Genomic DNA, 144,179 nt, shown 5'->3' on the forward strand with positions numbered 1-144,179 from the left:
AGTAGATCGCTGAATATAATTACATGATTTCCTCCAAACTAAACTTCATAATCTGTTTTTAAAATCTGTTGCATTCTTAAGTGTACAAAGGCAAGCATTAAGTTTGAGACCATGCACACCTCATCAATGATTAGAAGTTTCATTTTCTTCAGTACTCTTGAGACTTCATATAACAAGCTTCTCCAGATAGCTTGTGATATTCCAATTTATTTTTATGTTAAACTGGTAGCATGAGCAATCGATATAAAGTAATCCCTTTAATGTTTTTTGCTGATAATCCAGTTGGAGCTGTTATAACACAAGATCAATGTAGTCCTGTAGTTTTGTATGGATAAGTGGTCAAAACTTTAATTAAGAGACCTTTTCTTGTTCCAGCTTGACAACTGATGTACATTAGAATAGGTTTAAATGATGAACATTGGCGTTCTTGTTATTCATGTTGCAAACCATGTTGTATCTTTTCTACCCTTTGTAGATATATTCCTTTTTGTTCAATGTTTAGTTGTTCTTCTAACTTTTCAAATGAATAATATCCTACTGTGCTTGTTGCATTGCTGATTCTACTTCCTTTATAGCTATTGCTGCTTCATTTTCAATAATTGGTTGTCCTTGTGGATCTTGACTTAGTGGACCCAAACTTTGACTATCTTGAGAACTGTCTCTAGATATTTCAGCTTCAATTCTTGTTCAATCTCATCATTAAACATTTGTAAATAAGTTGGGAAGATTGTGCATTGAATGCTATCTTTACAGAAAAGAATCTGCATAGCAGTTGAAATCTCCAAGTAATTCCGCTTCACTACGCCAAGCCTTGAACAGTTGCAGAAGTGCTAAATAGAAACATTACCTCTTATCTGGACTGTCACAACGGAGTTTTTGGGTGGTTAATAAGATTTCCTTTGACATGTTTAAACAAACATCCATCACATCCAATTACTGCATATTTATCTCCATTTATATTTTCTGAAACATTTTTTTAAAGCTGTAATTTTGCAGTATTTCAGAGAGAAATATGTTTTCCAGATGTGGACTCCTTTTGTTTTGAGATAGTACATATCCAACATATTAGTTTTAACAATATCTGTACTTTCTGGTTAATTCAATGCTAAGTATTCAATTTCTTGTAGAGATTGCATTCATCTATTTCGTGTGACAGCAAGACCTAAACTTACCCAAATGATTCCTCTTGACTTTGAATATAAACTGTCAGAGCTCAAACAATCCGAACATTCATAGGATCCAATCTCTCGATGGGAACAAATTTTCAAGCTAAAGCTGTACAATTTCTTGCTTAGACTCTTTTCCTGTGAAGTTTCTTCCCACATTTCTTTCAACTCTGTCTTTTCAGATTTGATTATATATGATATAACATAGCGAGCAACAACAATTTAATTATCCGCAACAAATTGAATATCCATATTTGCATTCCACATTGTCAAAACCACTGGATTGTAGTCATCAATATACTTTGAATCTTCAGGTTCTTCTTAAATTATATGTATTCTTCGGAGATTATCAGGTTATTGTATGCCTTACTGCTGACATATAACATTTTACTTTTCCTTTAAAAAATGTTGGACGTGGATATCCAAAACGACATTTTGTATAAAATGTTCCCTTTGACTTGTATTTTCACCAACAATATTTTCCACATCGAAACCGTAAAACTTGTTGTCTCAAGCAGTTTTCTCATCCTTCTTTTGGAATGGTAGAAGTAACATACTGTTCGATGAAAGACAAAACGCTTTCATCAGTATCAGTTCCAAATGTCGGTGCATTCTTGATCCATAATAGCATGTGTATATGAGGAGCACCTCTGGCTTGGTACTCCTTCCTCAAAAATAAATAAGTAACTTCTCCAAGAGGTGGATTATTTTCATTGCAGATAAAATACATCATAGCTTGAAACCCATGATTAAAATATCTGCACACATTTACAGGATCCAAGGAACAAACTTCTCCAGCTGTCTTCAATTCAATATTTGAAACATTTGAATTCACTTCTTGTAGAAATTCAAGAAAATCGTCCCATGCATATTTAGCACAGCTAAGTGTTACAAACCACGTAAGGGTACCTACGTTTCTTAACATACATTTGAGTTCTCTATGACGATGATACCAATACTCATTTGTACCTCATTGACACACCATCAAATTAATTAACTGAGTTTCTAAATGATCATCTTTTTGTTGAACTTTGTCTATAAATTCCTTTGCAGAAACATATGTAAGATGAACTCCTGTTTTTAATCTGTGGTTCTCTGCATATGAGAGGGCAGACAGGTCACTTTCAAATAGAAGATGAAATATATATGGAATGCACTGTGGAAATCTTGGATCTTCTGAGTACAATTGTGTCGAGCAGTATTCTGAAGCTGGAATCTGTACTGCTCGATCATCATATCCTCCATCTTCTCCAGTGGGGAACAGCTGTGGAAAACAACGAGCTTCTAATCTTTTTTCCCATACACTCATGGGAGTTTCCTTTGCTTTCTTCATTTGAAATAATTCAATACTGTTTCCTATCACTTCTTTTGAATGTAGAGAATGTATACTGTAATGCTCGTAAATCTCTTCACTCCTGGACTTGTCCACTTTTTCTATTTTTCCACTTTCTGTTACATCTTTTAAACATATTTCCTGCTCTTCCACATTTACAGTTTTATAATAAATATTTTTCTGTACAAGATATAATGTAGCCTTTTGAAGTTTGGCAACATCTACTAACTCTTGCCATATGTTTTGACTCTTTGTTGGTACACTATTAACTAGAATAACTACAGGCTCACTTTCATCTCTCTCTATATCAACAGTTTCAATATTTTCCTTAAAATCTAAAGGTTAGTACACAACTCTTCCTTTCAGACCTCTTTGTAAATCTGTTGGAGGAAGCTTGCCCATTTTAGGCTCCATACGAACTATGGCCTGAACCAGGTGCTCAGATTAAATAAGAATGGACTCATATGCACTTAAATCTGACAGTTCTAGAGATATAGCTACCAACTCTAAGTTGTTATGTACAGCTCAAGCTGGTATTTTATTCTCTTCTAATTTGTTGCAATAATATTTACAAATAAATTGATCAGTACCCAACTCAAAACAACCTTCCGCCAACAAATATTAACCAAATTGCTGCAACTTATCATTGTTTTCCTTTCACTTTTTCCTTATACATCAGCATTCCTAGTTTGACTTCTATAGTGAGTACGTCAACAACAAATACAAACATAGTTGGGTTTTTCAGATAAAACTATCTTAAACATTCTAATTTCTTCTGAAAATCTGTTAGTACTAGTATCTTCCTCCTGTTCTTCAACACCTACATTTACCAAACTGTCATTTTTCTCTGCACTACTCCTGTGAGATAAACAAACAAAAATCTATATCATCACAAACATTTTTTACATCCGATACTGAACCATGCAAAAGAGCTGCGTTCATGTTACTTAAAGATAATGCAGGACTTTTTACATATCACAAACTCCCAACTAACTTCTGCATTTCTGAGTGATGTACTGCTAACATTCTTAAATGATCAAAAGTAATTTGACACACTTTTCTAGTAAGACAAGCCAGAGAATGACCCTGCAACTTAGTATATTTTCTCACTTTACAAGGATCTAGTCCTTGCAATATCTTAATCTTCCGCGTAATTATTTTTTGGCATTTTCTTAGTAAGAAAACTCTCAATATATAAATTCCTGTCGCACACTACAAATACGACTGTAGTCCCACTTATACACTGGAGCTTGTGTATGTCTCTGTTGAACTTCTACAGCTATTACTTCTTCCACATTTCTAGGAACCATCTTTTCTTTTTCAATTGGACAACCATCTTTTATCTCATAACATCGACCACTGGTATCAACTGTATGAACTAATGTATTTTGTTGGAAATAGCTTTCTTCATTAAAGAAAGGCTCAGTTCTAGAGGTGTCCGTCCATTCACCAGAAAATGTTTTGCAAAAGTTAACCAGTCATTTTCTTTTTCTTTCCTCCTTAAAAAAGGGCATTGTTCTATTTAATGTTTTCATTCACTTCAATACCAATATAAATATTTTAATTTCAATTGAACAGCAGTATCTACTACACTTTCAATCTGTTCCCCTTATGCTTATATGCTGCTCATCTTTTTTTTAAATACTTTTTACAATCTTTTAATCCATTTTGAATTACTCTATTCCTAAACATACATACCCGTATGTCTTTAAATTGTTTCTGTCTTTTTGTGACATGTGTTTCTTTTCTACTGTATCTCTTTATTTGCTTGTGCTTTGTTGTAAAAATGTATTTTCTACTTTGATTAGTATTTTGTTTTTTTAATCTCTCAACAACATTTTTAATAAATTGTTTAATTCTCTTACCAGAAGACACTCAGCTACCTTTGGTGTTTTTCTACTCTTTTTAGTTTTCATTAAGTACTTCTGTTTCCTTTGTTCTCTTCTCTTAACATGTTTTCTTGCAATCTTCTGTTTATAATCTAAATAAAATATCTTTCTAGATAACAAATAATAGTTTGATTAGTTTGTAATATCCATTAAAATGTTTAAATTATTAACATTTACATTTTGAAAATAACAACTAAGCACAAAAGTACAATTACATCCTTTTGCATTTATAACACAAGAAAAGAGAAAAGTGTAAATAAAGCTACAGAACTGCAAAAACAGAAGGAAAAGGTGGTCACACAGAAAAAAAGAGACAGTAAAAAAGAAAGATTTAGAAACAGCAACATGAAATACTTAAAGAACACAGCTACTGAAAAATATAAGAAATTCAGAAAGAAGCAACAGCTGTGCAGTAATAGGCAAGAGAGGTGCAGAAAGAGGCAAAAGAAGTACACAAAGAGGAAGAAAGATATAGAAATAGGCAAGTAAGGTACATAAATAAGTAAAGGGGGTGTAGAAAGAGGCAAGAGGAGTTGAAAAAGAAGTCGTAGAGGTACAGAAAAAAGGAAGAGAAGTGCAGAAGGAAGCAACAGATTTACTGAAAGAGACAAGAGAAGTACAGAAGGAGACAGGATGAATGCAAAAAGAGTAAATTGGAGAAAGAGGCAACAGAAGTACACACAGGAGTAACGGAGGTATACAAAGACACAAGAGAAGTGCAGAAAGATGCACGACTGTGTTTTAATGATTGCATGAGTGCAAGGCTAAGGCTTGGGTCATTGAAAGAGTGCATAGGTAGTGTCTGAGTGAATGGTTGAGTTTAAGAATACTGCCAGAGTTATTACATGAATACATGGGTAGTGCCTGAGTGAATGTATAAGTGGGGAAGTACTGTTTAGGCAATTGGATGAGTGCTTAAGTACTGTCTGACTGAGTTTATGACTTGAAAAATAATGTATACGTGATTACATCAATGCATAGGTAGTGCCTGAGTAAAACCATTACTGTAAGAATAATGCCTGGGTAATTGGATGACTGCATAGGTATTGCCTAAGAGAATAGTTTAGTGCAACAGTAGTGCTTGAGATTATGGGTAGTAAGTCAGTGATTTCATAAATACAGGTGTAATGAATGGGTGATTCCATGAATGCAGGGGGACTGACTGGATGAGTGGGTAGGTGCATTGGTAGTGCATATGTGAATTCATGAATGCAAGAGTTATATGTCTCCTTAGTTCATTCCCTAGCTAGTAATTGAGCACAAGAATGACTCAAAAGGTAATCTGTAGTTCATTGTATGAGTGCAACAGTAGTACCTGAAGAAACAGACGAGTGCATAGATATTGTCGGAACAAATCTTTGAGTGCAAAAGTAGTGCCTGGGTGATTGCAAAATTGCATAGGTAATACCTGATTTATTGAATGTATGTATAGGTAGTTTCTCCTTAACAGTATGACTGCATGGTAGTCCCTGAGTAAAAGGATGAATGTAAGAGTCATGGTAGGGTCATTGGATGAGTGCATATATAGTGCCTGACAGAATGGATGACTGGATGGGTACTGCCTAAGTGAATAGTTCAGTGCTAGAGTAATGCCTGGGTGATTGAATGAGTGCAGGGATACTGCCTGGGTGATTGTATCAGTGCATGGAAAATACCTGAGAGAAACTACGAGTGCAAGGCTAAAGCATGGCTTATTGCATGAGTGTATGGGTAGAGCTTGAGATAATGGATAGGTGAACGGATACTGCCTGTGTGATTCTATCACTGCACAGGTAGTAACTGGATGATTGTATGAGTATATGGCAAATACCTGAGAGAAAGTATGAGTGTTAGAATAATGCTTTTATCATTGCAGTAGTGTCTGAGTGAATACATGAGTGCATAGGTACTGCCTGAGTGAATGTTTGCGTGGAATACTAGTGTCTGGGTGAATATATGAATATTTGTTTCATGTCTGAGTGATCAGAAGTGTGTATAGGTAGTGCCTCCTTGATTGCATAACTGAATAAGAATGCCTAAGTGAATTCATGTGTCCAAGAGTGATATGTGCCTATTTTCATCAGTGCACACCTAGTGCTTGCGAATAGAAATTTAATTCTCACTACAGGCCTGAAAGCAAGTATACATGTGTTTGTACCTTTTCTTAATGGTATCATATGTAAAAGAAACATACAAATACATGTATACCAGAGTTGTATACCTCTACCATCTTTATAGGTATAAGACATGTGAGAATACATGTACAAGCAGACACATATTTGAGTCATAAGACTACAAAGTCCCTTAACCTTGACAGACTGCACTTTCCATTTCAAAGAGACACCTAAAATGATGTGGCGTATTTGAAGTGAACATTTCCATAGACAAATATGAGCTAACCTAATCACTAATCCTTCCACAAACACGTCTTAAACCTCCCTTTTGTGCTGCAGCTTCACTATTCAGCAACTACTGAGAGTGTTGAGCCTAGCAAATGCAAAGCAGCACATTTTTCAAAGTGTCTGTTAAAAGTCTCGCTATACTCCTAAAAGCAAGCATGCATGTTTCTGTACCTTTTCCTAGTGGCATCATATGTAAAAGAAACATACAAATACATGTATACAGGTTTTTATACCTCTACCATCTTTAGAGGTATAACACATGTAACAATACATGTGCAAGCAGACACATACTTGAGTCATAAGACTGCAAAGTCAAATAACCTTGACAGACTGCACTTTCCATTTCATATAGACACCTAAAATTCTGCAGCGTATTTGAACTGTACATTTCCATAGACCAATACGAGCTAACCTAATCACTAATCCTTCTATCAACAAGTCGTAAACCTCACTTTTGTGCTGCAGCTTCACTATTCAGCAACTACTGAGATTGTTGGGCCTAGCAAATGCAAAGCAGCAAGTTTTTCAAAGTGGCTGTTAAAAGTCTCGCTATACTCCTAAAAGCAAGCATGCATGTTTCTGTACCTTTTCCTAGTGACATCATATGTTAGAGAAACATACAATTACATGTATACAGTGTTTTATACATCTACCATCTTTATAAGTATAACAGTTCAGTGCTAGAGTAATGCCTGGGTGATGGAATGAGTGCAGGGATACTGCCTGGGTGATTGTACCAGTGCATGGAAAATACCTGAGAGAAACTACGAGAAACTAGTGCAGGCTAAAGCATGGTTTATTGCATGAGTGTATGGGTAGAGCTTGAGATAATGGATAGGTGAACGGATACTGCCTGTGTGATTCTGTCACTGCAGAGGTAGTAACTGGATGATTGTATGAGTATATGGCAAATACCTGAGAGAAAGTATGAGTGTTAGAATAATGCTTTTATCATTGCAGTAGTGCCTGAGTGAATACATGAGTGGAATACTAGTGTCTGGGTGAATATATGAATATTTGGTTCATGTCTGAGTGATCAGAAGTGTGTATAGGTAGTGCCTCCTTGATTGCATAGCTGAATAAGAATGCCTAAGTTAATTCATGTGTCCAAGAGTGATATGTGCCTATTTTCTTCAGTGCACACCTAGTGCTTGAGAATAGAAATTTAATTCTCACTATAGGCCTGAAAGCAAGTATGCATGTGTCTGTATCTTTTCCTAGTGGCATCATATGTAAAAAAACATACAAATACATGTATACCAGTATTGTATACCTCTACCATCTTTATAGGTATAACACAAAGTCCTTTAACCTTGACAGACTGCACTTTCCATTTCCAAGAGACACCTAAAATTATGCGGCATATTTCATGTGTACATTTCCATAGACCAATACAATCTACACATGTGAAAATACAAGTGCAAGTTCAAATATACCTGAGTCACTACACCATAATGCACTTTCAATTATGCGGCGTACTACATCTGCACCTTTCCACATATTCATACAAACTACCATAATCACTAATTCATCTGCCAAACTACACGTTACTTTGCACAAACTATTTCAAATATCATTTCATTACAATAAAACAAACTACAATAGACATCTGTACATTTGATAACATATTTCAAACATTACACTACAAAGAGAGAAGCACAGCCTCATAATACATAACCCACCTTATACATTTCTTACTCACCTTTGAAATAGTTTTGCAGAATATCAAGTATCACAAACTCATTAAAGATTTTCTTTTGCACACAATAAATGGCATACAGCACTCTCAGCAAGGTGAAACCAGTAATGGCAAACTTTGCCTCTATTTCTGCACACAAATAAATGTAAGAAGCAAATCAGATTGCTTCCTACATTATTTCAAATTGTGAAACACATTTCTATTGGTTAGACATATTAACCCTTTCTAACTGTCTTATAAAAGTGCCCAAACTGGTTCTGTAATTTTCTGGAGTCGGGACTCTACCACGGTGCCGTAGTGAGCATCGCGATGGAGCCGCAAACCCTTCCGGGAGTTCAAAAACCTATTCCTAATAATAGTAGTATACTTTTTTAACAACACACTAGTTCTACACATACAAATGACTTGGAAAACCTTTATTTAGTAACATATCACGTATATTTAAAGTTTCAGTTTTACACATTTTAAATTCACTGTAAAGTTTCAACCCTTCCCCCATTCTGCTGAATCCCAGTTTCCATAGTAACCCTTTCTGCAACATTCAACTATACTGGCAGGTTACAAGTTCAACATATTTTCAAGTTCAGCACACAAACTTGCAAATGCAAACAGCAGGTGTGGTTGGCTTTTGCAAAATCTTACCTTATACTATCTATTGTCCCTTTAAAAAAAAGAATTAATAACCAATCAGAAACATGTTTTTTTAGGAAAGTAACATGCATGCTATTTGTGAGTGTACAGTGTTCATGAACAGCCAATCACTTATAGGCTTTTTCAAAAACAGCATCTTTTCCACCATTTTAGATACCTCTCATTCCACCAACTGACTACATCAGCTACAGACATCGTTTTATTACTTCCAGACATCCCTTCCAGATGCTTACAGTATGGATTGTAGGGCACAGATATGTTTTCTGGGCCAAAAGGTATGCTGAACACAGACATATTGACAAAGACCTACATTTGCAAAATGTGGATATTAAATTGATTGCACAGAGAGGCTTAAAATGGCACCAATTGATGCCTTTGGTTAAAACCTTTTTGTATCTCCAACCCCCTGACCTCATGATTGTGCACTGTGGTGGCAATGACCTAGGCACATTGACTGGGGTAGGTCTGGAAATGCTAATGAAGGATACCTCTGCACAATTGATGTTGCTTTTGTCTCACACTGTCTTTGTATACTCTAATAAATGCCATAACAGAAATGCAAGTGGTCAAATCAATTCTGTTCACAGATTCAGAAAGCTAGAAAGAATGTAAATGAAGCTGTTTCTGCTTACCTCGAAGACCATTGAATGGGTTTCATCTATAACAAAAATCTACGTTTTGATATGGATGACATCTATACAAGTGATGGAGTACACTTCACAGATCAAGGGACTAGAGTCTTTCTCAATAACCTTAAGCTGTGCATCTGCACTTACATGTAGCTACAACAAACTGATAATGAAAACAAGGGCTCTTTTTAGAGCCACCATATTACCCAACAGTGTTTTTTAAAATTATTTTTAAAAACATATATCCTCTTTATTTTTTTTATTTGAGAACCCGTTGCAGATTCGCAAAACAAAAGAACAAATTCAATGTACTACAACACAATACACTTTTCAAGTTTGATTTAAAAAAAAAATAATACTAAAAGCCAAATCACATTTAATGTTAATATTAACATCAATCTCATTAACTCTATAAAGCAAGTTCACAAATGCAGCACTACCTTCTAAATTATATACTATTAAATATTTATTTGAGGTGGATCTGTGAATCCAATGTGACGTTACACGGGGGGCTGAGCTGAGAGCCACGATGGCGACTCGACTCCAAACCCCCAGCCTTATTACTCAATGTCTGCCCCCGGGGACCCCATCCGTGAGGCACAGCCCTTTTTTAAAAAAACCTTCTTGCCCCCTCCCCCCGGGCATTTTTTCACCCTGGGGACCCCATTCTCCAGGGCATGCCCTCATTTTGAAGACCAAGGGGGGAGCCCCAATGCCCCGTTCCCTGCTGGCTCCCCGCCTCCTGCGGGAGCCAGCATTGCTTTGGGACAAAGGGAGCTTCTGACATGCAACTCCCTTTGCCCAAAAACAATTCTGCTTTTCTTCATGGAAGCGAGAGCAGGTTTCCTGCACTCGCTTCCATGAATATCGAGACATCCCACTACCTGTACTCTGACTGTCTTTACCCCGATCTCACAGGAGGAGTTGCGTACGCTCTGTAGAAGGATTAAATCTGGCTCTCCTACAGATCCACTTAAGCCTGAACAATTTCTAAAATCCTTGCCTCTGCTCATTACACCATTATGTCAGCTGATTAACATGTCCCTGTCTAGGGCTGTTGTTCAGAGGGCTTGGAAACATGCCAGGGGGATCCCTTTTAAAAAAAAAACCCTTCCTTGGACCCCACCAAACCAGAGAACATTCGCCCCATCTCACTCCTGCCATGGGTGTCCAAGATCACTGAAGCCTATATTAATTCCATCTTGACAGGATTTATGGATAATAACATTGTGCTTGATGCCTCTCACAATGGACCGAACATCTGTGGGCAGCCTTAGATGCCGGACGCATCTCGGACTTGATTTTATTAGATCTCAGCGCCGTGTTCGATACGGTATCGCACCAGATCCTGCTACTATGGCTGGAGGAGGCTGGAATCAAGGGCTCGGTCCTGAGATGGTTCACTTCCTGGCTGAGAGGTCTTTCCAGGTGGTGGTGCCCCCTTTCACCTCTCAGATACACACTGTGAAACAAGGGGTTCCCCAGAGCTCGGCTTTGAGCCCAACGTTATTCAATCTTTATGTCCAACCGTTGGTGGCTGTGGCCAGAAGCAGAGGGTTAACAGCAGTATCTTATGCCAATGATACCCAGCTGGTAGTGGCACTGTCCAATGACTCGACGCAGGATGCTCTTAAGTTCCAGAGCGATCTTGCAGCTGTTGCAAAGTGGTTGTCTGCTAATTGTCTCCAGCTCAACGCCAACAAATCTGTGATCTTGCTGATTGGGAAAGATCCTGAGCTGTGGAGCAAGTGCTGGTGGCCACAGTTTTTGGGATTTGCACCCACCCCAAACAGGTGGTAAAAAATCTGTGTGTATTGGTATATTCGGCCCTCACTTTTCAGGTTCACACTAAAAAAGTTATGGGCACCTTTTTTAGTCTCCTGGGGGGGCTAAAAGCGCTGTTAGGGTTTTTTGACCCTTCCACCCGCCAGGTGGCCATCCAAGCTACCATTATGTCTCGGCTAGATTATGCCAGTTCTCTGTACCTGGGGCTAACAAGGCTGAAATTCTACATCTTCAGAGGGTTCAAAATGCAGCTGCTAGAACTCTCTTGGGCCTTCCCAGAATGTGTCCCATGTCCAACGCCATTCGCTGACTCCATTGGCTGCTGGTGGCTAGGCATATCGAGATCAAGTCCCTCTGCATTGCCTTTAAAAATATGAATTTCTCTCCACCGAGTATCCTGTCAAACCTGATTTCATCTTACACTCCTACTCACCACCTTCGATCTATGGGCTAGCACCTGGCGATTGTTCCTCGGGTGAAGAAGGTGCACCCAGGTGGACGGTCCTTTCGCCACCTGGCGGCCAAACTCTGGAATTTACTCCCGGTGCACATCCGTTGTCTGAATAACTATCTGATCTTTTGTAAGGCTATTAAAACGGACCTTTTTCCTCCAATCTAGGTTTTGCTCTTTGTTGCAGCCCTCATTCTTTATGTCATCTAGCGCTGGGATGCCCCTTCGCTGGGGCAGCTATGCGCTCTTAGAAAACTCAATACAATACAATACAATGAAGCAAAGCAGTGTTTGCTATTGCAGGGCAGGTGCAGTGCTCCCACCCTGCCTTAGCAATCTGCAATGTCCCGGGTGTGGGCACCCCAGGACGTTGCTGGGGGGCAGTGGTCCCCGGGGCCATTGAGGGCTCCTGCAGGGGGGTGCACGGCCCCCTCCCTTAGTGTTTAAATTCCCGAAGTGCTGGTGGACCCCAGGGCTGGGGGTCCGCAAACCCCCATTAGTTTTAAAAATTTCGTGAAGATTCATAATACGGCACAAACGATATTGGTAAAACAAAAAACGCTTTAACTATGGAAACTAGGTCCACATATAACTACCTAGCTACCTAGGTAATATATATATATATATATATATATATATATGTCCACAAGACTCCATCTTTGCCCAAATTCCTTCCAGATAACCAGATACGAACCACGGTATGTGCTTTACAGAACTTATTGATGCACGGTTGCCATTACGCGTTTCATATATATATATTCACTGAAAAAACCATAGGTTTCAAGGTTGTTATAGTTAGAAATTAGCATTTAAAAAAAACTTTGAAATTCACTGAAAAAAACATAGGTTTCAGGGACATTATAGTTAGTTGGACATTTCACTCATACAAAACCAGAGAAATTGGGCCGTTATAGTTAGTTGAGCTAACTATAACTCACGCCCCCACAATGCACTGCTGATGACGTCGCATATTACATTACTAATGACATGCTCTGTGACATCACTGATGACATCTCAAATGACATCACTGATGACATCATCCACGTCATAATCTGATGAAACTCCTCATACCCTAATATAACCTTTGATACACCCACTCTAAAATACAGACCACCATTTTTGAAACAATAGACACACCAATACCAGCTACTACATACCCACTCACTGATTCCTAGATCTACACACACATCCACTCATTCACCCATACAGTCACTGATACATGCAGTCACTCATTAATACAGCACTATCATTTGCATTCTTAAACCTATAGACACACACACACCACTACTCATCCATAGAGTTACTCACACATCTAGTCAGTCTTCCAAAGAATCAATCCCACTCCGATTTACTCGCCTATACAGTTATACACACATCACCTCACTTATTCATACAGATACTAAAACATACTTACTCTCTTATACAATCACTGATACAAGCACACACTCATCCACTCAGCCACTCTCACAATCACTCACTCTCACATATAACTAGCCCACCAGGTACCTCCAGTAAGTGCCACTGCACTGCGTTGCAGAGAGGTGGCCCAGGCCATGCCCCTTTTTATACCACTCTGCAACGCAGCTCTGTGGCACTTACTGGAGGTAAGTGGTGGGCTAGTTGGCCCCCGGGGACCCTCAGGACTCAAGGGGACTTAATCCTCCAATTTACAACGCACCAAAGGGTGCGTTTGCGCAGTGGTGCAGGGAGGGGGCATGGCCTGATGTCACAAGTGTGGAAATGTGCCCTGTGGCACGTTTTAAGTTGGGGAATTAAGTCTCCTTGAATCCTGAGGGTCCCTGGGGGGCAACTAACCCACCAGGTATGTCCAGTAAGTGCCACAGAGATGCATTGCAGAGAGGTGTAAAATGGGACATGAGCTCGGACCACCTCTCTGCAACGCAGCTCTCTGGTGCTTACTGGAGGTACATGGTGGGCTAGTTGGATCCAGGGACTTTCAGGATTCAAGGGGACTTAATAACCCAACTTAAAACGTGCCATGGGGCGCATTTGCACAGTGGTGAAGGGAGGGGCGGGGCCTGAGGTGACATGTGTGCAAACACGCCCTGTGGTGCGTTTTAAGTTGAGGAATTAAGTCCCCTTTAATCCTGAGGGCCCCTGGGGGCCAACTAGGCCACCAGGTACCTCCAGTAAGCGCCACAGGCCTGAGTTAAAGATAGGTGGTCCAGGCCACGCACCTTTTTACACCTCTTTGCAACGCAGCTCTGTGGCGCTTACTGGTGGTACCTAGTTGGCTAGTTGGACCCCAGGGACCCACAGGATTCAAGGGGATTTAATCTTAGCATTTAAAAAATCCTTTGAAATTCACTGAAAAAAACACAGGTTTCAGGCACGTTATAGTTAGAAATTAGCACTTAAAAAACCTTTGAAATTCACTGGCACCCATAGGTTTTAGGGAAAGTTATAGTTAGTTGGACATTTCACTCGTACAAAACCATAGAAATTCCCCCATTATAGTTAGTTCAGCTGACTTTAACTCATGCCCCCGCAATGCACTGCTGATGACGTCACATATTACATCACTCATGAAATGGTCAGTGACATCACTGATGACATCACTGATGAAATCTCAATTGACATCGCTAATTTCTAACTATAACGTGCCTGAAACCTATGGTTTTTTCAGTAAATATATATATATTTATATTACCCACGGGCAGGGCTTTATTCAAATGGGGATGGGGCCTCGTGGTCCCCCCAAGACCCAGGGACCACCACCTACCAGGGGCTTTCTTCAAATAAGGGTGAGGCCTTAGCCCCAGGGACCACCATGTCCCTGGGGCAATAACAAATATTTACCACCTCTTTATTTAAATACAAGGGTTCGCTACGGACCCCCAGGCCCCGGAGACCACCACCTTCCCTGGGCTTTAAAGAGTTGCAGCCCTTGATGGCCCTGGGGAGCACCACCCCAGGGCCTTTTCCTGCAATGTCCCGGGTTGCCCAACCCCGTGACATTGCCGTTTGCTATGGCCCTGCCATAACAAACTCTGCTTTGCTTTTTTTAAGCAGGAAACCTGCTCTCGCTTCAAAGAAGCAAGGCAGTATTGCTTTTGGGCAAGGGAAGCTGAATCTTAGCAGCTCCCCTTGCCCAAAAGCTAAGTCCAGCTTCCGCAGAAGGCTGGGAGCCGGGAGGGACAGTGGGGGCATTGGGGCTCCCCCCACAGAAGTGGCCCCACGGAGGGCAAAAATGAATGAAAACAAAGAGGCCAGGCCCTGGGGGATAGGGTCCCTGGGTCAAATAGTGGCCCAGGGAAAGGGGGCCAAGCAGCCACTTCCCATTTTTTTTTTTAAATGCTCAGGCCCTGGGGGTTGGGGTCACCAGGGGCAATAAAGGGCCAGGGGAGGAGGGCCACACGGCCCCCCTCCCCTAATTAAAAAAAAAAAAAGGCCAGGCACTGGAGATGGGGTCCCCGGGGCCATAATTGGCCTCAGGAGGTGGGCCACTTGGCCTCCCTCCTCAAAAAAGCAGGCTGGCCAGGTCCCAGGGGATGGGGTCCCTGGGTCAAATAGTGGTCCAGGGAAGGGGGTCACATGGCCCCCTTCTCCTTTTTTTTAAATGCTCAGGGCCTGGGGAATGGGGTCCCCAGGGCCCAAAAAATGTTAAAAGAAGGGGCCCTACCCCCTCCATGTATCATTTGGCAAACGTGCCTCCTGGCACGTTTTGGGTTGGAGAGGAAGTCCCCTAGAATCTTATGGGTCGTTAGGGGCCAACTAACCCACCAGGTACCTCCAGTAAGCCCCACACAGTGGGATTGCTGACAGGTGGTCCGAGGCCATGCCCCTTTTTACACCACTTTGCAAACTGCCTCTTGGTGCATTGCTGGTGTGGCAATGAGGTCCTCTTGTGTCCTGAGGACCTCATGACTAAAGCTGACTTTATCCCCCGAGCAGCAGTGCACCAGGAGTCGCGTTTGCAGAGTTGTGTAAAAAGGGTGCATGGCCTATGAGCACTCTCAACGTTCCAGCTGTATGGGGCTTATTGGAGGTAACAAGAGGGATAGTTCACCGCAAGGGACCGTCAGGAGGAAAGGGGACTTCATCATTCAACCAAGTACACGCCAGGAGGCATGTTTGCAGAGTGTTGGAGAAAGGGGGCATGGTCTGTGTCCACCTCTCAGCAATCCCACTGTGTGGGGCTTACTGGAGGTAAGAGGTTAGCTAGTTGGCCCTTAAAGGACCCCCAGCAGCAAAGCGGACTTCAATCCCCAACCAAGAGTGTACCAGGGAGGGTGTTTGCAGACTGGTGGGCAAAGGTGGCATGGTCTGCTATGACAACTTAGCAATCCTGCTGTGTGGGACTTATTAGAGGTAATAGGATGGGTAGTTGGACCCCAAGGATGACCTTGGGGGCCAACTACCCCTCTTGTTACCTCCATTAAGTCCCACACAGTGGGATTGCTAAGACATCTTCGGAGGCCATGTCCCCTTTCTCCACCACTCTGCAAACATGCCTCCTGGCAGACTACGGGATGGGGTATGAAGTCCAATTTACTCCTGAGGGACTTTGTGGTCCAAGAAGCCCTCTTGGTACCTCCTGTAAGTCCTATGCAGCAGAATTCCTGAGAGCTTGTAGAAGACCCAGCACCCTTTCTCCACCACTCTTCAAATGTGACTACTAGTTAAAGAACTGTTTGCAATGTAATAGGTTTCGCATTTGCGAGAGTTAGAGCTTTTTCATTGTAAATGTGCATGTTTTTAATAATGTTTTAGGAGTGGAGTGGATGTACGTTATGTGTAGTGGAATTATCTGGTATGTTGTGCAGTGAAATAATGTGGATAGAAAGTAAGTGGTATTTAGTGCATAGAAATGATGTAGAGTGAGATTATGTGTTATGGGGAGTAATTATTATGTGGTATGGTAGTCTGTGTTGTGGAGTAGTAACCTCAGGTTTAGTCTCTCATTTCCATAGAAACTCAACTATGAACTCAGTGAGACAAAAAAGAAGAAATCACTAAGGAACACTTGTGGACCTAGTCAGAGCTATGAGCAGTGCCACTGGAATTATGCGACTGGTTGGCCACACTGACTTTCGCACAATTATAAATTTTCTGCATTAGCCACATAATTCATCATCTGCTGCCTAATCTGCAGAGTTGAACACAAAAAGCCTTGTTTCTAGCTCAAACGGCTCAAACGTTACTAAAAATGCAGCGACAAGTGTTACATCATGGTGGAAGGCCCTTTGCAAACCCAGAATGGTCACCTGTTACTTATTACTAAATGTGGGTGTTAAATTGGTACTAATGGTGAACAAGCCACTCTTGCTTCCTTCTGCGCCTTTCTTGCCTCTTTCTGCATTTCTGTTGCATCTTTCTGCACATTTCTTTCTTTTTCTGCACACTCTTGCCTCTTTCTGCAGTTCTATTGCCTCCTTCTGCACCTTACATGTCTCTTTTTGCACCTCTGTTGGTTCTTTTGCACTGCTCTTGCTTCTCTCTGCACCTCTCTTGCAAATTTCTGCACCCCTTTTACCAGTTTCTGCACCTCTCTTGCCTCTGTCTACACCTCTGTTCTTTCTTTTTCGTATCTCTTTTGACTGTTTGGACACCTCTCTTACCTTTTTCTGCAGTTCTCTTGCCTCCTTCTGCACCTCTGCTGCTTCTTTCTGCACCTCCCTTGCCTCTATCTGCACCTCTGTTGCTTCATTCTGCACTTTCCGTGCTTCTTTCTGCACCTGTCTTGCTTCTTTCCACACCCCTGTTTTCTCTTTCTGCACTTGTTCTCTCTCTCTTTCTGTACCTTTCTCGCCTCTTTCCGCATCTCATGTGACTCTTTCTGCACTTCTCTTGCTTCAATTTCAATTTGCATTTCTTTATTCAGCTGTTTACCTAAACTATCCAAGTGTACAAATAGATTCAAGACTTTGAATTTTAAAATGATTAGACAAGATAAAATTCTTGGATTACATCTAAAATGCGTAATGAAAAAGGGCATGGCTAAAACTCTAAAAACTATTAAATCAAACAATCATCATATAAATCATCATGCATTTAAAAAGCACAGCACTAGGAAAGCAGGCAATAAAATCATGTATACAAGGCGCAGTTCATTTGTGCTAATAAATCAACTTTCATAATCACAGAGGTTAATTCTAATAATAACGATCGGTGCAAGCTACGTGCAAAACTTCTGTCGTTTGATCTACGACAAGAATAAGAAACGACTGACGGCATGGACTATTCGTCCTGTAGAATCCGTTTTCAGTATTCTGTAGGCAACCTGATGTGGCCTAACTCCAATGTTTAGGAAGATCGGTCGTATCCATCTCCTACGGATCATTTGGTATTTTATGCAGGAAAAAAAGCATGTGTTCTTCTGTCTCCTTTGTTCTGGCACAGGCAGGGAAAAGTTCTAGTGATAGACCTGCAGCACGATTGCTAGGAAACCTTAGCAAGAGGTTGCTGTACCTAAATCTGAGATATAAACTTTTTGCAAGTGGTGGTGCAATTTGATCCAGGAAGGGTTCAAACTAGGAAGGGCATGTCTTGTCACATAAAAATTCGGAAGTTAATGGGCCATTTGATGTCCTCGTGGCATAGTGCTCTCCCACAGCCTAATCTTAAGCTTTGAACGATCTTCTCTATTTGCCTTCTCTGGATATCCCCATAATTCTGACATACCAAGTGTGGCAAACCAACTTGCGACATGCAGTCCATGTTTCATATTTATAATCAATCTGATTTCATATTATTAGTTTTTACAAGAATATAATTATGTAGTATGGTAAGCCTTGTGCAACTCAGATGCATAATGTGCAAAAATCGCATATAAATAAAATCACTATAAAATTTAATTTCTACACGTATGTTGTGACAGCTCTAATTGTCCTCAGCAGTGTTTTCATATAATAATGCGTCTAAATGTGCCAATTCCTTTAGTTTCTTAATTGCACAAACGATAAAATGTACAACGGTGCACATAGTCTTCATATTATCCAGGCTACATAAATAATTTAAAACATTTTTGTAATTATACAATCTATTAGCAAGAAAGAGGGGTTTTATAATTATTTTCCTTATATCACTATACAGAGTGCAAAATAATATAAAGTGTAGCGTAGACTGAGGGGTTTTCCCATTACAAGGGCAATTTGGTAGCTTATGGAAACCTTTTTCCCTGTCACAAAAAGCTACAAGATAATGTACAGTACCAATTCTTAACCTAGTCAAATAAAATCTGTGCTGGGCATTTACTATCATTATAAGGTATCTTTGTATACCCGGCACAGAAGGAATTTGGTAATGGGCAATAACGCTATTTTTGTGTTTAACTTCATCAGTTCTAACACAATCCATAATTTAGATATATTTCAACTTCAATTCATTTTTACTAGTATGTCATTTGGATATTAAATCCCCTTTGTTAAAATCTATCTTGCAATCCATCAATAAATTTTGAATGTACTCAAGCCATGGGATTTTTTTCCAATTGTCGAGGGCCAGGCAACCTTTTATTATATCTGTTGTAACTTTTGCCTCATCCTTTGCCCACAGCCTTCGCCAGAAAGTAATACCAGCTATTCTAATAGTGTCACTTATGTATGGTACGGCCAATTCCCTATGTACAATATAGTTGGCTGTGGAGCTAGGTACTGCCAGCACCCTTTTCAAAAATGTATTTTCTTGTATTTGTAGAGAGTCAGTACTTGCTCTTCCCCATAATTCAGCTCCATAGCAGGCCCCAGTCACACACTTTGTTCTATACAAAGTAAGTATCTCCCTGACGGGCTTGTTTCCCATTTTGGATGAAAATCTAAAAATTCCCTCGACTACTCTTAAAAATTTCAAATTACTAGTATTAACATGTGTTGTCCACAGACGCAGCGAATACATTAAAGGTTTCAGTGAGGCCATATAACCAATTCTTTTTGTCCCTAGGTCAAAGAACGGTATGATTAAAGGAAAAGTAATAAGTACTGAGACAAGTGATCGAGCAAAGATATATTCAGGTATCGTCAATAGGTTTGTATTGATGTACCCCCATATTTCTGCTCCATACAAAGCACCACTCTGAGCTTTTGCTCGATACACCTCTAGTGTTGGGGTCAATGATCGAGTGGGAGACTGCCTGTAATATCTCAGTATTGATTTAGACCTGTGACAGAGAGTTAAATGGCTGTTTTCCAATTGTTGCTCCCAGCCAAGTGTATCAGTCAGTCTTGTCCCCTAGTAGTCAAAGCTTTTCACCTACTCTAAAGGTTCCAATGAAATCCTGACCTCTCTTGATTTGACCTTAACGTTCCCGTACACCATAAATTTGGTTTTGGCAACATTAAGTTTCAAACTTCTGCTCCTGCAGAAATCTAAAAACAATTTGCAAGCCCATTGGGGTTGTGGAAATAAGCAAAGAATCATCTGCAAAGAGCAGGATTTGAACTTTCGTGCCATTCAAGATAGGAGAGTAATTCCTGCAGTCCAGTAGGCTGCTGGCCACGTCATTGATAAACAAAGAAAATAGTGTAGGAGCAAGCACGCATCCCTGGCGCACCCCGCGCTGTATCGGTATTTTGTCAGTTAATTCACCACTTGTTCCCCATCGGACCTGGGCATAATTAAGCTCGTGGAGTCTAGCTATCAAAGCCACCAGCTGTGGGCATTGCATGGTTTGTTCAGTTCTTATATTGTGTGTGCAATCAGCTTCCGGGTTCTCAGAAAATAGTGTGGTGAAGTGCTCAACCCAGACCTCCGGCTGGATGTGGTAACTAGAAGTGTTTGAACTATCCATGTTAACCTTAGCATTTAAAAAACCTTAGAAATTCACAGAAAAAAACATAGGTGTCAGGGACGTTATAGTTAGTTAGACATTTCACTCGTATAAAACCAGACAAATGTGACCGTTATAGTTAGTTGAGCTAACTATAACTCGCGCCCCCGCAATACACTGCTGATGGCATCACAAATTACATCATTCATGACATGGTCAGTGACATCACTGATTACATCACTGATGACATCTCAAATGAAATCACTGATGACATCATCCACATGATAATCTGATGCACCTCCTCACACCCTAATATAAACTTTGATACACCCACTCTAAAATACAGACTGCCATTTTCGAAACCATAGACACACCAATACCAGTTACTATTTACCCACTCACTGATTCCTAGGTCTATACACACATCCACTCATTCACCCATACAGTCACTCACACATGCAGTCACTCATCAATACAGTACTATCATATACACTCATACACCGATACAGACACTCACACACCGCCTCTCATCCATAGTTAATCACACACCTAGTCAGTTATGAAAAGAATCAAGCACACTCCCATTTACTCACCTATACAGTCGTCCAAACACCACCTCCCTTATTCATACACAGATACTAACACATACTTACTGTCTTTTACAATTACTGACACAAGCACACACTCATCAGGCATCCATCCATACAGCCATTCTCACAATCTCTCACTCTCACATATAGTCATGTATATACTCCAACACTCACATATACTGCATTTCACATATGTAGTTACTCACACATGTTCCACTGAGACATCCATTCACTCACCAACACACCCATACACACACTCACCCACCCATACAGCCCTTCACAGATGCACTCTTGAACCCATGCACCCAATGAATCACCCACTCACACATCTATGCACTGAGTCACACCCCCTCCCACCCCCACAGACACTCAGGCACCCATACAGATACTTAGACAACCAATCAATAACCCATATAGACACTCATGTAGCTACTCACCAACCCATGCAGCCACTTGCATACCATCTGAAAGGCTGATAGAAACATTCACACAGTTTAGTCACTAACTCATGTATTCAGTAAGACATGTTTAATCACTCACTTATACAGTCAGTCATGCATCTACTAAATCATCCATTCAAACACTTATACACCCACTCAATACACCCTGGTATATATATATATATATATATATATATATATATATATATATATATATATATATATATATATATATATATATATATATATATATATATATATATATATATATATATATATATATATATATATATATATATATATATATATATATATATTCCGCTCCGTTTTTCCACCATCGCGACCTCAGCACTCTTCTTGACGGGAAGTAACAATGGAGGTGGGTCCATTTAAATATTAAGCTCCGGTCTAACAAAAGACGCACAGCACTCACGGGGTACTTTTGAAGATTATATTTGCGAGGAGGCGTTTCGTCGTGTCTGCCTTCTTCCAGCTCGCTTTATTAACTAGCAGCAACTGTGTGTCAGTACTTTTAAAATGAAAAGTCAGTTCCTATTGGGCGCAGCAAATAAGGGGAGGAGCTCCGCAATTGCGGGAATCAATGGTATGTTTCGAGTTGTTTTTCAACATTACATCGCCTCAATGGTTTCATAAAATCTTTGCATATTGTTCCACCCAATGGGCATTCCTCAGGAAACATAATTTCATTCTCCCCCTAGCTGCCACAATACTGTCCAAAGTACCTCCACTCGCTGTTACCAATCGCCGCTTCATGACCCCTCATCGAACCATCTTGTTTCATGGCAATCCGCGCTGGAGCCGGCAAATTTCCGTTTCTCCACAAGTCTGGATGACTGGCGATTCTATCGGCGCTGATACCACGAAGATCAATGTGGTGGTGCAAGTCGCTTGTGTTACATGCTCCGCTCCGTTTTTCCACCATCGCGACCTCAGCACTCTTCTTATAATGTACTCTGCATATAAATATCTATACGCGTGCACCGTGCCCGCACGGTGCCGTGCGCGAGCGAAATTCTGATTGGTTGATAGATGTCAGTAAACATTCGAATCGGTCAAAATCAGGAAGTGTCGGCCTCCATTTTGTCTGTCGTACTGAAAAGGAAAGGTGGAAAAAAGGTGGAAAACATGAAAAGGGGGCAGGGAAGAGGGTTCCTGACCCCCTGGCCTTTGTCAGGGGGTCACAGAAGGACCCCCAAGGGTGAAAAAAACATTGTATTATTTTTGAAAAAAATTGCGGGGTGCATGCACGGTGCGCGTAGCGCAACGTGCGCCCAAAGCGCGCGCACAGTGCGTGCAGCGCACCGTGCGTGCACAGTGCACGCACGGCGAAAAACCTTGAAAAAAAAATAAATTAATAAATACATAACTTAGCATTTAAAAAACCGTACAAATTCACTTAAAAAAACATAGGTTTCACACACGTTATAGATTAGGAATTAGCATTTAAAAAACCTTGCAAATTCACTTAAAAAACCATAGGTTTCACACAGGTTATAGTTAGGTGGACATTTCACTCGTAAAAAACCAATAAAATTCCCCCGTTATAGTTAGTTCAGATAACTATAACTCGCGCGACCGCCACTCTATCACAAGGATAATGTCATCAGTGATGTCATGAGTGATGCCATTGACCATGTCATGAGTGATGTAATGTGTGACATCATGAGCAGTGGATTGCGGACGTGCGAGTTATAGTTATCTGAACTAACTATAACGGGGGAATTTCATTGGTTTTTTATGAGTGAACTGTCCACCTAACTATAACCTGTGTGAAACCTATGGTTTATGGAGACATTATAGTTAGAAATTAGCATTTAGAAAACCTTAGAAATTCACAGAAAAACCATAGGTTTCAGGGGTGTTATAGTTAGCTGGCCATTTCACTCGTACAAAACCATAAAAAATTCCTCTGCTAACTATAACTCACGCGCCTGCAATGCACTGCTGATGATGTCACATATTGCATCCCAGTGGGTGCGTGGATTCTAGCCGCCATTTTAGAAAAATTGTTAAGGATCCACATACGATGTGCGACGCCTGCGTGTTTTTCAGTTACATCATATACATTTAATATTACGTGATGTGCGCGATTGGAATGCGACCGGTCCGCGGCTCCTGTTCCCGCGCATTCGCGACACATGTGCATTATGGTCGAGATACTTGCGCGGTGGTGGGCCCCGCGTGATGGCATATACATGCTGGGGCACAACTGATATGTATGTGTCTTTAATATACATATTAGGGCTATAGATTATCTAAGCAGAGCTGCTGTAGAGCCAGAGAAACCAGGTCAGCAGAGCTGCTTTAGAGCGAGAGAACCACGTCAGCAGAGCTGCTTTAGAGGGAGAGAACCAGGTCAGCAGAGCTGCTTCAGAGCCAAGGGACCAGGTCAGCAGAGCTGCTCTAGAGCCAGAGAACCAGGTCAGCAGAACTGCTTTAGAGCCACAGAACCGGGTCAGCAGAGCTGCTTTAGAGCCAGAGAACCAGGTCATCAGAGCTGTTGTAGAGCCAGAGAACCAGGTCAGCAGAGATGCTCTAGAGCTTAAGAACTAGTTCAGCAGAGCTGCTCTAGAGCCAGAGAACCAGGTCAGCAGAGCTACTGTAGAGCCAGAGAAACCAGGTCAGCAGAGATGCTTTAGAGGGAGAGAACCAGGTCAGCAGAGCTGCTCTAGAGTAAGGGTGGGCGTAGAGCTCCGCTCCACCCACAGAGTGTGTGTAGTGCTGCCTGCTTCGTGGGGCAGGAAGTAGGCGTAGCAGGCAGCGCTACGCACACGCCACGGCAGAGCAGAGTTGCCCACCACCCGCCTCCCGCCCATAAAATAAATTAAAGTATTTAAAAGTAAGAAAATATCTTACCTGAGGTGCGGCGTCCCGGGGTTCTCAGTTCCTCCTTCAGCAGCAACTTCTTCCTCACAAATGCGCATGCGCGGACGCCTGCGCATGCGCATTTCTCACGAGAAATGCGCATGCTCACTCACTACTCTCTACTACTCTGTGCCACTCACTCTCTACTACTCTACTACTCACTCTCTACTACTCTCTACTACTCTCTCTCTACTACTCACTCTCTACTACTCACTCTGCTACTCTCTACTACTCACTCTCTAGATCAAAAATACCACCAACTCATGAACAAATTGAAAACCAAAAAAGATCTGGTCATCCGCAATCGTGATAAAGGGGGCAATGTAGTTTTGTGGTCTCAGCAGGACTATAAAACGGAGGCTATGAGTCAACTCTACGATCGTTTATGCTATATACGTACAAATACGGCACATCTAAATTCGACATATCAGACATTCTCTAACAAACTTTGAATATGGAGGAGAAAGGACCTTTTTATGTGAAAACAAATATCAGTTTCTAAAGAAAGATAAACCAACCACGACTTCCATTTACTTCATACCTAAGATCCACATGAACATTACAAAACCGCCAGGGCATCCCATAATCACAGCTAGGGACGAACTACTTGAAAATACCTCCATTTATGTTGATTTCTTTTTGCAAGACTTTGTAAAAGCTTTGCCTTCATATGTGCGTGACACCAGTGACTCTGTCAGAAAAATCAAGAATGTCAATTGGAGTACAGATCATCTACTAATAGCAAACTCGATGTTACTGCACTTTATACGAGTATACAACACAATGATGGCATCAAAGCAGTGCAGTTTTACTTGTCCCGAAGATCCGCAATACACAGATCACATAATGAGATGCTCATCTCCATGATAGAGTTTTGCTTACATAATAACATCTTTACGTAATAACATCTTTATGTTTAAAAACCTCCTATATCAACAAACAAGGGGCGTGGCGATGGGGGCCAGCTTCTCCCCCAGCTATGCCTGTCTTCACATGGGCTGGTGGGAGGAGCTGGTCCTCAAGACGGAGTACATTGACATTATAAATTACAATGTAAAAATTTGGCTCCGTTTCATTGATGATCTGTTTCTGGTATGGCATGGGACCGAACAACAGGCCTTACAATTCGTTGAACATATCAACTGTAACTCCCTTAATCTCCACTTTACAGCCACGATCAGTGAGACTAGCGTAAATTTCCTAGATATACAGGTCTTCATACAGAACAACAAAATAGAAACCCGCCTATACCGTAAAGAAACGGCTGGAAATTCAATGCTACATGCAACCAGCTCTCACCCACAACATTTGATAAATAGCATCACTTATGATGAGATGCTTCGACTCAAAAGGATATGCAGTACTCAGGCTGATCTTCAGATAGCACAGGAATCAAGCAGGCAGCGGCTTTTAGAAAGAGGCTATTCACCCAAAATTATTAACCAGGCAATAGCCAATACCCAGATGCTTAATTGGGATGACCTTCTTAGAGACAAGCGAGTTACCAACATCTCCAATCTAACCACAACTGATTCCAATCCCAATACCATACAGAAATTTTGTCTCATTATGGGATATAGTAAACAGCACAAAGAACTCCATAAGATCGTACAGTCAAGTTGGCCTATCATTAAATGACCCGGTGTTAGGACCCCTGCTTCTGCAGAGGGTGTCCATCACCCACAGTAACGCTCCCTCGATGAAGGATAGCCTTGTTACAACCAATCCAGAAATTATGGAAAATACTTCCTGGCTTCAGACACACAAAGGTTTTTTTCGATGCAAGACATGTAAAGCATGTTTGCATGGTGTGGTGTCAATACTGCCTCATACACCACTCCTTTCTGTCCAAGAAAATATAAGATTATGAAATTGCTCACATGTAAAACGGAGTGCGCAATTTATGTACTCTCATGCCCTTGTGGCTTAAAATGCATTGGGTGTAGGAAACTTCAGGTACACAAACGTATTCTCCAACACTTACATGCTATCACAAACCAGGACAAAACCTATCCAGTAGCCAGACATTTTAGAGAAGTACATCAATCTAATAACAAGGAACTGAGCTATTATGTGATAGATTTAATTTCTCCCAGTAGAAGAGGTGGGGATAGAGACTACAAACTTAGGAGGTTAGAAACTAGATATATCTTGCAGTCAGACACCAAGCACCCCAATGGACTTAATGTTACAGAAGACCTATATATATGTCTATAAAGTCTTTTTTTAAAAATATTAGCCAAAAGGGGTCTGCATACATATAGATTTTATAGAACCAGTGAAGTAGATACTAAATGTGCACATGATACAATCCTGTCATTATTTAACTGTAGACAATCATACCATATATTGGGAAAGTATCGACTGTAGCGAATGTTTTTAAACAAAGGATTTTTAAAATCTTTTTTATATGTATTTATGTATCTGTATATTTATTTATATGATTATATATTTATATTTGTTACCAGGACATCATTAACATTTCTTGCACAGCCTTGATATTGACAATTTGCTATATAATTATTTATTTATTTATATATGCTCTTATATATTTATAAATTCCTAGTGTTTGAGTCACTGTCCAACTGACAAATAAATTCGCCCATGTACTTAACATTAACATACAGGACACTAGTATCATAAGCACCTACTTAGGTACTTTAAATCTATTATTTTATACATGCTGTTTTGTACATCTCTTTACCCACTTGTTTACATATATCAACAACTTTCTACTTTGCACATCAATAGATCAATCATATAAGGAGCACATGCACCTTATGCTAATTAGGAGGTAGTTTCAAAACTGCATCACATTTATGTTATAAATTACAATGGGGAGTGCTTGAGTTACTTCTACCTCTCCTATGTGACCTCCACCTAGATATTGAGTAACTATTGATAACATCGTGGTATTACTGGTATTTTACCGTAATTAATACGAATAGACAGAATGGTACATATCTCTAATGAAATCGTCTATTCACACCCCTTTCTGCAGATTATTCCCTCCATGTCTTGCCTCCAACATTCTCCGACTCTATACGGAGGAATGAACCTTCAAAAAGAAAAGAATTTTTATTTGACAACATTTAGCATGATTTTCATACATGCGGTAACAGCTGATATTTAAGAGATCAAATATTTATTTTGGCACATTGCACTTTCTCAAAATTATTGCACTTTATTTTATACCACGCGACTCAACAATACGACTACTATTACACCAAGAGGGGACATTGCTTTTAGGGTTCTGTATCTCACGAAGTGAATTGACTGGTGAAAATAATGACCACAAGTAACTCGTACAGCACAGATCTGATGTATTTTACTGTTATTTGGAAATTACCATGTATAAGTATATTCGTTTTATATTTTATCTACATGGGCTATTTTAATTCCATTTATTCAGATATTTTGAATTATTCAAGTATTTATACAATATGCTGTATTAGATACGATACATTACTGATAGTATGTTTTCCCGTTCTATTGTACTTTGTGTCACGTGGTCACTTGATTTCTATTGCACTGTCACTTTAAAAACTCTAACAAAACGTCTTGCCGTGTCGAGTGAACAAGGCTCGTTCAGCTGAAACGCGTCTTGACAGCAGGAACTAAAAACTTTTAAAGCACGAAATTGGGTCCGTGTCTGCCACGTTTGTTTCTGGAGAGTTGGATTCAGGCTGGAATCACGCAATATATATATATATTCATACACATATAAACATATATATAATCTGCATATCTATATAAATACAAATATAAATGCATGCATACATATACATATATGCATACATATGCATGTTATGTACATGAAAGTTTGAAAAACACTAATACAAGCAAAGCTAAAAAGCCACCTAATTACAAACAGAATTGCTTTAACTTAAATGAGGGCGAGACCTATTGCATTTTCAATGCTTGTTTACTTTGGTTCCATCAAGAAGGCATTCAGATGTGTCACACATTTGCCATAAATTCTGAATGTTAGCACTGTAGTTGCTCATTAGATCAGTGTAGTAAAGCTACTGCTCACCAAGGAAGTCTGCTGCTGGTATTCAGTCTGCATGTCGGAATTTTGTAATGAAATAGAAGAGGATTTGAGAAGTCAAAATATGCCCTAATTTTTCTTTCTGCTGCACTAACCATAATTTCTATGGCAAAATGAACCCCCTCATTTTGTTCCTTTGCAAATTAAATGTTTTAAGTGTTACCACTTTATTCCAATCAAGATGGCTTCAAGTGTGCCATACTTTTGTCATAAGTCAGACTGTTAGCGCTCTAGTAGTTCTTTAGAACACCCTGGGACATTCTGTCATTGGGCTATACTTGGGCTACATCTGGGTGATATTTGTGCTACATTTGGGCTCTTTTGTTTCTGGTGCCCATTTTGGGAGACTTATTTGTTATGAAATTTCCTAATTTCCTCATTTACTACAGTCTCCTCAGTAGGAAATGCTTTCAGTTTTTTACTTTGATTCCATCAAGAAGTCATTCAGATATGTCACACATTTGCCATAAATGTGGAATGTTAGCACTCTAGTTGCTTATTAGCTCACTGTAGTAAAGCTACTGCTCACCAAGGAAGTCTGCTGCTAGTATTGAATGAGTATGTTTCAGTCTGCATGTCAGAATGTTTTATTGAAATAGAAGAGGATTTGAGAAGTCACTCAAAATGTGCCCTAATTTTTCTTTTTTCAACTCTAATCATAATTTCTAAGCCAAAATAAACCTCCTCATTGTGTTCCTTTTAAATTAAACTACTCACTTTCTACTACTCACTCGCTACTACTCTATACTACTCACTCTCTACTACTCACTCTCTACTACTCTCTAGTACTCACTCTACTCCTCTCTACTACTCTCTACCACTCACTCTCTTCTTCTCTACTACTCACTCTCTACTACTCTCTTTCTACTACTCTCTCTCTACTACTCCCTCTCTGCTACTCACTCTACTACTCTCTACTACTCACTTTTTACTACTCTCGCTCTACTACTCACTCTCTACTACTCACTCTCTACTACTCGCTCTCTACTACTTGCTCTCTACTACTCTCTACTACTCACTCTCCACTACTCACTCTCTACTACTCGCTCTCTACTACTCACTCTCTACTATTCTACTACTCTCTACTACTCTCTCTACTACTCTCTACTACTCTCTACCATTCACGCTCTACTACTCTACTACTCACTCTCTACTACTCTCTCTCTACTACTTACTCTCTAATACTCACTCTACTACTCTCTACTACTCACTCTCTACTACTCTCTCTCTACTACTCACTTTCTACTACTCTCTACTACTCACTCTCTACTACTCACTCTCTACAACTCACTCTCTACAACTCACTCTCTACTACTCTCTACTACTCACTCTCCACTACTCACTCTCTACTACTCACTCTCTACTACTCTCTACTACTCACTCTACTACTCACTCTCTACTACTCTACTACTCTCTACTACTCTCTCTACTACTCACTCTCTACTACTCTCTCTACTACTCACTCTCTACTACACACTATCTTCTACTTGCCCTCTACTACTCACTCTCTACTACTCTTTACTACTCACTCTACTACTCACTCTCTACTACTCCCTACTACTCCCTCTCTACTATTCCACTACTCTCTACTACTCACTCTCTACTACTTACTCTCTACTACTCTCTACTACTCACTGTCTACTGCTCTCTACTACTCACTCTATACTACTCACTCTCTACTACTCTCTCACTACTTCTCTCTACTACTCTCTACTACTCACTCTACTACTCACTCTACTACTCACTCTCTCCTACTCTCCACTACTCACTCTCTACTACTCTCTCTCTCTACTACTCACTCTCTACTACTCTCTACTACTCTCTCTTTGCTACTCACTCTCAACTACTCACTCTCTACTACTCTCTACTACTCACTCTCTACTACTCACTCTCTACTACTCTCTACTACTCTCTACCACTCATGCTCTACTACTCTACTACTCACTCTCTACTACTCTCTACTACTCTCTCTCTACTATTCACTCTCTACTACTCACTCTATTACTCTCTACTTCTCACTCTCTACTACTCTCTCTCTACTACTCACTTTCTACTACTCTCTACTACTCACTCTCTACTACCCGCTCTCTACTACTCTCTACTACTCACTTTCCACTACTCACTCTCTACTACTCACTCTCTACTACTCTCTACTACTCTCTCTACTACTCACTCTCTACTACTCTCTACTACACACTATCTACTACTTGCCCTCTACTACTCACTCTCTACTACTCTCTACTACTCACTCTACTACTCACTCTCTACTACTCCCTACTACTCACTCTTTACTACTCCAATACTCTCTACTACTCAATCTCTACTACTCTACTACTCCCTACTACTCTCTCTACTACTCACTCTCTACTACTCACTCTCCACTACTCTCTACTAGTCACTCTCTATTGCTCTCTACTACTCACTCTCTACTACTCACTCTCTACTATTTTCTCTCTACTATTTTCTCTCTACTACTCACTCTCTACTACTCTCTCACTACTTCTCTCTACTACTTTCTACTACTCACTCTACTACTCACTCTCTACTACTCACTCTGTACTACTCTCCACTAATCACTCTCTACTACTCTCTCTCTCTACTGCTCACTCTCTACTACTCTCTACTACTCTCTCTCTGCTACTCACTCTCTACAACTACTCACTCTCTACTACTCTCTACTACTCACTATCTACTTCTCACTCTCTACTACTCTCTACTACTCACTCTACTACTCACTCTCTACTACTCTCTACTACTCACTCTCTACTTCCCACTCTCTACTACTCCCTACTACTCACTCTCTACTACTCACTCTCTACTACTCACTGTCTACTACTCACTCTACTCACTCTACTACTCTCTACTACTCACTCTCTGCTACTCTTTCTACTTCTCTCTACTACTCTCTACTACTCACTCTCTACTCTCTATTACTCATCCTCTACTCTCTACCTCTCTCTCTACTACTCTCTACCTCTCTCTCTACTACTCTCTACCTCTCTTCCTCTTCCTCTACACCTCTACCTCTACACCTCTACACCTCTACACCACTACCTCTCTCTACCTCTCTCTACACGCACACATATATATATGCCTATATATGCATATGCATTTATATATATATATGTATATATATATATGTATACATACATATATAAACATATATATAATCTGCATATCTATATACATACACATATAAATGCATGCATACATATACTAATACATATATGCATACAGCGGCCAGCCCGGTCGCGGGACTGCACCGCCATGTCACACGTGGATCCGCTGCGGCTCTACCAGGCTGCAGAAAACGGAACAGAGGATGGTTGTTTGCACTGGGGGAGTCACTGGTGCTGTGCTCACGATGGATTGTTGTGAAAGTGCCCGGGAAGTGAATACAGCCCACATGGGAAAGACTTTTGGACTTCCAGTCCCAGGATGCTATGCGAAAAATACACACCTGTGGCAAATTTTGTGAATAAAAGAGGGAAAAATACTGGAAGCCCTGTTTGTATTCCTTTCAAGCAGCTCACCTTTGATGAAGGGTGTTGGCCCGAAACGCGTCAGGAATGCTGGGGGGGGGTACAACACCGGACCTTCCCTGACCTTTACGGAACCTCTGTGAGTGCGTCCCACCTAGGGGCATACCTTTTCTTCCACATATATGCATACATATGCATGTTATGTACATGAAAGTTTGAAAAACACTAATAAAAGCAAAGCTTAAAAGCCACCTAATTACAAACAGAATTGCTTTAGCTTAAAATGCTTGTTTACTTTGGTTCCATCAAGAAGGCATTCTGTCATTGGGCTATACTTGGGCTACATCTGGGTGATATTTGTGCTACATTTGGGTTCTTTTGTCTCTGGTGGCCATCTTGGGAGACTTATTTGTTATATGAAGTGTCCTATTTTCCTCATTTACTACAGTCTCCTCAGTAGGAAATACTTTCAGTTTTTTTACTTTGATTCCATCAAGAAGGCATTCAGATGTGTCACACATTTGCCATAAATTCAGAATGTTAGCACTTTAGTTGCTCATTAGATATCTGTAGTAAAGCTACTGCTCACCAGGGAAGTCTGCTGCTGGTATTGAAAGTGCATGTTTCAGTCGGCATGTCAGAATTTTGTTAATGAAATAGAAGAGGATTTGAGAAGTCACTCAAAATGTGCCCTTATTTTTCTTTCTGCAGTACTAATCATACTTTCTATGGCAAAATGAACCACTCATTTTGTTCCTTTTTAAATTAAATGTTTTAAGAGTTACCACTTAATTCCAATCAAGATGGCTTCAGGTGTGCCATACGTTTGTCATAAGTAGGACTGTTAGCGCTCTAGTTGTTCTTTAGAACACTCTGGGAAGCTGCAGTAGAACACAAAGGAATCAACTGACAGTCTCTGCCCTTGTTGGATGTACATGTTTTACTGAGAATGTCAGACTTCATTCTCACATGACTGAGAAAGATAATGTGAATTTACAGAAAATATGCTCTCAGCTTAGCTTATAGATCACCTTCCAAACCTCTGTGGGAAAAGCATGAGAAAATAGATTTCTCTCAAACATGATTCATGATATCCCAACTAATAAACTTAGAACACACCAACATTCATAAAATGAGTATGGTGCCATCAACAAATGATTTGTAATGTAACTAAAGTCTTAAAACCTTCTATTAACTGCAATGCTTTTTAATGAGGTGCTATCATGTATATTGGTCCCAAGATGGCTGCCAACACTTCTTGGATGAAGTGCTGACAGCCAATCAGATCTCACGATGAGATGAGTGGTTAGGCTCCACCCAGATATCTCTATCTTTTTTCCTTTAATATCTACAAAACTACTGAACGGATTTACACCATTTAAGCAAAAGGCACGACTCTGAACCAAGGTCTACCTTTCTGCCAAATTTGGTGTAAATCCGTTCAGCAGTTCGGAATGTAGCTGCGACTAATGGTCCTTATAGAAAATTGCATGGGGAAAATACGTTTTGGGACCCCCCTTTGTTCTCGGCCCCCGCTTGACAAATCACCCCAAGACTTTCAAGATAGGAGCGGACTGGAGCGGACCACGAGTTTTGAAAATTTCACGAATATTCGTCAACCGGCGCCAAAGTTATTCTAAATAAAATGTAGCGGATTTTCTATGGATAATAGGTCCTAACTATAACTACCTACTGGCGACCGCCAGTAGTATATATATATATATATAGAGTGACAGTGTGTTTCTGTCAGCCCAAGAAGAAGAGGTGTAAGGCCTCGAAACGCATTGGCTTTGTGGATTAATGCCTGGGAGCAGGTAGGCGAGCTGCAGAGAGGCTTGTCACTAACAAGAGTGCCGTTGAGTGCCGTCCTGTTGCTCAGGGGCATTTGAATTACAATATTAACATGGCAGCCCTTGCTGTGGGGACAGAGCACCATTTTCTCTACAATGATGAAAAGGCTGTGAAGAGAACATTTCTATTTCACATTGCACGGCGTTCTCATGCAGTAAAAAAGCCTGTTTTCCTGTATCCCATCCTACGAAGGAAGGTAAGTATGGTTTCAATGAGACAATTAATGCACTGTACCTACAAAGGAAAATAATGAATACTCACCATTTAGGACTACGAGTCCCAGAATACCATCAGGCTAATGAGGCCACGCCTACCAAGTGCGATAATACTTAATAAAAGAATACAATGGTGAGTGCTCAGTGTGTTTCTGTCAGCCCAAGAAGAAGAGGCGTAAGGCCTCGAAACGCGTCGGCTTTGTGGATTAATGCCTGGGAGCAGGTAGGCGAGCTGCAGAGAGGCTTATCACTAACGAGAGTGCCGTCGAGTGCCGTCCCGTTGCTCAGGGGCATTTGAATTACAATATTAACATGGCAGCCCTTGCCGTGGGGACAGAGCACCATTTTCTCTACAATGATGAAAAGGCTGTGAAGAGAACATTTCTATTTCACGTTGCACGGCGTTCTCATGCAGTAAAAAAGCCCGTTTTCCTGCATCCCATCCTAAGAAGGAAGTTAAATATGGTTTCAATGAGACAATTAATGCACTGTGGCTACAAAGGAAAATAATGAATACTCACCATTTAGGACTACGAGTCCCAGGATACCATCAGGCTAATGAGGCCAAGCCTACCAAGTGCGATAATACTTAATAAAAGAATACAATGGTGAGCGCTCAGTGTGTTTCTGTCAGCCCAAGAAGAAGAGGCGTAAGGCCTCGAAACGCGTCGGCTTTGTGGATTAATGCCTGGGAGCAGCTAGGCGAGCTGCAGAGAGGCTTGTCACTAACGAGAGTGCCGTCGAGTGCCGTCCCGTTGCTCAGGGGCATTTGAATTACAATATTAACACGGCAGCCCTTGCCGTGGGGACAGAGCACCATTTTCTCTACAATGATGAAAAGGCTGTGAAGAGAACATTTCTATTTCACGTTGCACGGCGTTCTCATGCAGTAAAAAAGCCCGTTTTCCTGCATCCCATCCTACGAAGGAAGTTAAATATGGTTTCAATGAGGCAATTAATGCACTGTACCTACAAAGGAAAATAATGAATACTCACCATTTAGGACTACGAGTCCCAGGATACCATCAGGCTAATGAGGCCACGCCTACCAAGTGCGATAATACTTAATAAAAGAATACAATGGTGAGCGCTCAGTGTGTTTCTGTCAGCCCAAGAAGAAGAGGCGTAAGGCCTCGAAACGCGTCGGCTTTGTGGATTAATGCCTGGGAGCAGTTAGGCGAGCTGCAGTGAGGCTTATCACTAACGAGAGTTCCGTCGAGTGCCGTCCCGTTGCTCAGGGGCATTTGAATTACAATATATATATATATTCACTGAAAAAACCATGGGTTTCACACACGTTATAGTTAGGAATTAGCATTTAAAAAACCTTAGAAATTCAATGAAAAAACCAAAGGTTTCACACATGTTATAGTTAGCTGGACATTTCACTCGTAAAAAACCAATGAAATTTCCCCGTTATAGTTAGTTCAGCTAACTATAACTCGCGCGCCCGCAATGCACTGCTGATGACGTCACATATTACATCACTCATGACATGGTCACTGACATCACTCATGACATCACTGATGACATCTCAAATGACATCACTGATGACATCACTGATGCCATCATCCAGTGAATGTGTGTTTTTCTGAAAATTAAATATGTTTTATATTTATGTATATCTCAAGGTTAATGGAAGAATAAATGGGTATATAATTGTTGAAATGGATGTTTTTTAAAAAAAAATGTTTTGTGTAACTGCCTGATTAAGGGTATTATAGTGAATACATGACTTACTGAGTAATGTTTAAATATGAAAATATCTGTATCAGTCTCTCACTTTGTGTATAAGTGGCTGCATGGGTTGGTGAGTAGCTTCATGGGTATCTATATAGGTAAATAGTTCTTTTTTTAAGTATCAGTCTGAGTGTCTGTATGGTTCGGTGGGGGGTATTACGTAGTGCATTGGTGCATGAATGAGTGATTCACTCTTTGTATGTGTTGAAGACAACATGTGTGCAGGACTGTATGGGTGGATGAGTGTGTGTATGGGTGTGTTAGTGAGTGAATGACTGTCTCAATAGTGTCTCTATGAGTAACTACATATGTTTTAAACTAGTATATGTGACTATTGGTGTATATAACTGAGTATATGTGAAAGTGAGAGATTGGAAGAGTTCCTGTATGAATAAATATGTATTTCTATAAGTGTTTGTTTTTTAGACTAACTATGTGTAAGTTTCCATAGAAGTAAGTGTGGTGGTGTGTGTATAACTGTATAAGCTAATAAATGTATGTTTGTTTCTTTATTAGCATGAGTGACTATGTGTGAGTAACTCTATGGATGAGTGGCATTGTGTCACAGGATGTATAGGTGTATGAGTACATATGAAGAGTGAGTGCCTGTATGAATGACTGTATAGGACTGTTGGTGAATGAGTGGATGTGTATGTGGTTCTAAGAATTACTGAATAGGTTGTTGTAACAGATATTGGTATGTCCATTTTTTTGAAAATTTTAGTTTCTATTTTTGTATGTGTGTATCAAAGGTTATATTAGGGTGCGAGGTGGTCTGCCACTCTATCACAACAGAATCTTTTTCCCTGATTTACTATTATCTGCTCTTGCACACTTTCCAGATAAAAAGCAACATTCAGCACTACATTAGCGTAGCAGTTGACACCAGAGCTATTTTCAAAATGACATCCTACAACCTGTTCTTCATTTTCCTTTTTCTTTTTGCTTGCAATTACATCACTCCTCTTTTTTTTCCTCCTCTCTACATCTTCATTACAGATATTCTCATTTCTCCTTTTACGAGAAACTACACGTTTCTCCAACACAGGATACTGGCCTAAATGAGGAGCATAGCTTCTTCTTAATCTATTATACTCCTTTACACAATTTGTATCAGCACTAACTTTAGAGTCATCAAAGTCTATCATGAATAAACCAGATAATGTTTTCACTCGTGACAAAGCTACATAAGCCATACCTTCTTTGAACACAGTTGAACCAATGTTCACAAAAGCACAATCTACAGTCAATCCTTGAGACTTGTGAATAGTTACAGCATATGCTAGAGAAAACGGAAACTGCTTCCTACGTACATATAAGTCTTTCACAAGCATGAAACGAACTGAACAACGACAAATATCTTTAACTTCTTCTATCTGATCAAATTTTATTTTTAAACATTCAATTCCATCTTTTTTCTGATAATTAATAAAACCCACAACTCTTCCCATAGCTCCATTAACTAAACCATTTTCAACATCCAAATTTCTCCTTAAAAATACTCTACAGTTCATGCAAACATATAGATTTTTTTCTAATCCAGCTGTTTTGGAAATGTTCTTCTCTAGTGAATACAATTTATTTTTCAGTGTGCCTGTTAATGTGATAGTAATTCTTCCATCTTCAATTTTGTCCACTGCTTCCAATTTCCTGATATCTTCCTTTTCCAATTTTAAAAGCTCCTCATTGAATATTGAGCATTCACGTAGAGTTGGCATTAAGCAGATGACACTTTTCTTTTCTGCAATGTTCTTGTATATCTTCTCTGCAACTATTTCTTCTTTTGGAAATAAATTATGTAGCAGCCGACTCTGTAATGCTTTTTTGCCAACTTCTGTGAGTAGTCCAATCCTGATATCTTTCAGAATACTTCCATATTCTTCATCGTTTGCTTGCCTCATATTAGTAGTAAGTTCCTTGTACTCAAAGAAGGACCAAATATTTGCATTACCAATGCTTCCCAATGACTTCTTTGTGTCTTCATGAGTATTAAACACTGGTTGTCCTTTAACTGGAGTAAGCTGTAGAAGATCCCCAAATACAATGACATGTTTTCCACCAAATAACACGTCATAGTCTGTCCTTAGAATTTGCTGCATTCTTAAATGCACAAAGGCAAGCATTAAGTTTGATTCCATGCTCACCTCATCAATAATGAGAACTTGCATCTTCTTCAATACTCTTGAAACTTCCAAGCATGCTTCTCCAGTTAGCTTGTTGTATTGTTTTTGTGATTCGCTCCTACCCTCGTTAGGCAGTGAAATTATTTCCATCTGTCCCTGATCGCTGGGTGCTGGGTTTAGACCGGCCCCGGGCTCGATCTAGTTTTGGCCGCCATCTTAGGTGGGGGCACATTCGCCGAGCGGTCTAGTTGCCCTATATAAGGAGGGCTTAGTGACCAGACCAGGGATTTAGAATTATTGAGAGGCTGCTAGTCGTGCGCTCAGTTGCTGCTTTATTTTTAAAGAATTGTGCGTGATTTATCCCTTGTGTCCGCTCCCCTCTCCCCCCTGCATTTAGAATTACTTTTTAGGAGGAAAAAAATCGGACTTTTAAATCGCTTTTAAAATTGTTTTTGTGATTCGCTCCTACCCTCGTTAGGCAGTGAAATTATTTCCATCTGTCCCTGATCGCTGGGTGCTGGGTTTAGACCGGCCCCGGGCTCGATCTAGTTTTGGCCGCCATCTTAGGTGGGGGCACATTCGCCGAGCGGTCTAGTCGCCCTATATAAGGAGGGCTTAGTGACCAGACCAGGGATTTAGAATTATTGAGAGGCTGCTAGTCGTGCGCTCAGTTGCTGCTTTATTTTTAAAGAATTGTGCGTGATTTATCCCTTGTGTCCGCTCCCCTCTCCCCCCTGCATTTAGAATTACTTTTTAGGAGGAAAAAAATCGGACTTTTAAATCGCTTTTAAAATTGTTTTTGTGATTCGCTCCTACCCTCGTTAGGCAGTGAAATTATTTCCATCTGTCCCTGATCGCTGGGTGCTGGGTTTAGACCGGCCCCGGGCTCGATCTAGTTTTGGCCGCCATCTTAGGTGGGGGCACATTCGCCGAGCGGTCTAGTCGCCCTATATTAACAGTCCCTTATAGCTCCGCGCAGCGGACGCAAGCAGCGGACGCGCCGGACTTGCGCCGGAGTTTCGCCAGAGTTAAGCCCGTCTGTGCCCGTCCGGGCCCAACCGGGTCCAGGGCCAGTAGTCATGTCTGACGTGAGTCCCCAGCACTCCATCACGATCAGGTATACGAAGGACGAGCTTCTATCCTACCGAACACCGAAATATGATAAATGCTGCTATGTTGCCAAAGACGGTAAGCGCTTTAGGGGGTGTAGAGTTTGCAATCTGGATGTTGAAGATGCCATCCCCACCACCTTGTGTCGGTTTGCTCTGCTTAATTGCAGATCACTCCCCTGCCACGCTACAGAGATTAACTCCCTACTACTGGACCACAAGGTTGATGCCTTGTTTCTGACTGAGACTTGGCTATCTGACACCTCGGGTCCGGATGCGGTGATAGCGTTGGCGCCGGGTTACCTGATCTACCATCTTGACAGAGGCACAGGGAGAAGGGGTGGTCTGGCTATTTTATACAGGGAGTCACTGAGTTGCAAGGCACGTCAGGCAGGGGTCAAGGATTGTGAGAGCTGCCAATTCTCGCTTCAATTTTCCCCTACCCACACGTTGACGGGACTCCTAGTCTACCGGCCCCCTGGAAACATGGGTGATTTCACATCGTCACTAATGGAAACTACTACCCTGCTGGCTGCGGCCGCATCCAACTTCATCCTGTTAGGAGATCTCAATTGCCATTTCGATGAAGATATTGACCCTAGGGCTACCAATCTGTCGAGCGAGCTGAGCGCTCTGCAGATGAAACTAATAAATACTGGGGCCACTCATGTCAAAGGCCATCTTCTTGACCCCATCTTTTCGAACATGGCGGGTATATCCGTCATGCCTCCCCTCGCTCTTCCTTGGTCTGACCACTTACTGATCATGGCTAATTGGGAGATTAAGCGTGAGGATACGCTCCCACTCAGGGAATTTAGAATAGATAGGGCATGGTCAAGGCTCCCGGTAGACACTTGGAATGCCCGTCTGGAGGACACTCAGCCTGAGAAGGGCTGCGACCCGGTGACTGCAGATGTTATAGTGAGGAACTGGTTGACCAACGCACTGGACCACGTCCTTCCCCTCAAGAAGATGCTCATTAGGGATAAGAGAATGAGGTCTGCCCCTTGGTATACCCCAGAGCTCAGAACCCTGAGACAGAACTGCAAACGTGCGGAGAGATTATGGAGAAGGTGCCCGGAGATAGATAGCAGGGAAAAATATCGTATCGAACTTAGAATATACAAACGTGCAATACGCACTGCCAAGGCCTCCTTCTATGGGGAGAGAGTAAACCATGCTGCGTCCTCATCCAGGGAAGCTTTCTTAGTGATGAAGGAGCTTCTTAAACCACCTGAGCCTACTCCTGTCTATGTTAGACCACAGGAAAAATGTCTGGAATTAGCCACCTACTTCAAAAATAAAATTGACATTATTATTAGTTCTCTCCCCTCGGTCCTGGGAACATCGCCCCCCTCTGAGGACTTCAGCATGCCGGAAAATCGACTGACGTCATTCGGCCCTGTATCTACAGATGAAGTACTGAAGGTCCTCGGGAGCATGAAAAGTGGCTCACCTCGGGACCCTGTCCCGATGCGGTACCTTAAGCAGGCCGCCCTGACGATAGGAGAGCCCCTGACTAATCTGATTAATCTCTCGTTCATTCAGGGGACAGTGCCACCTGACTGGAAAAGTGCGGTTGTCAAAGCGCTTCTGAAGAAGCCAGGCTTGGACCCGCAGAACTTGGCCAATTTTAGGCCCATCTCCCTACTTCCAGGAGTGAGTAAGATTGCCGAGAGGCTGGCTAACCTTCGGTTATCAAACTTTCTTGAGGAGAATGGCCGGTTGAGGGACTCCCAAACGGGATTTCGACCAGGCCATGGTACGGACACGGCGCTGCTAGCAGTGGTAGAGGAGGCCAGAAACACTTTGGATGCAGGGGGATCAGTGGCAGTGATCCTCCTGGACCTCAGTGCGGCCTTCGATACCGTTAACCATGGGGTGTTGATACAACGTCTAGCTGAGTCGGGTGTCACAGGAGTGGCCCTGGAATGGTTGGCCTTCTTTCTGAAAGGGCGTACCTTCGAGGTCTGGGAAGGAAATGCAAAATCCCCTCCCCTCCCACTCCACTGCGGGGTGCCACAGGGCTCATCCCTTAGCCCCACGTTATTTAACGTGTATATGGCACCCTTGGAGGGTGTGGTGTCTCCGTTTGGCTTTAAGACCATTAGCTATGCGGATGACACCCAGCTAGTGGTGAGTCTTACACAGCTGGAGAAACAGCCTGAGACACTCCATGCCTGCTTAAGAGATGTGTTTGATTGGATGTCCAGGTCATCGCTCAAACTGAATGGCTCAAAAACTGAGCTGATGATCTTGGGTCACTCAAGCTTTGCCCTCTCACCTAGCAGCTGGCCCAACTGCATGGGCACCCCGCCTGACCCAAAAAAAGAGATCAAGAGCCTGGGGGTCTGGCTGGAGCCTGACTTGTCCTTTAGGACACACGCCAAGAAGATCGCGGGCGTTTGTTATGGAATGCTCTGGTCGGCCCGGAAGGTTCTCCCCCTGTTACCAGAACTCTCCCGGAAACTGTTAGTCCAAGGATTAATCATCTCACGCCTGGACTACAGTAACGCGCTCTTTCTTGGAGCACCAGAGTCAACGTTTAAGATCCTGCAACAAGTGCAGAACGCAGCAGCAAGACTGCTGTGGAATGTTCCGGCCAGGCAGTCAGCCAGACCTGCTTTAAAAGCGCTCCATTGGCTCCCTGTTAAAGAGAGAGTTACCTTCAAGGCCCTGTGTACTGCTCATAAAAGCATACAGGGGAAAGGACCAGCTATTCTGAAGGATATGATCCGCCCTTATAAGTCCACCAGAGCTTTACGCTCTGACAATCAACATCTCCTTCAGACTAAGAGAATCAGGAGAGCCCGTTCAGGGGGCAGGAGTTTTTCTATCCATACAGCGCTCGCCTGGAACTCCCTCCCATTCTCTCTGCGGTCCGAACCTAACCTTCTTAGATTCCGGAAACATCTGAAAACGTATCTGTTCCCAGAATAATTGTAGCTTCTCTGTTTTCTATTAGTAGCCTGCTCTGGGTTTCTATAAGCGCTGGGATGCCTCACGGTAACCGTGCGCGGTACAAAAGTCAATAATAATAATTGTATTTTGTTCTCATGCTCCACTGGTAACATTAGCAAACGATGTAGGGGGATTCCTTTTATGTTATATGCTGCTAACCCAGTTGGAGCAGTAACCACACAAGACAAAGTAGAATCCGTTTTTTGCTGTAGGTAGCTTCTGATGACTTTTATTAGGAAACTTTTTCCAGTTCCAGCTTGTCCGCTTACATACATCCTGATTGGATGAAATGATGTGCATGAGCACTCTTTTTTTTTCATGTAGAAATCCGTGATCAATTTTGTTTCTGATCTCTTCATAAATTTGTTGCTGCTCTTCGTTCAGTTGTCTTTCCAAATTTTGTAAGTCTATAAATTCTTCTTGAGCTTGAATCATAGCCGTTTCCACTTCATTCATGGCTATTGATGCTTCATTTTCAACGATTGGTTGTCCTAGGGGATCTTGACTGAGTGTTCCTGAACTTTGGCTGTCCTGAGAACTGTCTCTACCTACTTCTGCTGCAATTGTAGTTTCCTGTTCAATTTCTTCATTTAACATTTGCAGATAAGTTGTGAATGTATTGCATTGTATGCTGTCTTTGCAAGCATTAAATGAATCTTCATAGCTTTGAAATTCTCCCAGTAGTTCATCCTCTGTACGCCATGGTTTAAACAGCTGTAAAAGAGCCAAGTAGTAAAATTCCTTTTTGTCAGTAGTGTCGCAACTCAGCTTCCGGTGATTTATCAAACTTCCTTTTGTTTGCTTCACCAAACATCCTTCCTCACCAATGACTTTATATTTTCCATTTTTGATGTCTTCTGCGGCTTTCCGTGAATAAATGTAGTTCTGCAGCACTTCATAGAGACACATGTTCTCCAGATGTTGACTTCTCTTGGGATAATATGTGTCCAACATGTTTGATTTCAAAATATCTGTACTTTCTGGGTCATTCTCGGCCAAATATTCAATTTCTCCAACAGATTTCAGTACCTGATTTCTCATTGCTGCAAGGCCTAAACTTGCCCAAATTATTCTTCTTGATTTCGAGTAGAGACTTGCAGAAGATAACCTATCTGAACATTCGTAGGATCCAATTTCTCGATGCGATAACATCTTTAAACTGAAACTGTACAGCTTCTTACTGACAGTCTTCTCGTGAGAAATCTCTTCCCACATTTCCTTCAATTCCGTTTTCTCAGATTTAGTAATGTAAGACGTTACATATCGAGCAACAGCAATGGAATTGTCAGCTACATACTGTATATCCATGTTAGCATTCCACATGGATAAAATGACTGGGTTGTAGTCATTTATATTTTTTGATTCTTCTTTTCTTTTTAGGTTGTAGGTATTCTTAGGTGATTTTCTTGTAATAGTATGTCTCACAGATGACATAAAACTGTTTACTCTTCCATTTGAAAGAACAGGTCTAGGAAATCCAAATCGACATTTAGTGTAGTATTTTTCTTTGCTCTTGTATTTCCGTCGACAGTATTTTCCACATCGATGACTTTGGAAACGTAAAACTTGCTCCTTTAACTTTTTCTCTTCTGTGCTTTTTGGTATAGCACATGTTGCATATTCTTCAATGTAAGATAACACTGCTTCATCAGTATCTGTTCCAAACTTTGGGGCATCCTTGATCCACAACAGCATATGAATATGAGGAGCACCTCTTGCCTGGTACTCTTTTCTCCAAAAGAAATCCACTACTTCTCGAAGAGGTGGATTTTTTTTATTGCAGATGAAGGACATCATAGCCTCAAATCTATGATTGAAATATCTGCAAACATTAACCGGATCCAATGAGCACAGTTCTCCTGCTGTCTTGTATTCGATGTTTTTAATGTTTGAATTTGCCTCTCGTAGAAAATCCAGTAAATCATCCCAAGCGTACTCGGCACAGCTTAGGGTAAGGAACCATGTTGGTGTTCCTAAATTCCATAACATGCATTTTAATTCACCATGGCGTCGGTACCAATATTCATTTGTCCCACGCTGACAAGCCATCAGATTGATCAGTTGTGTTTCCAAATGATCATCTCGGTGCTGCACTTTCTCCATAAAATCCTTAGCAGACACATTTTGTAAATGTACTCCACTTTTTAAAATGTGATTTACTGCATATGATAATGCAGACAAGTCGCTTTCAAATAAAAGATGGAACAAATAAGGAATACTTTGTCGAAATCTGGGATCTTCTGCATATAGTCTTGTAGTCCGAAACTCAGAAGCTGGAATCTGTTCTGGACGTTCATCGTATCGTCCTCCTTTTCCTTTAGGAAACAGCTGGGGAAAACATCGAGCTTCCAAGCTCTCCTCCCATACACTCACGGGAGTTCCTTTTGCTTTCTTCATCTGAAACAGATCAATATTGTCTCCCATAGCTTCTTTTGAATGTAGAGGATGTATGCTAAAATGTTCATAAATTTCTTCTTCCTTTGACTTGTCCACTTTTTCAATTTGTCCAGTTGGTGTTTCTGTGTCTTCTTGTAAATCTTCTTCTTCTTCTTCTATATAAATTGATTCATATCATTTGTTATTCCTTTTCAAATACAAATTTGCTCTTTGTACTTTCCGTACATCTACCAGCTCCTGCCAAATCTTCTTATTCTTTGTAGGTACACCATTAACCAGAATAACTAATGGTTCAGTTTCCAAAGTATCTGCATCAATAGTTTCCATATTTTTTTTCAAATCCAAGGGCAAATACACCACTCTACCTTTTAAACCTCTCAGTAAATCTGAAGGAGGTAATTTACCAGTTTTGGGCTCCATACGTACTATGGTCTGGAACGGATGAACACATTGAATAAGTATAGACTCATATGTATTTAATTCAGAAAGTTCGGCAGGAATAACATCCAATTCTAAATTATTATGTACAGCTCTGGTCGGCATTCTATTTTCCTCTAACTTGTTGTAACAGTATTTACAAATACGCTGATCTTCACCCAATTCAAAACAATTTTCTAGAAATATATGTGACAAAATCTTTCCACTTATAATTATCTTCATTTTCACTCTTTCTGTAGAGATCAACATTCCTAGTTTGTTTTCTATAATGAGTTCTGCGGCAACAAATACAAGTAATATTTGGTCTTTCATTAGAGATTTTTTCAAATTTTGTTATGTGATCATTAAATGTCTTACTTACAGAGGGTTCTACATTCTCTTCCACTTCTTCCTCATTTACTGTGTCCTTTTCTGCACTGTTTTGTTCAGGACCAAAGTAACAAATCTGAATTTCATCAACAACCTTCTCTACATCTGATACCGATCCACGGAACAGAGCCCTATTCAATTCATCTAACTTTATTGCTGGACTTTTAGCAAAATACAACCGTCTCACAAACTTTCTCATTTCAGTATGATGAACAGCCAGCATCCTAAAATGATGGAAAACACTATTACACACTTTTCTAGATAGACAAGCCAGAGAATGACCCTGCAAACCAGTATTCTCTCTCACTCTGCATGGATCTAGACTTTGAAGCACCTTAATCTTCTGTTTTACACTTTTTTTTACTATATTCTCTTAGAAACTCACGAAATTTATCAATAGATTCCTGACGCACAGTGCAAATACTACTACAATTCCAAGTGTACACTGGGGCTTTAGGACATCTCCCCATAGCCTCATCCGCCATCACTTGTACCTCATCTCTTGGAACCATTATCTCCTTCTCCATTATGCAACCATTTTTCACTTCATAAGCACGACCTCTGGTGTCAACTGCATGCAGCAAACTATTACTTTGAAAATAACTCTCTTCATTAAAAAAAGGTTCACTACTTGAACTATGCATCCATTTTCCTAAAAACACTTTACAAAAGTTTGTTCTGTTCACTACTCTTTTCCTTTTCCTTTGTGATTTCAGTACATTAACCATTTTATCTAATGTACGCATCCTATTCAAAATTAAAATGAATAGTTTCCTTTTTAATTCTAATGCCTTTGCTGCAATGGCTTCAATTTCTTTTTTTCTCTTGTAATATTTTGCCTTTTGCTTATATTTCTTCACATCCTTTATCGAATTGGACATAACTCTTCTCTGAAACATTTTTCTACCTATCTCTTTAAACGCTGTTTTTCTGTTTAAGTTAATCTTTGTTGTTGCAGAAGGTATATTTGCATTAACTAAATTCTCAATTTTTTCCTGTTTTTTTCTATTGAAAACATTCTTTCCAGTACAGACATTTTGTACATTTTTCCTTTTTTTGAAGATGTTCTTTAAAAAATCTTTTGTCTGCTTACCAGAAGACTTGTTCTTTTTCCCAACATGAGCATCTCCAACTAACTTAGGTCCTCCAGTTGTCTTCAAATATAGGTTTTTTTTGTGGTCTTTCTTTAGTCTGGATTTTGTAGGCATCTTAAATTTTGTTCACTGCTCTTCAGCAATACCTGAAAAAAACAAAAAAAAATTCCTTTATTTTATTTAAATATATTACTACATTTTTTATGATCTTTTCAAATCTTAAAATACTATGTACCCCTTTCCTACAAGTGAAAATCACAATAACACCATCACAAATTAAATACCTAAAAACAATTCCTGTGTGCACACAGAGTCATGGTTTGAAATTAGGCAGAAAACGAAATTTCTTTGCCAATTGCAAAGCATACTTTCTACTACTTTTTTGGCGAGTGATAAGTACTTTTACAGTCTGACACATTTTAAATCCACTTTTCAGATTCTGAAAACATCACATGTCCAAACTGCTTTTTCAGACCAGCACCATGTGTAACCTGGGTGACTGACTACACTCCAGCAAGGGCAACCAGCCTTAGTGTTGCTGAATGTATTTGCATTACTGACTGAAACCTCAAACCCCACTCGGTTGTGAATACTGTGCATGATTCCACAGGATAAGCAGCTGGGTGTGTGCTAAGAGTCTGCTTCTGCATACAAAAAAATGGCTCCCCCTTTCCATCTAATGCAAATGTAAAATCACCAGAGCAATACGCAATAAATCTCTGCCTGTAATTCCTATTTGCACACAGAGTCATGTTTTCACATTAGTCACAAAACGAAATTTCTTTGCCAATTTGAAAGCACACTTACTACTCTTTTTTTTGGCAAGTGATAAACACTTTTACAGACTGACACATTATAAATCCACTTTTCAGATTCTGATAAAAGCACATGTCCAAACTGCTTTTTTCAGACCAGCACCATGTGTAACCTGGGTGACTGACTACACTCCAGCAAGGGCAACCAGCCTTAGTGATGCTGAATGTATTTGCATTACTGACTGAAACCTCAAACCCCACTCGGTTGTAAATACTATGCATGATTCCACAGGATAAGCAGCTGGCTGTGTGCTAAGAGTCTGCTTCTGCATACAAAAAAATGGCTCCCCCTTTCCATCTAATGCAAATGTAAAATCACCAGAGCAATACGCAATAAATCTCTGCCTGTAATTCCTATTTGCACACAGAGTCATGTTTTCACATTAGTCACAAAACGAAATTTCTTTGCCAATTTGAAAGCACACTTACTACTCTTTTTTTTGGCAAGTGATAAACACTTTTACAGACTGACACATTATGAATCCACTTTTCAGATTCTGATAAAAGCACATGTCCAAACTGCTTTTTTCAGACCAGCACCATGTGTAACCTGGGTGACTGACTACACTCCAGCAAGGGCAACCAGCCTTAGTGATGCTGAATGTATTTGCATTACTGACTGAAACCTCAAACCCCACTCGGTTGTAAATACTGTGCATGATTCCACAGGATAAGCAGCTGGCTGTGTGCTAAGAGTCTGCTTCTGCATACAAAAAAACCTCCCCCTTTACATCTAATGCAAATGTAAAATCTCCAGAGCAATACGCAATAAATCTCTGCCTGTAATTCCTATTTGCACACAGAGTCATGTTTTCACAATAGTCACAAAACGAAATTTCTTTGCCAATTTGAAAGCACACTTACTACTCTTTTTTTGGCAAGTGATAAACACTTTTACAGACTGACACATTATGAGTCCACTTTTCAGATTCTGATAAAAGCACATGTCCAAACTGCTTTTTTCAGACCAGCACCATGTGTAACCTGGGTGACTGACTACACTCCAGCAAGGGCAACCAGCCTTAGTGATGCTGAATGTATTTGCATTACTGACTGAAACCTCAAACCCCACTCGGTTGTGAATACTGTGCATGATTCCACAAGATAAGCAGCTGGCTGTGTGCTAAGAGTCTGCTTCTGCATACAAAAAAATGGCTCCCCCTTTCCATCCAATGCAAATGTAAAATCACCAGAGCAATAGGCAATAAATCTCTGCCTGTAATTCCTATTTGCACACAGAGTCATGTTTTCACATTAGTCACAAAACGAAATTTCTTTGCCAATTTGAAAGCACACTTACTACTCTTTTTTTTGGCAAGTGATAAACACTTTTACAGACTGACACATTATGAATCCACTTTTCAGATTCTGATAAAAGCACATGTCCAAACTGCTTTTTTCAGACCAGCACCATGTGTAACCTGGGTGACTGACTACACTCCAGCAAGGGCAACCAGCCTTAGTGATGCTGAATGTATTTGCATTACTGACTGAAACCTCAAACCCCACTCGGTTGTAAATACTGTGCATGATTCCACAGGATAAGCAGCTGGCTGTGTGCTAAGAGTCTGCTTCTGCATACAAAAAAACCTCCCCCTTTACATCTAATGCAAATGTAAAATCACCAGAGCAATACGCAATACATCTCTGCCTGTAATTCCTATTCGCACACAGAGTCATGTTTTCACAATAGTCACAAAACGAAATTTCTTTGCCAATTTGAAAGCACACTTACTACTCTTTTTTTTGGCAAGTGATAAACACTTTTACAGACTGACACATTATGAATCCACTTTTCAGATTCTGATAAAAGCACATGTCCAAACTGCTTTTTTCAGACCAGCACCATGTGTAACCTGGGTGACTGACTACACTCCAGCAAGGGCAACCAGCCTTAGTGATGCTGAATGTATTTGCATTACTGACTGAAACCTCAAACCCCACTCGGTTGTGAACACTGTGCATGATTCCACAAGATAAGCAGCTGGCTGTGTGCTAAGAGTCTGCTTCTGCATACAAAAAAAATGGCTCCCCCTTTCCATCTAATGCAAATGTAAAATCACCAGAGCAATACGCAATACATCTCTGCCTGTAATTCCTATTTGCACACAGTCATGTTTTCACATTAGTCACAAAACGAAATTTCTTTGCCAATTTGAAAGCACACTTACTACTCTTTTTTTTGGCAAGTGATAAACACTTTTACAGACTGACACATTATGAATCCACTTTTCAGATTCTGATAAAAGCACATGTCCAAACTGCTTTTTTCAGACCAGCACCATGTGTAACCTGGGTGACTGACTACACTCCAGCAAGGGCAACCAGCCTTAGTGATGCTGAATGTATTTGCATTACTGACTGAAACCTCAAACCCCACTCGGTTGTGAATACTATGCCTGATTCCACAGGATAAGCAGCTGGCTGTGTGCTAAGAGTCTGCTTCTGCATAAAAAAAACCCTCCCCCTTTCCATCTAATGCAAATGTAAAATCACCAGAGCAATACCAAACAGCTTTCTGAGTCCAGCAACATGTGTAACCTGGGTGACTCACTACACTCCAGCAAGGGCAACCAGCCTCACTGATGCTGAATGTATTTGCATTACTGAGTGCAACCTCAAACCCATAAAGTATTCCTTATTTTTACCAGTACACCTTAAATTTTCGTGAAAACTTAGTCCATATTATTGTACATGTTCCTCACATTTAAATTTCTCCCAAAACAGAAAACAATAAACACAACTTCAACAAAAGGAATTCCAATTCTATTATTCATGTCTTAATTTACCATATACATCCCCTCTCAAACTCTAAACTCACCTTTAAAATTAGTTAGTTGTGAAATAAATGTGGAACTCAAACAGCAGATTATCAGAGCCAGGATCTCTCTTCTGTACACCTCTCTCCTCTAAGCAGAACCAGATAATGGCAAACTTTCCCTCTCTTTTTCCACACATATACATGTTAATTTCAAATCTCAGTGCTTCCCCCTTTTTTTCAAATGTAATCACACATTTCTATTGGTTGAAAACCAACCCTTTTCCAAAAGTACCCTTCCCCCAACTTGACTTCTGCCTAGTACCCTTCCCCCAACTTGACTTCTGCCTGCTACCATAGCAACAGCTCTTGAAACAATGCTGTGCAGAGTTAGGTCAGAAGTTCACCAAACAATGTTTCAATTCCAAAGAGCAGGAGTGCTTGACTTTTCAAACCTAACAGCAAATCCATAGTACTGTTCTTTAGTAACACATTTTTCTGTACCAATACAAAACATGCTTCTATAAATTTACACATACAGCCTAGTTTTTATTCTAGAATGGTATGAAACAGCCAATCAGTTCTTTTTTTTATAAAAAAAAAATATGTATGCCTCCATTTCCAAACTGTCTTTCATTTCTTTTTACCATTCTACTGATTTACACCTCCTGAGTGCATCCAGTTCTCCTTTGAAGATGTTCACAGTGTGGATTGTAGGGCACAGCTATGTCTTCTGGAGTGAAAAGTATGCAGAGAAAACAGATATGGTGAGAGACCTTGCTTTGCCAAATGTAGACATTAAATGGATTGGTCAGAGAGGGTTAAAGTGGCACCAATTGATGCCATTGGTGAAATCCTTCATGCAAATCCAACACCCTGACCTCATAATAGTGCACTGTGGTGGCAATGACCTAGGCACTTTGACTGGGGTAGGTCTGGAAATGCTTATGAAGGACACCTTTGCACAACTGTTTTCACTTTTCCCTAAAACTGCCTTTGTGTTTTCTAACATATGCCAAAGGCAAAAATGGAACTGGTCCAATCATTTTTGTCCGCAGATTGACAAAGCAAGAAAGCACGTCAACAAATCTGTTTCTGCTTTCCTCCGTGACTATGGTATGGGTTCCATTTACCACAACAACTTGCGTTACGACATGCAAGACATTTATAGAGGAGATGGTGTACACTTCACTGATGAAGGGAACAGAGTCTTCCTCTTGAACCTTAGACTCTGCATCGGTACTTACTTGTAGGTACCAATAAAAAATCACTTCATAAACACAACGGCTCTTTTTAGAGCCCCCTAATATCTAAACACTTAAATCTGCATTTCATTTATATTTTTTTATTTTTTTTACCGTACGCGTACGGTGAGCTTACCATACGCGTACCCCACGATTTTTTATAAAATCAATAAATGTTTTCTTTGTACTTTTCTGTCCTTCTTTGACCCCCTTACAAATGTTAGGGGGTCTGTAACTCTCTTCCTTGCCCCCTTTTCAAGATATCACCCTTTTTTACCGGAGTGAAATACACAAAATGGCGGCCGCCGCTTCCTGGTTTCGACCGATTCGAATGTTTACTAAGATCTAAGAGCCAATCAGAATCGCGCTCGAGCACGTCACCGTACGCGTACGGTAAGCGCACCGTAAGCGCACCGTAAGCTGGCTCAGATATATATATTGATTTAAAGGCTATTTTCTCTGAATGTACTGAACAGATTTACACCTAACCTACAAAAGGCACTTCCTTGACCTGAGGACTACCTCTCTGCCAAATTTCATTAAATTCTGTTCAGCCGTTCGGGCTGTAGCTGTGTCTAAAGGTCCTATGGAAAAATGCATGGGAAAAATGCGTTTTGGGACCCCCCTTTTATCTCAGCCCCCGCTTGACGAATCCCCCCGAGACTTTCAGGGTAGGAGCGGAGCGTAGCGCCCCACCTATTTTGAAAAATTTGCGAGGATTCGTCGACCGGCGCCAAAGTTATTCAAAATAGAATGTTGCGGATTTCCTATGGAAACGTGGTCCTAACTATAACTACCTACTGGCGACTGCCAGTAGGTAATATGTGTATATATATATATATATATAAATCCAAAGATGCGGCACTCGGGAAAGAGATTTTCAAAGGTTATTTTATTTTGCAACACAGCTCCACCAACCGTGATCAAGGCCTTGATGGCTGAAACGCGTTGGTGGAGCTGTGTTGCAAAATAAAATAACCTTTGAAAATCTCTTTCCCGAGTGCCGCATCTTTGGATTTATAATTGACTTTGGGGCCTGGATCCGGCCCATATGCAGAGCACCCGCTGCCAGTGTGCCCCGGAACTTTGGGTCCCTTTGTTTGGAGATATATATATATATATATATATATATATATATATATATATATATATATATATATATATATATATATATATCAAATCCAAACGTAATTAATGTCAATACGCTCTCAGGAAGGAATCAGGCAGCACACAGGGAAATGTTTTCCAACTCTTTACTCTACACAACGCGTTTGGGCAACAGCCTTGGTCACGTGTAGTGGTACATAACATTATTGTTACTAGATCTTCAATGTGACATTAACATAAACGTAGGAGACAGTTTGCTAGTGCAACCATGGCATCCATTTTGAAATGCTGCAAATATATGTAAGTTCCTGTTCCTCTGCAATTGAACATTAAAGTATATTCGAAATTGCCACGCAAGGGTATTGTATTGTTACATTCAAACCAATAATATGTTGTTTGAAATATACACGCGCAATAACCAATGAATAATACAATATTGCATCCAATGAAAAGCAGTCGCAGTCATCTTTGAAAAATAAATGCATGATGATGAAGTGCACAGTGTCCATATTTACACAAAGCCGGTGTCAGCTTGTCTTTACTATGTTTCAATTGAAACGAGACTGTATGAAACTAATAATCAATCATGAAATGCATATCCTCGTAAAATATATCTATTCGTAAAATTTACGCTAGTTATGGGTTTCGTAATTTCAAACAGTAATGGCCATCAGAGACAGGTAAATACCTGATGCTAGGAACCTTAGTGGTAAATTAGCCGAAAAACATATCTGATTGCCATATGTTGATCCCAATGTGAGCGAGATACCTCTAAACAGATGTGTATAACATACATATGTATATTTGTAAACTATATACAAGTTATGGGTATCATAATATCACAGTCAATTGTTGCTTACATAAGACGGGCCACTGCCCCTGGATTGTTATTAATCATACTTTTCTTGACATATCATGAGCAAATGAAAAGCAAAGGACACCACTTTAACATAAAATAATATGTCACATTAGTTATGTATAAGCCCAATCATACCCCTGACCGTGAGCTGATAAATTCTAATCAACACAATTACCGGAAAATCATAAGTTATAGAAATAGATATATCAACCTTAATATGATCAAATCAGGGAAACAGGGAAAGGGGCAATATGTAGATTTGTCCATATTGATGAATGTATATCTAACGAACCCCTTCCTTTTCTTCTGTAAAAACACATGAAGAAAACAAGAGAGAGAGAGAGACAGAAAAAAGTCAAAAAAGTCAAAAAATGACTAATTAAAACCAATTGATTCTATCATACAATACATCATAAGTTAATGTATAACTTTTCAGCAGCTAATGCAGATACACAGAGATACATGATACTTTTGCAAAACAAACAAAGTAAAAAGCACTTCACATCATTTTTTACATTTTTTACAATCTATACAGAGAGCCCTGGAAGAATCATTATCTCCAAAGATTCCCACTTAAGACCCTACTCTGAGGTGAATTGCTAATTCCTCATCGATGTTTAGACCTCCTGGGCTCTTAGTTTGGAAATCTATTATGCAGCGGGATTCACGTTTACGGAGATTGAGGACCCTATCACCACCTCTAGGGCTTTTAGGGACGTGTTCCAAAATCAGAAAACTCAGATCAGTAACATTTGATGAATGTTTTTCATCAAAATGTCGAGCTACCTGGTATTTTTGGTTGTGATTAGTGATAACCCTTACAGGTTCTAGGATTCGCTTTTTGGCTGAGCAAATGGTGCTCCCAATGCACCAGAGCTTGCATGTGCATTCAATGGCATATATGACATAATTGGTGCCACATGTCAAAAATTGAGTAATTCTTTTGTTTATGCCATTGTAACTAAGAGAGCCTCTACATTTGCTGTGTCTACAAGCCTTACAATGGCCACAAGGATAAAAGCCAATGAGGCCGTGGCCAGTGGTGTTGGTGCAGTTGGTGATGTCGTTCTTAACTACCAAATCTCGTATGTTTTTGTTACGTCTGTACGTAATAGATGGTCTCTCAGTTATACTGGTGTCTAGAACATTGTCAGATTTCAAGATGTTCCAATTTTTTGTAAGAATGCGTTTGACCTTGTGTGATTCAGAGTTAAAAGTTATATGTATATGTATATATATATGACATATTTAAACTTTACATCAAACACATAGTCACTGGATGATGTCATCCCAAAGCTGACAAAGTTGACTCTATCACCTGTGAGTAAGTAAGTAAATATTTATTACATGCTTAGTTAATAAAAACCATTGCATAATAAAAAAAAGGGGCATGATAAAATTGAGCAAGCAGTATATGCATAGCTGAATAAAACAGACAATGTTGTCACCTCATTATATCATTCATATGAGATGCTGTGGCCGTCTGTAAATTTTTCTTCATTCTGGATCAATAGTTTTAAGTCTCTTGTAACAGTTCCAAGTTTCTATAATCACAGTTTCTGATTGCATTTAAAAAATAAAAAAAATAGGTTTTACTTGTGCATGACTTGTTTCATTTCATATTTGCAGTGGGCGAAGGTCTTTGCACTTAATATCATCAGGTTAGGATATTAAAACAATCAGTTAGCACTTTTCTGTTAAAACTGCTTCTAAAATATGTAAAAATGCACAGGAGGTTATAAATTGCTGTCCTTTGATTCAATGTTATATTCCTTCTCTGTCGCCTTTAGTTTCTTTCTCGCCGCATCAAGGAAGCGAACTAGACAGCAGGCCAGCCGGATGTCCTCTCCGTCAAAGCAGGCCTTGACTGCCTGTCTGCAGGTTCTAATGCATAGTCTGTTCAAGGCGGCTTTTAGTATGGATCTTCTTTCCCTGCGTTTGCATGTGCAGACAATGTGTAGAGTATCTTCCTTAGCCTCGGCACACAGTCTGCATAACGGTTTAGATTGTGGCCGTTTCCATGACGGTAAATGCGGCAGTATCGGTAGAACGCCCATCCTGAAGTTCAGAAAGTTTTCTTTTTTGGTCCTGGTAAATCCAGTCCCTAGATAGGTTTGTGAGGAGCAGTTTTTATAGCTCTGGATAAAGAACCATCGATGTGCTCTTTCAGACATGGAGGCTTTGTCTTCGAGATTATCTGATTTTTACTGTTTTGTTGACAAGCTCCTTAAAGGTTTTATGGATCCCAATTGTGCCCCAGTGCAAGCTGGCCAAGGACTCTTTTAAATAAATCAGGGCTGCACAGTCTTTTTTCCAATTCAGTTCATTCCATAATAATTCATTTAGTGAGCCTGGTTCTGCTCCTTTGATTTTGTGCCAGCATTTCAGGTAGGCTCCCTTTCGTGCGGTTTGTTGTTTTGAAATGCCGAACTCTATCCTCATTTGGGCTGGTGATGTATAGCCTGGGAGGTTAAAAATGATTCTCATTGCCTTTGTTACTGTCCTATCTAGGGTGTCGGCATCTCTTCACCCGCTTCTGTAAGTAATGGTTGGAAGGAGTTTTGCGCGGATTACCTGTAGCAAGGGGGTAAAACTTGTGCCACTTATTTTTTGTTTAATGTTTTTTAGTGCAACTGCCAACAGGGTTCCTTTGCCTTTTATAGATGCTTTTTGCAGGAGGAACGTGCCTTTAGTGTCCAAAATTATGCCCAAATATTTAAATTCACTGACAATATCGAGTTTCTTCCCTTCCAGAACCCATTGGAAGTGGTGTGATTTATTTTTCCAGTTAAGAACCATCACTTTAGTTTTGCTCAGATTTATTCGTAGGCCATTTCTGTTGGAGAAGTTGCTTGTGGTATTTAGAAGGTGTTGTAAGCCAATTGGAGTGCGGCTGATTCAGAACCAGGTCATCTGCGTATAGTAAATTTGATAGGCGGAAACCGCCGAAGTTTGGAGCATGATGGCTGCACTTATCCAGTTCTGGCGAAAGGTCTACCAAGAATAGGCTGAACAAGATAGGTGCCAGCACGCACCCCTGCTTAAGACCATTAGTTGTCAGGATTCTCCGTGATATACTTTCTCCAGCCCCTAGCTTGATTTGGATCCAGGTATCACTATGTAGAAGAATCAGCTGGTTCAGAAGCTTACTCCTAATTTTCATTTTTGAGAGTTTTGCCCAGAGTTTATTCCTATCAATACTGTCGAAGGCTGCAGAGTAATCTATGAAGCACAGGTATAATGGTCTTTTGATGAATTTGGTATTGGCCATTAGGAGCGATAATGCCAGTATGTTTGTCGATGTGCCCATACTTTTCTGAAAGCCTGACTGATTAATAGGAATAGATGCCGTTTCCGATGCCCATTCTGTAATTTCTTAGAGCAGCAGTCCTGCGTAATATTTGGCATCATTATCTAGTAGTGCAACCAGTCTATAGTTTTCTGCGATATTTTTGCTGCCTTTCTTATGTATCAGAGAGATGAGGGACCCTTTCCATGATTCCGGTATTATCTCTGTTTCCATGACATGCGAGTAAAGCGGTAGGAATTCAGATGCCCAGTAGTCCGGGCCTTGTTCATATAGGATTGGTGGTATACCATTCGGGCCAGGTGTGCCCTCGGTTCTGCCCTTTTAATTCTGCTCTTGATTTCTTTTGATGTAAATGCCCGTTTGGGCTTATCTTCTTGCGTACACAGGACTGGGATGCCCCTGCTGTACTCCAGGGATTCTTGTGTGTTAGCTGAGTGACCGCTGTTGAAATGATCCCAGAGGTATTTAAACCAGTCCTGTTCTGTAATGTGAGAGTTTGTTCCAAGTGCCCTTGGGTTCTGTAATCTCTTCAGTGTATGCCAGAACCTAGCGCTGTTTTTTGCTTTCGCATCGTAAAGGATTTTGGCCCATGCTGTTTCTGTGCTTTTTCGCAGAAAGCTTCCCAGATGAGTTTTTTCTTGCTGTGTTTTAGTAATCTGAGCTTAGCTAGGAGGATGGCGTCTGGCCCTGCCCGGTGAAGCACTCGTGTTGTTTTGTTAATTCCTTCCTTTAATTGTTTTAAATCCTTTAATTGTGATCCTCTCGGAAGGCGATTTTGCGTGCTCAGTTGTGGAGAGTGGGACCTGTGTCGGGGCGCAACCGCTCTAGTTGCGTCCCTCACTTTTTCATTTGTGTGTAATGTGAGAATTTGGCCTGATATATGTGAAGACGCGAAGTGTCCGAAGAGATCCATGCCTGGATTGAAGATGAGAAGAACCTGAAAGCAGAGGGGACAGAGTCTGGGTCACTTGCCAGTGACCAGGAAGGCGATGAGCAGACGCCCACCGATGTCGGTTGATTTCAGGTGAAAGAGGTGAAGCTTGACTTTTCAGCCAGGAGGCATTGAGGATGATCAGGAGCTGGATTCGAGCTGTCCCGCAAAGGATGTCGGGTGCTGCAGTGTCGGTGCCCAGATTGGACACAACAAGCCTTGGCAACAGCAACCCATGCAGAAACAAGAAAGATGCTTCAGTGCAGACCAGCAAGGTCTGTGGGACTCACCACTTGGTTGGGAGTAATGGCACGTCTGGAGCAACCAGTAAAGCCCAAGGAAATGTAAAGTTACCCCCTCAGGGACCCACCAGTCAACGGACCAGGGATCCTGAAGTGACCTCAAGATGAAACACAAAATGGCGGCCCACGGGTCACTCGGAATGACCAGGCTGACAATCTTCGGTGGATTCAGTGCTCGAGGTGGGGGCTACAAGTCAGCCCAAGCACGACTTCAAGAGATGTCGAGAAGTCAATGCACTTGCAGAAATGCACGGTGACCAGGAGTTCCGATTCCACGCTACTCACGATGGCTGTGGGTCTCAGCTTTGTTGGGGACTTGGGTGGGCCTCTGAGATGTCTGGAAATCCTCTTCCTGGGATGCAAATACTTTGGAGTCTGGCGGGCGCTTCGATAATGCAGACTGGCAAATTGCTTCGTTGGTGCCTGCCAAGCAGGTGAGTCACTCCTTGACCCCAAGGGAGATTTCTTCAGTCCTCTGGTCTTGAGCAGAGTGTCAAAGGTTCAGGATTTAGCTTCAGAGTTTCGTCCAGGGTAATCTAAAGTCCTAAGTACAGGGGTCCTATACTTATACTAAGGACATACTCTGGGGACCCACCTAGGGGAGCGTTTCGAAAGAGGGGTCACTACACCCATTTCCTTTGTCAAGTTTCATGCAAGAGCAGGGGCTGGAAGCCCCTGAACCAGTTTGAGCTGGACTATGCACAGGGACACCAAATGTGCCCCCAGTGCAGGACTTCAAAGCACTCAGAGAGTGCTCCCACCCAGCCCCAATACACAGAAGCCTGTCTGGGAGGTGGTTGCACCTCCCTGTGACAGAAAACCTATTGTCCAGGCCTCCCCTGCTGGAGTTTCGGTCAGCAGCAGGAGGCCAGACTCGTGTCTGTGGCTGCAGCATCCATTTTGTGATGCCAGGGCTCTATTAAGTCTCTACCGGGTATACCAGTGCTGTCATGTCTCTCCCTAGAAGGGTGGGATCATACTCCCACACCAGTTACTGGTGTGGGGGTATTATTCCAAGATGTTTGACACCAAACACGACATGTCTCCGTGCAGCCAGTCCAAAGTTAGCATTTACCGTTTGGTTATAATGCACTTAAGAGTATATGGTCAGGCTGCACTACAAACAGCATCAGAGAAGGGTCTCCGAACGCTGCAGATGGATTCTGCTCATGCAGAGGCACCCGCTCACATAAGAACCAAGCACTCTGTCTTCAGGATTTATATATATATATATATATATATATATATATATATATATATATATATATATATATATATATATATATATATATATATATATATATATATATATATATATATATATATATATATATATAATGATATGGGTAACCTATATCACAGTAAGGGGTGCATGCACCACCTTACCCAGGCTGCAGTAGCAGACCTGTGATGTCATTTTGGGTGGCTTTCCAGGGGTGGCATAATACATGCTTCAGACCCTGGTAGGCCTCTGGGGTACCTATGCCCTGGGTACATAGTATACCATATACTAGTGTACCTAAAGTACATGGAATCATTTTAGAGAGGAAGCAGCTAGGCTGGGGCCCTGATTAGCAGGGTCCCAGCCAGACTAAAGTCGAAAAAGAGTAAAACACCAGCAAAAAGTGGGGGTAAACATGTGAAGCAGATCCTACTCTCCTACACAACCTCCCCAAATGCAGGGACATTAAACTAAACTTGACCAGTTGAGTCTTCATATTCTAAGTGAAAATATCTGGAGAGTCCATCTGCATTGGCATGGTTACTCCCAGGTCTATGTTCCACTGTATAGTCCATCCTCTGTAGGGAAATGGACCACCTGAGCAATTTGGGATTTTGACCCTTCATCTGTTTTATCTATAAGAGGGGCTTATGGTATGTCTGAACAATGAAGTGAGTACCAAATAAGTATGGCCTCAACCTCTTCAGAGCCCAAACCACATCAAAGGCCTCCCTCTCAATGGCTGACCAACGTTTCTCTCTGGGGTCAACCTTCTGCTTATGAAAGCTACTGGTTGATCCCGACCTTCATCATTCAACTGTGACATAACAGCCCCTACCCCCAACTCAGATGCATATGTTTGGACAATTAACTTTTTGGAGTAGTTAGGACTTTGCAGAATGGGAGCAGTGGACATGGCCTGCTTCATGTCATCAAATGCCTTTTGAGAGCTAGCTGTCCACTGAACCTTTTGGGGAATTTTCTTAGAGGTTAAGTCATTCAGGGGTGTCACTATGGATCCATACCCCTTGACAAATCTTCTATAGTACCCAGTCAGGCCTAAGAAGGCTCTCACCTGGGTCTGGGTAGTTGGAGAAATCCAGTCCATTATGGTCTGGATTTTGCTTTGCAATGGTTGAACCTGGCCTCCACCTACAAGGTGGCCCAGGTACACAACCTCACTCTGCCCTATCTGGCACTTAGTAACCTTGACAGTTAGATCTGCTTTTTGCAGGGCCTCCAAAACATTCCTCAGGTGGACCAGGTGATCCTCCCAGGTGGAGCTAAAGACAGCAATATCATCTAGATATGCTGCACTATAATCTTCCAGGCCTTTGAGGACTTGATTCACCAGCCTTTGGAAAGTGGCAGGTGCATTCTTCAAACCAAAAGGCATTACCACAACTTGATAGTGCCCACTAGGGGTAGAAAATGATATCTTTGACTTTGCATCGTCAGCTAGTCTGATCTGCCAGTAGCCAGCTGTCAGGTCAAATGTGCTTAGAAACTTGGCTGAGGCCAAAGTGTCTATTAGCTCATCTGCCCTGGGGATGGGATGGGCATCAGTCGTAGTGACTGCATTGAGACCCCTGTAGTCTACACAAAACCTCATCTCTCTCTTGCCATCTGTGGTGTGAGGTTTAGGTATCAGGACTACTGGACAAGCACAAGGGCTAACTGATGGTTCAATAACTCCCAAATCCAACTTCTTTTGGACTTCTGTCCTTATTCAGTCCCTGACATGGTCAGGTTGCCTGTAGATTTTATTCTTCACAGGCAGACTGTCCCCAGTGTCCACTTCATGAGTGCACCAGGTGGTCTGACTTGGAGTCAGAGAAAACATATGTCTGAACTGTCTGAGAAGTTTTCTGCAGTCAGTTCGCTGCTGGGCAGTGAGGCTGCCTGCCAAGGCTATACCATCAACTGACCCATCATCAGGGTTCTGAGAAAGCAGGTCATGGAGTGGGGACACTCTCTTCCTCCTGTCCTTCATCAGTAGCCATGAGTAAGCCCATGTTTGCCCTGTCAACATATGGTTTTAGTCTGTTGACATAAACTACCCTGTGGGGACTCCTAGGGGTTTCAAGGTCTACCAAGTAGGTGACCTCCCCTTTCTGTTCAACAATTGTATGGGGGCCACTTCATTTGTCCTGGAGGGCTGCTGGTGCCACAGGCTCCAGCACCCACACTTTCTGTCCTAGATGGTAGACAGTCAGTACAGCCTTTTGGTGATGCCAGGTTTTTGTAATTCCTGGCTAGCCTCAAGGTTTTTGGTTGCCTTTATCATATACTCAGCCATCCTGGAGCGGAGACCAAGTACATAGTCCACTATGTCCTGTTTGGGGGGCTTGAGAGGTAACTCCCATCCTTCCTTAACCAGATACAATGGACCCCTGACAAGGTGACCAAACAAAAGTTCAAAAGGACTGTAACCAACCCCCTCTTGAGGCACCTCTCTGTATGCAAATAAAAGGCAGGGCAAGAGTATGTCCCATCTTCGCCTAAGATTTTCGGGGAGTCCTTTAATTATGCCCTTTAAGGTTTGAACCTTTCAACTAAACCATTGCATTGTGGGTGATAGGGTGTGGTGAACTTGTAGTTCACTCTACACTCCTTCTACATAGCAGTCAAGTAACTAGACAAGAGGTTTGCACCCCTGTCAGATACTACCTCCTTAGGAAAGCCTACTCTTGAGAATACACCCAAGAGAGCTCTTGCTGCCACAGGTGCTGTAGTGGTCCTTAGGGGAATTGCTTCTGGGTACCTGGTGGCATCGTCCACCGCCACCAGTATAAACCTGTGTCCAGATGCTGTTTGAGGATCCATGGGACCAACAATGTCAATCCCAACCCTCTCAAAGGGAACCCCCACCACAGGTAGTGGTATCAGGGCGGCCTTTGTGGTTCCACCTGCCTTGCCACTGGCATGGCAGGTTACATAGGAGCGACAAAACTCCTTAGTGTCTTCAGACATGTGGGGCCAGTGAAAGTGAGGGACAAGTCTGCCCCAAGTCTTGTTCTGACCCAGGTGTTCTGCTAAGGGAATATCATGGGCTAGTGTCAATAGGAAGCCCCTAAACTTCAGAGGTATAACCAACCTCCTGGATGAATCAGGCTTGGGGTCTCTACACTCTGAATAAAGGAGTTCATCATCCCAATAAACTTTATGGGTGCCACTAGCATTCCCAGCAGCCTCATCCGCAGCATGCTTTCTGAGGGGTTCAAGAGAGGGGCAGGTTTTCTGCTCCTGGCTATGATCAGACCTGGAAGGGCCCCCTGTCCCCAAGAACTTAATCTGGTCAGGTTCAAGCTCATCTGGGACAGTTCCTTCTTCAGGCTCAAGATCATCTCCCTGAGGAGACTGATCAGCATTCTGAATCAGGTGGGAAGGCACTGCCTTAACCCTACTGCTCCTCCTTTTGGGAGGCACCTGGTCCATTATTCCAGAATCTAGGGCCTGTTCAGTTTTTGACATTTTGGCCTGTGACATAGTCACAGCAAAGACATGAGCAGGGATCCCTAACATTTCTGCATGTGTCCTGAGCTCCACTTCAGCCCATGCTGAAGTTTCCAGATCATTGCCAAGCAAGCACTGTACTGGTAGGTCTGCACTTACCACAACTATCTTAAGGCCAGTTACCCCTCCCCAGGAGAAGTTCACAACTGCCAGAGAATGGCCTGTTCTGACATTGCTAGCATTGGTCACTTGGTACATTTCACCAAGTATAATCTGCCCAGGAGCCACAATATATGTTGTCACCATTGTGACACTTGCTCCTTTGTCCCTGAATGCCAAAGCCTCTAATCCATTTATTAAAGGCTGTTGTCTGTATTTGCCCAGATTACTGGGACTCACAAAGGGGGACATATCCATGCCCCCATCACAAACTAGAACAGCCTGAATTGGAACTCTGACTAGGCCAGAGTCCATCTCAGAACCCAGGGTCACCCTACTACACCCTTATTCTGAACATTACCACCACCAATTGCAGCTGTACTAGGGGGGACAGTTGCCTTAGGGGCAATGGTGGCTGGCGTAGATTCTTTGAACTTGGTGCAATCACTGGTCCAGTGGGTTTTCTGTTTACAAATCTTGCACCATGGTTTCTTTTGGCCTTTTCCCTTGTTAGACTGTGAATCCCCACCTGAAGATGATTTTTGGGGGCCTTGTGAAGACTTCTGGACTTTACCCTTCTCCCCACCCTGATCAGAATTTTTAGGATCTTGCTTCTTGGGTTCACCACCTTGGTTCTGTACCTTCTGCCTCACCCTGGTTCTGACCCACTTGTCTGCCTTCTTTCCCAATTCTTGGGGAGAGGTCAATTTCAAGTCTTTATTTCGATTTTCAATCATAAAAGACATCATTAAATTATTATAACAATTTTAAAAAGAGAGAGAAAATGTGGATCCATCGTAGAATGTAACATACATATCAACTACAGTTATAAATACACACCTCATTGTTAATAAAACATATAAAATATTTAAAAAGCTTATAATATAAAAGGAGTTTATACAAAAATGACTGAGGTGTTCACGAGAGACGTAATTTACGTGCACGAATTAACCACATCCAATGGAGAAATTTAGCAATAGCGATAATCACAGGTTGGGAGGTATTCGTTTTAAGACACCGCAAGGCTTCACCACCTGTCCGGAAGCCCAATTGAAGACAAATAGGTTTAAGCCAAGACCGCCTGGGAACTTTATACTCCGGACAAATAAATAAGATATACGCAATACTTTCCCGTTGTGTAGGATAGAAGGGACAACCAGGGTCAAGGCCTTCTCTCCATTTAGCAACGAAGGAGTTAATAGGAAGTGTGCCCACCCTAAATTGGTGGTATCTCTTTCTGTCCTCCACAACTGTAACACAGTCCCTGTAGCTTTCAAACACAGGCGAGTCTTTAAGTTCCATAAAATCCGCAGTTAGTGACGGACCAATGCATGAACCAAATCTTTTTATAGAGACCACACGCCAGTATAGATCTTTTAAGATTTTCCTAGAGGGAAAAATATGTGCTGTTGGGTCTTCCCATAAACTGGCTAGGCCCATAGCAGAGTAAAGTACCTTGACCTCCCGCATCCATGAAATTTCTTGTGCCTTATCAGCTCCTCTGATGTCCAGAAAAGCCCGAGCATACTGTGAGAGTTCTGGGGTAACCCAGAGTCTCCTCCAGTATGCCACAGGTCTATATCGGGCAATATCCTCTAGACGTTGGACACCTAGGTCATAAAAGAGGGGAATCAGCGGAGTAGATACGGGAAGCCCGGTAATTACACGTAAAAACTTATTTTGAGCCCTAGTCATCGGGGTGAGGTTACTAAATCCCCACAATTCTGCCCCGTAGAGAATTGCCAAGCCTATCTTTACGTCATATATTTTTAGTGCTGGTATCATTGGCCTGGTATATGAGGAATGGAGCTCTTTTGTTAATGCACCAGTTAACTGTGCATGCTTTATAATCAACTGGGTAGTGTGCAGTTTCCAATCTAGCTTTGATGCAAGGGTTATACCCAGGTACGAAAAAACGTTAGTCTGCTCTAATTTGACCCCATTCATTTGCACATTTCCTCTTATGTGTTTAGACTTGTGTGAAACCATGGACTTCGTCTTGCTTACATTTACAATAAGCCCGTGATCTTTGCAGAAAACCTCAAACACGTCAATGGCTTTTTGTAAACCCTGTTGAGTCTTTGAGATTAATAGAGTGTTGTCTGCAAACATCAACAGAAGGATCAACTTGCCATCCAGCTTAGGAGCGTCGGTAGGATGTTGCTTAAAATAGTTGATCACTCTGTTGATGTATAAAGAGAAAAGGGTCGGGGCTAGTACGCACCCTTGGCGTACTCCCCTGGCAATTGGGAATTTATCTGTGACACTACCCGATTGGTTCCATCTAACTTTTGCTTGTGGAACCAAATCAAACGCTGATTTAAGATCAACAAAAGCCGCAAATAACATACCCTCCCCCAACAAAACCACCCGTCAATATATTAACAGGAACCTAAATACTTGGTCTATGGTGCTTCTGTGACTGCGAAATCCTGCCTGGAGTGGTGACAGTACTTCCTCCTCCTCAATCCACCCTTGAATTCTCTGCAGGACAAGCCTAGCGACCACCTTCTGTATGCAGTCTATCAAGCTTATGGGCCTATAATTTCCTGGATCTGAGCGCTCTCCCTTTTTATAGATCGGTATGATCTGGGTGCCCTTCCAGGTGTTTGGTATAGGTGATCCATTGGCGATACCATTGGCTAGACATTGAATGTATGGTGCCCAAAGTTCCTTATCATGCGTAAACAGGTCAGCTGGGACCGAGTCCAGACCTGGTGCTCTACATCTGGGAATGGAATTCAGTGCCTTTCGCACCTCAGTTAGCTCAAGCTTTAGGGGAATTATATCCTTAATAAGGGAGGTAGAATCTTTACTTGTCCCGCCGCCAATTTCAGAAGATGCAAACTGGGACGCGTAGTGCTTAACCCAGAGGTTAGGCGGGACGTAGTTTATTGGTTCTTCCTTTTTTATCCCCCTGCCCCACTTAACCATATCCCACAAGGTACACATTGATCGTTCTTTACTAGCAGAGTGGAGGTCCCTCCAATAATCTTGGTCCAAGGTGCGTTTAGCATCATATTGGGCTTTTTTATAAGCAACACGGGCACTCTTAACACGATCTCTATCTTTTGTTTTTACTGCCTCAGTCAAAGCCTGGTATGCAGCCCTACATGATTTCCCATACCATTGATCCTCCTTTCTAGGTGGCCTATTAGATTTAATATGAATCTGTTTCATAAAGAAAACCCTGAGTTGGTTAAAAAAACTTGTGTGGATCGTATTTACATTTGCAATAACCTCCTCTTGAGTGATGCAATTTTGTAGGGCAATTGTCGCCGTAGTGGTCAAGTTCCTTATAGTTAAAATCTGTCTCTCATTCCTTATACAATTTGCCCATTTGATACGCCTAGTATCATTTGATTGGACAATATCAACCTGCACGGGAGAAACCTCCTGACGGTAAGATTTGAATATTTTAAATGATAGAAGTAAGGGGTCATGATCACTTTCGACCATTTCCACTACTACCATATCCTTGATACTGGGCCAATACTCTTTATTAGTAAGTATATAGTCGATACGGCTTTTTCGTAACCCGTTGTTAAACGTAAAAGCCCCGTGTTTATCAGAAGCAGATCTGCCATTAATTGCACGTAGCCCTTGTCTGATGTAAAGAACCTTTAGCTGAAGTGCGGCCTCTGTCCCTTTTTTGATAGGCAGAAGTGTCAGCTGAGGAATATTCCATGTACAATCTCCTTCTAGGGTAAGATCAATATCATTGCTGTCTAGAGGTTCAAAGCAGCAGTTAAAATCACCCGCTACTATGATATTACCTTTTTTACAATATGTGTCGAGGAATACATCTAGTTCCTCGACAGTGTTTGAGGGCTTACCCCCCGGCATCCCTCTGGCATAAACATTAAAAACAAAAAGGTCCTTTGATCCAGGATACTGAACTTGAATTAGTTGTATATCATTACTTTTTGAGTCCAGTTGAGTTAAGTTATACCTACTGTCTTGTCTGACCCATGTTAAAAGTTCCCCCTTTGCTCTTCCACGGAGGCTAGGAATAGCAGGAACATAAAAACTAAGGTAACCTGGTCTATACTCTAAAGCATTCAACCAAGTTTTCCTGGAATAGTATGATATCCTTGCTATCAAGAAAATTTGACCAGTCTGATGACACTACCTTGTTTCTGAACCCTGCCACATTCCAGGAGACTAATGATGAAAAAGCAGTACCATCATCCCGATTTTGGGTACCATGTAATTCAACATCCTGTAGGCCTCCACTGGCTTTTCCCCCTCGTTGGAAAACCTCTTGCACAGAACTATTGATATTGGTTAGTCCACTTGTCTGGGCTGTGTCTATTAATGCAGGGGGAATTATTTTGTGTGGACCTATTCCAGAAGCGAGACTCGCTCTATAGGGGTTAACCATATTGGTTCCTCGTGGGTCCTGGTCTTGTCCTTGTGAGAGTCAGTCGTTAATGTCTAGTGAACTCAGAGTCTCGAATCTGTTGCTTACTGGTGTAAAACTAATATAAGGGTCAACCCGAAGGGCATTGTCTCTCCTTCTAGTGGTGGCAGTTATGCTGGGTGGATAAAAATACCCCAATGGTAGTATATTGATACGATCTTGATGTATCCTCAGTGATCCTGCCTGCCTCAGAATGTGATCTACCAATTGGGGGGAGGCAAAGTTCACAACAACACAATCTCCCTCCATACCCTTCCTGGTCTTTCCCACCCAGTCCACCCTTCTTACCATCTTAAAATTGTTAAAGAGATGTTCACCTAACACTGTTTTGTTGTTCAAAACGTGAAGTGCTTTATTTTTAAGTGTAGACCAGTGTTCCTCTTTACCATCCAATATTTTAGGGACGTTAGCCAAAATAATGGAATATGGGCACGCCTCTGGGGGAAGATGGAGTCTTGTTTCTTTTTGGGGAATATGGTCTATATGATGTAAGCTACCCCTGGAGCCTCCACAACCAAGCTTAACTCCACTGGCTGAAGTTAAGATGTTTGATAATTGTGTCGTCTGGGCGGCTGCAGGTTCTCTAGGTTCACTCGAGCCAATAGCTAAGCTAGTGGCTGTTGGTATATGAGTGGAAGCACTAGCAGAACATGCTTCTATTGGTTTGATCTCAATCGTAGGCCCCTGTTGGTTTGATATGTGTCTTTCTGGGGCTTTTAATCTACAATCAATTGAATCAAGTTTTTCCATCATAGGGTTAATGAGTGCCTTAAGGCGCTCCTCCAAATTCCCTATAAATTCTGACAATTTGTTGCCCTCCATGAGGTTATCTGTTACAGATGTTGTTGTATTACCCCCTTCATAGGTCTTGGGGTGATTTACCTGAGTCGTTTGGCTTTCTGTTTGGCAACCCAGGCCAAGTGTGGAATTCTTTTTCCTAGCTTGTTTTCCATTTAGCCTACTACCCTTTGCGGCACTATTCGCCTTCCGCTTCCCCAGCAGATCTTTGGCTCTGGTGTCGAGCTCAAACCGTGACTGCCCAGTGCGTGTGTTGGGAGGGGAAGGGGGGGGACTAGGAATAAGTGGACAGGAAATATTTGTTGTGTGTATCACAGGTATTAAAACATCATTGGATAGTGTAATTGGACTTTGTAGGGATTCAATGGGAACCTGGATACCTCCTATTGATTCTATTGTTGATATATGGATCGGGTTGTGACCAAATGGATCAAGTGATAACCTCCTCTCTACAAGTTCTATCTCCTTGGCCACAGCTGTTTCTGCCCATCCAAGGTCCCAGCCCCCCCAGCCCCCCCCCTTTGGGATTAACAGTGGATTTGGCCATTCAGCAGCTAAATAGTTACTATCACACAGACAAATGTCCTACCACACTGTAGTCACACTTTAGTTAAAGCAATAAAATCACTAGGCAACTAGTCGAATATATAAATTCAATAAGGCTCACTTAGCGATGGTTTTATGTCCTCAGTCCTACTAGAAATGTCAAGGGGCTGGCCCAGCCTGGCCTCCTCTGGCCACTGACGGCCACAGACGGTACTGCCCTTGTCCCGGGCTTCTCCCGGCGCGTCCCGCGCGCGTCCCGCGGTACGAGGTTCCACCCGTGTCTTTATTCGCCTCCTGGCGCTCGTTACCAGCGTCGTTGGCGTCCTCGGTAGCAGCGGGGCTGCTGGGAAATGAAGTCCGGTGTCAGCGATCGGCGGAGCGAAGCCCGGCCACAAGGAGACACTCGCTGGGAGATAACACAGCCCAGCAACAGGGGAACATGGGGGGGGAGAAACGGAGCAAAGCCCGGCCACAGGAAAGTTTTTTCAGGAGGGTTTCACAAGGGCCTCGGCCCCGCCCGTGTCTTTATTCGCCTCCTGGCGCTCGTTACCAGCATCGTTGGCGTCCTCGGTAGCAGCGGGGCTGCTGGGAAATGAAGTCCGGTGTCAGCGATCGGCGGAGCGAAGCCCGACCACAAGGAGACACTCGCTGGGAGATAACACAGCCCAGCAACAGGGGAACACGGGGGGGGGGGAGAAACGGAGCAAAGCCCGGCCACAGGAAAGTTTTTTCAGGAGGGTTTCACAAGGGCCTCGGTCCCGCCCGTGTCTTTATTCACCTCCTGGCGCTCGTTACCAGCGTTGTTGGCGTCCTCGGTAGCAGCGGGGCTGCTGTCAAATGACGTCCGGTGTCAACGATCGGCGGAGCGAATCCCGGCCACAAGGAGACACTCGCTGGGAGATAACACAGCCCAGCAACAGGGGAACACAGGGGGGGGAGCAACGGAGCAAAGCCCGGCAACAGGAAAGTTTTTTCAGGAGGGTCAGATCTGAGTCTACCAGGTACTGGTGCAACAGCTGATTACTGTATTCTAAAGCTTGTATTATATGTACCTAGGGTACCTTTAGTGGTTTTCAGTTAGTTACTCAATTGAGATTATCTGGTAAAACAATAGCAAGCTGGAATCCCACACACTGCACACCAATGTGAGAAGTTGGCCTGATATATGCTGTCCACTAGTTATAGTGGGCACCTTGTATCAGTCCAAACAACCCCTTATTGTTTATAGGTTAAAGACAACCTTTATTGAAAGCTATCCTAGTGGTAGCTATGGAGAGCAGCCTTCAGGCTGAGTCTTGAAGGAATGTAAAGCAGCTTGTTTTACCAGTCTATAATCTCTTGAGTCACTAAATGAAAGATTTCCACACCAGGTATATATATAAAATATATGTATTTATTATTAAACACACCCTCCTAGTCTCTTTATGAGACTAGAGGTCAAAACACATAAGTTACACTTCAATAATCACAGTAAAATAGCACAAATACACGTCAGGCCCTAGGGGCGAGCCAAACCATATACTAAAATAGTGATATAAAAACCATGACTTAACTAGACACAAGGCCTAGAGCCTGTAGAATCGCTGGGACCCCAAGGAACCACCCAAGGTAGTGACACAGGGGACCCACGGGGGCTGTGTGCAGTGTGTGAACACAGCCGTGAGCTCCCGTTAGCTTCTATGGCGAAAGTCGCAGTTAGATTTTTAAAGATTAGGGACACCTAGAAATGAGTCAGGACCAAACCTTTTTGAACTTAGGAAGTTCTAGGGCTAGCACCCATGGAAGCACCGGAGTACTCGTGTTACCTCACCCAGGGAAGCCGGGGGCATAGGTATCTTTTGGTGTCAGGTCGCGTCGTCGATTTCAATGGGAGCTGGCGAAGAAGTGCTGCTGCCGTGAAGATGCGAAGTGTCTGAAGAGATCCAAGCCTGGATCGAAGATGAGAAGAACCTGAAAGCAGAGGGGACAGAGTCTGGGTCACTTGCCAGTGACCAGGAAGGGGATGAGTAGATGCTCACCGATGTCAGGTCATTTCAGGTGAAAGAGGTGAAGCTTGACACTTCAGCTACGAGGACCAGGAGGCATCGAGGACAACCAGGAGCGGGATTCGAGCTGTCCCACAAAGGATGTCGAGTGCTGCAGCGTCGGTGCCCAGATTGGACACAACAAGCCTTGGCACCACCAACCCACGGAGAAACAAGAAAGATGCTTCAGTGCAGACCAGCAAGGTCTGTGGGACTCACCACTTGGTTGGGAGTCAGGGCACGTCTGGAGCAACCAGGATAAAACAAGGAAATGCAAAGCTACCCCCTCAGAGACCAACCAGTCAACGGACCAGGGATCACGAAGGGACCTCGAGACGAAACACAAAATGGCAACCCACGGGTCACTCGGAATGACCAGGCCAACAATCTTTGGTGGATTTAGTGCTCGAGGTAGGGGCTACAAGTCAGCCTAAGCATGAGAAGTTAATGCACTTGCAGAAATGCACGGTGACCAGAAGTTCCGGTTCCACGCTACTCACGAGGGCTGCGGGTCTCGCTTTGCTGGGGACTCGGGTCGGCCTCTGTGATGTCTGGAAATCCTCTTCCTGGGCTGCAAATACTTTGGAGTCCAGTGGGAGCTTTGATAATGCAGACCTGCAAATTGCTTCGTAGGGGAGTCACTCCTTGACCCCAAGGGAGATTTCGTCAGTCCTCTGGTCTTGAACAGAGCGTTGAAGGTCCAGGATTCAGCTTCAGAGTTTCGTCCAGGGTAATCTAAAGTCCTAAGGACAGGGGTCCCATACTTATACTAAGGTAGGGGCTTGGACATACTCTGTGGAAACACCTATGGGAGGGTTTGGAAAGAGGGGTGGCTACACCCATTTCCTTTGTCCAGTTTCATGCCAGAGCAGGGGATGGAAGCCCCTGAACCGGTTTGAGCTGGACTATGCAAAGGGACACCAAATGTGCACCCTCTCACATAAGAACCAAGCACTCTGCTTTCAGGATTGATAAGGCCTGCCATATGAGTGACTTATAGGTTTATATGTGTGTATATATATAGTGATATAGGTAACCAATATCACAGTAAGGGGTGCATGCACCACCTTACCCAATGACCTGTGGTGTCATTTTGGGTGGTTTTCCAGGGGGTGGCATAATACATGCTTCAGTCCCTGGTAGGCCTCTGGGGTACCTATGCCCTGGGTACATAGTATACCATATACTAGGGACTTATAAGGGCACCTCAGATCCAATCTGAACTGTACCTAAAGTATATGGAATCATTTTAGAGAGGAAGCAGCTAGGCTGGGGCTCTGATTAGCAGGGTCCCAGCCAGACTAAATTCGAAAAACAGTGAAACCCCACCAGAAAGTGGGGGTAAACATGTGAAGCAGATCCTACTCTCCTACATGCAATGTGCCAAGTGTTTCGGTGAATTTGCCCCATGATTTAATTACATTTGTGTTATCCTTCTTTTTGTCCTCCCAAAGAGTCTTTGCCTCAAGCAGGAAGTTCTCCAAGTTAGAGATCTTGCATTTGATTCTTCTCAGGTTTGTTGTGTGCATAAGCGAACTGGTTGCTCATAAGCATCCAGAGTAATCTCTTGGGGTAGGTGGTCACTGTAATCTGAGCTTCCTATCCTAAAGTTGACTATTTTATTGAAGAGGGAGTATGACGTGAAGGTATAATCAATTGTTGTGTGTGCAACGGCGCTGTAGTATGTAGCTATAGATACAACACAATGGCCCAGCACTCTAAATACAATTGAAATGTAAAGCAAAATTACGACACAAGTAAATGTCAGTGGATTCTATTCCATAAGAACACAGGAGCCAAATACATGCCTGGTCTAAAATAAGCAATTTATAGGACATTATATTTAAACATCACCTATAGGCTATACAATGGCGCAGATATGCATGCAATAATGTAAATTCAATTGCAATACAAAGAACGGAGGTTCGCGAAGGCACTCTAGGACCCCAAAATTGCCCATCCTAAGATGGCGGTTCCAAATACACTTCCACAAACGTAGATGTCTCGTTTGGTTTCCGAGGATGCATGCCCGGTTTTAAAATAAGCAAGTTAGGGGATATTAAATACAAGCTAATATGTTCTCTATTATGTAGCAATTCTTTTTTTAAATATACTTAAAAATAACTAAGGAAACTCTGGGAAAACACACTCCAAATTAGGATTTTCTCACTCCAAGATGGCGGCGAAAAATACGCTGAAAAACAGGACTCGTAACTCTAATCAACACAGGTGTATCGTGTTGTGATACCTTCTGGCGGGTATTTAAACTGAGCATTTAGCTCATTACCTTTCAAACTGACGCCACGCGAGTATGCCGGCTGACTGAATAATCACAAGTAAGTTTTTGGGAATTAGGTATGGGGTAGTAAGCTTAAAATATTAGTTTGAGCTCATTAGTGGATAGGAACTTATGGGTGTAATCCTTTGAAACCCACAAGAACTTAAACTTTATATAAACTCCTTGACTCGTATTTGAATTCGGTCTGTTATGTGGATATACTTATCCTCAATTTTGGGAAACGTCTCTTGAGATATGATTTGAGTAATTTACCTCAACGTACATGATAGGATAAGGTTTCCACAAAAGATATTGTATACAAAATAAATCCCGATATTAAGAAAGTAATATGTATGTCAGAAGTGAACATGCACACTTAAGACCAGCGATACACTAAATGTTCTCCTTTTTCCTGCCTACTAGATAAAAATCGAATGAGGGGTGGCTGACTTTGAATAATCCAAATACAGGCAGAACATTGCGGATTGAAAAATAAGACATTTGCCATATCTCTTTTACAGGTATGGTTATCAAATTATATTAAATTATATAAAAGATTAGCAACATATATCTTAGATATACGTGTATTGTATTCTAAAACAAATAATCCCTTCAATAGATACCAAACAAAAATTTACAAAGAATTTGAAAAAGAAAGAAATTTGCACCATAATTGGATAGTGCACAGACCACGAAAAATAAAGCTACTTTTTAGTGGTAAGCAAAAACCAATTTATATAATATTATTATTGATTATGGTTTACCTAGTATGAAATTGGGCCGAAAGAATGTAAAAATGTTTGATATATAAAAAAAGAAAAATGTTTGATATATTAAAAAAAAGAGAAAAAAATTTGAGGAGTATGAAGAAAGAAAAGCAATGAAATGTTTTAGAAATAGTTTACATATTGTCTGTATTATAATAATTGAATCAGCATAGTGATCAAGATCCTATATTTATACATAAGGAGAAATAAGCGAAATAATCAGTTTTTATAAAAGTTTTTATAAAAGTGTAAAGTATGGATCCATTGAAGCTATTATGAAACTGGAAACAACATGGTTTATGTATTTAATAAAACTTGGTGTAAATATTGTTTGTACTGTATAGAATGTGTATATTGTATATTTATGTAAATAATGTATATTAATTTTGTAAATATATATATATTGTTTATAGCCCTGAAGAAGTCCGCGAGGATGAAACGCGTTGGCTATGGTCTGTTTTACATGTTGAAAAGAAATCTCTGAATAAAAGGATCTGATGGAAAATAACTCTGCTGAAAGCTCCTGTGTTCTTATGGAATAGAATCCACTGACATTTACTTGTGTCGTAATTTTACTTTACATTTCAATTGTATTTAGAGTGCTGGGCCATTGTGTTGTATCTATAGTGATTTGAGGCAGTCTGCTTCAGGAGATTTAGGGGTTTTGGATCTCCGGTCATTAGCACCATCTATAAATAAAACTCCACTAGGGATAAGTGCAATTTTTCTGCCCCAAACCTTGTTCTCTGCTTAAATAAGTTGTTAAATTGGGCTAATTAGCACTATCTTTTGTTACTTGAGCAATACGCATCATGGACTTTGATGACAATCGTGAGGAAATGTTAGGGGACCTGTTTAAATCAAAAGGACCCAACATTAATACTGTTAAAACAACATCTCCAAAAAATGAGGGTTTAAGAGAAAAATTCTTTAGACTTGAAAAACTGAAAAAACAGGAACTTGCCAAATGGTGGGATGGAGCGACCTTACGCAAATATATTGAAAATAAGAAAATCCCACGGGGCTTAAGAATTTTAATTTTTCCGAATTATGAGGATCTGGAACAAGATCTCTTAGATGATTGGGAAGAAGGCCTCTATGATGCATCTTATCGTATGATGAGAATTCTTATCACTAACTCTGAAAAAAAAGTCAGCAAAATCAAGGAGGAGATTATAAAAATAGAAAAAGAAATTGCTGACATAAACCTTAAAGAAGCCATTGCTAAGAACTATGAAATTCTGAAAAAGGAATTGGTGGCGTACCAAATCTACTTAAAAGATAAAAAACAGAAAAAGATAATAAGAGATGAGGCAGATTATGCAAGTGGCTGTCTCTTTACCTTCTCCAAGAAATATGACGATGTATCTCCCAAAATGACCACAAATCATGGTACTGCTGAAAAGGTAGCAAGTGTATCTTCCAGTAATAGTACCTCACTCTCATCAATCGATAGTGACCCAGGTGAAGGAGTGAGCAATTTAGAACTCTCTACTTCTTCCCATTTTTTAAGGGAAGTACAACGATACAGATTGGGAAACAAAAAGAAAAACCCAAATCAAGAACTAGGAGGGGAGGGAAGAAATACAAAAACAGGCGTACAAACCCGTTTGCAAAGCAAAACACAGATGAGAAAGTAAATTGCATATCTGAGGAATGTAACAATGATGATGAAACTACTGATGATGATTTAAGTCTTAATGAATTGACCATTGTTAATTTGTCAGAAAGAACTTTGACAGATCATGAAAAAGATATCCTACGAAAGGGATTACATTTTTGTGTTACTAATTCTTGTAATTTTGTAGATGTTCACATTGATCTCTTTAAATTTGTAAGAAAATTAAGATTAAAAAAATATTTTGAACATCAACCATGTGTGCAGAATGTATCTTCTAATATCTTGAATGCCTCATCACTAACTATTGCGGATCTAAATGTCACACATCTCTTAGCAACCTTAGACAATGAGAATGATAATGTCGATATTACTGATACTGCGAACATGTTGGAAATCTCTGAGGATACCTCAATAGATAGCGGCCTAAAAGATAAATCAAAATTCCTCCCACCTAGAACTCATGATTCCTTTATAGATGAGTTTTATAATAAGGTAACTTTACAACTACACCAGTTGGAGGATAAACATACTACTAATGTATATTGTAAACATACATATAACATGACCAAAAAAGAAAGAGAGCAGTTAACATCATTAAGAGAGGACCCGAAGATAGTCATAAGAGAAGCAGATAAGGGAGGAAATATTGTGGTAATGAACAAATGTGATTATCTGGGGGAAATTGACAGACAATTAAAAAACAATGACTGCTATACCCAGTTGAAGGAAGATCCCACCAAGCTAATTGAACAAAACATTAATGCGAGCTTACGTGACTGGCACGAATCAGGCCTTTTAGCAGACAAAGAGTACAAATATCTACAGGCCTTTGATTCAAGAAAACCCTGTATCTATATTCTTCCTAAACTACATAAGGGGAGGGTGGATTTCCCCCAGGAAGACCCATTATATCCGGGAATGGGGGCCCAACAGAGCATCTTTCAGAATATGTGGATGGGTTTCTACAGCCCTTTGTAAAGAATCTGCCATCATACATCAAAGATAGCAGGGATGTGCTGTATAAACTTGAAGATTTTATCTGGGATAGCAATGATTTATTGTTTGTCACGTTAGACGTTGAAAGCCTATATACATGTATAAAAACTGACGTTGGATTAGAGGCTCTCAAGCATTTCTTATATAAACGAAATGCATGTCACTTGGAACACACTCTCATGCTCCTTGAAATGACTCGCATGATTCTCAATATGAATGCATTCTTGCATGATGATAAATGGTTCCTACAAAAGCAAGGTACAGCCATGGGATCCAGGTTTGCTCCGTCTTATGCAAACCTGTTTATGGGTTTGTATGAGACGGAGCACGCCTGGGGACCAGGCTCAAAAAATTGGAGTAATAATATTATCTTTTTTGGAAGATATATAGACGATGTTCTATTAATATGGAATGGAGGGGTGAAAGAATTATCTGAATATTATAATTACCTCAACCAAAACAGATTCAATGTTAAATTGACTATGAAGTATTCAAGGGAATCAATTGATTTCCTTGATTTACAATTGTATATTGCAAACAACAAAATACAGAGTGACATTTTTGTGAAACCCACTGCATGTAACAGCATATTACATGCTGAAAGTTCGCACCCTAGGGCTACGATTAATGCCATACCATTTGGAGAAATGTGAAGGGTACGATGAAATTGCAGTGAAGAAAGCAAATTTAAAACCAGCATCAAAAACATCAAACAAAAATTTAGATATAGGGGATATACAAAAGAATGCTTAAATCAGGCTGAACTAAGGGCAATAAAAATAGATCGTAAAACCACACTACTACCAAGTCAAAGAAAAGAAAATAAAAAAATGAATTCTGAAGAAATCCTCTTTATAACACAATATAATGCATATAGTGATCATGTATACAATATTTTGGAAAAAATTGGCACCTGATTGCCACTGGACAAATGCCCTGTGGTAGTATATCTAAAAAACTAAGGGTGGTTTATAAAAAGGGAGAAACGCTAAGAAAGATACTCTGCCCAAGTTATATCAAGAGTGCAGATAGCAAACCCATCACATGGCTGCCCTGCAAACCTTCTGGATTTTTTGTATGTGGATCCTGTATCTCATGTAAATTTGGAAGTAATAAAAAAACAAGATTTAAATATAATACACAAAAAGAGTATACAATTAATACATTTATTAATTGCAATACCACGTACACAGTATATGTACTTGGATGTGCCTGTAATAAAATCTATATAGGTAGTAGCATTAGAAGTCTAAAAATCAGGATCCAGGAACATATAAGGGCCATAAAAAAGAAAGATGATCGCTATCCCGTGGCAATGCATATACAGGAATGCCATCCTTCAGAAACAAATATATGGTTCCATGCTGTGGAACACATAAAAACACCAGATAGAGGTGGAAACCGGGAAGACATTTTAGGGAAAGCGGAGGCAGGTTGGATATGCCGCTTGAGAACAGTAACTCTGGGTCTGAATACAAATGATGAATTGTATCATTTTTTGTAAAAATCTATGCCCTGGAATGGTATCCATCATGAGAAAAAAGTTTTCTTTCCGTCAGCCTGCTTTTCCACCCCCTCTGATTTCTGACTAATAACTATAGTCAGTATTTTGAGCCTGAGCCGACTTGATACCTTGTTGTTCTTATTACCACACTGAAGAACAAGCATAATTGCCTGAGGTTTTGGAATTATCATAATGAGATAAAATCATTTTGCGAGAATGATCAATACAGATCAATGTATAGAAACTGACACTATATGATGAACAATACCGATACTGAGCCATGTGCAGTTGGAACGTAATTATGTTAAGGCATGTAACAAACTTAGAATTCCCTATCTCAAGATGGCGTTTGAAGATTATCTCTAAAAACGGATTTTTACCTATAGACGCAGTTATATAGTTTTGTGATCTAACACACATGCCCGGTCTGAAAATAATCAAAATCCGAAGACATTTTAACATTACCAATAGTGTACTCAATAGTGCTGACAAACGTGCAACAATATAAATTAATTTATAAAATAAAGAACGGAGGTTTGTAAAGGCTTGCAGGGACAATAAAAATTCCCCATGTTAAGATAGCAGCCCAAAATACTTTCACAAAATGCTTCCATTTATTTATAGACGCAGGTATATAGTTTTGTGATCTAACACACATGCCCGGTCTGAAAATGAGCAAAATCCGAAGACATTATAACATTACCAGTAGTGTATCCAATAGTGCTGACAAACGTGCAACAATATAAATTAATTTATAAAATAAAGAACGGAGGTTGTAAAGGCTTGCAGGGACCATATAAATTCCCTATGTTAAGATAGCAGCCCAAAATACTTTCACAAAATGCTTCCCTTTATTTACAGACGGAGACGTCTTACTTCTTGACCATATACATGCATGGTCGAAAATAAAGAACGGAGGCTTGCAAAAGCTTGCAAGAACCTTAAAATTTCCCCACTCTAAGATGGCGGCCCAATATACTTTAATAAAATGCTTCCCTTCATTTGCGGACAGAGATGTTCCGCTTCTTAACCAAATACATGCCTGGTCTAAAATAAGCAATTTATAGGACATTATATTTAAACATCACCTATAAGCTATACAATGGCACAGATATGCATGCAATAATGTAAATTCAATTGCAATACAAAGAACGGAGGTTCGCGAAGGCACTCTAGGACCCCAAAATTGCCCATCCTAAGATGGCGGTTCCAAATACACTTCCACAAACGTAGATGTCTCGTTTGGTTTCCGAGGATGCATGCCCGGTTTTAAAATAAGCAAGTTAGGGGATACTAAATACAAGCTAATATGTTCTCTATTATGTAGCAATTCTTTTTTTAAATATACTTAAAAATAACTAAGGAAACTCTGGGAAAACACACTCCAAATTAGGATTTTCTCACTCCAAGATGGCGGCGAAAAATACGCTGAAAAACAGGACTCGTAACTCTAATCAACACAGGTGTATCGTGTTGTGATACCTTCTGGCGGGTATTTCAACTGAGCATTTAGCTCATTACCTTTCAAACTGACGCCACGCGAGTATGCCGGCTGACTGAATAATCACAAGTAAGTTTTTGGGAATTAGGTATGGGGTAGTAAGCTTAAAATATTAGTTTGAGCTCATTAGTGGATAGGAACTTATGGGTGTAATCCTTTGAAACCCACAAGAACTTAAACTTTATATAAACTCCTTGACTCGTATTTGAATTCGGTCTGTTATGTGGATATACTTATCCTCAATTTTGGGAAACGTCTCTTGAGATATGATTTGAGTAATTTACATCAACGTACATGATAGGATAAGGTTTCCACAAAAGATATTGTATACAAAATAAATCCCGATATTAAGAAAGTAATATGTATGTCAGAAGTGAACATGCACACTTAAGACCAGCGATACACTAAATGTTCTCCTTTTTCCTGCCTACTAGATAAAAATCGAATGAGGGGTGGCTGACTTTGAATAATCCAAATACAGGCAGAACATTGCGGATTGAAAAATAAGACATTTGCCATATCTCTTTTACAGGTATGGTTATCAAATTATATTAAATTATATAAAAGATTAGCAATATATATCTTAGATATACGTGTATTGTATTCTAAAAACAAATAATCCCTTCAATAGATACCAAACAAAAATTTACAAAGAATTTGAAAAAGAAAGAAATTTGCACCATAATTGGATAGTGCACAGACCACGAAAAATAAAGCTACTTTTTAGTGGTAAGCAAAAACCAATTTATATAATATTATTATTGATTATGGTTTACCTAGTATGAAATTGGGCCAAAAGAATGTAAAAATGTTTGATATATAAAAAAAGAAAAATGTTTGATATATTAAAAAAAAGAGAAAAAAATTTGAGGAGTATGAAGAAAGAAAAGCAATGAAATGTTTTAGAAATAGTTTACATATTGTCTGTATTATAATAATTGAATCAGCAGAGTGATCAAGATCCTATATTTATACATAAGGAGAAATAAGCGAAATAATCAGTTTTTATAAAAGTTTTTATAAAAGTGTAAAGTATGGATCCATTGAAGCTATTATGAAACTGGAAACAACATGGTGTATGTATTTAATAAAACTTGGTGTAAATATTGTTTGTACTGTATAGAATGTGTATATTGTATATTTATGTAAATAATGTATATTAATTTTGTAAATATATATATATTGTTTATAGCCCTGAAGAAGTCCGCGAGGATGAAATGCGTTGGCTATGGTCTGTTTTACATGTTGAAAAGAAATCTCTGAATAAAAGGATCTGATGGAAAATAACTCTGCTGAAAGCTCCTGTGTTCTTATGGAATAGAATCCACTGACATTTACCTGTGTCGTAATTTTGCTTTACATTTCAATTGTATTTAGAGTGCTGGGCCATTGTGTTGTATCTATAGTGATTTGAGGCAGGCTGCTTCAGGAGATTTAGGGGTTTTGGATCTCCGGTCATTAGCACCATCTATAAATAAAACTCCACTAGGGATAAGTGCAATTTTTCTGCCGCAAACCTTGTTCTCTACTTAAATATGTAGTATGTAGCTGCCCGCGGGCAATCTCCCTTAAAACACCCATTCAGTGCAACTAAACTCAAATTTTCCAGGTCCCTGAAGAGCTTCTTGGCTGTGCTAGTTGGCTTGCCCCACTTGCTTGCTTCCTGATGTGGGATCCACCAGACAGAGGACTGCTCTTCAACAATTTCTTCTCTTTCATAGGGCCCTGTTAGAAGCATGTTGAAATTTCCTGGTACTAAAAGGTTTGGGGTAGCTTCTTCCTCGAGTTGTCTTGATAAGACAAAGACCAGCAGTGTGGCACTGTTTTTTTTGTCCCTTGGATGAAGGTATGTATTGACAAGTATTAGCTGCTGATTATCTGTGAAACCTGTTAGTTTCAGCTTTATTGCTTGTATGCCGTTGTCGTCATAGGTAGTTCCCTGGCAGTAGATATTGTTTTAATGGAAGTGAAGATTACAAGAACACCCTTTGGGTGACCAAACGTAGCTTCCTTGCAGGCTGGCAGCTGATAGGACTTATTCCCTTGTATATGAAGAGGCTCAACCAACCAGGTCTCTTGCAGTAAGATGAGGTTGAAGTCTTGAAAGTAAAGTAGAACGTCTTTATCCGTGGCTTTGGACCCTAGTCCATTAATATTCCATGAGCAGAGCCTTAATTGATGCATATTGTTAGCTGCTTTTTTGCCCTGTCAGGTGTTTCTTGGTCGAGAGTTAATGGTTCGCGATATCCAGGACCAGCTGTTGTCGATCGTATTGTTGTCGCCTATTCACCTAGGGTTCCAAGTGCTTGTTTCTGTGCTGCAGGCGTCCTTAAGTACTGAGTAAGCTTGTCTCGTGGTGCCCATATTCTCAGGCTTATGGTCGGCATATGGCTGCAGCTCATGTAGCAGAGGTTCTGGGTAACCTATTACTTTCTGATGTTTCAATCTGATCCCCCAGGCATTGAGTTGTTGTTCTTCCCTCATTATTCTTTCTGCTGCGACAATTGATGCCCAGGTTGTGTTAGTTATTTCTTGGTGTGCCTATTGGTTTGACAGACAAATTCCACGGACTCCAAGTCACTTGAGGGTACTCCCGTTAAATTGCTGATGCTGGTTAATAGTCGCAGGATTTTTCCTCTGTTCAGGATGTCCCCTCTCCCTTTTGACTTATATTCCGGGATAAACAAAATCATCTTTGACTCCTCCCGTAGAGGGTACCTGTGGCCAGACCCTACGTCTTGCAGCTCCTTGGTGATCCCAGGATTTGTCAGGGCTGTTAGTGCTGATTCATTGGACGTCGGCCTAACGATGGCATTTGCTGTGTTAAGTGGTACAGAGGATCCACTACTAACGGTGGGCTGGTTATCCTTCGTAGTGCTTGGATTGGAGCTCCTTGCATTCTTTTTATGCAACTGGTCTGTCTGGGTAGCTAAGGAGATCGTTGTCTGAGTTGGCAGCACTTCCTCCGTGCATGTATTCAGTGTATTCTCCTCTTTCAAATCATTTCCTTCTGTGTACTTCGGGGATGCCAATGGCCTGTTTGGGCTTGGCAAAGGTTGGTCTCCTCTTTGGGTTCTGGCTGGTGCCAGAAAATACGATTAAATGGGAGCGTTTTTGGTGGTAATTAACTTATTTCTCCCTTTTCTGTTTTTTCTGCCCGGACCTTGTTTTTTCTGTCATCTCAGTGCCGTGGACTTGCCCTGGTGTAGCATGCTCAAAGGTGCCTTCTTGTGCCAGCGTTATTTCTTGGTGTTGGGAGTTTATTAGCTCAATTTGAGAGGGACCTATACCCCACCCAAATTCATGAATGGTTTGCGGTCTTTTCCCTTGGTACTGTTCAACTCCCTTTTCTCCATGTGTGTCAGGTTTAGCCTCCCTCCAATTAGTTTGTGTCTTTGGTCCTTGCATTTTGTCCATGAAGCTCGTGGCTCCTTGCGGTAGTTCTTGATGTGATGATATCGCTCGGTTATGTCTCTCCATAATGTCAACGTTGGTTGTGATATTTGTTGGGGCTGCAGCTCTTTTTATGTCTTTTAGGTCGCCAAGGAGCTCCCTCATGAGGTTCGGTAAAGTTTCAAATTTGTCTATAATGGCAGAGCAAGAGCAGCTTCAGTGTGCAATTTGGGTGTCATCTTGTACTCTCTTGATGAGGTTACTCATTTCTGTCAATCTGTTGTCAATGTTTGAGACATGGACCACCAGGAAATTTAGGAGAGATAGCTGAATGTTCATTTTATCTGAGTGATATTGCATGGCTTTTAGTGAGAGCTGCATAGTATTGAGGAGTGATCCCCATAGATCCTTTGGGCTTGTTGATTGTTCCTCCATTGGGGAGTCTGTCTAGGTTATGATTGGTTCAGCCTGAGGTACGTCTGGTAGGTAAGAGGCTACCAGTTTTTCCCATTCCTCAGCAGTGAGGTAGGGCGCTTTGTTTTTGTCATCTTTGTGGCTTCCTGAGTCTGAGTTGTTCTCCAGGGTATTGGTCTGTTCTTCATGTGTATTTGATCGGTGAGCCCCCACTGCTGGCGTCCCAGTGGGGTTAAACTATTTTCTTGGTTTTCCTTCCTCCGTGTACCCTGACTGATGCTCAGCTGTTTCATTGTTCGTTTGGAACGATTTTTGTGTAGAGCAGATGGACGGGTGGTGATCGCCCTTTTTGCTAAATTTTTGACTCTGCAGATTCTGTAGGTCCTCTCACTGGTGAGAGGTCAGGCTTTAGTTTGAGTTTAGGTTTGGTTTAGGACCAATCAGGATTTTTGTCTCTAGTGGAATGTTCCACTCGTGCTGATTGCTGGGGGATTTGATTTTTAGGTGATCACCTTCCTGTTTGTCTCCCTGATTACTAATGAGTGATAGGGTTGGCATGGTTGCCCATGGGCTCCATACTGTCATGCCTTCAGGACCACCTCCAGTGTCAGTGCTTGTGGCCAGGTTCTCATTTCTTTCCTCCTGTCACTGTTCAGCCCCTTTATCTTTTGCAGGTTCTTGTGCTTGCTGCTCTTGGGCTGCAGCAGTGATGTAGTGCTCTGCGTCTCTTGCTGATCTGTCCCTGGCTTGCTTTAGATGTTGAGCTTTGTTTGACAGAGCAGGTGATGGTAGTAATGATATTGGTAGTGGTGGTGGTGGTACTATGTCTGTCTGGGGTATGACCACTGGGTGCAATGGTGTATGAAGCCCTTTTGATTCAAAGTTGTTTCTGTTGGGGCGTGGCTTGGACGGCAGTGGAGATGGCCGCCTGAATTAGTTACTCCGTCGGACCGGGGGAAAACGCTGTCCTTCCCGAGCCCTGCGAACGACTGATCGTACATCAGGTAGCGCAGGCATCACCTTGCAAAATGTCTGGCGTTTGGTGAACCCTCTATATTTGACGGCGGAGGCTAAATAGTCGACTTTTAAGAGGGATTCGCTTCGCGACGCGCTACGAAGAAAAAACAAAATGGCGCCTACCTGAAGGTCTCGATTAGATGGTCCCGTTCGGCTGACCCGACGTCTCACGGCAGGTATATAATTATCTGCAGAGCATAACTGCTCACTCGCGCTGATGTCGCATTGATGTCAAGGTACTTTCAGCATCTTTAGTAACTTTGGCGAGCTGTATGTTAGTTTATCGGCATGCCTGACTTCAAGATGGCGGCGATGCTGAAGGGCTTCTGGCTACACTAACGTCTATCAAAACTCAGACATCCAAAATTATCGTTTGACCTCGAGAGACCAGCGCGAGTCCAGCGCATGCCATGGGTCTGCTTGTGAATCGTTTGATGTCCTCTTACAGCGCTATTTCAACATCTGAATGCCATTTCATTTAAGCATGGCTCGTGTCTTAACAACTGGTAGCGGCCTTGGCACTCCTGTTTTTCCCCTCTGCTGGGGTCCTGTCTTTGAGCTCTGATGCTCTAGTGTGCTCTATCTGTGGTGAGTTCTGTCTCTACGTGCGAATTGCGGAGGGAGGGAGTTGCACACCAAGCTGGAGACAGGATTGTTCTCTTTTCCCGGCTCATCTGTGCAAGCTGCTATACTACCTGACACCACTGGCTACCTACTTGGATCAATACCTTTTCTCTGCGACATACTGCTACACTGCCTTCTGTCGGCTAATCCTACCACCCCTGGGCAAATTAACGGCAATCAGCATGTGTTGTGGCCACCTGGACCACTGGAGCTTCATAAGTACCCACATAATGACCATGCATCGCTACAGAGAGCCGCTACTATCTTTATAGGGGTCCTTTTTGAGACATTCTTTTTCTTCCAGCTCGGCGCTTTTGGGAGTCTCTAGGCAATTTCATTAACCAAGCAGACAACCAACTAATTATCCAATTAGATACCACAACCTAAAAATCTTTAAAATGTCTGACCGCGATTCCAAGTTGATGCACAAAAGAAATAAAGGTGAACCCTCACATTCAGATTCACCCATCAAAGTGAAACCAGATATCAACAGTACATTGGACCTGATCCTTAAAAAGCTGGCTGATGTCCATGAGTAGGCCAAATCAACCAAACAAACTACAGAAACTATACAGCTGGAGATAACGGCCATTAGAGCAGATATGAACACTGTGAACAACAGACTTTCTGTAGCTGAACAGAGGATCAGTGATGTTGAGGACATTGTAACCAAGTCATGTAATGAAGCAAAATCCTTGAAGAATGTGTCGTCTATGCTCATGAGACAGACAGCTGAGTTGGAAGACCATAATCGAAGAGGCAACATCCGAATCCTTGGTGTTCCGGAGGGGTCGGAGGAGGCTCTAGGGTCTTGTTTAGCCTTTCTAGAGGACTGGATTCCTAAGTTTACTGGCATAATGTTTGATCATCCTTTTGAATTGGACAGAGCACACAGAATCCCTTCATTTAAATCCTCATCACGGCAGGGGGTCCGTCCAATCATCTGTAAACCTCTGCGATTTCGACAGGTAGAAGCAATACTTAGCTATGCCCGGAAAAACCATCAACTCATCTGGAAGGGTCACAAAATTATTTTTACCCAAGATTTTTCGAAGCCTACTGTTGATATGCATAGGGGTTTCCTAAACCTAAGGGACAAGTTGAGGAGCAAAAGTATCCTGTTCTCTTTTGTTGGCCCTACTAGGTTTAAGATCACTGATGGGGGAAGACACCTCTTTTTCAACGATCCCAGAGACCTTGCGAATTATCTAGAAGGCCCTCCTACTCAGGACATGGACTCATCACAGCTCTCTGCCAGTAAGAGGAAGTCCTCACCAGGTCCGGCGTAATGCGTGCACTGATTCCATTGTACCTCTTAACATTGTTCCCTTCAGAAGATCCGGTGTATTGTATCTATTCATAAGTAATTTGATATTATGTACACGTCCTTTATTGGTTGTGATGGTATTTGGTTGTGATGGTATTTGTTTCTATTTAGGCTTGCATTTTAGCCGAAGGTTGGTTGATAGTTAGATATTGGGAAGGTCTGTATATGATCTGATTATGTTATTTCCTCCGGAGTGCGGGTGGACACTTCTGTCGTCGCACCTCCCACATGCTAAGTATTCCGGTTGGGGTGGGGAGGGAGGGGAAGGGGGGTGACTGGGTTGAGAGCGCCCACGTTTTCAATAACGTTTTCACTGATTTTATAGTTGATTCCTCGGCTGCTCTCCATCTACTTTTCTTTCTTTTCTTTTCTTTCTTTTTCTCCTTCATTCTTCTCCTTTCCTGGCTTCTTCTACTCGCTAGACATGTCTGGTGCCCTGTTTCCCATATACAATTTTCGGGATGTGAATATCTGGCTTTCAAGTTTATTATGCTGTTGCAGATATATGATTATGATGGCTGTCATATGAGCCCTGCTATGTGGTATTTAAAATATTCGCATTTGTTCCTATGTCAAGACCCATACTTATTGAGTTCACCATTTGAAACCGTTCCTGATGGCCACTAACAAACAATGTGCCCTATCGAGCGATTTGAAGATAGTGTCTCTATATGTTAAAGGTCTTAATCACCCTTTGAAAAGACGTAAGGTCTTAGAGTATTTAGCCAAGACAAAAAGTGACATTGTGTTGTTACAAGAGACAAAGCTTTCTGAGGATGACAATAACCTCATTAAATGTAACTGGATTTCTCAAATGGCATGCTCTCCAGCTGATAAGAAGAAACAAGGTGTCATTACCTTGATTTCGAGATCTGCTAACATAACGCTAGAATCCTATGCACACGACAATGAAGGTCGTTTTTTGATCACTCACTTGAGGAGAGGCGAGGATTTATTACATGTGGTCAATATTTATGGTCCTAACACGGATGACCCCTCCTTTTGGTCCAGCGTTTCAGACAGGTTAGATAGTATACCTCAGGAAGATCTTATAGTAATGGCAGGAGACTTCAATCTACCCCTGGATCCGATAATTGACAGGCAGTCCAACTGCCATTATCAACCCACGAGCTCACACGCAGTACTCACAACTATTTGCTCTAAACTTAATCTCAAAGATCCCTGGAGACTCCAGCACCCAGACACAAGGGATTACACTTTCTATTCGGCCCCTCACAACTCGTACACTAGGATTGACTATATCCTTGTTTCTGGGGCATACACCTGCTTCATCGAGTCTACTGATATAGCCCCAAGGTTGATTTCTGATCATTCTTGCATTTCTCTTAAATTAATGGGAAGTCACAAGGAACAAACTCCCAAAAGATGGCGGTTTAAAAACGATGTCTTGTCAGACCCTGAGAACAGAGAGAAGATTGCGGAGGCCATTACAGACTATCTTGGTCATAACAAGGTGACTGATACTAATATAAATATACACTGGGATGCATTGAAGGCCACTGTAAGGGGGCTAGTCATTGCAATAAAAACAAAAATAAATAAACGCCTGAACCAAGGACTACTCCAGCTAGAACGAGAAATTAGAGATTTAGAGACTGCCCACATTGCTTCCTTAAATGATTCTACTCTATTGCTGACTTTGACACAGAAGAAATATGAGTACAATAAGATATTAAGTGAACGCGCGGGGGTGTGGATTAATAAATTTAAAGCTCTGAATTTATGTGAGGCCAACAAGGCAGGGAAACTTTTAGCTTCATATCTTAAACATAGACAAAACCAACATATCATCTCTTCAATCAAAGATGCTAATAATCAAACTCATACGACACATAATGGCATTCTCAGTACTTTTAAACAATTTTATCAAGACCTGTATTCAAATAATCAGACTTTTGACAGTGAGAGGTGCACTGATTTCCTCCGTGATCTCAATCTGCCACAACTCTCAGAAGTGGATTCTGCCATGTTAGGTATGGAAATCAATGGCTCGGAGACAGAAAAGACGGTCAGGTCCTTGAAAGAGAATAAAGCGCCAGGGCCAGATGGCTTCACGGCATCCTTCTATAAATCCTTTTTAGTTCAATTAGGTCCTACTATGAAACAGGTTTTTAACCATAGTGCCACCACAGGACACACGCCTGACTCTATGTCCGAAGCTAACATTTTCGTTATCCCCAAGGATGGGAAAGACCCTGTATATCCAAAAAATTATAGACCTATTTCGCTTATAAATGTTGATTGTAAAATATATGCCAAAATTCTTGCGGTTAGGCTGAATTCGGTCCTTCATAAATTGATAAGCAATTCCCAGGTGGGGTTTCTCCGGAACCGTTTATCCAATGATAACACACGTCTGTTATGCCATGTATTAGAAAATGCTGCAACTAAAACTGAACCCTCTGTTGCCATCACGTTAGATGCCGAGAAGGCCTTCGACAGAGTCTCTTGGGCATTCTTGGAACATTGCTTGCATTTCTTTAATTTGGGTAATGATTTTATTAAAATGGTTATGTCACTATATCTAAAACCGACTGGCCGTATAGCTGTTAATGGGTCACTTTTGGAGGCCTTCCCTCTTTATCAGGGTACCAGACAGGGATGCCCTTTATCTCCATCACTTTTTCTCTTGGCATTGGAACCTCTTCTTCAGGCCATCAAACTCAACACAGATATTACAGGAGTTGATATCAATGGCGTACGAGTCAAATTGGCCGCATATGCGGATGATATTTTGATAGTTACAGAACGCCCGGATTCCTCAATTACAGCCCTGATGGAAACGATAGCATTATATTCTATACACTCCGGGTATAAACTCAATAAAGACAAATCGGAAGTTAAACCATTAAACGTGTTTTGCACTAGCGATATGTTGGGGGACTCTGGGTTAACATGGCAATCGGGTTACATTAAATACTTGGGGATTGAATTTGGAAACAACATTATGAACACCCTGTATCAAAATGAGAAGGTGCTTCTAGAGAAAATTAAGAAACTTTTGGATGCCTGGTCCCCAAAATTTATCACGTGGTGGGGGAGAATTGAGACTGTCAAGATGATGGTTACCCCTTTAGTTAATTACCTCATAAGTATGCTTCCACTTATGTTAACTGACTCCTTTCATCATAAATTAGATACTCTTTTAACATCCTTCCTTTGGCGCGGGAAAAAAGCCAGAATTAGCATTCGAAAATTGAGGCTCGATAAGACGCTGGGAGGCGTTAACCTGGCTGACTTTCGTCTCTACCAATACGCCTTTCTTGCGAAACAAGGCCTACTTTGGGTTTCTCCTCCTGGTAACTATATACCAGTGTGGTTGGAAGTGGAAAGGGCCCTCCTCAATAATATACACCACCTGTCGATTCTCACGGCCAATCGTCTTGTCGCCACCCACTCTAGGTCCATCTTTAAGAACATTAAATTAGCTCTCTTGAAAATAGATAGGACCATGGAAGTCAGTATGAAGGGCTCCAACATGGAATCGCTTTGGCTAAACTCCAAAATCCTTTATAATGGTAAACCACTATTCCTTGACTCCTGGTGCAAAAAAGGTATTTTTTTTCTCCATCAATTGGAAAATACTGCATACCCATTGACGTTCAGGGAACTTCAAACTAGATATCAATTAGCTGATATTGAATTTTATAATTTCCTGAAAGTGAGGGCTGCCATTGCGAAATCCAGACTGTCCCCTAGTTCCCCATCATTACCCACATTTGTAACAAAACTTAATAGGCTTGGCCATCAGGTCTCCCAGATCTACAAACTTTTGCGTCCAAAATCCTCAAAGCTTAATACTAAGGTAGTCGATTACTGGAACTTGCTTTCGTCTACTCAGTTAACCGAAGATTCGTGGTCCTCATTATGGAGTTCAGTTTCACGCAATAAGATTTCCCCAGTTCTATCTCAAACTAAATTCTGGCTATTACACAAGGCTTTTTGGACACCGGCTAGGCTGTTTTCCATGGGGATCCGGGAGGATGACATGTGTTGGAATTGTAATCAAGGCAGAGGAGATTTGGCTCACCTTATTTTACACTGTTCTGTAGTGAAACCCTTCTGGGATAGGGTCTACTTATTTTTGAATAAACTATTTAATTGTGTACCTTCCAGGGATCTGCCGACCGTGGTAACTGCTTTTTTACAGGAGGATTTGCAGTCGGTGGATGACCGAGCTCTTCTTGATCTATTGTTGATTTCTGCAGTTAAAATGGTACTCACCAATTGGAAAGATACTAGCAAGGCCTCTTACAATTGCTGGATGAACTGGGTCATACACCTCAGGGGGGCAGACAAGATTGTCTTGCAACATTCGCCTTGGAAACCCTCAACGAGGAGTATACCCTGGACGAATACTTTGCTTCTCATAAGCCGCCATGAACTCTTTATTTTGAACGATAATTCCTATGTGGGCTTTACATTTATGAAAATTGTGCTTGCCGGATATTTGCTGTATTATGCTATGTTAAGTATAGGGCTCGAGGCGCTGGACAGTCTCTTCTCTCTTTTCTCTTCCCCTTCTGGTTTTCCTTTCCTCTTTCCTTTACTCATTCTATCTTTCCATCCTTTCTTGAGCTGGTGATTAAGAGGTTATTTCACTGTCAAGATGTACATCTATTGCCAGTAATTGCTTTATGATCAGTTGAAATACCATTTCATGTACATTGTGGTACTCGACCATGTTACCAACTCCTGTTATGATTTTACATAAAATTGAATAAAGATAATTTGAAATAAAAAAAAAAAAGTTGTTTCTGTTTAATATCCCCCCGCATCCTTTAAAAATGTAAATTTCGTATATTATATATTTTGGCCTGAAAGCTGGTATTGGAAATCTTTCCTGGTGTTACTCCTTTGATTGCCACCAATGTGTTGCGTGCCGGAGGGGAATGAGGGGTATAAGGTCCTGCCAGGGTTAAACCTTTACCAGACTCGCCCAGAATTTTGCTCTTATTTTTCCTATTCGAGATGACAGTGGAGAGTGATCGCCTTTCTCTCCCTGACCTCATTTTTTTAATTTGCTCTTCTTTGTGAGCTTGAATGTATATGTATATTGAACGAAGCTATGTGGTATTAAAAAGATGTTATCGAGAAGTGGCTTCTTAATGCTAGAGGAATCTCTCTGTGCCCTAGGGTGAATGTGCTTCTTATTTTGAGCTTTGTGCTTGGTGCCCTTGCTCCCTGCCCCAGACCGTTCCTTAGTCCGTAGTCCTTAGTCCTTGGCCCTTAATCCTTAATCCTTAGCCCTTGGTCCTTGATCCAAAGTCCTTGGTCTTTGTTGGTCCTTATTGCTGTTGCTGTTATTGCTTTTGATTTTGCTTCAAGAGGCGTAGACATTTGAGAGTGTAGTGTAATGTTTTAAAGAAACCGCACAGGTAAGGAGCTTTCGCCGAGTTCTGCTGCTACCATCAGTGCAACAGAGACCATCAAGACCATCTAACCATTAGGCGGAAGATTGTATTGGTCCAGCAAGGCAAGGGAGAGCAAGGCAAGCATTTGAAGGGCTCTAGTTAGCCCCCCTCATCTGTGTTTCCTCTATATTTTCTGTTGATACCTCAATACCTCAATTCCTCGAGTCTCTGTGCTTCTATACTTCTGTGCTTCAATGCCCCAGTCCTCGGTGCCTCCGAGTCTTTTAGCTGTGTTTGGCTATGTTTTGGCAGCTGTTGACGGTGACTCAGCACAGCACAGCTCTCACAGAGGACACGTGTGGGGCACAGAGCACAGCACAGGACAAGCGTGCACAGATCAGCCCCCCCTTAGGCTTGTTTCTTCAACTCAGCCTCAATCAGACCAGTCGATCAATCCAGCCCTAGCCAGGGAGAAACACGGCAAAGCAGTAGGAGCAATGAGGAATTGACGCCAAGCGTCCGGGGCCCCAGCTCTTGTTGACAGTTTTCTTCCCCCTTGTGCCTCTCACCTTTTGCGCCTCTTCTGATGTCCTCCGCTGTCCTCCACCACCCTCAGCCGCCCTCAGCTGCCAGCAGTCCTGTTTCCGGTGCCTTCGGCAGTGCAGCCCGGTATAATCCAGCCGAGGCACCTGCGTGAGGGGTGAGATGGTGCACACAGTCTGACTTGGTTGACCCGGCGGGGGGTGGGTCGGGACCGGCTGAGCAAACAGCGGCTGTGCAGGCAGACAGACAGGAGAGGCCAGCCAGAGCTTCTCCGAAGAAACCCGGCAACAGCGGCCGCGGAGCAGCGGGAAAGGCAGTAAAAGGCAAACAGCTAACCGCAGGTGAGCGAGCGAGCAGCAGCGCAGTAGCGTAACTCCTCCTCCTCACAGGATGTGGTCCACCGCCATGAGGGGAACGGCCACCGACCTTACTTTGCCTGTCTGCCGTGAGGGGAACGGGTAGTAATCCTAGGCGCTTGCCGTGAGAGGAAGGGCTCTTCCAAAACTTCAATTCCAAGCAGCCTGCATCGGTGCCTAATGTGACGCTGCTGATCTGTGCCCAGAGGCACAATAAGAACCTTGCCAGCTTCCTGCAGCGCAGGACGCGCGCAGGCGTGACTAGGCCGGGGCGGGCCCATCTGCGCGCGCGGTGACCGGAGTAGGCTGGGCTGGGCCATCCCTCTGACATTCGCCATCATCTGTGACATCTGTATGGTGAGTGAAGCAAGGCCTGCCCCTGTGGAATTTATTTGTAATGCCCAAATGGTCTGCTATGCCTAATTTGCGTGCCTCGGCTTCTATAGGCAGTATGTTGGAGAGAGATGTTAATATCGTTAGCACCGAAATTGAATTAACTGAGAGGCGTATGTCCCTGGGATCTATAACCCCTCAACCAACCCCCTTAGTTGTGAACGGTGATCACATCAGGCCCCCTATGACGCCGAAATCACCAACTGATCATAATACGCATTTTCATTTGCCAGCTCTGGGAAGCAGACTGAGCATCAAGGATAACAAATCTATCGGGCCCCCAAGGAGGCTGCAAATATTTTGCCACACAATTGCTACAAGGACACAGGCGTTAATGTGATTGTTTCCCCAATTCCTGAAATCTCAGGGGCAAAAAGGAAAAGGAAAATAACTAAGCCTGTTTGCCCAAAGAGGAAACAACCATCTCGTTTAAAACCACAGCATACCGCTCTAAGTACATAGATTCAAGTTCCAGCGGTCGCAGCTGATATAGTGACTGATACAGTAACTGCTGTCGCCACCGCTGTTTTAAAGCCTATTGACATACCTAATCATTCAATTCATATTCAGACTCAGACAGTGTCTATATCAGCACTTTTTAATAATTTTACATTTGGAGACACTGCTATTGACATTATTGTAGACACTATGATTGAGCGAGTTAAGGAACTTGTTGACAGGAACTTCGCCTCACTCTGGAAGCGCCTGGATCGTCTAGAATCACTTGTTAACAAGTCTAGTTTGGACAGTAACGCACCCAAGTTGTCTGATAAATCACAGGTTCAGAATGGTTTAATCTCTAGCATTCCTAGCATGCCACAGCTAACCTCAATTGCTGTGCAGCCTATGTTAACTGGGGCTTGTGATACTGGTTGCAAAGTTAAAGAATGTATCCTCCGTGAGCCTTCCATTCACCCGGGGAAAAATTTACACCAAGGTACTTCCAATATACTACAGTCTTCTAGCCAACGTGCTGCCCTCATTCCTCATATAGCCCCTGTAAATAATGCCAGCACACAAGTCCCAGTGTATGGACCCCCCCACCAGGAAAAATGTTTGCGGACCCGCTGATGCAAGAAAAGATGTCTTAAGTTTACCAACTGAGGCCTGCCCTTATGTCTTGGTTTTAGCAGGGGTGCCTCCCATAGGGAACAATCAGCCAGAGTCCTGGGATTAATTACGTAATAAGAGTGCTAATTGGCTGGCAAGGCATAAAGGGTTTCGTGCACTTAACATCAATGATATCTTGATGGTCCGCAGGGTTGGCTGGGTTGGTCCCTCTGACAAGACCATAGAAGGAGACTGCATTAACTTTCGCCGGCTGGCCCTGGTAAAATCAATATTAAGTATAAGAGAGTATGACAGCCCCTTATTTACTGACATTTCGTCATTGCCTCTTGGCTATTTTTATAAACCCAATGCCACCCATAACCAGTCATTTCCCCATTCTTGTCACAAAATATATTTACTTCCCTTTCTGGCTTAGATACATTGGATTGACTGCCTCTTAAACCACTGCCATTCGAATTGGCCCCTGTTACATTAGCATCTGTCCCCCTGGTAAGTGATCTTTCTGGGCCCCCACTATCTGCAGGTGATAAGCTGGAACATTGCCAGCTTAGCCTCCAAAGTAAACAAAGAGGACTGGGTTAAGCTGGTAAATAAATTTGACATTTTAATGTTTTCAGGAGACCTGGCCACAGGGGAGCTATATTTCAAGGGTTTTCGATGTTTTAATGTCTGCGCATCTGCCCCTATACATGGGCGACCTTCTGGTGGCCTTTTTTGGGTTAATATTCTGTCCGGTGGCAGTGTCAAAACTATTCCTACTAATATCCCCAACTTTCAAGCTTTGATATATACACGGGGGGCTTCTATTTGTTTTATTAATTTTTTAATTAACGATTTTCTAAGTGTACCCAATATGATTGTTGCAAAACTTTTTAATTTTGTGTCAGTTATACAAAATGCTACAGGGAATCGCAATCTAGCTGGAATTTGTCTGGGCAGAGATTTTAATAAGATCTCTGGGGCAAATATATCAGACACTGTCCACATACCATATGTAAATCTGTATAAAAGGGGGACTGAATTAGTGGACCATTTGTCAAACCTTGAGCTATTAAATGTGATGGACAATGCAGCCACAAACCATAATGACAGTCACCCAACACCAACGTTCAGAGGTCGTGGCTGTGCCTCAATAATTGATTATGTTTTTATATCAGCCACGCTGGAAGATATTTTAGCTAGAGCGGAGGTTATACCCTCTATATTTGGTGACCATAACCCAACCTCGGTTATGCTTAGGGCCAATATTATTGTAGAACCAGGAGCAAGTAATTTTTCACCCTCAACTGACAACTGAAGAATTATCTAGAAAGGTATTGACAATAGTAATGTTTTCTTGAATATGATAACATCTTATCGATCACTTGTCGATACCTGTTTGTCGCCTATGGACCCCAATCCTGAGGTAGTTGCTGCCTTTGCCCATTTATGTGCTGGCATCAAACAAATAATCTCAAAACCCCTGTCTATTAATAACCACAACACTAAGTTGTTTAATAGTGATTGCTCACGGGCCAACAGAGAGCTGCGTGCTGCTTTGTCATCCACACCAAGGGATTCAAGCCTTGTTAGATCACTGAGGAATCAATGCAATAAAGTGGTCAAGCAGAGGAAAGATGAGATCCTAAGAGAACAATGGGATAATTTGGCCAGATGTGAGTTTAAACAACACAAATGGCTTTTGGGCATCTGTTAAAAATATGAGAACTATGGGCCAGAATTTAACTCCCCTAAGCTGTAATATACCCAGCGAAGCTTGGGTAGCACATTTTTCAAAAATATATACAGCTCCTACTCAGAATGAGGCTCATATAAATTTTCACGTTGCTACAAGGATCCAGATATCGATAACTCAAGTTGAGGATGCTATTGATCAAAGTCTAGGTAATAAAACCCTTGGCCCGGATGGGCTTTATATTGATATTATCAAGCATAAACCGGAGTTTTGGGCACCGCTTTTACTCAATGTTTTTAACAATCTAACAAACTCTCATATCCCCAGCACATGGTCAACTAGCATTATAGTCATGATTTTTACAAAGGGAGACATGTCCAAACCTAGCTGTTACAGACCGATCTCTTTAATCGACAACACACTCAAGATACTTGGGCGGGTATTATTTAATAAAATTAGGAGCAGGGCTGAGGATGAAAGTATTTTACATAAATGTCAGTTAGGTTTCAGAAGCAAATTGGGAACTGCAGAGCAATGCCTTAATCTAAATTTGATCATTGGTAAATACACGATAGCTCGACAGTCCCCAATTTACCTGGCCTTCATGGATCTCACCTCAGCATTCAATTTTGTAAATAGATTGCGTCTTTGGCTATGTCTTTTAAATTATGGGCTGGACGAGGCCTTAGTACACTTTTTGGCTTTCTTACCTAGGGATCTGGCGGCTAAGGTGAGGATCAGTAGGGACGGGGCAGTATCAGGTAACATTGTGATTGGCAGAGGGGTCAGGCAGGGATGTGTGCTGTCCCTTCTGCTCTTTATCCTATATTTTAATGAACTGAATAATGAGTTGTCCAAATTGACTAAGGACGTCCCGTTAATCAATGGCAACAAGCTACCCGCCTTATTCTATGCGGATGATGCGGTCCTAAAGGGCCGCACACCCAATGCATTGTGCATCTTAGTTGGGGGTTTTGTAGATTTTATGAATAAGCTGGACTTTTGTACACATTTTAAAAAATCATTTTTAATGCGTTGCGGCCCCAAAAAATATTCTGTCAATGTAATTAACTCTGGTTTCGAAAAACTATTATGCACACATACTTTTCCATATCTGGGCATTGTATTTTCAGACAATGGCTCTTGGGCTGCCCATTTGGCACATAGCAGGAGTAAACTTTTAAAAGCTACCAACTCAATTCTGTGCCTTCCCCAACCGAGTAGAACTGAGGTAGTGTTACCCCTACTGAAAATATATAAAACTCAGAGTTTACCTACAGCAACATATGGAGCGGAGGTGTGGGACCACGCGAACTGCAACAGAATCCAGGTAGAAGAAAATAGATTCTATCGGAGAGTTTTGGGGGCACCAATTTTGTTCTTCTTCCTTTGTTTGCCATCATGAGTTAAAATTACCCTTTATTGAGGACTACATCAGGACATGTCCAGTCATTTTCTGGATAAAAGTATGGCAAAATCCAGCAGCCACGTTAACTAGAGACATCATAGTTGATTGTCTTAATTGTGATAAGGGTAGTGATATACCATGGTTGGGGGCTTTCAAGGCTAGCCTGACCATTATAAATCTGTCACACATTTTTACAGACCCAGGCAATATGGCAGGCATTAATAAAAAGATTATCCAGGGGGCCCTGTACGAATACTATGATGACTTGAGACATAAGCAAGAAACTTTGAACTCCTTAGTCGCCCGTTATATAACCATGGTGGATGCTGATGGCCCCCCCACAAATCTTCCAGCCAGTTATTTTTTAAAGGTGACTAACCACTGCAAACGAAGCTTGCTCTTTCATCTAAGGGCTGGCACTTTAAAATATTTACTTTGCATCCCCTTAGGCTTCAATACTAATCTGGAGCAAATGCCCTGCCCTTGTGAAAATCGTGGTAGCCAATCTATACTACACTTTTTATTTTTTTGTAATTTTTATCAATATATAGCAAGCAGCTGCTGAGCTGATCCCTTTCTTTAAGGCTTCGGCCATTACTGATTTTAAGGTGGCATACAGGGATATTGTCATGCTCAATGGGGAGAAAATGTAACCCTTCGTATTAGTACCTTTCTGAGACTGGCTGTTTGCTCCCGTGCCTCTATGAGCACAGTATAAAAAGTGTCAGTTGTATGCACGATATCTGACTTAACCAATATGCGGGCCACATAAATGTTATTGTATGCATTTGATTGCATTATGTTACGTGTCAAAGTGTCTGCATTTTTAAATTTTATGCTGTTACATTGTAAGTATTATATTGTTACTACCTCTGATCTAACAATTTAAATTATAGACCCATGATGAATTTGTTGCACTGACCTTTTGCACGATGTATATATTTCTGTGTATTTATAGCTACGCGTTTATTGCACTCATTGTTTTTAATGTCTTATTTACGTATGTACTGTTTTAATGTTGTGCTGGTATTTTTTATCCTGTACTTTCATGGATATTTTTTGTATCCGAATAAAAAATTGAATTGATTGAGTTGAATTGATGTCATCAGTGATGTCATTTGAGATGTCATCAGTGCATTGCGGGGGCGCGAGTTATAGTTAGCTCAACTAACTATAACAGCCGAATTTCTCTGGTTTTGTACGAGTGAAATGTACAACTAACTATAACGTCCCTTAAACCTGTGGTTTTTTCATTATATATATATATATATATATATATATATATATATATATATATATATATATATATATATATATATATATATATATATATATAAACAAAGAGCCAATGGGAACCAGAAGAGGGGGCTACAAGAAAATACAGTAACCATGGATAGCACTACGGTAAATAAAACCATTGTTAATCTTTCATCACGGTCTCTCTATCCCATCTGGAGAAAACTACTCTCTGCTTAGGCCTAACATTTTGCCCTACTGAACTGTTCAATTATGCCAATACACGTGTGGACATTTTTAAATTCATATGTAAATTGAAACTAAAAAAATGGCATATGTTGAAGAGCAATAAACCTCCTGAAAATAATGCTCTCATATCAGAGGACATGGGCCAACCAGTTTTAACAGTAGGGGATGCTGACACATTACGAACTATGTATGAACTAGATAATACTACTAGTACTAATTGGGGAAAACTGGAAGAACAGGAAGACATCACCATTGATAAAGCAGCATGCACCAATTTCAAACTTAAATCAATCATTTTTCCCTTACTTCCACATGACTCTATTGACACGTTCCACAATGTGGTTACCAAGGAATTAATGGGACAAAAACATAGAACAGCGACTAGTAACAAGATGAAGTTCAACTTGTCATTCCAGCAAAGGGAAATTATTCTCTCTTTGGCCCAGGACAAGAGCATAGTTATAAGACCATCTGATAAAGGTGGTAATATTGTACTATGGGGTAAACAAATGTATATTGATGAGGCTAAGAGACAATTGAATGATGTTGACTTTTTCTGTAAATGCAATACTATCGTATACAATAGAAGTATCACTACTACCTGGGAAAAACTATCGGAGTGGCAGCAAGCAGGGTTGGTCACGTGATATGAGTATTGTTTTTTGAAAAAAAAGAATATCCAAAATTACCTATACTATACCTCTTGCCTAAAATCCATAAAAACTCTGAGGTACCACCAGGAAGGCCAATAGTATCATCAGTGGGCAATGTAAATGAGAACATATCAAAGTATGTTGACCATTTTTTAAAGCAACATGTAGTTGAGTTTCCATCTCACATAAAGGACACCATAGATTTTCTGAACAAAATTGAAGGTATCAGATGAGAAGAAGGTTTTATCTTAATTACCCTGGACGTGAACTCATTATATACCATCATTGACCACGTCCAGGGAATTGAGGCATGCATACATTTCCTAGGTAAGAGAGATATATGCTACCTTGAACACACAAACATGCTAGCGGACATGATGAGGATATGTCTCAGTAATAAAATGTTCATGTTCGATGGGGACCTCTACAGACAGACACGGGGAACAGCGATGGGTTCATGCTTTGCACCGAGCTTTGCGAACCTCTTCTTAGGAAAATGGGAGGAGGATCTTCGCGACAATGCTAACTTTCGGTCAGACTTTGTGAAAATTGTAGTTTGTCTAAGGTACATAGACGACCTTTTTATTATATGGAGAGGGAGCGAAACTGAAGTCATTGACTTTGTGCAGAGACTCAACAGAAACCCATATAACATCACACTGACACATAACATCAGTAAAGAGAATGTGAAATTTCTTGATACACAGGTCTTAGTAGAAGGCAACGTACTAATAACTAGCCTACATTGCAAAGAGACCGCAGGGAACAGTCTCCTTCATGCCGGTAGTGCTCATCCTGATGCACTGAAATCGCGCATCCCCTATGAAGATCTGCTACGCGCACGCAGGAATTGTAGCACAGAAGAAGCCTACATCAAGGAACAGGACACCATGCTTAAGAGATTCAGGGAGCGTGGCTATCCCGAGTGGGTTCTCAAGAAAGCAATGAATAAAATATCAAAGAAACAGACAGAGCTAAGTCTCTGACATATGCTGAGAAAGAGAGCACAAGTACACAACCAATCAGGGTGATTACTACATTTAATCACCAATCAAAACAAGTCCACAAAATTTTGGCAGACAATTGGAATATTCTTAAAACTGACACTGTCATAGGTCTCAATCTTAGTGACAGACCCATGGTAACGTATAGAAGAGGCAGAAGTCTCAAAGACATACTAGTCAGAGGTGACATCACCGAAGCACAGCAAGCCAACATGCATAACCTTAATGGGTTCTACCCCTGCTGGCACTGTAAAGCTTGCAAATCAAGTTGGATGGTGAAAGAATTCAAAATTAGGCCTGGGCGTAGTTCGCGAAGTAGCACTTTGCGAACTACGCAAAGTGAAGTTCGCACTACGCGAGCTACGCGTAGCCCTTCGCGAACTGCGTAGTACCTTGTTCGCACTGTGCCAGATGTCGTTTTCAATGATTGCACAGTGCGGACAAGCAACCGGCACTGTGCAATCATTGCAAATGGCATCTTGCACAGTGCGAGCTGTAGTTTTCTGCTGCTCGAGTAGATTTTTACTCGAGCTTCAGCTTTCTCAACGCGAACTGGTAGTTTCTCATCGCGAGCGGTCGCGAGCATACGCGACCACTCACAATGAGAAACCTGACCTCCTCGCGTTGGGAATCTCGCCGGGAGGTTAATTTTCCATGCTCGCGATCGCCAACTTGAAGTTGCTGATCGTGAACAAGGAAAAAGTCTCGCCGGGATGTAATTTTGCTTGCTCGCGGTCGCCAACTTGACGTTGAGGACCGCGAGCAAGCAAAAAATGACCGCAGCACTACGCAACACGCGTGTTCGCACTGTGCTATGTGCAGTTCGCGTAGTGCGAAGTAGCGCGAACTTCGCAAACTACGCGAGCGTAGCGTAGTGCTTTGCCCAGGCTTATTCAAAATACCAGGATCCGGAAAGAACAGGACCATTACACAAATCCTTACCTGCAGCACCAGTTATGTCATCTATGTTTTAGAATGTCCCTGTCAACTTAGATACGTAGGGAGTACGACCTTTATGGTCAAGAAACGTATCCAAGAACATCTTAGAGCCAACACCAACATGGACCCACACTATCCAGTCGCACGACACTTTCAAGATAAGCATCAGTCTTAAAACTCTCTCTTACGTTTCTTTGCTATTGAACAAATCAAAATAGGAAACAGAGGAGGTAACAGGGAACTAGCACTGACAAAGGAGTCCAAATGGATATTAGAGTTAGAAACTAGATTCCCGGGGGGGGGGGGGGCATAACCTCGATGAGGAGTTAGCAACCCATTTACATGAAGACTGAAATGTCTTATTTGATTTCATCTTTTTTTTTTTTCATTGTTCCATGATTTTAGTACTGTATGATATGAACCTGAGTACAGTTTAATATTGATCTATATGAGATGTATGATGCAGATTTTAATCCTTTCTCTTATCTTGTTTTTTCACAGGAGGAAAGGAAGGGAACCATCACTGTCACATTACAGGCTCCCTACCCTTTTCTTCTCCAGGATTATGTTCTGCACTTCTGCACTTATCACAAGATCAGAGATTTTTGTTTCTTATATTATTGCACTTTAATCACTGGAGGCTTTTTATAAGTTCAGTTCTTATTTTTCACCTTGTTTTAACGAAACTGTGGATATTTAAGATATTAGCGGACCAAACTGCCACTGGGCTCGTTAGATATATTCACAATATGGGATCGCAAACATATTTGATTATGCATGGCGTGCCATCTCACACTTTGTGCTTCTTTAACCGCAGGCACTACTCCGCCTGAAATAGAACATATTTACACAATGAAGTGAAGTCCCATGTAGAACATGCCTCCGGGGTATAACTGAGGGGAGTAACTGCTTAAATCAAACGGCCCGGAACCAAGTCTCGTACTTACCTTGGCGTAACATGAGTTCCAATGCATGTTGATTATTCACTAGTACATTGCACGATCTTAGCACTGGCAGATTTGAAACGTGCAATTTTGTAATATTTTACGAGTTTACAGCGTATTGTACTACTGTTATATTCACTGAGGAATATTTTCTAATAACCAAGGGCAGAAATATTTATTGTCCATAACTCAACAATATATATTTTTTATTGCCTTAGAAAGATTTCAGGATGAAAAGTTTGTATTTATGAACTAAACACTCCCATTACAAAATGGCCGCTATGTTTACCACATTAAGAAAGCCACATGGGTAGAAACTTCTATGTCTATTACGTTTTGTATACATATGCACGTCTGTTTTGCAGCAACCATATCGTGTGATCAAGACACTTCGAGTGTCGAAATGCGTAACGGTTGGAATAAACTCCTGGTATTATCTGGACCCCTGAGAGTGCGTGATTATTGACTTTCTGAGAATTGGAGATATATATATATACATATATATATCAACAACGCTTGCCTTTAGTCCTCTATTTAAATCGAAGAAAGCAAGAGCAGACCCAGATTCGGCCAGAAGCACCGGCCTTGATCACATATGTATATATGTATGTATATGTATAGGCCTGGGCGGTAAATTTCGTACCGCTCATTTTCGCGTTCCGCGGAGAGCGCGAAAATGTCAAATCTTTCGCAACCTGCCGCAAAACGGAAGTACTTTTCTTGTTTGAGCTTTAAAAATGCATTCTCAGGCGCGCGGTCGCGACTTACTGGGTTTCTGCGTTCGCCAATGAGTTTTCCAATCCGTTTGCGCGTGCCACAAGATGTTGGATTGTTGGTAGCCGGTTGTGCTATCCCGCGAGAGTTTGCGATCGCGAACACGTCATCGCGATCGCGAACAGAAAATAAGCATCGTGAGCAAGATGGCCACTCCCATTAGCAACCGCATGGGCAAGTTGGAGATATGCTTTCCCGTGAGCACGCAAAAACACATCGCGAACGGGCGGGAAAAGCAATCTCTGCATCTTCGCGAAAGTTTTGCATGCTCGCTGAGATTTTGCGCAATTTTGCGATAATTTGCGAAAGTCAATTTAGCAAATTCCGCCCACCCTTATATGTATATATAGATAAAGATAGATAGATGGATAGATAGATAGATAGATAGATAGATAGATAGATAGATAGATAGATAGATAGATAGATAGATAGATAGATAGATAGATAGATAGATAGATAGATAGATAGATAGATAGATAGATAGATAGATGGATGGATGGATGGATGGATGGATGGATGGATGGATGGATGGATGGATGGATGGATGGATGGATGGATGGATGGATGGATGGATGGATGGATGGATGGATGGATGGATGGATAGATAGATAGATAGATAGACAGACAGACAGACAGACAGACAGACAGACAGACAGACAGACAGACAGACAGACAGACAGACAGACAGATAGATAGATAGATAGATAGATAGATAGATAGATAGATAGATAGATAGATAGATAGATAGATAGATAGATAGATAGATAGATAGATAGATAGATAGATAGATAGATTCATTTGGAGGCAACCTGTCCAAATGACTTCAGGCACATATCTACTTTTAACCCAATCCTCCTCTCAGATGCCATTGACACTTTTAAGAGTTTGCTTATCAAACATTTTAAGAAGAAGGCTACTAAGCAAAAATGGAAATCAGATAATCTTAAGCAAAATCAAAGGCTGGCTATGAGAACACTGCAGGAGGACAACAGCATTGTCATCTGGCAATCAGATGAGGGTGGGTAAAGTTGTGCTCCTCTCCAGTGAGGCCTCATTGCAATAGGGGATAATGCAATTAAGTAATGTTGAATGTGTTGAACAATATTCAAACATGAAATTGAAACACCCATTTCTAAGTATTATGATATGCTCCTGAACTGGAGAGAACAGACACTTATTGAGTGGGAGGAGTACTCTTTCCTACTTAATAAGTTCCCTTTATTACCATTATTGTATCTAGTAAAAAAATGGCACTAAAATCCCTCTTCTCCTTCAGGGAGACCTATTGTCTCGTCTATTGGATCATTATTGGAAAACACCTCCAAGTATATTGATCATTGTTTGCGTCCATTTGTGTAATCTCTTCTGTACTCATTTCCAGGCCAGTAAGGATTTCCTATGTAGGATTTATGACATCCCATGGGAAAGCGACTATTATCAAATTTCCTTCGATGTGTGTAGCCTATGTATGAGCCTTTGTCATGGTGATGGAATACAAGTGTGCAGACACTTTCTTAGTGCACATTCACTTTCCTTATTCTTTCATACAGAGATGATATTGTTTATGATTGAATTTTGACTGATTAACAATTTATTTTCCTTTGATAACCAGATGTACAGACAAACTCAGGGCTTGGTGATAGGCTTCTGCTTTGCCCCTAGCTATGTCATTCTATTGAAGGCGTGGTGGGAGCAATGGGTGTCTGAGATTGTGGAAGAATTTAGCACACAGGCAGTATTTTGGTCATGCTACATAAACAACCTGTTGCTGATATGGAAAGATGAGAAAGACTAGGCGTCTAATTTTATTGCCAAACTAAATGAAAAGAATTACAACTAAAAGTTTAAAGTGAATACCAGCAATGTGAGCTTTGACTTTTTGAATATCAAAGTGATAGTTGAAGGGAACAAATTAACATCTAAGCTGTATAGGAAGATCATGACTGGCAATACCTTACTGCATGCACAAAGTAGTCACCCCAAAAAATGAGAAATAGTTGCTCATATAAATTGCAGCTCTGATTCCACCTTTAATGGGGAATGTAAAGTGATGTTGAATATGTTCAGAGAGAGTGGATTCAAAGAAGGTGTCTTAAAGAACGCACTTGAAAAACCCCAGAGGAACCGCAGAGGCAATCTGCTGGCTCCTCCCTTGGTCAAAAGGCCTCAAATGTGGCGAGGTGCATCGCAACCTTTAGAAATAAGTCCAAAGATGTAAGGAACACACTGAATACACACTGGGGGATACTGAAAACAGAAAATACACTTTCAGATTTTTGGGATAACTATCCAGACATTACTTTCAGAAAGGGTACTTCTCCAAAAGACAAATTATGTAAAAACAATATTACTAGCAAGACTAACAAATGTTCGTCGGGCAACAGTTGGCTTTTATTAATGTGGAAATTGCAAAGCATGCACATGAAGCAATATTTCTCTCCTCCAAACAGCACACACAACCGTATTGATAAACATCTGACCTGTCATTCTGATTGTGCGTATATGCTTTAGTGTTACCATGAAAAAATATACATAGGTAGCACCACAATTCCAGTGAAGAAACGTGTTAGAGCATATGTGAGCTATATAAAACAAGGATAAACAATACCATATAGCATGCCATTTTGATACCACACACAAAGGTAACAGGAATCTGTTTTGTTACTTTACCCATGGCAGAATTCCACTCTCTGTGAGAGGTGTGAATCACATACGCAAAAATAGGTCCCGCTGCCCAGCTTGAAACTCTTATTATCTCTTGTTAAAACAATTGATTGTGGGAGACTTACAAATTGAATTGCTGCACTGTTTTTAAAAAGGAATTGCTGAGAAATTTACTGCGCTATTGTTCTCCTGCGCTATCGGCTTGACTCACTTCCTGGTAGAACGCCCAATCAGGGTGCCATTCAGCGAGGAGGGGGAGGAGCTAAGGCTGACTACGGCTATTAATACCAGTAGCAGCGCGGGAGCGGACACTCTAAGATGGGTGCCGCTGCCCTGCTTGAAACTCTTATTGTCTCTTTTTAAAATAATTGATTGCGTGAAACTTACAAATTGAATTGCTGCGCTGTTTTTAAAAATGAATTGCTGAGAAATTTACCGCACTGTTGTTCTCCTGCGCTATCGGCTCAACTCACTTCCTGGTAGAACGCCCAATCAGGGCGCCAATCAGCGAGGAGGGGGAGGAGCTAAAGCTGACTACAGCTATTAATGCCAGTAGCAACGCGGAATCGCAGCAGGCATGCTGACGGGACAAGGGGCAAGTCACTATGTCCAAATCATAACTTATTCTTCTTCCGAACTTAAACTGCTGCATTCAAATGACCTGGCATCTAACCCTCTCATGGGCGCTAGTATGGCCAGAAAGGGGATAATGGAAATGAGATCATCTTTTCCCGAAATCCGTCACCCTAACCATCCTGTAAGCTGCATTGAGCTCCAGGATAGAAACAAAAATCAGGCCCTATCAGTTATCTATCTTAACACCCGCTCTATGGTAAAACACCAACTGGATATACATCACCTGCTGGTGACTGAAAAACCTGATATTCTGTTGTTAACAGAAACCTGGCTATCACAGGACACCTCCCCTGATATTTTACCTGCTCTACCTAGTGACTTTTACATCCTCCAAGCCAAACACCCTCAGGGGAACGTGGGGGGTGGAGTAGCAGCTAAAATACACGAGGATTTTAAATTCACAGCACTAACTTCTCTTGACTTACCACTAGTAGACAACCTGTTGATCAAACTGGAAATCTGTTTCTGCCCCTTTGGTATGTGTCCTACTTTATAGATCGCCCCAGAGCATGCCACTGTTCCCACAGTCCTTGAGTGAACAGATGTCACATTTAATAACAAACCATTCAAAAATATTGTTGATTGGTGATTTTAATTACTGGGCCAACGAAACATCAGCTGGTCCTCATTCAGCTGAACTAACGGATTTGACTCACGGGGCTCAATCTCAATCAGCATATTACCACTGTCACACATAATAGAGGGCACATACTTGACCAGGCATGGTCAGCCAACCTGGCTATGACTAATCCAGCGGTCACTCCTTGTATATGGTCCGATCATCATGGAATCAAATTTGCTATTAATAATCTCACCAGGTCTAAAACATCCTTACCTGATGTTGGATCAGTTAGGAGTTGGAACACTATTGATAAAAATCAATTCTTCGAGACACTGACCAACACAATTCCACCTACCCAATCTTCCATCAACCAGAGTGAGAAAGACCTATCGGACTGGCTATTGACAGCCATCAATAAACATGCCCCACTTAGGAGAGTACACTGAGCACGTTGCAATGAGGACCAGAGTTGGTTTTCTTTTGATTTAAAGAAATTAAAACTAGCTCTGCGGCACGCTGAAAGGAGGTGGAGAAGTAAATACTCGCCTGATGATAAAAGCACCTACTTAGCAGCACTTAGAAATTACAAAAAAACTATCCTGGCCACAAAAGCTGCATATTTCTCCTCAAAAATTGTCACCTCAAATCAGTCAAAATAAATCTTCTTGATAGTTAATGAACTATCTAACCCAGACAGAGTGACACTAAAATCAACATCCTAGCAGACACTATGTGATGCCCTAAACAACTTCTTTATCGATAAAATCATAGCCATTAAAGCTAGTATCCCTATATGCTTGAGCCCTGCATGTCCAACAATACCTAAGAATTCCTGCATTCTGGAACAGATTCCAGTAATAAGTCAAGAAATACTTTCGGACTTGTTGATAAAAGTAAAATCTGGCTCACCTAGGGATTGCTGCCCCCCTTGGATCCTAAGGGAAGCCTTTACTGCTCTCCCTGGTCCAGCTATGTCCCTTTTAAATGAGTCATTGTGTCAGGGTTATGTACCCGACACCTTTAAGGAGGCTACTGTCATCCCCCTCCTGAAGAAGCCAGGGGCGGACCCTAAAATTCTAACCAACTACCGCCTTATTTCATTGTTACCTTACCTGACCAAACTACTCGAAGCCCATGTGGCCAGAAGCCTATCTGCCTTTTTGGAGCAGTCCGATTATCTGCACGCACATCAAGCAGGGTTCTGTCCAGCCCACTCCACAGAGTCAGTTTAACTGACTGTATTGGACTCCCTTCGGGAGAAGGCTGATAGGGGGTCTCCGCAGGCCCTGGTGCTGCTGGACCTTTCCGCTGCAATTGACACAGTCGACCACAATATCCTGGTTGACCATGTCAAGGAAGCAGGAATTCAAGGCTCAGCCCTTGAATGGATCCGTCCCTTTCTAGGAAACCAATTTCAGGCGGTCCGCCTAGGCCAGTTTAGAACCCCCAAGATGAGAACTACATGTGGTGTTCCTCATGGCTCCTCACTTTCCATTCACTTGTTCAACTTATACCTTCTCCCTCTGATCCACACCCTGAAAGAAAGGAAAGTTCACACCTTTAATTACGCAGACGATTTCCAACTGGCGTTCTCCATCAGTACCTCTCCTACATCCATCCATGAACTCCAGACTACTATGATGTTCACCCGCGACTGGATGAACAGCAACCATCTGAAGTTAAATCCAGATAAGACTGAAGTGATCCTAATAGGAGGTCCTTTAAACCCTTGGAGTCCCCAGTTCAGGCCATACCCCCTCTATATCTGCCAAAACACTGGGGTCATAATTAATAATGACCTCACAATGAAAACAAAAATAGGATCTGTAATCTCAACGTGCTTTTTCCAGCTGAGAAAAATAAGGAAAATTAGTAGGTTCCTTACACAGGAAGCAAAAATACAGGCAGTCCTTTCTATGGTGATATCCTATATAGATTACACCAATTCTCTATACTTCGGCATTCCCGCTTATCTCACCCACCATCTTCAACTGGTACAGAATCAGGGAGCTAGACTGATTCTTCAGGAAAACAGGCATGAACATGTCACTCCCCTTCGGAGGAAGCTGCACTGGCTCCCCATAACTCAGAGATGCGCCTTTAAGGTGGGATGCATTATCTTTAAGTCTCTGAATGGTAGAAGCCCCAAATTCATTGACAGTCTTATTGAAAGATGCACTCTGAACCGCAACCTGCGATCTACCCATATGCATTTCCTGACTACACCTTCCTTCAAACTGAAACATTTTGGTGGAACAAGGTTCGCCATACTAGGCCCCAGATACTGGAACTCCCTGCCTCTAGAAATCAGATCCTGCACAGACCTCATCAGCTTTCAAAGGCTCCTAAAGACATGGCTATGTATACAGGCATACGAGTAACATATCAGGATCGGCACCCTTAGAGTAGCACCATGAAACCAATCTGGTGCACGTGCGCTTTACAAGTTAAATATAACATAACATAACAAATTGAGACAGTTAGTATCCTGGTATGTATTGGAATTGGACAGTAAGGTTCCTAAATACTAGAACAGAGATGAGGGGATGTTCATTCATTGTGGGAGACTAGGCCAACATTAAGCCCCACATATATGTGGATGTAAGGTGAAGAGAAGAGCTGAGCCCATGTTAAGGATACATAATTGATTTGTTAAAGATAGGTAATTGATTTGTAAATATAATTTGAATCTCTTATGACTTGTGTCCACACACGTTTTGCTTTTAATATATGTGTTATGTCTTGTGTTTTGTATATACAGCATAGGCCAGTCATTCAGATGAAGTTGTCCAACTATATCAACCCTGTGCTGGGTGCCCGTGTGTCATGACTCGTTTGTCCTACTTTGCTCAAACTGAGTCCAGGGAGCTACAAAACAAAATAGAACTGAGATATCTTTTCTTTATTTTTCTATTTTGTCTTCTTTTATTGCCTTTGAAATTCTCTTTTTCATTTCAGTTTCAGTTGTTGAGAAATAGGTAGTCCAGTTGGAACAACTGTAGAAAGGATAATGGACTGTAATAACTGATTGGTAGGAGTACATATAACTTCAGTAAGTCACCAACTGAAAAACTTGGTCAAAGTACAAGAAAGTTTTGGATATGTACAGAACATGAAGTAATTGCCCACTCGGGCATGATTCTGGAGAGGGAAGATGTAGTTCAGTGCAAAATTGTAATTGAAAATGTTTAAGATAAACATATGAAGTCTCATGCCTCGTGAGTCAAAATACACTCAGACATGACACAGCCGAGGACATTGAATACTGAAGCTGCCATGTAATGATGAGTGTATATGGTATTGCCCACTGGGGCCTAATGTTCAGATCATTACTAGGAGTTAGGTCATACTCAAGTAATTGGAAGTATTCAGTAGGCAATAAAGACATGCATAATTATGACAGGACATGTTTGTTTATCACATTGCCCACTCGGGCTTAATTTAATGAATATGATTATATTTGTCTGCAATGAGTATTGTAACAACAAGAATGTGTAATATTTATGATAGATTACGCCATGAACGCTGGTACTCAATATGCATGTCTGAATGTTCCAATATGGCCGACAAAACTTTAAGGGCCCGATGATGAGTCTTGTGTATTCATTGCTCGTGAATAAAGCATCATTTTACTTGTATCGTTGCAGCAGTATTGCCTGAGAGTTGTATAATTACTAAATGCAGTCTTAGAAACTTTTCACTGAGTCCCGGTAGGATAGGTGGGTATGTACCGAAAAGCATGTAGACTGCACTGAATAAAACAAATCCAAATGCCTCATGATGTTATCACATCACTCCATACATAAAGACGATTAATAATCCTTGATCATTGATCTTTAACTAGATTTTGAGTTTTGTGGAAATGAACTGTGAAAACAATGTTGATGTCTGATTATCAATTTCATTTAGGATAATGATGAACTAAATATGGGAAATTCAAATATGGCCAACAGTTTTTGTAGTACATATGAAATTCCCATTCCGGTTTTCAATTTTTTCACATTTGTGATGTATTGTTTTTTTAAAATGGTGCATGTAACAGAACTAATTCTCCCCTGATCAAGCCTGTCCTGCCACCAAAATGCATTGGGTTAAACCTTTTCTGTAAGGTGGCACCATATTAAATCCACTTAGGAGCATCTATTCAGCTTAGCAACAATTTGTTACCATTGGAGTGTGCACTTCACTTCCTCGCTTGGCATCAAGCAAGGATATTTTTAAAATTTGTGACTGGGTGCCTCACCCAGGCAAGCACTGCCACTGCAAGGGTCCCAGCTGTGAGGAGGAGCTGTAGGTAGTTATAGTTAGGACCTATTATCCATAGGAAATCCGCAACATTCTATATGGAATAACTTTGGCGCCGGTTGATGAATCTTCGCAACCTTTTCAAAACTGGTGTGGCACTCCGGTCCGCTCCTATCCTGGAAGTCTCAGGGTGATTCGTCAAGCAGGGGCCGAGAAAAAAAGGGGGTCCCAAAATGTGTTTTCCCTATGCAATTTTCCTTAGGAACCTTTAATCGCAGCTGCAGCCCGAACTGCTGAACGGAATTACACGAAATTCGGCAAAGAGGTAGCCCTTGGTTCACACTCGTGCCTTTTGGTTAAATGGTGTAAATCCGTTCAGTAGTTGCTGAGAAAATCAAAAGTAAAATCATAGATATATCTATGGCCTCGGAGGATCCACGCACCCTATGCGAACCCAGCGTGCACCCTCCTGATCACGAGCTGCATGCTAATTGGCTGTCAACTGGCTGTAAACACTCCAAACCAGGAAGTGTCAGCAGACATTTTGTGCCTCGGTAGAGGCGAGGCTCAAGAAATCAGTGGATCAAGTGTGCAAAACGTATAAAGGGTGCAGGGTAGAAATACCCTGACCCTCTAGAACTGCTTAGGGGGTCCCACAAAAACGGCAAAATGCCGCTGGGTTTTCGGATCCTGCCGTAAAAAATAAATAAAACAAAGTGCGGGCTCCCGCACTTTTTTAATAATTAGCCCGGGGGAGGCCAAATCCCGGGGGCAAAAATATTAAATTTGATGGGGGGCCCAGAGGGGCCCCCCAACCTCGTGGACCGCCAACCCCGAGGGCTACAAAATAAATTGGTGGAGGGGCTCAAAGGCCCCTCCCAGCCCTGGGGACCGCTACCCCCGGGGCTTTAAAAACAAATGGGTGGGGGGCTCAAAGGCCCCCCCAAGCCCCGGGGACCACCACCCATAGAGCTTTTTATATTGTGGGAGGGGGCCACGTGGCTCCACTCCTGGAGAAGTCCATGGCCCTGAGGACCGCCACACCACAGGGCCGGCTCCTGCAGTGTCTCGGGGTGCCCACCCCCGGGACACTGCTGTTTGCTATGGCAGTGCGTGAGCCGAGGCTCCCGCCCTGTCATAGCAAACTTGGTTTGGATTTTGAAAGCGAGAGTAGGAAACCTGCTTTCTCTTTCAAAATGCAAACCATATTGCTTTTCCACATGGGGAGCTGCATGTTAGCAGCTCCCCGTGTGGAAAAGCAATGCCGGCTCCTGAGGATGTAGTTAGCCGGCTGGAACCGTGGGGGCATTTGGACTCCCCCCACGGTCCCCAATATTGTATATAGGCCCCGGGGGATGGGGTCCCTGGGAATAATAGAAATTAGTGCTAGGTGCTAAAAATAAATTCGGGCAAATTAGGAGTTGTGCACCCAGCGCGGCGCTCAGCGCGGCCCCCTGGTGTGCACGTTTGGGTGCACGACTCCTCTCTCGTTGGGTGAGCGATTCCTAACACGTCGGGTGCGCGACTCCAAGCAAAATAAATGTAATATTTTTCAGATAAACATCAAGCTGTGTTTAGATCTTGAGTGGCTCTAAAAAGAGATTTTGGTACCTACAAGTACCTATACAGAGTCTAAATTTGTTGAGGAAGACTCTGTTACCCTCATCTGTAAAATGTACACCATCTCTCCTGTAGATGCCTTGCATATTAAAACGCAGATTGTTGTTGTAAATGGACTCCATCCTATAATCTCGGAGGTAAGCAGAAAGCTCAATTGACATGTTTCCCAGCTTTCTCAATCTGTGGACAAAAATGAATGGACCAGTTCCATTTCTGTCTTTGGCATATGTTAGAATACACAAAGGCAGTTTGGGGGAAAAGTGACATTGATTTGCCAAAGGTGTCCTTCATAAGCATTTCCAGACCTACCCCAGTCAAAGTGCCTAGGTCATTGCCACCACAGTGCACAATTATGAGGTCAGGGTGTTGGAGATGCAAAAAGGATTTAACCAATGACATCAATTGGTGGCACTTTAATCCTCTCTGACCAATCCATTTAATTTCTACATTTGGCAAAGCTAGTTCTTTGTCAATACCTCTGCTTTCAGCATACCTTTGGCTCCAGAAAATATAGCTGTGTCCCACAATCCACACTCTAAGCCTCTTCAAAGGAGGTCTGGATGCACGCAGAAGGTGTCTGTATGTGAAATACCAGTTTGAAAAGTAAGATTTTTCTAAAAATGGTGCATAAGATGCAGTTTTGAAAAAAGAAAAGAAATGATTGGCTGTTTGAGAAAATTCTAGACTGAAAAGTAGGGTGCATGTTTGTGATTGTTAAAAGCATGTTTCTTATTGGTTAACAAAAACTATTTGAAAGGAACATTACATAGGATAGGCTGATATTTTGAAAAGTCAAGCACACTTGCTTTTTGGAGTAGCAACATTGTGTGCTGAACTTGTGACCTGTGTGCTCAGTTGACTGTTCCATGAACGGTTAATATGGTAACAGGCAGTAAGCAGGTTGGGGGTAGGGTTCAAACTTATGTCAATTGGAAAGGGTTGAAATGTGTAACCAATAGAAATGTGTGTTATCTTTTGAATAAATGTGGGAAGCAATGTGATTTGATATTTACATGTATATGTGTGCAGAATGAGAGGGAAAGTTTGCCATTGTCTGGTTGTGCTAAGAGCATTGCAGTACAGACATTCTGTGTAAGAACATCTAGTGCGTGACTGACATACTTCTTAATCTACAAATCAATTTGAAAGGTGAGTTATTAATTTGTGAGGGGTTGTATGTGGTGCCTTTGTTTTTAATAAGAGGAATGTGTTTCTCCTGCCAAAGTCCAGGGAGTAGTGTTGCTTGTCTAGAATCACATTGTGAGTCTGTCTGCATTTGGGCAACCATTGTGACAGAAGCATTTGGGTACGTCATGTCTTTGTATACACATAACTGCATAAAAACGTATCCTGTTCTCAAGTTTTGGTAGAATTAGAAGCCAGTCATTGTTTATGTATTCGGAAAATGAGTCAGGCTTTGACACTAAAGTGCAGTACTGAAATATAAAGAACGTGTGCCGCTACCTTACCCCTTCCAGAGTAGTGAATGTGTTTTGGTAAAGTTCATGGGATAGTGTTGTTTGTGTAGAATCACACTGTGAGTCTGTGTGCATTTGGGCAACCACTGTGAGAGAAGCATTTGCTTACATTGTGTATTTGGTGACAGCTAACTGCTTTAAAACCTGTCATGTTGTCAAGTTTTAGTAGCATTAGAAGCCAGTCGTTGCTTATGCATTCACAAAATGAGTCAGGCTTTGACACTAAAGTGCAGTACTGAAATATGTAGATTGTGTGCAGTCCCCTTACCCCTTCCAGAGTAGTGAATATGTTTTGGTAAAGTCGAAGGGATAGTGTTGCTTGTCTAGAATCACACTGTGAGTCTGTGTGCATTTGGGCAACCATTGTGAGAGAAGCATTTGGTAACATCATGTATTTGTTGACAGATAACTGATTTAAAACCTGTCATGTTGTCAAGTTTTACTAGCATTAGAAGCCAGTCATTGCTTATGCACTCACAAAATGAGTCAGGCTTTGACACTAAAGTGCAGCACTGAAATATGTAGATTGTGTGCAGTCCCCTTACCCCTTCCAGAGTAGTAAATGTGGTTTGGTAAAGTCCAAGGGATAGTGTTGCTTGTCTAGAATCACACTGTGAGTCTGTGTGCATTTGGGCAACCATGTGAGAGAAGCATTTGGTAACATCATGTATTTGCTGACAGATAACTGCTTTTAAACCTGTCATGTTGTCAAGTTTTAGTAGCATAGCCTGCCAGTCATTGCTTATGCATTCACAAAATGAGTCAGACTTTGAAACTAAAGTGCAGTACTAAAATATGTAGATTGTGTGCAGTCACCTTACCCCTTCCAGACTAGTGAATGTGTCTTGGTAAAGTGGAAGGGATAGTGTTGCTTGTCTAGAATCACACTGTGAGTGTGTCTGCATTTGGGCAAACATTGTGTGAGAAGCATTTGAGTACTTCATGTCTTTGCATACATATCACTGCTTAAAAAACTTTCCTGTTCTCAAGTTTTAGTAGTATTAGAAGCCGGTCATTGCTTATGCATTCACAGAATGAGTGAGGCATTCCCACTAGAGGGCAGTAGTGAAATTTGTAGAATGTGTGCAGTTACCTTACCCCTTCCAGACTAGTGAGCCTATTTTGCTACAGTCCAAAGAATAGTGATGCTTGTCTAAAATCACACTGTGAGTCTGTGTGCATTTGAGCAACCATTGTGAGAGAAACATTTGGTTACTTCATGTGTTGCCTGACACATAACTGCTTAAAAATCTATCCTGTCGTCAAGTTTCAGTAGTATTAGAACCCAGTCATTGCTTATGCATTCGCAGAATGAGTCTGGCATTCATACTAGAGTGCAGTAGTGAAATGTGTAGAATGTATGCAGTCACCTTACCCCTTCCAGTCTAGTGAGTTTCTCCTGCTAAAGTCCATGGAATAGTCTTGCTTGTCTAGAATCACACTGTGAGTCTGTGTGCACTTGTGCAACCATTGTGACAGAAGCATGTGGTTACTTCATGTCTTTGCTGACACATAACTGCCTAAAAACCTATCCTGTTGTCAAGTTTCGGTAGTAAAAGAACCCAGTCATTGCTTATACATTCACAGAATGAGTCAGGCATTCACACTAGAGTGCAGTAGTGAAATGTGTAGAATGTATGCAGTCACCTTACACCTTCCTGACTAGTGAGTTTCTCCTGCTAAAGTCCATGGAATAGTCTTGCTTGTCTAGAATCACACTGTGAGTCTGTGTGCACTTGTGCAACCATTGTGACAGAAGCATGTGGTTACTTCATGTCTTTGCTGACACATAACTACCTAAAAACCTATCCTGTTGTCAAGTTTCGGTAGTAAAAGAACCCAGTCATTGCTTATACATTCACAGAATGAGTCAGGCATTCACACTAGAGTGCAGTAGTGAAATATGTAGAATGTATGCAGTCACCTTACACCTTCCTGACTAGTGAGTTTCTCCTGCTAAAGTCCAGGGAATAGTCTTGCTTGTCTAGAATCACTCTGTGAGTCTCTGTGCACTTGTGCAAGAATTCTAACAGAGCCATGTGGTTACTTCATCTCTTTCCTGACACATAACTGCTTAAAGACCTACTCCCCTTGCACTCCTCTAGTGACCCATTCAGCACCATGTACTAATCCATTCACTGCGCCAAAACCCAGCCACTTATAAATGTACCCAGGCACTCTCCTTGCAGTACTCTAATCATTCAGTCAGTACCCAAGTACTCATGCAGTGACCCAGGCCTTAACTCATGGACTGCTACAAACCCCTATCCACTATGCATGCAGTCCTCTAACCACCTACAGACTTGTCTTTCACACCTTCAATTCCCCAGTCAGTATCTATACACTCCAGCAAACACCCTGTCACTCCCCTTGCACTCCTCCAGTGACCGATTCAGCACCATGTACTAATCCATTCACTGCACCAAACCCTAACCACTTGTAAATTCACCCAGGCACTCTCCTTGCAGTACTCAAATCATTCAGTCAGTACCCAAGTACTCATGTAGTGAGCCAGGCTTTAGCACATGGACTGCTTCAAACACCTATCCACTAAGCATGCAGTCCTTTAACCACCTACACACTTCTCTTTCACACCTTCAATTCCCCAATCAGTATCCATACACTTTCAGTAAACACCCTATTACTCCTCTTGCACTCTTCTAGTAACCCATTCAGGACCATGTACTAATCCATTCTCTGCGCCAAAACCCAACCACTTCTAAATTCTCCCAGGCACTCTCCTTGCACTACTCCAATCATTCAGTCAGTACACAAGTACTCATGCACTGACCAAGGCCTTAGCACATGGACTGCTTCAAACGCCTATGCACTATGCATGCAGTCCTCTAACCACCTGCATACTTGTCTTTCACACCTTCAATTCCCCAGTCAGTATCCATACACTTCCAGCAAACACCCTGTCACTCCCCTTACACTCCTCTAGTGACCCATTCAGCACCATGTACTAATCCATTCACTGCGCCAAAACCCAAACACTTATAAATTCACCCAGGCACTCTCCTTGCAGTACTCTAATCATTCAGTCAGTGTGTAAGTACTCATATATTGTCTCAGGGCTTAACACAAACACTGGTATGAGCCTTTGTCCATTACACATGCAGATCTGTAATCACCTATACAGTTATGTATACACCTTGAATTACAATTTCAATTAGTGATGAGAAAAGAAAGTGGTTAAATGGTTTTTATATAGAATGTGGTTGTATAATGATTGAAAAATATAATTTATAAATGTATTAAAATACATGTATTTATGTTTATTTTTTACAGATATTGTTTATCATCATTAAAATAAAGTTATCATGCCTAATCAAGAAAGAGAAAACAACAGTTAAAGGACACTTATTCGCAGAAAATTCAACTACAAGTATTGGATGACCAACATCATGTAGCTAAAAAGAAAAAGTCTTCCGGTAAGACAACAAAAGCATTCATTGAAAATCTAACAAAGCCTAAAAACAGTGTGCAGAATGTGCAAACTACTGAGAATGGTTCAACCACAAAAAAGAGTATGAATAACAGGAAAGGAAAAAAAGAACATTTAAATTCAAAAGATTCGATGTATGGTAAAAGAAGGCAAAATCAGTATAAAGAAATCCGTAATTTTTTTTTTATAATAGAGTGGTTTTTAACTTGCTTAAAGATATGAAAAAATATAGAAAAAGAGCAACGGTTTTATAAAAAGAAGAAGCATATTGAATCCATTGTTCAAAAGGCTTTTGAACTAAAAAGGAAACTATTCATTTTAGTTTTAAACAGAATTTAATCATTGGATAAACCAATCCATTTAATGAAGGCCAAAAGCAAGAGGAAAAGAGTAATTAACAGAACTAATTTTTGTGATGTTTTTTTGGGTGAATGGAAACACAGTTCAGGTTCAGAGCCTTTCTTTAATGAAGAGAGTTATTTTCAGACCAATAATTTATTGCATGCAGTTGATACCAGTGGTCGAGCTTATGAGGTTAGAAATGGTTGTCCAATTGAGAAAGAGAAGATGGTTCCCAAAAATGTAGAAGTGTTAGCTGATGAAGTTCTAGGGAGACTTCCTAAAGCCCCAGTGTGCACTTGGGATTGCAGTAGTATTTGTAGTGTACGTCAAGAATCTATTGATATTTTACGCAATTTCTTACGAGAATATTGTAAAAAAAGTGTTAAACAAAAGATTAAGATGTTGCAAGGACTAGACCCTTGTAGAGTGAGAAAAAATACTGGTTTGTCTTTCTAGGAAAGTATGTCAAAGTGTTTTTCACCATTTCAGGATGTTAGCAGTACATCATTCTCAGATGCGGAAGTTAGTCAGAAGATTGTATTATGTAAAAAGTCCAGCACTAATGTTAAATGAGTTGAACAGTGCTCTTTTGTGTGGATCAGTATCAGATGTGAAGAAGGTTTGTGATGAAATTGAGTTTTGTTACTTTGGACCTGAACAAGAGAGTGCAGAAACTGACACATTAATAGAAGAAAATGTTGAAGAGAATGTGCAACATAGTACTACAAAATATTTTGTTTTTTTTTAAAAATTTTTTTTTATTAAGAAGCTTGGAACAAACAACCCTGAATAAGAAGAAGAAAAACCAAGAGCAAACGCTCTTTACAATGCATAGGACATTCGCACACCATTGGCTTCAAATACAGCTACAGCTACCAAGGAGAAAAAAAAAAAAAATCAAAAAGAGAAGGTAATTCCCTTTCTCTCCTCTTTCCCCTTTTCCCCCCTCTTTCCCTTCCCCCTCTCTTCTTTCCCCTTTTTTTCTCTGTCTCCCTTACTTTTAACTACTCCTTAATCCATTTTTCCAAAGGGTCCCAGATACGTTGCGCCTTCTCGCGCCTTCTTCTACCCCATCTTGAAAAAATAGCTGATTCTAAATAATATAAAGCCAAAATCCTTGCTCTCCAATTTAAGAAAGTAGGGGCATCAGGACTTATCCACTCCGAAGTTATCGACAGTCTCACCACAGACATAACTATAAACAAGAAAGCAGTCTCATCCCGAGTTCTCTGCTTCTGACAGCCACTCTCACAACCGAATATGACAAATTCTGCAGAAAAAACAACTGAAATATTGAGTTTAGAGTTTAAAAAAACTTCTATGTCGTGAAAAAATATATGCAATTTGGGACAGGAAAAAAACATGTGTAAATCATTAGCGGCTGCCAGACCACATCTCGAGCACTGATGACCTCCTGTGCCTCCCCATTTAGCAATTTTAGCCGGGGTGTAGTACAGGTCAAACAGTGCCATATAACTTTGAGACCGTAAGCTTCCTGACATAAAAACATTATTTGACAATTCTAAAGCCTGAGAAATATCTAAGTCTGTTTTACCTAATTTTGTTTCCCATTTAGCATTCTGTAAGAGTATATCATCTGGAAAGCTGGAGAGTAGACATTGATACAGCATACCTATTCTGGAGCGTTTTAATATCAATTCGATGAGTGGATTTTTTAAAAAAAAAACAAGATCCTGCCCCTTTGCTTTCTCTACAAAACTACGAATCTGTAAGTACTTAAAGAAGTCGTGTGGATTCAAACTAAATTTCTCCCTCAAAAACTCAAACGAAGCCAATACTCCCTCGGTTCCAAGATCTCCTATAGTCCTTACCCCCTGCGACATCCACCTAAATAGAGTTAAATCTTGAAAAATAGGAGGTAACAGTCCTGCCGCGGCAAGGGGAGTATAATTATTAATTTTAAGAATCTGATATTTACGGCGGATCTTACGCCAAAGCGAGAACATTGCTATTATTACCTTAAACTTAGTCTTTTTGTAATAACTAGGTTCCAGTACCCGAACTAATATTCCCTTAACTTCTTCTCCCAAGCCTATTTCAAAAATAGAAGGCCTACAGCATTGTGGTACCCAAGCCCTATCCCCAAAGAGCGGTACGGCTAAATGTTGGATATAAGCTGACCAATAGTACAGCATTAAATTAGGTATTGCCCATCCTCCCCTCCCCCTCGAAAGGTACATCCATTTAGCTGCTCTACGAGGGCGATGGTAACTCCAAAGAAATCTATTGCAGCACCTTTCAGCTTGAGTTAGGCTTGCATGAGAAAATTCCAATGGAATGGTCCTGAAAAGGTACAGAAACTTTGGTAAAACCAACATTTTCAATACGTTTCCCCGACCATACAGAGACAGATGGAGATTGTCTATCCTTGTCAATAGAGAGTTGGTTGCTTTAATTACCGGCAGGATATTCAAGTCTGGAATATTTTCTACTGCAGCCATTATTTTAACCCCTAAGTATCCCGCGGTCTGCACCACCGGAGCGTCGGACGGACCCATAGATGCTGACTGGATCACCTGGGTTTTGGTGACATTAAGTTTGTAACCAGACAAATGTCCAAACTGTACTGTGAGACTCTTAATAGCTGGAAATGCCAGTGCCACGCTACTAGTCAATACTACAATATCGTCAGCATAAGCTAATGCCTTATACTCTGCTGAAGGAATCCTGACCGGAGGTATTTCTGTACATTTCTCTATTTTACTTAGAAGCGGATCTATATACAAAGCAAATAACAGGGGCGAACAAGGGCAACCTTGACGAGTGCCCCTTCCAATACAAAAGGAGCTTGAGCGCAATCCTGAAATCGAGAGGGTCGCTTCTGGAGATTTATAAAGCGACTGGAGTGAGTGGAGAAATTCCAAACTGAACCCCTTCCAGCGCAAAACTGCCCACAAGAACCCCCAGGTGACCCTGTCAAACGCCTTCTCAGCGTCCAACAGGATCACACCGAGGGGATAATGGGTCGTTTGAGCCCAGTCTAAAAGAGCTATTACCCGCTGAACATGGTCGGCTGTGTCTCTACCTGGGATAAAGCCATGCTGTCGTAAAGACACTAAAGGAGAGATCACAGCTGCTAATCTAGTAGCTAAGATTTTTGAGTAGATTTTACTATCCACGTTTATTAATGATATTGGACGAAATGATGCGGGATCTAATTCAGGTTTATCTTTTTTTTTAATGAGAATGATAGTTGTTTTGCGCCAAGAGTCTGGTATATGTCCTCCCTGTGCACCTCTAAGACAAGTCAGCATCTCTGCTTGTATTTCTGAACAGAACAACTTATAAAACTCGAGAGGGATGGAGTCCGGACCTGCAGCTTTTCCACTGGCTAGGGACTTAATTGCCAACTCAACCTCCTCCCATTCTATAGGAGCTGAAAGAATTTCATTTTGCTGAACGGAGATATGAGTGGTGGTGAGATCCTGTAAAAAATCTCCTATTTCTCCCTCCATGTTGGATAAACCCTCTTCCTGTGTATACAAACGACAATAAAACTGCCTAAAGACCTCCATAACCCCCTCCGGCGTATCTTGTATACAGCCTTGGGAGTCCTTAATCTTTAGAATATGATTAGCCAATCCTTTCTCATGCAACCGCTTGGCTAAAACCCTTCCAGCTTTTTCCCCAAATTCGAACATCTGTGATCTGAATTGTAGATATTTTGCCGCAAGATCCTGGCCAAAGAATTCCAACAGAGAGGCCCTCACTCTAGCTATCTGTGACTGAATTTCCAAAATCTCATGACCATCTCTTATAGCACATACCAACTGAGTCTCTACCGCCCCCAATTCCTCGATACGCCGCTTAGTCTGATCCTGAGCTATTTTCCTCCTGAAAAATGAAAAACTTTTCGTTTGACCCCTTATAGCTGCTTTGAACGTATCCCAAACTATTGTATGTGTAGCTGTATCTTTATTGATGTTTAAAAATTCCCTCATCCAGCTTTTCACATGATCTATATAAGACTGATCCAATAACAGTTTCCTCTCAAAGGTCCAAGTCCTTGGAGCCTTTTGGGTAACCTGCATTGTACATTCAATAATTAAAGGATTATGATCCGAGAGTATCCTGGGTAAAACTTGAATAGATGTGGCTTCTACCACCTGGTCAGATATGAAGACATAATCTATACGAACTAACTTATTATGGGGGGCTGAAAAATAAGTATAGCCATCTAATTGTTTGTTGTTATAAAACCAGGAATCAATCAAACGGTGTTCTTGGACCAAAGCTTGGAGAGCCCTAAAAACTCTGGGTTTTTTGCCAGTGTAAATTTGAGTCCCTCCTAGATTAAAGTCAGCTAAGAGATTATTATTCATATCCCCACAAAAACATACAGGATGAGGCCAAAGTGCCAGTTCCACATTTAGAAAATGTAGAACTGCTGGGTCATCCAAGTTTGAACAATAGACTGTGCAAACAGTCATAGGACTACCTTTAACTAACAACTCTGTTATTACCCATCTGCCATTACTATCTTGTGCAGTTCTAGTACATACTCCAGATCCATGTCTCAAAAGAATTGCAACCCCTCTGGTCCTAACTGATTGCCGAGAGCACCCAACTAAGTCAAATCCCGGGATTTTCAAATATGCCCGGTCGTTCCAGGATACATGCGTCTCCTGAAGACACACCACCTCAAGGTGGAAAGATTGGATGACCTTTGAGAACAATGCCCTCTTTCTGCCATCATTAAGGCCACAAATATTCCAAGTCCCTATACGAATTTTACCCTGTGCCATCTACATTGAAAAAATAGGACCAAATGAAGATAGCTACTCTTCCTCCGTAAATAATTACATTTGACCCAAAAACATGTTGTATAACCACTATAATTATTTTGTTAGTTCCAGCTTCTTTTTTAATTTTTTTTACCCCAGCCCTCCCCAATCCTCCTTGACCAACCCATACCCCCCCTCCTGTGCCCTCCCTCCTCCCCCCCTGCCCACGCCCCCACCCATATCCCTCCCAATTGAGGCATAAGGACTCTGTCCTTTCGATGGGAAGACTGGTTAACTGCTCGACTCCTCCTCCTATGCAACTGCCAAAGCCAGAAAGCCAGACAAAAGGGTCCATAGTTGGGTGTGCACAAAAAAACCAAAAGTATGAACGCCGCAACCGTAATACAACGTAATCAAAAACTCAGAAAGCAAAAGACAAAAACAAAAACAAAAAAAACCAAAAAAAAATAACTTTCATTTCCATTATTACTTTCTATATGGTACAGTGCTTCCCTAAAAGCACACACACCCCCCTAGGACCCCTGAGCCCTCTGAATTTTTTTTATCAAAGTCAGAGTCAAAGTCAAGAATAGTGAAAGAGGGCTGTACCCTTATAATGAATCCAAATATACCTTTGCCTGAATCTCTGAGGCAAAAAACTTTGTCTCACCCTGAAAAATGATTTTTAGCTTTGAGGGAAACAGTAGAAACACCTGAGCGCCCTTTGACTGAAATGGGCCAATTAACTGCCGGAGCTGCCACCTCCGTTCCACAGTAGCTGGACATAAATCAGGTCTAACAAAGAACTCATAGCCCCTCCCAACCCTTTTCTTATCAGGCCTTGCCAGATCGTAAATCTTCTCTCTTGCTAAAAAGCTCAAAAAACAGATTAAGATTGCACGTGGCCTGCTGTCTTCTTGCCCAGATCGTTGCTTAATCTTGAAGGGGAACCGATGGGCTCTCTGTATTTCCTTTTGCCAGTCCCACTGCTGGACTTCAGGGAATGCCTCAGTAAACAATGCTGCAATAAAGCTTCTGACATCCGAGCCTTCAATTCCTTCAGGTACCCCCAGAACTCTCAAATTGTTCCTACGAGCTCGATTTTCAATATCGGCAAGCTTCCAGTGGATATCATCCCTTTGTGACTGAATTGCGTCAGTTGCATTCCTCTGGGCTAGCATGTCATCCTCCAAAGTAGATATTCTAATTTCTGCTTCACCAACCCTCGTTGAAATCTCAGAACACGTCTTAGCTACTCTCCGAATGGAGTTTTGGACACGACGGCATACCCCTTGCAGTCGGGAATTCTCAAGACGAGCTTCCTCACGGTGTGCCATTAATGTCTGATAGATAACTGCCAGTGTTATCTCGCCTGACAGTGGATTAGTCCCAGTTGCATTATGGATATCATTTTGAGTGATTATTTTTCCCTCGGAGTCCGGTTGAGCAGAGAACGAATAGTCCCAAGCCAAAGAGCCTGTATCCGCTCCCTGAGGCAAAAGCTCTTGATTATTGCGAGCTCTACGAACTGTATCCAGGCCTTTAGGGACTGTTTCGGCATTTAAAGCCTCATTACTGCGCCAATCGCCTGGGTCACTATCGTCGTCTGTCCAGTCTCTACTCAGAGCAGTGTCACCATCTGAGGAAGCTGTATGATCCGATAAAGAAAAAAAATTATCACCCTCAGTATCCAGCATCTCGTTCTGGGTAGGTAGCTTCCCCCCCTGTACAGTCTGATCTTTAATAACTTGACCAAGGGGTACAGTCGCCAATAGGTCTGACTGGACCACAACTCCCAGCATCCCCTTTGATTGAGATCCAGAGACCTTCCGGGCGTTACTGACACTAGGACTATTATCTCCTGGGCTTGCACCAACCTCAGCACCCTCCTTATTTCTCTCTGTAGTCGCTTCAATAACTCCCTCAGTGAGTGGATTCAAAGGAGAATGTGAGAGAGTAAGTGCTGTTTGACCCTGGTCCAGAATGGTAACGTCCTGCATTTTTTCTGGCAGAATCCGATCACAACCGTTATTGTCATTATGCTGAGACACTTTATCTGTCTGTTTTTTAAAAAACATCTGTGGTACTGCTGGTTTATTTTTAGATTTTGCCCCCAATCGCTTAGGCGTCTGCTCGTTTCCCTGCTTGCTCGCCTCCACATTACCTCCTCCGTTGCTCGCTCGGCCTCCCGCTGCGCACTGGGACTGAACCGCAGCTCCTCCGGACTTCGCTGCATTCACTGTGCTCTTCGGAGCAGCGACACGCGTTGTTGAGGTAGCGCCTCGCGTCTGGGCCTTTGGAGGCATTATCGTAGGCAGCAACCTCGGTACAGCCTCTACAAACAGCCGGGAAGCAGCGCCCCTGAGTCGTCCCGACAAACAGAGAAGCCAGGCAAGACGCTTCCAACGGTGTTCCGAAAAAAGGCAGTCTGCACGCATCGCTCGCAGTAAACTACCACGAAAAACAAGGTTTGTTCCCTTCAATAGATCCTAGGATTCATTCTTTTTTGGCAATGCAGGCGGAGGAGGTCAATCGCTAACCAGCTCACTCGGCCGAGAAAGAGAAGATGGTTCCCAAAAATGTAGAAGTGTTAGCTGATGAAGTTCTAGGGAGACTTCCTAAAGCCCCAGTGTGCACTTGGGATTGCAGTAGTATTTGTAGTGTACGTCAAGAATCTATTGATATTTTACGCAATTTCTTACGAGAATATTGTAAAAAAAGTGTTAAACAAAAGATTAAGATGTTGCAAGGACTAGACCCTTGTAGAGTGAGAAAAAATACTGGTTTGTCTTTCTAGGAAAGTATGTCAAAGTGTTTTTCACCATTTCAGGATGTTAGCAGTACATCATTCTCAGATGCGGAAGTTAGTCAGAAGATTGTATTATGTAAAAAGTCCAGCACTAATGTTAAATGAGTTGAACAGTGCTCTTTTGTGTGGATCAGTATCAGATGTGAAGAAGGTTTGTGATGAAATTGAGTTTTGTTACTTTGGACCTGAACAAGAGAGTGCAGAAACTGACACATTAATAGAAGAAAATGTTGAAGAGAATGTGCAACATAGTACTACAAAATATTTTGAAGAACAAATTACAAAGTTTAATGTGATATCAGGTGAAAGGCCAAATTATTCTTGTATTTGTTGTCGGCGAACTCACTATAAAAATCAGACTAGGACTGTTGATCTATATTTAAAAAGTGAAAGAGAAAATAATGATAAGTGGAAGGAATTTGAAACTTATTTGTTGATAGAGAATTGATTTGATTTGGGTTCTAATCAGCGTATTTGTAAATATTGTTATAATAAATTAGATGAGAATAAAATGCCTTCTAGAGCTGTGCATAATAATCTAGAGTTGGTAACTATTCCTCGAGAACTGATAGATTTAAATATCTATGAGTCTATTCTCATTCAATGTGTGCACCCATTTCAGGCTATTGTTCGTATGGAGCCTAAAACAGGTAAATTGCCTCCTTCAGATTTACAGAGAGGATTAAAAGGAAGAGTTGTATATTTACCTCTAGATTTAAAGAAAAATATTGAAACTATTGGTGTAGAGAATGTAGAAAATGAACCACTAGTTATTCTAGTTAATGACATTCCTACTAAGAGTAAGACAGTCTGGCAAGAATGAGTGGATGTTAGGAAAGTGCAGAAGGCAACATTGTATCTGATTAAAAACAATGAGTACTATAAAAATGTATATGTGGGAGAAGAAGAAATACTTTCAGCAGAGATACTGAAATGTCAAATGGACAAATTAAAAAAGTGGACAGGTCCAGAAGTGAAGAAATCTATGAACATTACAGTGTACATCCACTTCATTCCAAAGTAGTGATGGGGAATACTAATGAGTTATTCCAAATGAAAAAAGCAAAGGGAACTCCTATGAGTGTATGGGAAAAAAGCTTGGAAGCTCGTTGTTCTCCGCAGTTGTTCCCAACAGGAAAAGGTGGACAATATGATGAACGACTTGTGCAGATTCCTGCATCTGAATATCGCTCAACAAGATTGTATGCAGAAGATCCAAGATTTCGACAATGTATCCCATATATATTTCATCTTTTGTTTGAGAGTGACTTGTCTGGACTTTCATATGCAGTGAATCACATATTGAAAACAGGAGTACATCTTCAAAATGTTTCTGCAAAGGAATTTATTGATAAAGTACATTAGATAGATGATCATTAAGAATCTCAGCTGATTAATCTGATGGCATGTCAGCGTGGCACTAATGAGTATTGGTACCATCATCATGGAGAACTTAAATGTATGCTAAGGAACTTACAAACTCCTACATGGTTACTTACCCTAAGCTGTGCTGAATACACTTGGGATGATTTACTTGAATTTCTTTGAGAAGCTAATTCTAATATAAAAAATATTGAATACAAGACACTTGGAGAATTGTGCTCTTTGGATCCTGTTAATGTATGCAGGTATTTCAATCATAGATTTGAAACTATGATGTCTTTTATCTGCAATTAAAAGTATCCTCCTCTTGGAGAAGTTGTGGATTTCTTTTGGAGAAAGGAATATCAAGCTCGAGGTGCTCCTCACATACATATGCTCATATGGATCAAGGATGCCCCCAAATTCAGAACTGATTCCGATGATACTGTTGTGTCTTTCATTGAAGAATATGCCACCTGTGCCATTCCCAAAAGCACAGAAGAAAACAACTTAAGACAACAAGTCTTACGATTCCAAAGCCATCGATGTGGAACATACTGTCTAAGGAAATGTTTTATATCAAATGTCGTTTTGGATTTCCACGTCCTGTAATATCAAAAGGAAGAGTAAACAGTTTTATGTCAGCAGTGAGACGTACCATCACTAGAAAGTCTCCCAAAAATTCCTACAATTTGAGAAGATGTGAAGAATCAAAATACATAAATGATTAAAATACGGTTATTCTCTCTATGTGGAATTCTAACATAAATATTCAGTACGTAGCAGATAATTCCATTGCTGTCGCTTGGTATGTAACATCGTATATTGAAAAATCAGAAAAGACGGAATTGAAAGAAATGTGGGAAGAGATTTCTCATGCGAAGAATCTAAGTTAGAAATTATACAGTTTCAGTTTGAAGATGTTAACCCATCGAGAAATTGGAGCGTATAAATGCTCAGATCGGTTATCATCTGCAAGTTTATACTCCAAATCTAGAAGAATTATTTGGGTGAGTCTAGGTCTTGCTGCAACACGAAATAGAGTACTTAAATCTGTACAAGAAATTAAATATTTAGCATTAAATGAAAAAGAAAGTACAGATATGCTGAAAACAAATATGTTGGACACATATTATCCAAATAGAAGTCATCATCTAGAGAAGATATGTCTCTATGAAGTGCTGCAAAACTACACTTTTAAACAGAATACTACAGAAAACATCAATGATGGAAAATATGCAGTGATTGGTTCCGAAGGATGTTTGATGAAACAAAGGAAAGGAAATGTAACTAATCACAGGAAACTGAGTTGCGACACTCCTCATAAAAGGGAATTTTACTATTTAGCACTTTTGCAACTGTTCAAACCGTGGCGTTCAGAATTGGAATTACTTGGAGATTTTCACAGCTATGAAGATTCCTTCAATGCTTGTAAAGATACCATAGAATGTACTGTTTTTGCAAATTATGTGAAACGGTTGAACGATGAAATTGATCAAGAAGCTACTATTGCAGCTGATATTGCTAGAGACAGTTCTCAAGACAGTCAAAGCTCTGCTCCACTGAGTCAAGAATCACTAGGACAACTAATTGTTGGAAATGAAGGAGCAATCGCCATGAATGGGGTGAAAACAGCAATGCATCAAGCTCATGAAGATATTATGGACTTAGCCAACTTGGAAGTACAACTAAGGTGCCGATCACGATCCTGTAAAAACCGGGTACGAACCATCGGACGGAGCATATTCTCCGTCCGACGCGTACCCGGTCGTCAAAACTTACAAACATGGAATTACGAATCGCACGGAAACTCCATTTCCGTACGATTCGTTCAAAACCCCGACCGACGAAAATAAACATACAAATGCGATCCGGGAAAGCGCCGACGTGACGTCGGGACGCACGCAGCCTGCCATTCACGAACCAGGAATTACGATTCGCACCGGCGTCATCCCGCACGGAGAATATTTTCCGGCTGCCAAAAACTGCCGGGAAATCAGGACGACGCGAACAAGGAGTACCTGTACGTGACGGACAGACATGGACCCGAACCTACGTGTCATCCCGGCCCTCATAGCAGTCGACCTCCTCTACAGGTTACGACACAGACGCCGCAGAAGGTCAGAACAACAAAGGGAGGGGGGAAAGGGGGGGGTGGCAGGACCAGGGGCAGGCCACAAAACCCCCACCAAAGTCACACAGCACACATGCCCTGGACATACCTGACCCCCAGGCCCTGGTCACTACGAGGGGGTGGGGGCGTGTCCAGCAAAGCCAGCGTCCGCCACAATGGAAGTGCTTGACGACGCGAACCGGCAACACAACAATACAGGTACGTCCCGTACCCACGCCTTAAGAGCGTGGGTACGAGTCGTACCACGCCCACACCTACGTCACCCCAACAATGGCGGGAGGGCTGTACCCACGTGGCAAAGGCCTGGGTACGGCCCGCACAAGCATTCCACATCGTGGGTACGGATATGTACGGACCGTACCCCCACCCGCGTATGCATGGAGCGTACCCACCACCCCAACCATGTATGTACGACCCGTACCCTCACCCGCGTACGTATGGAGCGTACCCCCCACCCCAACAGTGTAAGTACGACCCGTACCCTCACCCGCGTATGCATGGAGCGTACCCCCACCCCAACCGTGTATGTACGTACCGTACCCCCACCCCAACCGTGTATGTACGACCAGTACCCCCACCCCCGTATGCATGGAGCGTACCCCCACCCCAACCGTGTATGTACGTACCGTACTCCCACCCCAACAGTGTAAGTACGACCCGTACCCTCACCCACGGATGTATGGAGCGTACCCCCCATGCCAATAGTGTACGTACGGACCATACCCCCACCCCGTATGCATGGAGCGTACCCCCCACCCCAACAGTGTAAGTACGAACCGTACCCCACCCGTGTACGTATGGAGCGTACCCCCCACCCCAACAGTGTAAGTATGACCCATAACCCCACCCGCGTATGCATGTAGCGTACCCCCAACCCCAACAGTGTAAGTACGAACCATACCCCACCCGCGTACATATGGAGCGTACCCCCACCCCTACAGTGTCAGTACGACCCGTACCCTCACCCGCAGATGTATGGAACGTACCCCCCACCCCAACCGTGTAAGTACGAACCGTACCCCACCCGCGTACGTATGGAGCGTACCCCCCACCCAACAGTGTAAGTACGACCTGTAACCCCACCCGCGTATGCATGGAGCGTACCCCCACCCCAACCGTGTATGTACGACACATACCCCCACCTCGTATGCATGGAGCGTACCCCCACCCCAACAGTGTAAGTACGACCCGTACCCTCACCCGGGGATGTATGGAGCGTACCCCCCACCCCAACAGTGTAAGTACGACCCGTAACACCACCCGCGTATGCATGGAGCGTACCCCCACCCCAACCGTGTATGTACAACACGTACCCCCACCTCGTATGCATGGAGCGAACCCACACACGTGTATGTTCTAAGCGTACATATTGTTAAATAGGAGGGGTGTGTGCAGAGTCCTCCCAGCAGTGCCCAGAGACAGGAGGGGTGGGTGCAGAGTCCTCCCAGCAGTGCCCGGACACAGGAGGGGTGGGTGCCTAACACTCACAGCAGTGCCTAGACACAGGAGGGGTGGGTGCCTAACACTCCCAGCAGTGCCCAGACACAGGAGGGGTGGGTGCCTATCACTCCCAGCAGTGCCCAGAGACAGGAGGGGTGTGTGCAGAGTCCTCCCAGCAGTGCCCAGACACAGGAGGGGTGGGTGCCTATCACTCACAGCAGTGCCCAGAGACAGGAGGGGTGTGTACAGAGTCCTCCCAGCAGTGCCCAGACACAGGAGGGGTGTGTGCAGAGTCCTCCCAGCAGTGCCCAGAGACAGGAGGGGTGTGTGCAGAGTCCTCCCAGCAGTGCCCAGACACAGGAGGGGTGGGTGCAGAGTCCTCCCAGCAGTGCCCAGAGACAGGAGGGGTGTGTGCAGAGTCCTCCCAGCAGTGCCCAGACACAGGAGGGGTGTGTGCAGAGTCCTCCGAGCAGTGCCCAGTCATAAGAGGGGTGTGTGCAGAGTCCTCCCAGCAGTGCCCAGACACAGGAGGGGTGGGTGCCTAACACTCCCAGCAGTGCCCATGGAACGCAAAGGGTGGAGCAGCCACAGATACCATGCCCACAAATGTCAGTCAGGTGCACAAAGACCCTGCAGTACATGTACCACATGTGTGCGAGGCTGGGAGTATACGCATGCATAGCGCCAAAAAGAAAACATGTCCACATGAAGTCATGTCAATAGTCCACATACACAAGTACAATGACTACCAAGGATGCCACTAATGATGCAGGTGGAGACATCGCTCAGCATGCATGTGCAAAGTTGAAGGAGTCCATCACACACCCAGCTAATGTACACACAGCTCAGCGCTAAATATTGGGAACACCCTGCAGGGAAGATGTCAGGGTACACAGAGGAAGGAATACACCTTGGGACAATTTCACCATGCAGTAACTGCTTACATGAACAGAGAAACCTAGCTAACACCGTGTGATGGCACACAGATACCAGGGTCCCCCCTATGACCAGCACACTACTACATTTCCCACACACCCAACACATGATTACCACCCAAAATCATGTAGCAGCCCCACCAACAGCAACATCAGAAAAGCAGTAGTGTTCAAAGGAAACAAAAATGGCTTTAATCAGCATGATCTTAAATAGTGTGTTCGTAGAAAGTTCAATATTTACAAAGCCCATAGGGCAGTCCATGAGTCACAGCTGGATGGGGGACACAGTGGGACGCGTGTCCCCTAGCTTGCCTGCACAGTCAGACTCCTTCGTCTTCCACAGCGGGGAGGGCATCATGTTGGGGGAAGGACCAGGCACCGCAGGGACAGGAGGGCGAAGGGTAGGCGTCGTGGGTGCAGGGATGGAGGACTCCACCACAGGGGGTGGGGCAGGGCCAAAGGCGGAGGCCAGGATCTCGCTGCACACATTAGCAAGGTCCTCCAGCGTCTCCCCTGCACCCGAAGGAACCACAGGCCCCAAGGAGGGGGGGGGCGGAGGGATGGGTCGCAGCGCCACTGGGGGAGGGTGTGGACAGGGGGGGGACTCAACCACCCTGACTGGGGACTCCCTTGACCGCTTGCGGGGTGGTGTCACAGTGGGGCTCAGGGACAGAGCGGCCATGCAGGAGTCCTTGCCGGATATGTGGCCAGGAGAGCTGAGGGGAGGGGATTTGGAGGGAGTGGATTGGGTGGAATGCGGACTCCCACTCTGGCTGCGTGTCTTACGTTTGCCCCCCGACCCAGTGGGTGTGCCTACCTCACCCTGTGTGTGCGTGCCAGGAGGCGTGCGTATGACCTTCCCTGCTGGTGTGGTGCCTGTGTCTGTTGTGGTGGGTGCATGCTGACGTCTGGGTGTACGTGGGACAGGCATGGGAGTGGGAAGTGTGGATGGGGCAGGGGTAGGGGGTGGGACGTAGCGCTGCAGGAGACCCACTGCTGCAGTCAGTGTCGAGTCTATGGACCTCAGCAACTGGCGTTGGTCAGCCTGCGACGAAAAAATGCCCTCCAAGTATGCCTCCATGTTGTGCAGCACTTGGCTGTGGCCATGGAGGACATTAAGGATCGCAGCCTGACCAACCTGCAACTGCCCCTGGATGTCCACAGACTCAGCATTGGCGGCAGCAGTGGAGACAGGGGCAGGGGGTGCGGTGCCTGGCAGGAAGGAGACATGTGGTGACCGTGGACGTTGGGAAGGGACACGAGCAAGTGGGAGGCGGCTGATGGCAATGGAGGGGCGGGGTGCGATGTTGTTCCGCTGTCAGCTGCTGGTGCAGCCTCCGCCCACTCGGAGAGATCATCCTCGGACCCGTCGGCTTCATATTCGGTGGTGCCAGTGGACAGGTCCTCGGCCTCACTCTCCTCCGCCTCTGTACCACTCGATGTGCCAGCCACGATGTCAACGCTGGCACTGGTGCTCGGTCCCTCCGCTCCGTCTGTGCTCATGTCTCCCTCCGTGTCCCCCAACGATGCTGTGGGCAAGGTGAAGAGACAGCAATTAATCACACACCTGTATAAATATGTCACATGAGTCCAATCTACATAGGTTACAGTGCATAGCCTGCAAAGAAAGTTAAGTAACATCTACAAAACAAGGTACAGATGTAGGGCATGCAACACACAGTTGGTTGACCCACCATCACCAAGTGATAGTGAACGTACGCACGCGTGTGTACGGTCCGTACCACTATGAGTACGCATACGCAAGAACACCCATAGTGGTACGGACCGTACATGCGTGCGTACGCTCACTATCACTATGAGTACGCATACGCGAGAACACCCATAGTGATAGTGAACGTACGCACGCGTGTACGGTCCGTACCACTATGGGTGTTCTTGCGTATGCGTACTCATGGTGGTACGGACCGTACACACGCCTGTACGCTCACCATCACTATGGGTACACATACGGCAGCACTCCCATAGTGATACGGGAACGTACACAGGCCCTCTTTGCGAAAGTACGGTGGTTTTCACACATCACAGTGGTGACAGGCAGCACACAGGAAGGAATAGGGCTGACATACTTGTCCATGGATGGACATCAAGACATTGTCTGGGCAGTACTACATGTGTGGGGCACAGGTGTGAAAGGCTGTGATGAGGCACCAGATGTATGATGAGATGTGTACACATGTAATGTGTGACGGTGCAATGTGTGCCAGGCATGCCCTTGACTCCTTTGACATGTGTGCATGTCGTACTGCACACTTGGGATGAGCGTCACTGGCATGGCACGGACAACAACACACGGAAGTGTCCCCTGAGGCCCGGTACAGGGGTTACCACACCTGACATGTCACTACCCACGGTGCACGATGTGACTATGTCAAGTATGTGTGGGGGATTTCCATTAGCTTGATGTTGGAGCTCCCTCATAAGCTGCAGCTGTTGCAGCAACCAACATGTGTCTGTGTGTAGATTGACATGGCACACTGTTCCGCACACCATGCCACATGTGGTATCGGATGTGAGGTGCGTATGTATGCATGGGACACGGAGTAGCGTAACAAGGACATGTCTGCATCCTCTCTATGAATGTGTGGTGAGTCATCACATGTACACCTTCATGGCAAGGTGTGTGGGCTGTCCTAGTGTCATGTCATGTGACCTGTGGCTCTAGTGTTCCGCTACCAGTCTCTGCAATCGACATCCTACTTCTGCTGATGTGTGGATGTATGTCACTCCTGTCTTGCGTCTGGCTGTTCACTTACACTGGGACACAGCTAATCCCATGCCATGGCATGTGGAGGTTCACAATCTCCGTGTGTAGCTGGGTCTTGGTAGGAGTGTCACCTGGCAGCCATACGTATCCAGGGCATGTGGCACATACCTGACTCCGTATGTAGCATATGTGTATTGACAGATTAACATGTGCTCAGTACAAATAAATTGTTGTTGTGGTGCACTCACTCTTCCTTTTCACTTCCAAATTACTGCAGAGCGCCGCCTCTTCCCCGACCAATTCCGGACTTGGCTGCCATGCGGGAGAATGACTGTATCAGGTGCTACCGCTTCCCCCAACGGTTGATTCTGGAGTTGACGGCGAGATTGGCACCACACCTGCAACCGCTGCACAGGTATCCTACGGCACTGACACCCAAGCTGAAGGTAATGGCAGCCCTACATTTTCTTGCCACGGGTACCTTTCAAAATACCATAGCTCATTTTGGTGGCATGTCCCAGAGCATGTTCTGCCGTGTGCTGCATGATTTCTTAGAGGCCATGTTGCTTCACCTGGATGACTTCATCCATTTCCCAACCCCTGAAATGTTGACTGGGGTCAAGCGTCGATTCTATGCCCTGGGAGGGATGCCCCATGTCATTGGGTCCATAGATGGGACACATGTGGCTTTGGTACCACCACAGGCACAGGAGGTAGCATACAGGAATCGCAAGCACTACCACTCAATCGATGCCCTTGTGGTGTGTCTATCCAACATGGTGATTTCACATGTCTGTGCTTGTTTTCCAGGATCAACACACGATCCCTACATCATGAGGCGTAGCAGGGTGCCTGAAATGATGACGCAGATGCGCAACGAACGAGCATGTGTTGTTGGTGGGTACACTCTGTATGTCCTGTATTTTGCGTAGACTTCCAGCACGACCGCTTCTCCTGTCCTACTTATGTCCATGTGCTTTCCATGTACGGGACGCTGGCTATCCAAACATGCCATGGCTGATCACACCTCTCCGCAACCCCATCACGCCAGCCCAGCTCTGCTACAACACCGCCCATGGCCGGACAAGGCGAGTGATAGAGAGGACATTTGGCCTCCTGAAGAGCCGATTCCGATGCCTCCACAAGACCGGCGACGCCCTCCCATATTCCCCGGTGAAGGTCTGCAAAATCTTCATGGTCTGCTGCATGCTACACAACATGGCAGTTGAGAAAGCTGTGCCACTCATCCTGGATCAAGATGATCAGGACCATCCACCCGTGGAGGACGAACGGCTTGGCAATGGGGCTAGTGATGTGGCGGATGTGGAGCCGCAAGAGGACATCCGGACTCGGCTCATACGCGACTTCTTTGCTTAGTGGTGAGTACCAGTGTCTGAGTGTGCACGCATTGGTCCCCGTGTGGCATGTGTTGCGATGTGTGTGTCCATCTGCATGTATGCCACGTGAGTCAGAGGTGTGTGTGGATGTGTCACTGGAGTGATGGTGCCAGTGATGAGTGTATTTCCCCAGTCATAATTGTGACCTAGCATGTTGTCATCCATACATGTGTCGAGTACATGCACATGCAAGTGGCTGTGCTTTTTGTGGCTGACTTCTTGTGTGTCTCTATTCCCCAGGTACTTGCGCATGCCATCTGCTGCTTGCATTGTTGTGGCACTGCTATTCCTCATGGACACGTCATCGGGTGCTGACTCAGCGTTACACGCACGGACAAGTTTGGAAGTCTCCTTAGGGTAAGGGATGCATCAGGGGTGTATTGGGTGTGGCAGTTGTTCACGATGTATGCACACTGCCCCTGTCGATGTTTGGTTCCTCTGCAGACATGTCGCATCACCATGGTACACATGACATGCAGCTGGGTACACCTGAATAGATGGTCAGACTTGTTGACAGTCATCAGTGATGGGATTGTGGAATGTGATGATGGCATCAATGTGTGTTACACTGCCCTCGGACACATACGGTTTGCATTGGCTTGACATGGTGTGGGACTTCCACATCAGCGGTTCTATGGTGTATGGCAGGCTCTCCGTGAGCAGCAGGGGGTGTTTAGCTGTTAGCCGACACTTGTGTGCCAGTTCCATGGATATCACGCATTTGTGGTGCAGAAGGGGGGTGCCAGTGTTGGACCCACATGTTACTCCACATGACCTGTTCATGTGCACTCCGAGTTGCCTCTGCAATCCCGAATACATGACTAATAAAGGTGTCCCTATGCCTCCAAGGTGCCTCTTCTCAGTCAATGCTGGTGTGTTGCCATGGGGCATACGGCATGTCTGGCATGGTTTACCGTGATAGTGGCTATGTGTCTATGTGTAGAGTAGCAAGATGCAAGCTGTTTGTGTGTGATTAGACTGTGTATTGTGCATGATGTCCATGACTGTGTGGGTATTGTGACATGTGCCATCCCCATGCATCCAACGTTGGCCAGGCCACCATTCTCTGCATCCACCTGACTCAAGCTTGCAGGACATGGTTCTGCCACCTGTCCACACATACCTGGGTGCCCCCCAGGACACTCCACATGATCCCTGACCTCTGCGAATGGCTGACGCTGTACTCAATATGTCTGTCGGCACGGTTGTGCGGCCAACCCCTCAGCTGGTTGGGCCCATCACGGGTGTGTATGGTGCTCCATGTCTGTCTTGCCTAATACACTGTGACCCGTGTGTCCTGTGCCAGACTCAGGCCCCAGGGTGTGGATGGTTGAAGTCAAATGAGAACTCAGGCATGGTTAGACTTTACAAGACACATGTAAGGTAATAATGCAACCAGCAGGCATCTTCTCTTCATGGTGTGAATTTTTATTTTAGTGGGGGGGGGGGTTCACATGAGGGGCTTTCCGGGTGTGTGGAATCCAAAGTTCACTAGGGGAGTTGGTGTCCTTGCCATTTGAAATCCTCAGAGTCCATGCCACAGTCTTTGTCAACATTGGTCAGACAGTGACCAGCAAGGCCATGTGGCAGAGAATGTCTTTTGATGCTGTGCTGCTGTTGCTCCAGTGGGCCAGGTGCCAGGCCAGGTGTCCTGGGAGATGGTGCTGTAGCGCCGACCCTCACGGTCTTTTACCTGGACGACCCGCCCTCCTGCGGGGACCCTCAGAAGCAGGCCGTGACGATGTTTGGGATGCTCCATCGGATGTTTCCTCCTCCTCCTCCTGATCCCTCCCTGTGGGTGGTGATGTTCTACGCCTGCTGGCACAGGGAGGGTTGCCCATGTTGTCGGCCATCCGACGGAGTGTACTGTGAATTCCCGTGAACACCGTCACGAGCTCAGCCTGTCTGTCCTCCATCCGCCGTTGGTGTTGCTGTAGACAGGCATGTTGCTCCGCATGTTGCTGGGCCTGCTGGGTCTTGATCTCCTCGAGGATGGACACAACCTGGGCCATGCCCGTGGTGTCCTGCCGGTATGTGTCCAGGATGTTTCGGACATGGGAATATACCGGTTCCCCAGCCAACTGGTCAGGCTTGCGCCTCCGCCGTCCTCCGCTCCCACCACCCCTGCCCACTTGCACCTGGCATGCCCTTGTGGGCACATCGGGTCTCCGGGACCCCTGAGGGGTGGCATTGGCGTTGTCGCCTGCCTCCTCCTGGGTGCCCAGGACGCCGTGTCCCTCCTGGCCAGCCTGGCTGCTTTGTGGTGGTGGGGCAGGGATCCTGGGTGTCTCCTGGGATGTGGCAGGAGTGGGGGTGGTGGTTGGCCCGGTTGTACCTGACGCAGGTGCTGCAGGTCGTTGGACACCAGAGGGGCCAGGTTGGTCGGGGTCGGGTTCGTCCACAGAGTGGTGAGAGTTGTCGCTGCCGGTGGCTCCTTCATCCCGCCGAGCCGGGTCCTGTGAGTCTTCCCCCCCAGTGTTGGGGGGTGATCCACGACGTTGAACTGTGTGTGAGAGAGACAATGTTAATTTTGTTCCATGCAACATCCATGTTTCATTCATTTCAAAGTTGGAACATTTCCTCTGGGAATTTGGTTATGTCTTGCATTCCACTCACAGTGCACTTGTGCATGGGTATGTCCCTTGGGCACAGCTTTGGCGACTTTACCTATGTGTGGCACAGTCTTACTTGCTGCGTCAAGTGTGACTGCAGTCAGCAGTGGAGTGGGCAGGTGTGGCGAGCCGTGCATTGGCGCCTTCCGTGTAGCACTGTACGTGGGCACATGAAGTTGTTCCACACACTTATATGATGCAGGTAGCTGTCGTTGTGTTTTTTCTTCTCTTTCACAGATACTAATTCTAAAATTTGAAATTTTCAGAAATTTAAATTATAAAAAAACAACTGAAAAAAATGGGTAGCATTTGTTTTTTTATTACTGTGAAGGTAAATTTAACTAAGTATTAATGTGCATAATGGGCTGTATTTGTACACTAGTGAAGAAAGGGGGGATGGACGGAGTAGATATGTGTGGAAAGATGCTCAGTGGGCATTTTAAGTTACAGGATAAAGTTAACATGAATACTGAGTGTCTCTGGGGCCCACTAACCCACCAGATATGTGCAGAAAGTGCCAAAGACTTGCATTGGAGAGAGGTATAAAATGGGACATGGTTTCAGAGCACCTCAGTGCAATGCAGCTGTATGGTGTTCAATAGAGAGACATGGTGGGTTAGTAGGGACCAGGGACTTTCAGAATTAAGACACTAAATTCCTCAACTTAAAACAAGTCACAGAGTGTGTTTGCAGATGTGACATCAGGCTCTATCCCTTCCCTTCACCACTGTAAAAACATGTCCTATCACTTTGCCAAAGCCTAAGTACTTATAGATGTATCTTCTCTCTTTGCAGTACTGAAATTACTCTATTTATTAGTCATATAGTTAAGGAATGGCCTAGCCATTAACCCTACAAGTTATTTTCCTTATATATTATGCAAGCAGATCTGCAAGAAGCTACAAAGTATTAATACAGTCTTCAAAACACCAAGTTTATACCTATGTAGTTTTGGAATCTCCCTGTCATATGATATTTTGTGACCTGAAAAAAAAAGATTTGATTGGTTCATAATATTTCCCATTGTACCTATTGAAGGACCGCAATCTTTTCAATCATTCTTCCTTGAGCATCTTTGGAGACATAACTCTGTGCTTACCTCCTATCATTCTTGTGCAATTTTTCAAACAATGTACTAGCAAAATGTTCTTATTGTAATAGTCTGCCAATACCTAAGCACTTATGGGTCAATTTTAGAAGCATCCTGTGCCAAAAATATGTCACTTTTTGTAACATAGTTATAGCGCAAGACACTCTTTCATATTTACAAAGAGAGGAAAAGGCACTCTGTGTACCTTTTCTTCTCCATGTAAATACGACCTCATCATACACACCACTTTTCGTTGAAAGGGCGTTCTATAGGTGTTGCTGTGCGTGATTGCACAGAACACTCATAGAACAAGACACATCTCCAGATTTATCATAAATCATAAATCTGGACGTATGTGAATGCTGCACCATCCTCCAATTGGTGTAGCAAGGCACAAGAAGGAGAACTGTTTCCATTTCTCCTCATTTTTTCTCTTTCAATATATACTACAATGCTCAGCATACATTGAAGGAGAAAAATGCCTTTACTGATTATGGAGTTTGTTTTTGTGCAGGAAGACACACCGTCTTCCTGCACAAAAACAAACTCCACACGACACAGATATCCTTGCACCATGGTGCAAGGGTGCCTGTGTCACCACATGGCTGCAGTTTAAGCAGCAGTGCAGAGGGAAGCATAGACTTGCAACATATTTATGTACATATGTTGCATCCCTGTGCTTCAGAAGTACCACAGCACACTGCAGCTAAAGAGCTTACAGTGTGATGCTGCAGCACTTCCTCATAGTTCTGCACTTATACATTCACCATACATTAATAATGCATTCTTTCAGTCAATTATGCACTACGCATACATTCATCTAAACTTTCACACACTATCATACAAATATAGCTCTTTTTTAACCAGAGAAGTTAGTTCTGAATAGAATTTTTATTTTTTATTTTTTTATTTTTGTTTTATTTTCTGAACAATTTTTTGATTATTTTGGTTTTTTTCAAAAGGAAAAAAAAAGAGAACTGGAGGAGCAAAACAATGAACTTCAGGGAAAAAAAACCTCTAGCACCGATGGTTTTCTTGTAACCGGCAAATTAAATCCACGGACTGCTCTCCATAACAGAGCAATCTGTTGCACTTTATGCAGTGGACCTTCAGGGTGGCAAATTGTGGATGTATGTCCAGATGTTCTGTAGAGGCAGATGTCCCGGAAGTACTGGGTACTGCAGGTGGTGGATTTACACACATTCTTCTACACGCGCACCAGGTTGACAGCGTGCAGAGTTCTTAGATGCTTCATCATACTTGCGGTCCCGCAAGAGTAATTTTTGGTGGGATCTCCACGTGACAGGACCCTTTCGCAGATTTTGCATGTCACTTTGGTAGCATTTGTTTTATTTTTTCCTTCTGGAAATGTAAAAAATTCCCAAACAATATATGTGTACCTCTCAGGGCGTGGAGGTTCAGCCACAAATCCATCATCTGATGAATGATCAGATTCAGATGACGGCTGCTGTCCTGAAGCCATTGTTTTGCAATGGAAAGTTTGAACTTAGCAAACAAAAGTTTCGTCAAAGTTCAGAGATGCTCCTCCAAAGAAGGTCTAAGAAGAATGATTGAAATGGGTGGGGTCCTTCAATAGTTAGAATAGGAAGTCTAATGAACCAATCAAATCTCTTTTTTTCAGGTCACATGGGGTTCGCGCACCCTGCTCATAGGCAGCACGCACCCTGCGCGACTTCGCGAAATCGCATTAAAAACGAATATAGGTTTATTAAAAGTAAAAATATATTATTTTTATGATTAGCTCAGATTGTCTTGCATTAATATTTATATTAAATACATATATATATCTTTTTTTTAAAAAATTTCGCGCACCCACCGCGTCAAACTCGTATATGACGTCACGCGGAAGCGTGCGAGCGTCGTGTAACGTAAATCATATGCGTTGCGTATGCGCCTGAAGTCGCGTATGGGTCGCATTGCAATCGCGCAGGAAAATACGCACCCACCGCACACCCTACGCGGATCCTTCACAACAATCGTAAAGTGGCGGCTAGTTTCTGCGCAGTGATCGAGAACGGTACGCATTGGGTGCGCGACTTAAAAAAAAACTTGAAAAAAGAAAAAACAATAAAAAAAATTTAAAATAAAGTATCAATACTTTTAAAAACATTTTTTTTTAATTTACATATAAAATATGTAATGTAATTAAAAAAATAAAATATGTAAAAATAAGAAGTTTAAAAAATGTAGAAAAGCAGTATCAAAAAACTAAATATAACAATATATTTAAAAATTATGATTTAAAAAACCTTTGAAATTCAGTGAAAAAACCATAGGTTACCGATATGTTATAGTTAGGAATTAGCTTTTAAAAAACCTTTGAAATTCACTGAAAAAACCATAGGTTTCAGCGGCGTTATAGTTAGGAATTAGCATTTAAAAAAACGTAGAAATTCACTGAAAAAAACATAGGTTTTAGGGGTGTTATAGTTAGCTGGACATTTCACTCGTACAAAACCATTGAGATTCCTCCATTATAGTTAGTTCTGCTAACTATAACTCGCGCGCCCGCAATCAAATCCATTGAGATGTCATCAGTGATGTCATCAGTGATGTCACTAACCATGTCATGAGTGATGTAATATGTGACGTCATCAGCAGTGCATTGCGGGCGCACGAGTTATAGTTAGCTGAACTAACTATAACGGGGGAATTTCAATGGTTTTGTACGAGTGGAAAGTCCAGCTAAATATAACGCCCCTGAAACCTATGGTTTTTTCAGTGAATAAGTCAGTTAAATCTAGTTAACTCTGAATATCAGTTATATATCCTGCCACATGCCTTTAAAGGGACTGAAATAATTGACCATATATGAAGTGAAGTGCTTATGGAACTAGTCAGTTATTTGAACAGTAACTGATATATTTATGTAAACAGTATGACATATAGATGTTTGGATAATGAAACAGCCACTTGCTATATCGATCTGTTATTTAGAACGCTTTGCAAGTTTACAGCTTTCCTTCAATTAAATATAAATTATAAATAGGGTAAGCTGTATGTAGTTAATAGGGGAGGAAGGTAGGTATGTGATTAAAAGGGAAAACATGTAGTTTGAATGTTAAGTGAGTTAGAAACATACTTACAGAGCAATAAAACCAGTTATACATGCAGTCATCTATCTATGCACTCACTGAGCTACCTATTTAGAAAACCACTGACCCAGTAATACATCCAGTGTGACAGATACAGAGGTACTCTTCTACCTATACTAGGACTCACCTAGGTATGTGCAAAAGGATACCACCAGTAATACACCTACTCACATACTAACAGAGGTACTTAAACATTCACTCACGCACACATACAGCTCTTACGAATTCAGCAGTAAAGGAGCCAGTTGCACACACAGTTCAATAGAGTAAAAGAAGAGTCCACAAACTAGGTAGCATGCAAATAGCTAGGGAGGGGACACACGCCATTTTAAATTATGTGACATTAGGAAAGTGATGTAGTTGAAAATTCAACTAGAGGGGGAATGTTGAGATTGATAAATGTGATAGCAATGTACACCCTAATATGTGCACGAATAGCAACTACAGTACCAATAAATGCAATGTCGATGTACACTGTAACCTATGCATGCACAGTGATATCAATATCAGTAAATCCAATGTCAAAATACACCGTAAATTATGCCAGAATAATGACGTCAATATCAGTGGATGCAATGTTGATGTACGATGTAATAACTGTATGTATAATAATATCGGTAAATATGTTATCAATCACCACCTTGTCATACATACACACACTCTCAACTCGTATCATTGTGTCAGATTCATCCAAGATGACCTCCTCATCAACCCTAAGTCAGAGATATGTGGTCAGACAGGCCCTACGAACGAAACTCAAGCCTACGGATTCACAGGTCACAAGTGGGGTGGCATTTAGCCCAAAAACAAACGCACACCCAGGGAAAATCCTGATTGATCCCACAGATAGGAAATTACACCACGGGGAAATTGGGCCCAATGAAACACTTTTGGCCAAATGCACGCATTCCTAAAATACCACAGAGTTAGGTACCACATGTAGATAGTGTCAGGACTGTCAGGCCGTATCTAAATTGCAAGCTTCCAGTGAGAAGGAACCCTCTCAGATCTTGTCATCTAAGGACAAGGAAGTTGGTCAATTCAATCCAAGATGGCCGCGGTGTTGGTCGAGTGTGCGGCGGGTTGGCGTTCTAGCATTCGTTGCTGAATCGGCTAGATCCAGGTGCCGAGTCTGAGGAGCGGCGCACTTCACCGAAGTTTCCTGAAGGAGGTAGACTGAGTCCTGTGAGCGACGCAGAGTTTAGTCAGATAAGATTATCGTCGAGTGTTTATTTTTTGAAGTAGTGACATAACTGAGTAGCGGATACCAAGACATTCAAGTAAGACTGTGAAAAGCTTTAGGATTTGAAGGTGTATCTCGCATATTGGAAAAAAGGAGCCTAGTTCTAGTCATGAGTACATTCTAGTAGTAGAATGAATCTGAAAAGAACGATTTCTACACAGCGCTAAGATGACTGTATGGCAGCATTAAAACCCACCTATCATTGACGCGTCAATTGTAAATAGATGAATAGCTGTATATATATTAAAAAGAAAGATTAAAAGACAAGAAAGGTACAAAAGGTTTGGAGGCTGAAAATAGATAAAAATAAAATTGAAAGCAGGAATACATGAATTCTTACAACAGATAATTCCTAAAACCACTAGGAGGTGAGAGCAGGCAACAAAGAAAAAGACAACTTACCTTGGAGAATCCAGTTGAGGAACCCTTCTGGACATAGCTGTTACAGCTGGTGAAGGAAGGCAAGATTTAATCCACGAAAGAGTAACTAGAAGAGAAGCATTGGTCACTCACAGAAAGGGTAGGTTTACAGAAGGGAAAAAACACTAAAATGCAAGGAACAGTAGTAAGTAAGAATATCAGTTGAGTAATTGTGTACATTTATTGCAGTGCAACAATCAGTCAGCCCTGGAGAAAAGCAGAAGAGAGATAGACGGCCAAGCAGAAGAAAGAAGAGTTGCTGAACGACTGTCTCTTCTCTGTCCCATCCCCTTTCCCCCTTTGGGTTTCTTTGGTGACACGTGTTCAAGGCAGTCACTGGGAAGACCAAGGGAGGCATTGGGATCTTGTGACGTTTTGCTCCTGTGTTTTTGAGAAGAGCACGCTACTGACAGTTAGGAACTCTCAGCCATTAGAGACATGACATGCACAACGCATGAAGTGATCATGCGCTCACTACACCGGACATCTGGACACGCACACACTGGCTCGCACTAGTTTTCCCTGAGGTAAATAGCCATCTACGTCCCCCTTATCAGTCAGATGGTTTTCTTGTTATTTATGACTATGATGCTTTCCAAAGAATGTTGTAGTGTTTTATTGTACCCCTAAGAAAATATATATGTGTATATATATATATATATATATATATTGTTTTCCAAAT

Source organism: Triturus cristatus, chromosome 12, assembly GCF_964204655.1.
Source record: "Triturus cristatus chromosome 12, aTriCri1.1, whole genome shotgun sequence".
Lineage (NCBI taxonomy): Eukaryota > Metazoa > Chordata > Amphibia > Caudata > Salamandridae > Triturus > Triturus cristatus.